At 37.2% G+C, this 144179-nt stretch overlaps 1 protein-coding gene across 1 annotated transcript; it reads left to right on the forward strand.

Moving 5' to 3' along the window:
* The first annotated feature begins 9910 nt into the window (after window positions 1-9910).
* KCNN2 (potassium calcium-activated channel subfamily N member 2) lies at window positions 9911-81846 on the forward strand. The gene is made up of 8 exons (XM_030968565.1): window positions 9911-11092; window positions 11274-11369; window positions 30901-31319; window positions 55707-55848; window positions 68726-68836; window positions 71285-71412; window positions 75877-75946; window positions 77799-81846. Exons 1-8 carry the CDS (start codon window positions 9911-9913, stop codon window positions 78084-78086), a joined length of 2436 nt encoding a protein of 811 aa, XP_030824425.1. The 3' UTR covers window positions 78087-81846.
* Window positions 81847-144179: the final 62333 nt, after the last annotated feature.

The following is a 144179-nucleotide window of genomic DNA, read 5'->3' on the forward strand; positions in this document are numbered from 1 at the left end:
TCTGCTGCCATGAGTCAGTTTCATACTACAGACTAGAGACCAGTAAGCGATACTCTTCTAGTTAAAAGGCTTTTACCTGCTTACAAGGAAATTGTTTATGAGCATACTAGGGGGCATTTTCATGCAAGTTCACACTTTGCATCATAATAAACAGAAATTACCCTCTTCCCTCCAGTGTGTGACTGTGCAATCACTTTCAATGCTTTAGTGCCGACCTTCCCAGCCTGCCCACAGCTCTGTTATTACATAAGTACACATGTAGAAATAAGCATGTGTATTGGCAGAGTTTGTGCCTGCCAAAATATTGTCAGAGTTTGTGCCTGCCAAAAGAAGCCACCCTCTGCAAATGTAAATCACTACATTCCATAAGAAAATGACACCTATAATTGTATGTCTCTTTATTAATGCCTCCTAGTGCGTCCTGTATTTCGCTTGCTGTAGATCTATCATCCTCACTTAGAATCTGCAATTACATTTGCCACTGTCTTCTAGGACAGTTTTCAAAAGTAAGCCTTTGGACTTTATCTACAAAATACATGTTTACTTGTGCAAAGAGACACTTGTGTAGAAAGACATGAGCAAATATTATCTGTCATATACATTTGATCTGTGTAAATACTTGCCTGTAGAAATGAAAGCATTACACTCAAAACAGTTGAACTAGAGTAGAAGGAGTAAAACTGAAACTAGTTACTATGTAATAAACTATTACTCTGTAACAAACTAATTACTAGTAATAAACTATTTACTAGTTTATTGCTAGTAATTAGTTTGTTACAGAGTAATTAGGTAATTCAGGTTTACATCAAAATAGATTTAGGAATTCTTTTTAATCCCTAATGAAACTAGAAACTGAAAGAGGTTTTGTGGTTGCAAATAAAAGGAAATAGATAAATACATATTTTCATAGTAGATGTCATTATTCTCTTCCTTATTCCATAATCCTACTGCTAGACTAAGCCAACAAGGACCTTGCAAACTTCTGCATTTGTTTGGGAGATCCAGCCCCACAGGGCAGCACAAAGTGGTCTGAGCAGAGAAATTTTTCTGCCACCCTTTTGGTATTTTTGTGCATTGGATAGATAGCTATTCATGAGTGCAGAAGCAGAAACAACAGTGTTCACCTGCAAGTCTTAGCTGCCAGACCCCAAAGGCCCTCATGCACAAAAGTGAAAATGAAAAGGGAACACAGAAGCACGGCTTACAGTTGATTATTTGAGAAAGCAGAGACAGGCTTTATTGATTTATTTTTGTGAATAAGCATAGACAAAATTTTTATAATATGTTTTTTTTCATTAATGCCAGATTGCACTTTCTAAATAAAATTTGTGGGTATTTGAGTCAAAGGGAAAGTATTTTTTCCTTTTTCTGTTATGCAAAATGTCCTCATAAAGCACAATTCATAAAAATCCTGGTGAAGTTGAAAAAAAAATTGCCAAAACAATTTTTTTAAAGTGCCTCTTCAGAGTAAGTAAAGAGTGCATACAGAGACTTAAAATTAATTATTTTAAACTAGCAGAAATATAGCAGCTCCACCTCTTGGAAAAACTGTTCTGTCACTTATGTAGCATGTGCATGAGAAGGGCAGCAGGGCAAAAAACTCATCCAAACTGACACATGTATATTAGCTCAATGACAAATGAATTTGATGGCATTTAGCTTGTAGTGAATCCTCCTTTTGCCACATACCTAACATACATAGGAGAGATGACATACTGAATTTAACATGCAAGAATAACAGTGACTATAGGTCACTAAAAATGACTACAGATTGGCATGTTTTAAAGTATAAGCAATCCTTGAATGTCAGATTAAACTCCCAGAGATTGTCAGAAATTTCTAGCAAATACTATACAAGCCTTAAAATTTCAGGGCAATTCTGAAAGTAGCTTTAGGATCTGGGGTTCAAAGTGTTTTGTGTTTCCCTGAGCATTCAAATGCTGATACTGCACTGAAGCAGACATAGAAGTCTGATCATGAGAAAGTCTGGAAATGGCCAACTGGTTCCTTTGGCACCTCCAAAGGGGACAGCACTGGATGTTGCTGCTGTTTGGCGAATATATGCACACTGCTTTTGGAAAGGTGCCTGTAAAAGGGCCTCTCTGCACCTCTCTGTGGGGGTGGAGGTAGGATCCTGTTCCTGTTCTGATGAGAGTGACTGATTTTTGTTTAGACATGTGACTTGGGTACTTTCTTGCTCAGTGACCCAATGAATCATCTCAAAATTCATAGGCAGACAATTGTAAAGGGAGGAGATTGGTTGTTTCTTCCCTCAGTTACAATACAGCTTCATTTTTAGGACCTGCTTTCTGAGATGGAGTTCATCCAGGCTGGCAGAAAAGAAAACAACTTTTTCTTTCCTACTGTGTTTAAGTGAAGGATATCCAGATACATATGCCTTAGATTTAAGAGGCGAACACAATAGTCAATGGTATTTAAAGGAAAATATTACGCTCCCACTCCATCTGGAGAGAGTTCTGAATAGAACCATTCATTAAGTGTTGGATTTGTGATCGTGTCCCTGTCCTCTGTTCACAATTCTGACTAGATGAAGCTCTGCACACTGGGTTGCTAAATGCTGGAATCCACATCCCAGAACTCCAGAGCGGCGATCAAGGGCCTAGAAATAAGGTACATGGAGATGCATGTAGATGTTGCCACTCCACCCTTCAGAGAACATGACTTGCTGAATACTGGAATTCTGTTCTTGAAAAGACTTTTCATGGTCAAGTAGTGTGTAACACTTCGATGACTTGTTGCTTTCAACACTGTCACTTGCACTGCTGTTTCCTGGGACAGTACAGGAAGATCTTTTATCTATGTGCCTTGATCATTCCGCAGTAATGATCACAAATGGGAAAATGGATTCCTACTATGAAAGGCTTTCTACTCCAGAAGACAGGCTTCTTTGAGACAGAAAAAGCTAGTTTTATTTAGACCAGCTTCAACATTGATAAATTTTCGATACTAGTAAAATTTTCTGAGAAAGAACATTCAGGTCATACTTTGTAACAGTAGCAGAGATTTCATAATTTAAATAGGAAGATCTTTCCCACATTGAACTTGGTTTTGATCTTCTGAAAACATAAATAATCTAAAATACTAGTCAGGGTGAAGAAACCACACTATCTATATATTTCGCACGTTTGCATCAGACTACTCTAATGTAGAATATATTTTGAATGTGTGAAGGATAATAATTTTTTAATTTAAGAACAATAATTTTTAAAAATTAGTTTTTCTGTTGAGAAATTGTCTGGTTATCCAAACTCTTTAAAGCAGTCTACTGTGTTATTCGTATTTTAAATATCACTTTGCTAATACAGTAGCTACTAATCTCATATACTGGGTTGCAAAGGTATCTTTTACCCATCTGGAAAGAATTAATTGTAATTCTGTAGAAATTCTATTTCCTGAATAGGGTAGGATTTAATGTAAAAGTTGTTGTGTTTTAACCCCAGCCAGCCAACAAGCCCCAGGCAGATGCTTGCTCAGTCCCCCACCAGAGAGATTAGGAAGAGAATTGGAAGGGTAAAAGCCAGAATACTCATGAGTTGAGATAAAGACAGTTTATTAGGAAAAACAAAAGCCATGCACTCAAGTGAAGAAAGATAAGAAATTATTTCACTTCTTCCCATGGGGAGGCAGGTGTTCAGCCATCTCCAGGAGAGCAGGGCCCCATTATGCGTAGTGCTTGCTTGGAAAGACAAATGCCATCACTTCAAACATTCCCCCTTCCTCTTTCTTCCCCTCAGCTTTATGTACTGAGCATGATGTCACATGGTCTGGAAATCCCTTTGATCAGTTTGGGTCACCTGTCCCAGCTGTGCGTCCTCCCAAGCTCCCATGCACTCCCAACTTCCTCACCGGTGTGGAAGTACAAACAGCAGAAAAGGCCTTGGCTCTGTGTAAGCTCTGCTCAGCAACAACAAAAACACCTCTGTATTATCAACCCTGTGTTCAGCAGAAATCCAAAACACAGCCACTGTGAAGAAAATTAACTCTTCCCCAGCTGAAAACATCACAAATGTATTAAGCCCTTTCACTTTAAAATTAGTTTTGATAACTAATACTGCCTAGTCTTTTCCTCAAAAACACAGCAAACTTTTGGTTGAGTAATATTGAAATAAGGGAATAAAGTGGAGAAGTGAGAAGAATTATACTTCAGGGAATGCAAATTTTATACAATTTCCCATCAAGTTCTGGAATATCACTTCAAATAGTTGTTTAGCTGTACAGCTTACCCAGCCAGGGCCAGTTTGAAGCAGAGGGTGTTTGAGTAACTCTGTACTTTAATAAATGCTTCCCTGCCTTCTAACATCTCAGAAGTGCTTTCAATTAACATAAGTGTACTGTTTCCTCGGCAGCAGGGAAGGGTGAGAAGGAGGGGTAATGTGGAAGGTAGAGGAGGGGAGAAAACAAAATACTGCAGACACAGATAGCTAGGAAGGAAGAAGATGCTCTTCCCAAAGTCATTTCTCAAACGAGCCATTTCATAAATTAGAAAAACAAGCACATAAATACAATCGACAGTATATTGAGTAGGAAGTGTAACTGCAGGTAACATAAAATTGAACATTTGCTTTCATCTTCTCCCTGCTTTCATTTGTTCTGCAAGTGCATAAACTTTCCAGACTTGTTAAAGAGAGAATTTCTGTAAGCAGAACCACAATGTACATTGATATTTGTGTGTACTATGAGCACATCCATAAAACTTTAGGTGTGATGATGACAGCACGAAACAAACAGACTTCTGTGACAAGAGATTTGAATATGCTGCAGAAATTGCAGACTTTCAGGGTATGAAGAGTGCAGAAACAAATAAAAAATCTCCCAATAAACACAAAGAAGCAAGCTTACATTTTATATGTGTTTGAATTGTGAGGGTTACTGGCTGGAAGAACCTACCATTACAGATTTGAAAGCACTCATACACACCTGATAAAAGCAATGCCCATCTTTCACATTTTACAGCCTAATAAGGGAACCTGTTATTAAGTAGCCTTGAAGGAACTTTCCAAATAGAACAAAGAAAACACAAATCTATAGAAATTCTGTTCTTAAAGCTAAACAGAGCACTAATGATTAAGTACCTATGGGGAAAAAAAAACCCAACAACCTTATTTTTAAAACATGGGCAAATTTAATTATTTAGAACCAATTGCTACATGAATCACAGATGACATATTTTACAGAGAGAAAAAGCATGGCTAACGTCCACCTCTGCAAGGTATAACCTTATATTTAGATGTAAGTGCTGTCTCACTGGATTTAACAGGTCAAAATGCTGCAAAAACAACATTCTGCACAGTTAAAAGTAAATTCTTACACTTGATAATCCCGTACATGCTAAAAGTCATTCTGTGCTCTTGCACAGGCTGAAATAGGAAAAACTGCATTAAATTAGCATTTTAGTAATTGTACTGAATTATCTGAGTTCCGTTACAAAACTGCAACAATTTGTGAGAATAATAAAGGCTGTCTGATTAAACATAATTTAAGAGTCACCTGCTGAGCACCTGAGTCAGCTGGCTAAAAAAGTATTAATGTTGATGCATTTAGCTAGTTATGAAATTCTTTAAAGGTGGCAGTATCCCTTGATAATGAAAAAAAAAGCAAAGGAAAGAAAAGAAGTCATTAGGTGCGTGTGACCTTCAAGTACTATAAAAATATCCAGAAAAGATGGAAAGTGAATTAAGTGAATAAATACTTTTACCAGGTATTTTTTGGACCACATTCAATATTTTCAATATGTATAATAAAAATAAAAATTGCTTTTAGTAAAAAAAAAAATAAACCTCCATACCTTAGTGTCCCTTAACTGGAGGAAGGGCATGCAGCAATTCTAGATATTTCTTAAGCTACATCCCTATGAATGAAGACATCCCCAGCCTTGAAAACTTTCGTTACTGTTTTAGAGCTGTTGTCAATCCAGTGTCCTTATGTGCCACATTCTACACATCCCAGATTACAAAAGGTTTTAAACTGGAGCAGACCTGCATTTCCATTGGCGATGTTGCTGGAGAAGCAGAAGAAAGTGCAGAAATAGTCAAATTGTATAAAATCAAAAGTAGAAACAGCAAAGCATGCATCCTCCTAATACACAATTTTATTACCTGTATGGAGTCATAGTATTTTCCTTGTTCCTTTAATGTGGAACGTTATCAAAAGGTCTTGGAAATAAGCATAGGTACAGCAGAGGTGGTATTCCAGCTAGGGTATAAAATTACATGATACCAGACATTGCTGGGGTGAAAGTTAGGGTCTGGTGGGCAAAAGCCCTGCCAGATGGTACGGAAAAGTAATTTACACACGTGGTTCATGCAGTTAGTTTCCATGGCCATCATCTCAGCAGCTATACTGCAGTCATTTGGTATGGTCTCAAGAGCATTTTTATTGCTGTATAGATACCCTTGAATGATCTTGTATTACCCAACATTACCCTGGTGTTATCTCTGTTTTTATTAATGTGACTCTGCTTTCACTGAATGACACCTTTCAGTCTAATATTGAGCTCTGCAAGGCCTGTTTGGTTTTTTTTTTTTGTCATTGGACAAGGCTTTTTCCTTTGCTGCTTTCGTAAAAACTCTAGGGGTTGTGCAGAATATGCTTTGAGAATGGAGTTTCCTTGGCTTTTTTTTTTCTTTGTTTCACTTCCTTTTATTCACTGTATTTCTATATTTTTGACCTTGTTATGAGTTCAGAATTCTCAGTTATTTTAACAGGAGCTTAGCATTAGTAGGGCAATAGGGTAACAGCCAAAGTCTCTTTCTAATATCTTGTATTGTAGTCTGTAAGGGTTATATCTCTGTTGTATGTTGCTATGTGAGCTTTTCAAATGACCAGCAGATCCAGGTCACTTCAAATATTTCATAGTGGTTTTTATCCTCCCAAAAATCTAATTTTTCTTGCGTCTGTTGTGTTTCCAGTCCTGTTGTTAATACAGTTTAGCTCAATATCGCTTGGCAGTATTTATCTTGTTCTTGCAATTAGAGAGGTTAGGAAAAAAAAATCTGTTTTCCAAATATCACCATTAATCATAATTATCAAGTGATATCTGCAGTAACTGCTTCTCTCTTTATATTAAGGTGTGCATGCACAGGCATGTAGACATACCCATGTAAAATCAACCTTTTTAGCACAGCAGATACAGGCTTTATGACAATCAGTAAGAGCAGCTCCACCCAGTATATAATGAAAAGGTAGGAAAAACCCTGAAGTTTTATCCCAAACAGATAATGTTTCTGTCATAGGTGTTCACTGTTACTATGTTAGCATGATTGAGTAGTTCTGAGCTGCCACACTAATTAATGTGTGGTATACGACAGAATGTAACAATTAAGTTTGCATGAAGAATAGATTTTTTTTCAGAAAACAAACACATTCATTCTTTAAAATGAACTTCAAAATTATTTAGCAATGGAAGATAGAACAAATAGCTAATTTCTGTTCTTTCTCATTAATCATGCCACAGGAGGGAAGGTTTATTTAGCTCTGAAAATGCAAACTCTCCACAATTCTTAGTTTATACCTTGAAATTGTGATAAAATATCCAGACTGCTCAATGAGACTAAAGTGAAAACCTGGCTTGTCAGTTTTCTACCAAGCTGTGTGATGAGTATGACCTCTTGTGTTAGACATGGGAATATTCATTTTTTTATGCACACAATGAAACAACCAAGACAGTAGACTAAATATCTAAAAGCTTGTAACAGCACTGTCCTTGCATTTCAACAAATAAACAGGACAGCAGAAGCAGAGGTATAACATTTGGGACTTGTGCCGTCTATACATGAATTAGAAAAATAAATGCAATCATTTCCCCACACAGCATAAAAATATCAGATATTTTAGTACAACAAGAGCTTAAAAAGATTTTTTTCTTCTTCTTCACAATTCTAATATAAGCTTCCATGATCAGAGTAGATGAAGTTACAGGACAGAGTCTTGGTGACTTCTAGATAAAACATAGAGATTTACAAATTTCTTAAAAGGCTTTTCAAGGTAAACTAGGTCATGAGCATTTATATCCTGGTAAAATGAAAGCTTAAAATAAAGTACCTTTAAGAAAAATTAAGGACACAGCATGAACAGAAAAGGAAAGATGGAACCTTGCCTATCTAATTTTAGCCAGTTCACAAAATATGTATTTTGAAAGCATGCTTCAGCAAGACTGAAGCAGAATAGTTGAAGCCCAAGTTCCCTGGGATTTTAATTTCCAAAGATTCCTGAGATTCATGTGTGTTTCAAAAAACAGGCAAAAATGGGACAAGACAAAATTACAGCACCCTGTTTTTTCAAAGAAAATGTAATATCTGAAGCTGTGCTAAACAGCCTGTTCATTCTTAAGAATAAAAGCACCTTTTATCTTGGCCGTTGGTGTTCAGAGAAATTAGTGCAATATTGAGCATCCAGATATTCTTCCGTGTAACTTAAAAACTAAAGTATTTTATCATTTGTGTAATGAAGTGTGTGTGGATTTCTATACAAAACTTGGTTGTAAGACAAATTTTTTTTAATCACAAGACATGATTTTTTGTATCATATATATTTCCACTTATGAGTTCTTTTTCAAAATAACATGCTATGTAAACATAACTAAATTTTGGTCTGTCTGTAAATAATTTATCTATACTGTAACCATGATATTTACTACATTAGTGAGGGTTGTTTCATTGTGTGGGTGATACATGTGCTTGCTTTAAAAGCTACATCTTGATTAGGAATTAACTTTAAAATTTTATAACAGAGCATATTTAAAAACGTTGCTAATGACACTGCCTCACTCATCTCTCTAACCTACAACTCATCTAAGGATTTCAAAGGAAATTGAATGTCACAGGAGACACAGAAATTATAAGGATGCAGGCTTTTAACCTAGAAAGGCTTGGTGGATTTTGTCTTTAACATTGCCGAGAAATTAAAGATGTAAGGAAGCCTTCCACGGTATCAAATATTGACTGGGAAAAAACCCAAAACCAAAAACCAACAAAAAACCCTCTCTTATAGTCTTGCCTAGTTGACAGTTGATAGGAATGACACAGCTGTAACAAGGTAAACCACTTCTAATTTTCATAATTCCTTCCTTAAATAATCTTTCCTTAAATAAATGCAGAAAGCGGACTTTACCTGATGCAGACATGTCTCTGCCTAACGGAGCTGCCAGAGCAGATTACTTAGTGGGGGCTTGGGAGGCAAAGAAAGGGGAAAAGGCAAAATGGCAGCGGACAACCAACTTCAGGACTGTGCAGGCAGTGCATGGCAGGGAGCCGGAGACGGAGGGGACCTACTCAATGTCACCGGTTCCGTTTCACGGTACAGCTCCTGCCGACCCGGCGGAGCGGGTCTCCAGCCCTCGAACCAGCCCAGGCTGCCGCTGGCCTCACGCCCCGGCTGCGCCTCTCCCTCCTCCGGCTGAGGGAAGAAGGAGCAGCCGGCAGAAGCCGCGCGTCCTCCCACTGGTCCTTCATGACAGGCCCTGGATGTGCCGGGAAGGGCTCCCTGTTCCGCGCCGCGGCCGCGGCCCCTTCCAGTCCTCCGCGGCCCGGGGCGGCTGGCGCGGAGCGAGCCCAACGCTGTGTTTTGCAGGGGGGCGGCGGCGGCGCTGCTGGACAGCTCCGGAGCGCGACGCGGCGCCCATGTTCCGGAGACAGCGCAGATGTGAGTGGGGAGCCGGGGAGAGCCGCCGGGGATAGCCGCGGCGGAGCCCCTTCGCCGACAGGCGGGGGAGATCCCGGGAGCGAGCGCGCACCCCGCCCCCGGGAAGCCCCGGGTTTCCGCGGCGCGGGCGGGGCGGGCGGGGGGCGAGGGCAGCCCTCACCTGCGGGGGGCGGGAGGCGGGATCCCCGCGGGCGGGGGCCCCGCGCCCCCCGCTGACGGCGCGGCCGCTCCGCCCCCGCCAGGTGACGTGATGCCCGTTGTTTTGGTGCGCCCGACCAATCGGACACGGCGACTGGATTCTACGGGAGCCGGGATGGGCCCGTCGTGGCGGCAGCAGGACGCTCCCCTGCCGACCGTCACGCATTGCGCAGGGTGCACCACCGCCCGGTCCTCCTGCGGCTTTAACGGCCCCGGCATGGACCCGCCGCGCCACTTCCCGGCGGGCTTCGGCCCCGAGCAGCAGCAGCACCACCAGCAACAGCAACAGCAGCAGCAGCGCCCGCCGGCGCCCCCGCACTGCCAGCAGCACGGCCAGGACAAGCAGAGCCTCCAGCAGCAGCAGCAGCAGCAACAGCAGCAGCAGCAGCAGCCGAGCCCGTGCCTCCAGTGCAACAACTGCGCCTACTACGGGGCTGCTGCGGCAGCCGCGGGAGATAACCTGCCCCTGCTGCTCCGCGCCTCCTCGCCGCTTTCGGGCGCCTTTCGGACTCACTCCTCGCCGCTGTCTTCCGCCGCCTCCTCCCGGCACGGCAGCCAGCTGAACGTCAGCGAGTTCACCCCGTCCAGCCATGCTGGCGCGTCCAGACAGCCTCACCAATATTCCCAGTACCACCAGTGCCATAGCCTGCAGCAGCCGCAGGCAGCCAGCCCCAGCAGCAGTGTCAGCAGCAGCAGCACTCACCATCATCATCACCATCACCATCATCACCACCATCACCAGCAGCAGCAGCGCCGGGAGAGCAACCCCTTCACCGAAATAGCCATGAGCAGCTGCAGGTACAACGGCGGCGTCATGCGGCCGCTCAGCAACCTGAGCTCGTCCCGCAGGAACCTGCACGATCTGGACTCCGAGTCGCAGCCGCTCCAGGCGCCGCTCGCCAGCCCCGCCGCCGCTGCCGCCGGCTCTGCCCCCGCCGCCGGCAGCCCTGCCGCCCCGGAGATCGTGGTCTCCAAGCCCGAACACAACAACTCCAACAACCTGGCGCTGTACAGCTCCGCCGGCCCCGGCCCCGGCCCGGGCACGGGAAGCTCCAACAACGGCGGGGGCAAGTCCAGCAAGAAGAAGAACCAGAACATCGGCTACAAGCTGGGACACCGCCGGGCTCTCTTCGAGAAGCGTAAGCGCCTCAGCGACTACGCGCTCATCTTCGGCATGTTCGGCATCGTCGTCATGGTCATCGAGACCGAACTCTCCTGGGGCGCCTACACCAAGGTATCAGCTCAGGCGGCAGCCGGTCCCACCGCCCGCGGCCCCCGCCCCGTCCCCGTCCCGTGGTGTCCCTGCTGTCCGGTGGCGCGGTGCCGCCGGCCGCCTCCTCGGGCCGGGGTGGCGGTGGGGCGGAGCGGCCCCGCGCATGAGTTCTCTGAGGATCGTCGGTGTCTTTCTCTTGCAGGAGTCTCTGTATTCCCTCGCTCTGAAATGCCTTATTAGCCTCTCCACGATTATCCTGCTCGGGCTCATCATCGTGTACCACGCAAGAGAAATCCAGGTAACATTTCCTTCTGTGGGTCAGGGAGCGCGGCTGGCTTAGGTGGGGGGTGCGAGGCGGTTTGTCCAGGGGAGCTGTGCTGGTAAGTACTGGGCACGTCCTGCCGCTTCAGAAAGCAAGCATGGTCTCTGCAAGCCTGCCGAAGTTGGTGAATGCACCTCAGCCCCGGAGACGGGCATCAAACGACGGGCGGAGAGCAGCCAGGAAGCTTTGCCTGCTAGGGAATTCTGCCTGCTAGGGACTGTTGTCTGCAGTTGTGCTATAGGATTGCCTAGCCTTAAGGTTATAACCTGCTTTCTAGGTGATGTGCCTGTCGTCTCCTGCAGCAGATGTGCAGCAATATTCTTATTTTTCAGTGACTAAATTTCATGTTGTGCATTTTCTCTTGACGGTAAGGTTAAGGTCTTCACTGTGCAAGGTATGTAATCCTCAGTGAGCTGTCTGAAATAAGAGTATACTCTAGGAGAGTGTTTAAAAGGAGGGGGGTGATTGATATTTGACTTGTTTTATTTAATGCTGTAATCTCTAGGAATGTGACCAGAGAAAAGTGTTAGGAAGGATAGGGCTAAAGGTAAGAGGACCATAATGGTCAAAACTATAGAATAAATCTCACAGATGCTGTTGCAGGTTCTGTCCAGGTGACTTAGTCCTAATTTCAGTTGCATTTTTTTCGGCCAAGAAATTAAAATAGAGCATTTCAGCTCAACCAAATGGTACAACAGGCAGAATTCAAAGTTTTGAAGGGAAAAATACCTTACTCATAGATACAGTGTGTTTGCTTTTTCAGAGACTCCTTGAGCTGAAGACTGAAATGTCAGGTTTCAAGGGCAATGAAGACTTTTCCACTGGTACAAGTCAGTTAAATAAAAAATAAAAAATTAAGCATTATATAGTACAATTCTTCTTCTGTGCAAATGAAGGCATGTAGTTTCAACATGAAATGGTACATGGTCTCCTACTAAGGGTAGTGTTTGAAAAGTATTGGGTCACTGAAGGCTTTTGCCAAATTGAATCATGTTGTACAGTCTTTGCACATGCAAAACTTCTTTTCCTGGCTCAGAACCCAGTTTTTCTTAATGTCAAAGATATTGAAAGCTGCTTAATGATATTGTAATGAATAAACAAGTGTTCTGGAGAGAGAGCAAATTTATAAACTGCAGGACTACTGATGAACAGGTTTCTTTATCAGTATAAAAATAAATAAGTAGCACTCATGCAGCGTGGGAGCCTTATCTGGCGTATCTTCCCACAAATGTTTCTTCAGGCATGAGCAGCAAAGCTTAAAACAAGCCCTCTCTAAATGTTTAAAATATTCTATGCATTTTTCAGAAACTTTAAATGAAGAATTTTATGGAAGATAAATAGTTGAATGAGGTAGTTGAATGAAAATGAAATAGTTGTAGGTCTGTGCAGATACCTCAGCTTATACTGAATAGTTACTCCAAGATTCAATAGTTTGTTGGGTTTTTTCAGGTAAGGATTTAAAAAATTTCATTGTCTTAGGAATCAGATCACTTATGGATCAGAAAAGAAATATTTTCTTAAAATTGTCATTCCATTTTGGTTGGATTTTTCACTGATCATTTTAAAGAAGTTCCTCATGTATGCAACTTCATGGCAGGAGTTGTGCAATCATATGGCTTAATCATGGTTAATGTAGTTTTCAGTGCTGCTGGACAGAGGACAAGTATACCTGCCTGTAAAACTGAAATACCCCATGTTTCAGAAGGAGACACCAGAAACTGCAGTAGTCATGACAGTGCCTGGAGGAGCTGCAACTTCAAGGGGTTCTGTCATTCACATCAAAAATGAAGAGAACTTCTCTGTTTCAAGGAGTTTGGAAGGAAAGGATGTAGTACCCTCTGTAGCTGTTAGATACCTGCTGTCTTTTGAATTTAAGTATAGTGTGTTTTTCTGCACACACTTGACTTTTAAAAAATATGATGATGAGAGTGCAGGACAAAGGCTATGTCAATTCTATGGTAACAAAATCTATGTTGCACTAGACACCTAGGGAGAAAAGGTGTCTTTAAAATCCCTTGGCTAAGTACATAATGTTCTCCAGGCAAAAGAAGATACTGTGTAACCCTGATAATATAATGTTTTTTAAAAAACCTTTAAAACAGACTGTTTTGTGAAGGCAGATGTGTCATTAATTCAAGCAAACGTTCTGCTCTGTGCAGAAGAATGAATAAGGTCTATAGAACAGAGCCCGCAGCTGGTTGGTTGTGTCCTGGAGGATTTTTGCACCAGCTTTTTGTCAGTCCTGTTCCTGTTGAAACATTCTTTCCTGATTATTGTCTGAAACATACTTAAATATTTGTTTTAGTGTAAATAAGCAGGAATTCATTGAGAGAGGAAAATTTGTTCCATAGAAGAGAAGGTGGCTGTATTCAGCTTGCAGCTGTGGTGTCTTTCATACGGGAGCAAACTAACCTTTGCATAAGTGGGTTTTTCTACAAAGCATGAGGCAAAGAAAAATGTTGGGAAATTTTCTTTGAGCTGACAGTTAAGTGATTATTACTGAGTGCAGGATGAATACTGACTGAGAAACTCCTGTTGACCTAGAATGCTGGCAAGTGGAAGTCAGGTTTTTCATTCTTTTCAGGAGTCTTTGACCTTGATTTATTGGTAGGATGATCAAACAGCCATGCTGCAAGGATGTCCATGGGACAGTGCCTAGAAGCACAGCAGTGGCTTTAGTCTTCTCTTGAAGTGATGTTGCTTGTATATTTTGTTTTGAAAAGTCAGCCAGTTAAACCAGTCTCTGGAGTTTGTCTGCCCCAGACTTGCTCCCCCTTTTTTAAGGGAGTTGGGAGGGAAGTTTATAAAGGTTCACCAAGATTCTTCCCAAGGCGAGAAGTGATACAGCAGCGTAAGACAACCGAGTTTCCATCTCTTCCCAAGGTCAGACCGTGGTGTGTGTGCGGTGGGGTGCTGGAGCACTTCAGGTGCGGCTGGGGCGGTGTGGCCGCCGCCGGTTCAGCACCGCAGACAGCTCCGCGCGCAGCGCCCGGCTCGGGCGGCGCATCCCGCCCGGCCATCGGGACCGGGACCTGCGCGGCGGCTGTGCCCGGGGCTTCCCCAGTGCTTACACATCGCTTTGCGTCCGGCAGACCAAAGTCTCCAGAAGGGTGGTAAGTGCAGTGTTTAGACAAGGGATGCTGAGTAGTCTTTGTGGAATACTGGAACTGTTTAAACATTTCCACAAATATGTTTTCAGGGATGGCACTGTACTAGCCAGACTCCAAGAGTAAAAATGTGAGCTGGTATGAATTTTAATAAATGTGAATTAGTGTTAAGAATACAGTACAAAGTCAGTTGAAAACAGTTGGGTTGAATTGTTAATTCATAGCTTACTTTATCATTTCCCAAAAAGAGGATAAAAATTGTGAGCAAGTTTGCTTCACATCCTTCCCCCTTCTAGAAAAAGTCCTAATGAGCAACAGTAACAGAGTTGGAGTTGAGGCTAGTGATAACCCCAAAATGTGTGTTCACTTTTTGTTCCATTTTTTGTTGTACCTGTAATGCTGTTGACATTACACTTGGGAGATAATGAAATATGCATTGCTCCCTCTCCAGGCCTGTGTGGTTGTTGATTCAGTTCTTCAGAACAAGTGCTTTGTGTTTGAAAGATCAACAAGAAAAATGTAATTCATCATTATCCCAGCCTAGAACAGGTATTTCTCTGACTGTTTCTCCAGTTGAGAGTTTGAAGAGGTGAAAGAGGGAAGAGCTAAAAAGACAACATTACCCAATTATCATATTTTTGATGTATAATTATCCACTTCGTGCATAAACAGTTTGTTACTTAATACTATTTTACATAATTAAAGCAGAGGCAGTATGTAACATAATTAAAATTGTATTCTTTAGAATTTACTGTTCCATTCCATATTTCTCTAGTGGAATTCAATTCATAAATAAAATAGAATTTGAGAAAGTTTTGAGTGGCAGTTTACAAGGTAAATCTGTGGTTTTTCTAATTTTATTTAAAAATGGACCTTTCTGCCTATCTATAGTATGATTAAAGATAGAAGTGCTTTTTAACTATGCACCTCTGAACTAGTGCTGACACTTTCTTGTATTACGAAGAGCAAAAGGATTAAATCAAAAGTCTGTGAGACTGCCGTTTGGAGGTCTTTAATGTCTTTTGTTGGGCATTCCACCTCAGCTGAGTATCTCTTGAGAGATGGTGGTCAGTGGAAGAACATATCCACTGGAACACTTCTTTAATGCTGGACTGCTTAGTGTACCCTTTATGTAAATAAACATACTGCCTGCCCTGAATAACAGTAACCTGAGTATTGCTAACTGTGCTGTCTCAGACAGCATCTGAGCTTCTTTTTCTTTTCCCTGAATACAGATGCTGTCACTCATGCAAAAACATGAAAGTTGTTGGTATTTGTTAAAGCTAATAGAAATCTTGTGCGTATGTGTGTGTGTGTATCAGCTGAAGTTTCTAACCACATTTGAAATGCATTGCTAATTCATACTTTGATAGAACACCCGTGGAAAGGCTTGCAAATTCCAAGGTTAAGGTTAAGTTATTGCTTGCATAGCCGAGCATCACAGAGCTGCAGGGAGAAAGCAAAGTCAATCCCAATGGTTCTGAAGTGGTGGGATAATAATGTGCTACTGATAGATTCGGAGTGAAACATTTTCAGTTGTCATTACCTTTCTATAAAATTACCACAGTTGAGAGCCCAAATATCTTGCTGAAGAATCAAGAATCGTCTTTTCCCTGTGCCTGAAAACTTGAAAAAATGGAACAAGCAGTATCAGGTAACAGAAAAGAATGGTAATAGCAACATAATACCTGTTCATTATGCAAATACATTCCATAATGCATGATGATAATAAGCACAGTTTATGGGAGTTTCTTTATTTTACTGGCATCAGTGGAAAGTTTTACGGTAAAAATGATGCACTTGTGAACAGTTAAATCCCTTGCAGTTTCTTGTAATAAGAAGCAATGCTTTTTCTACAGACAAACTTATTTATTTTTATTTATCTGTTATTTATTTGTTTCTATCCATGTCTATTGTTTCACCTTCACTGGAGTGGTACATGTGTATTTCATTGTCTTGCTGGCAATCTTTTGACTTCGTCTGGAGTTCAACTTGTCTTTACTTCGGTGTATTGAAGCATCAGGGATTGCTCACACAGACTGTAAATCTTCAGTTTAAGAAATGAATGAGTTAGACTAAGAGCACAGAGAGCAAGTCTAATGAAAAACTGCTGCAAGTCAAGAAATAAACTTAGAGTGTTACTTAGCCTAATCTGGGGTCTCTTGAGAATTAGTGATTTTTTTTTCTAATTATTCTAATAGATTTTGAGTCAAGCAACAACAAACACATTGTGTGGCAGTTGATCAAGGATACGGTAACTTCATGTGCAGATTCAAAAATTCCCCTTTACCAATTAAATTTAATATGCATTTCACTTCTGTAATGAACAGCAGAAAATCACAAAGGAATCCAAGGAATCACACAGGAATCCAATGTCATCATATTTGACAAATTAACAGCATATCTGTCAAGTTAACACTGTAGAGTATTTTTGTGAAAACACTAAGTTTCAATTCTGTTCAGTACATTTTTGATAGCTTTTTGTGCAGATCCTGTTGATGTAGGAAACACTGCAGGTGCCCGTTGTATCAGAGAAGCAGCAGTGGAGTGCATATGGCATGGAAGGCAGGCTTGAAAATCCTTTAATGGTGATCAGCCTTGGAAGGAACAATAAGGTTAAACATATATTATGTCTCTCTTCCCAACAGGCTTCATTAGATCGTAGAAGGAGGTGGTACATGGTGGTCAGTACACTGAGTGGTTGGTCCAGCCATACCTAGAGTTATTTATTTATATCTGGTGTTGTTCCAACCATTTTTTAGTGAGGCTGTTAGAAGTTTTTCAAGATATAACAATGCATTATGAGGTGTGAGAAGGTATGTCATTGTCACTGTTGGAGGAGAGAGAGCATTGAGAACATTTGTAACCAGGAATCAGATTCTGGATTTGTATAAATTGTGTATCTTAGCTGAAATGAACAGATGCTCTTGTCTGCAGTGTTAGAGGCATTCTGCATGCGCATCTTAATGTGAAACTATGGTACATGTCAGATCTTTCAGCTGTGGGACCTTCAGATTAGGGAATTCTATTGGGTACTTGACTACAGCTCTTTTTTGCCTGACTTTAAGTGAAAGTGTGCCAGAACTGACAAGTATACATAAATGCCTTTTTGGTTTTGGTTCTGGTTTGTGTGTGATCTATTAAATGTAGTACCTTGGGCTTTGAGTTTGATTTGAGATGTATTTGACATCTGTTTTGAGTGAAGATCAGAACAGGAATGGCTGCTGTTTAGGACTCTGGAGAATTAAAAGGTTCTCTTTCAATCAGCTGTTTTCACCATTGATGATGAAAGTTGTCACCTTCCCTTAGTAGAGGACAGAATATTACTCTGAGCCTATGAAGCTCCTTTTAAGATGTAAATTACCACTAGGAGAAGAGGCTGTAACTGATCTTGTAACTAGCATTCAGGTAAGCTGGAAATATTGATCTCTGTAAAAATTTAATTTAAAAATTTATAAAGCGTTCAGGAATTTTGTGAGGAAGTTTTCACAGCTTTTTCCTATGGAAAAGAGAAAAGTTGCATATCGTGATAACACACACAAATAGAATTTAATTTTTCTCATGCCCTTTTTTAAATTTAATAACATTTATTGTAATTTAAATGACATTACATTGAAAAATATGAATGGGAAAACTTCTGTTCAGTAAAAGTGATATGAGAAATTCAGATCAAATCCTTAACACATAATGAGTGCTTTAAATTGAAATGCTCTAAAGATCCAGTTAATTTAGATATTTGCAGATATAGTTCCCTTAGTGTGATTATTCTTCTTAGAGAAATATTATGATGTATTCTTGATTCAGTTGTGTAAATTGACCTTGTCCCACTGTTTTAATGAAAGCCATATTAAGAGATTCCTTCCTGTGTCTCTCAAATGATCAGAAGAAACTGTCATGAGGACACGCTTTACAGCTTAAAAATAATTATTTTGTAAAGGCAACATCTTATATTTTAAACTGGTGTATCTGAACCCAGACTTTTGCAAATAAAATTGTTCATTTAATGTCATGCCTAAATATTTTCATAGTTGCAGAGTATCACACATTTGTAACTAACTGATTCATTCACTTCTTCCTGCTTAAACAGTCCCTGCAATTGTGCCCTTCATCTATGTGAAAACAGTCATTAATAAGCATAGTTTTATATTGACATTTTATAGAAGGGCATGAGTATTATATATTCCATGAAGAAGTGAGAGCACTGAGTTCTGAAGAGCAATGGCTGTATGTTCTAAGGTGCTTTCTTACCTCTCATTTTGTTGGAGACAGACTGATCTTTTGGAATCAAATTTCTTTTCAGGAAATTCTAAAACTTTTCATGATGGATGAAAACACTTTTATGTGTTCCATATAAAGTAAAGCAAAAGGGCAGGCCTCAAATAACTTTATATTTTACAAAGTCCTGCTCTTAATCTTTTTAAGAGTAATGTGCTCTGGGTTTGTTTTTTTTTTCCCCTACAGAAACATATTAAAACAAAACCTTGTGTCAAAGTGGCAGCTTCTGAAATTTTATCTATAGTACTATAGAGTTATCTTGATGTGCAGGGGAGAGCTGGGTTCTCTGTTATGTGACTGACCAACAGAACTGTTTATGGAATTCTAATTGAATACAATCACAAAGTTACTGAAGGCTGCAGGAACCACGATGGTCAAAAACAGGGTTAAGAGGCTGTATAGTGTGATTTCTTAAATATAGGTCATCTTCAAAACCCCTGCTTGTGAAAGAGCATATTTGAAATAAAAAATAATTGAGAAGTAAATATATGTGGGCTCATATCTACAGATTTTATTTTCACCTTTGTATAAAGAGCTTTGTGACCTTTATCTGTATTCTGCAAAAAATTATGCAACTGTGTGTCTTCCATAAACAGTTATACATCAGTTCTGTGCTCTGATGAGAAGGTGTAAGGTAGTCAGAAAAGAAGAAAAACCTTTTCTAGCAAGTATTTATATTGTAAAAGTATTTCATTGTAAAAGGCAATTATCTGGACAATTGCTCACTTTTTTTTTGTCACATAAAATATGTTTTCGTGAAAGGGAACACAGAGATTAAGAGTTCAAGTGCTGTGGATAAAATCTGGGGATGGCTTCATAGCTAAACTTGAAGCTTAGGCTTGCCTATCTTGTAGTCTTATGCTCAGATCAGTCATTTGTCATGTAAATGAGACATTGTAATTGCCATCCATCTATGCCTATAATTTTCAAGAATTATATGCCTACTTTAGCAGATGTCCCAAAACCTGCAATATAAAATGAATGCAGTGTTCCACAATATGTTCTAATGAGATACTATTCTTTATGAAGCATTTTATTCCTATTAAAAGTTTTATTCCATCTTTCATAGCTCAGCAAGTTCTCTAGCATTACTACAGATCTACACAGTCATTTTCACCTGCCCTATAACTGACCTTTTATGGTAGTGTCTTTCAGTAGAGTTATGCATTATGAAGCAATGCTTCATTTTCAGTCACTTAGCAAAATAAATATTTGTTCTAGTTGGTGGATGGTATTTCTTGTTTTGTGACAGTTGTTAATAGCTGTCAATAGCTTTTAAGAATATGGTCTCTTGCAGCCAGAGAATAAGGCGCATCTTTAATTAAAAACAAAAATGGCACAGTAACTTTGATTCAGTCTGCACCACTGCATCCACAATATAAATAAATAAATACAAAATATAACTCACATGCATAAGAAATCTGAATTCAGTCTGGGAACCTGGAGAAAGACTTAATGTCCAGATGTGGCTTGACAGCACAAAATAAATTACCTTCTACCTAGACATATTAAAAAAATTATTAGAAACAATGATCCTGAGCATTCACTGATAGCATCTAAGTTTAATGACATTTTCACCAAAATTATTCTCACTGTGTTTCTGATACAAGTTCTAGTTATTGCTTTTACACCAGTCATTGACTGGTGAAGTGCATCTGTATTTTGGAGTATCTAAATTAGTGGGATCTTTAGAGCATTTCAGTTGAGAGCAGCCTTATTATATGTTAATAATTTGATCCTCAACACCTTTGTTATCATTAAAATATTTTTTCAGGGGGATTTGAAAACTCTTGAACAGACACTGATTTATGAATATGCTAAAGTTCTCTTAATTGACTTCACCTTGGCCATTTCTCTTTGTTATTGCAGTAGCAATAAATTCAGTTTTAACCATGCAGCTACTATAGCAAGATTGTAGTGGGATTTTTTTTTTGTAAATTTCTTCATAGTTTACTACCCATGATTTTTTCCTGGGCTCTACATAAGAAGTGGACTGCTAGAGCAGTAGTTCTTGTCCATTCAAATTCAAGTATAACAGAAAAGGTACCCTATGGCAGCTGCTACGGAATATGATCCTTACCTGAATGGTGTCATGGGTAAAGTGGGCTCACACTAGGACCATTCCATTGTTTTGCCCGTATTCAGAATTAAGCTTTATGGTAAAAGCCAGTAACTTGCATTCTGTTGTAATTTTTGCAGTATGATAGTTTAGAATAATTTAAACTTCATGTGGAATCATAAACAAGTGCTAGACCTGATGAATTGCCAGATCAGTTTCAGTGTAGTTTTAAGACAGTTTAATGGCACAATGTTTTGAAAAGGTATTGATATAAGACTACCCATGGCCAGTCTGGTTTTCAGATTCCGTTGTCAGATAAGAAAATCGTTCTCTTTGTGGGGAGCTGTACATGACTAGACATTTGGCGACCTCCAGAAACAGAATAGGATGCAATGGAGTCAGATGAGAAATTTAACAGTGTGGCTGTCAGCTGGCAGGCCATTCTTCTCCCCCACCATTTGGCACTGGAAAGGAAAAGAGGGGACAGGGTTTTTTTTTGTATACAGCTTGTGTCAGCAAATCCAAAATTAATAGTCCTTGCATTTCACTGGTGGCTTTTGTATATATGTTGTGGCTAGGAACATCCTATGTCAACTGCTGGACATCAGAATTTTTGCTGCTCTAGTATGTCCCATTGAGCATAAGGGTTGTGAAAATAAAGGTTACTGAAACATTTTGAGCAGCATTTTTATTTTTAAATTGTGGATGATAAGGGGGTTCGCTGCAATCAGTGCAAGCATGCTTGATGTATTTTGTTTCCAGAGATATTAAAGAAGCAAGTTTCTTTGAGAACAGAGCATCTTTTACCTGAGAGCTGCTGTAAACCAGACAGATTTGATGCTGTAACATTCAAATAATTTTTGGGCAGCAAAAATAACTTTGTGTACTAAGACATAGGCTAAGACAATTCTTTTCCCTGAGGAAGCAGGTGCACTGATAATTAATAGTGACCAAGTAAAATGGTATTTTACCTATTAAGAAATGCAGATAAATACCTGTAAAGAAACTTGAGCCTATGTTTATTTAACCTAGTGTTGAAAACTCCCCTACTTAAAGATATTTTAGGTTGATCTTTGAAGCAGTTTGAAGACTTCATCTGCTATACAGTTTAGCCAGAAGCCCATTTTAGGCTTTCCAGAGGAAAAGATGTTGAGTACATACCTTCTTTATTGCTGCCCTCTCAAAATTTTATTTGCCAGGATGTATTACAGAGACATTTGAATAAGACAAAATGCCTCTGAACACTTGGAGTTAGTGCATAATTATGCTTATTAGGATTTTGAAATACAGAAGTACTTTTAACTCCATTCTGCTTTTCCTTCTGCACAATATACTTTCCCTTATTTAAGTAGTCATGCTTTAGGACAATACTTGGATCATATATTTCTATATTTGTAGTTGTTTTTAACATATGCTTGAATGAAATTCTGGGTTAAACTGTATTTCCAAGACAGTAAGAACACGGAGACTTCATGATTCCTGTGGTGCTGATGTGTACTCACCCACTGTCATGTAAATAAAAATGTAATTAGAATGAAACGATCCTGGCATTCAAACTTTCTCACATACCTGAAGTATTTATGTAATAAGTAAACAGTAGAGGAGGAACTGAGAAGACAGATTTTTGTGTATATGATGTGTTGGTACTCATCATTTCCTAAAAACAATTTCCTACTTTAGAGTCACTGTTGTGCTCCTTTGGCTGAATGAATGAGTTAGCTCATCTTATTTAGCCTCAGATTCACTGTTTCTTCCTTTAACTCCTGTCTCCCCTGCAAAAATATTGCCAGTTTCTTCAGAAAATACGTCCCTTTTTAAAATTGATTCCAGTTTTCCTAGTAGTAATGAAGCTCATCATCCCTGAAGAGAGTGAGGCTTCTCTCACAGTGGCAGATGGCAGTCGTTTTGGGAGATGGTGATTTCTTCATGCAGTGATCCATAGAACAAACTATTTTAGTTCTGAATGAAGAAAAACAAATCCTAAATGAAGAATTGTAAAATAATTATTTAAAATTAATAAGTATATTGAAATGAAGATTTCTTCCAGTGACTTTTGCATCTGCAAGAAGAATGTAGAATTAGAATTACTTTATTTCTCAGGTACTCGAAATGGAGAAAAACATATCACAAACCACTATGTTTCTTGATACATATTTTTAAAGTTAGTTCTGCAAAATAGCACAGTTACTTTGTACAAAGATGTGCTGTGTTCTTCATGTACAAAGTTTTGTAACTGCTGCTCCAGTGCAAAGGTAAAATCATCCCTTACTTTGATATCAGTGTTTCCATCCTTGTACTGCCAAGTTCACTGTAGTAGTTGAAGCAGACCTAACACACCAGAAGAAATTTTTGAAGAGTTTTTTTGTTATTGTTGTTAGAGATTATTTTATTAGCATGGTTGTTTGTTCAGTGTGATATTTTTTAAAAAATTTGTGAAAGTAGACCTAAGCAATGCATTTACTTTGCAAATTTCCTTTTTAGATGTAACAAAACTGGCACAATTTTTGTGCACTCTTTTAGTAGGGAGAGTGTGCCAGAGTGGGCCAGCAAAAGCACAGGGCAGTGCAGGTTGGCAGCTGATGGAAGCTGAACTCAGAACAAGGTGTAGTCTGGCTAGCTTAGGCTACTGGTAGGTTTCTTAAGGGCTGGCTACATCCAAATAACCTTGCTCAGGCCTTAGAGATGCTCCAGACCTTTCAGCTCTTTGGGCCTCCTCTGGACCGTCTCCAGTAGCTGTTTGTCTCTGTTGTACTGAGAAGCGTGGAACTGTACACAGCACTCAGGTGCGGTCTCCCTAGGACTGAGTAGAGGGGCATAGTCCAGGATTTAACCATTTATCACCTCCCTACCCTGCTGGCCACACTCTTCCCAATGCAGCCCAGGACATCACAGGCCCTCCTGGCCACGAGGGCACTGTGAGCTCATGATCAGCTTGGCATCAATGAAGACTCCCAGGTGCTTCTCCACAGAGCTGCTCCCCAGTAGGTCAGCCCCAGCCTGTGCTGGTACTTGGGGTTATTCCTCCCCAGGTGTAACACACCCTACGCTTGCCTCATGAAGTTTACCTGGCCAACTCTCCAGCCTATCAAGGTCTCACTGAATGGCGGCACAGCCTTCAGGTATATCAGCCACTCTCCCAGTTTTTTCCTTTCTCTCTTATTGTTCTTGCACTTCAGTGATGTTCAGAGCTTTGATAAACCATGCTGCTTCTGTGTCTGCCTGGAGAACATTATTGATTCTCAAAGCCAAGCACAATGGTTTTTGGAAATTTCTGATGCTGGATGGAAGTCTTCTTCATGTTGTTTTATCTTTTTTTGTTGTTTTATGGAGCACAGGGGGTAGGATCTGAAATGCTGGCATAATGAAATAGCTGTTAAATTAATATTGTTAAAGTGAAGGAATACTTTTCATAGACATTGACAAGTAGAAACTCCTGTTTCAGTCAATTCAATTGAGTCACATATTGCTTATTTTGCTAAATATCTCAAATGAATATACTCACCCTGAGTGGTGGACTTATATTTATGGAGCTCTGATTTGTTCAAAGGTTCATAAAAATTCATGTAACTAAATATCTCTGTTGATTACAGATCTGAGGAAGCTCAGCTGTGATTGTTCAAGCAAGACTCCAAACAGAATTATACTAGGAAATTGTCTTGTGAAATATCTGTTTAATAATGAAAGTGAAAAAACCCTGTTTTTGTTTTAATTTTGTTTACAATCTATTATTAATAGTAAGATCATTATCTAATTACTTTGATTTTTTTTATATATTTATGAGCTTTTGATGACTTCTTAGCTCAATCCATAATTATGCTTTTCTTAGGGGGTTCTCTGTATCATTGGGAAAGAATCCTGATATCTTGGAATGTCTTTTCTATTTTTTTTGTAGTCCTTGGATGTAGATTCTTAATACTGCATAGAAAGTAAGGACATTGTCAGGAGTGTCTCACCTTCTTTGAGTGCCTAGAGCACATATATGTATATGGAGAGACCTATATGGAAAGAAATTATGTACGTCCCAGCAATTGCTCGTGCTATAATGGTTTTTTGGCATTGTAGGCTGTTGGGGGGAGGAGGGGGTGTTAAGCTATTTCATAGTTTGGGATGAAGAGTACAGCTGAAAATCTGTACAGTACCATTTAAGAATATTGAGGAATGCTTCTGAATATCTTTAGAGAGAAAAAGCTAAAAAGAATACTGTTAGCATGTGGATTAAACCAGAAGGGAAATATGGGTAGGTGGAATTTAACTTCGTGTGCTCGTGCAGAGGTTAACCCTTTGTTATTCATTGGTTCTAAATTCTTTTCTTTCTAAAAGCTCTCCTTTTTTTTAAAATAATGGTCTGAGGGATAAAAAAAAGACACAGACAAACCTGGTTAAGAGCATTGTTTAACACACACTGGTTTTTTTGGAATGATTGTGGTTATTAGTGACCTGTGAGAGTAACCAAGATGTACTGTTCAGATGTATTTTAATGTGAAATTTTTGGTACTGCACTTCTGAAAATGTAATTCACAAAGACTATAAATTCTCTGAGCCTCTTTTCCCCATCTCTTCTCAAGATGATAACATTTAAATGCAGTGTTTAAGAGGGGGGCATGTTTAGCCATCAGGAATCATCAACATGAAGTTTGCTTTACATACATGGTTTATTTATAGCAAAATATTAATAATTGTAAAAATTTTGCACAGAGATGTCAAATTTAAATGTACTACACAAATAATAATTTTTGGGCTGAAACTAAGTGCCAGACTTTTAAGATTTTCTGTTTAAACTGGGATGTTTATAGTTGGGAGGGGAATGTGCGTGTTCATGCATGTGTACATGTATAAGTAATAGAGCAGTCTGGCTTCCTCATTTGAATGAACTAAGCATGTTTCATTTTGTAGATAACTAGACCTTATGGATTAGTTTCTGTGACCTACTAGAAAGTTTGTTTTTTATTCTGGATATGGAAAACATTCTGGCAAATACAAGATAGGCAGTCCCTCATGTCATTTTGTGAAAAAATGTATTATTTGCCTTCTATGCTTTGTATGTGCAGAAGGAGTTTGATGCCTCATGACTTTACATATGTATTAAACCCACTAACATGTCTCATCTAGGGCATTGTACTTAAGATGAGGAGTACAGCAGCTTCCAGAAACTCCTGTAGGCTCTCCAAGGTCAACAGGCATTTGGGTTACAGACCATTTGATTACATGCCTTCTGATGATGTAAGAAAGTAATTTCCATCTCCTAGTTAGAGGCAACTGTTCTAAAGGCTTAAGATGGCAATCTCCCATCATGACTTGAAAATGGCTTTAACTTAATGAGGTGCTGTGGGACAGTAGCTTGGCTTTTTGGACTAGTGAGACAAAGAGTATCTTCTTTGTCTGCCATAATGTTTTTATTTTTTTTGCATGTGTGAATGATACTTTGTGTAATACACACTATAGAAAAATACTGGATCAAAAATTCTGGTTAGTCATCAATCCCAGAGGCTATATTTTGCTGCTCTTAATCATAGTCCTATCAGTTCTTTTGTAAGATCTAAGTGACTCCAGTATTTAACCATTTTTAATTTGGGTTCTTAAATTAAACAATTGCAACTATTTGCCTGTAAGTAAAGATGATTTCCTTTCTCCAAGGAATGCTTCCAGCACTACAGCTGATGCTGCCTTATCGCTGATTATTGCTTCCCTTTTACTCCTGCATTATTGTATCCCCACAGTATTACAGCAGGGTAGTGATATAGTTCTCAGGTTTCTTCTTTTGCCTGCAAAGGCATTTTTAAAACATGACTAGTTTCCTTTTTCTCTGCATTCACCAACATTTACAAAATTAACTTCTCTCCTTTTGTTTCTCTCCTTTAGGGAGCCTTTGATCCAATTTGTCATTGTGTGCAATCTGTCTGTTTAGAATGACGTTCTGTTTTTTTTCATCTGGTGTTATATGAATGTAACTGTGTAACTCACAAGTGTTATGTAAATATACACATACCTATCTATATAAATATCTGTCATTTTTATGTTTTTAAAGTGGAACATTGATTCTGTGTCTTACATTCACATAGAACATGCTAGAATAGAAATACATCACATTATCCAGGTGAAAATACCTTCAGAATTTTTCACATAGTAAAAGTATATGAGAGTTCTATATTTGGAGAACCTTGCAGGACACTGATGAAGTACTTGCATTAGATTTTAACTCTGAATAATTACAAAAAATTTGAAAACTATGAATAAGCATAACATATGTGACCTTGACTGACGATTGTCCTTCTCTGTGAAGCGCAGGACTCAAATCTACAGAAAGGTTTGATCATTCTTTAATTAAATTCTCTTTTTATTGCTAGCATCATTCTCCATTCAGATGAGGAGTAGTATCTTGAAATCAATGCATGATTATTACAGCCAGATTGTCTGAAATCATCCAAGAGTGTGCATACATACCCTTTGAATTGTGCTGTTCAGCCGTCCTTTCCCTTCTCCGTTCATTTATGTTCCTCACTTTCTGGAGTGGAAATGTACATAGCCAAACACAGAGGCATGCACAAATACCTCTGTATCTTCCAAATTAGAAGTGAAGCTTGCATTAAGTCGATTTCATAATTGCAAATATATAAAATGTACATGGAATCCTGTACTAGTTTCTGTGTCATTTTATTATATCTGACCTTAATTGTTATTCACAGCATGTGGCTGAGGCCTGTTCATGTTCTGCAGTGTTTGATATCCATCATAGTTTGAACCTATGCAAAGAACTGTAACAAAGTCATCCTCATAAATGCAATTTTGAAATGTCAATATTGTTATGAAATAGAAATGTTTTACTGTATCTGTGTCTTTGTGACTAGCGGTGTTTTCTGCTTTTACGGTTTTTACCTCCTAAATCTCATTATATGACAGCTTAAGGTATTATCACTTTAAAATATATATATTAATTTTCTTGGAATAAATTGTCACAGCTAAGGTCGCAGGAGGTTGATAGGGATCTTCTGAGTCCATAAGCATAACCATTCCACTGAGATCTGCAGAGAAATTTTTCTCTGTGTTTCATGTTAGGATTTCTTCTGCTGACAGGTGACAATGTTATCAAGTGTATATTCCATAATGATGTCTCAATGTTTTTAAAAAATTCAGTCATAAAATAACATTATCTCCTATAAAAATGACAAAATCAAATTTTAATGCCTGTGTTTAGCTGAACGTTTTTCTATTCTCACCTTTTAAATTGAATCAGTACTGAAGGTATAATTTTTAATTAATTACCTTTCTGCATATAGAATTCTTTTTGAAATCTATGAAAAACGTATATAAAAATGGAGGAGAAAAGACCATTGCTTTTTTCATCAGATTTTGAAACTTTGACATGTATTTGATATGTATCTTACAATTGAAATATTTAAATCCATTGTAAATTTATTCCTTTTTTTTTTTTGTAAACCCACACAGCATTCTAGAGATCTGATATTATCATATTTTTTATTTCAGTCACACTGGTTACTATTAATCTTTATTCTGAGTGTTCTAAATATCTAGATTTCTTCATGACTGATGTAACACTTCTAAGATCTGATTGCATTTGCAGGCTAATCACAAGAATCAAATGCACTGGAGCTGTACCGTACTTTGGAAGTTTGTCCCTTCATGCCAGATAGTGCATTTGCTAAGTGCAAACCTGCATTGTCTTGGTAAGACAGACGTACAGACAGACATAAATTGGCGTTCCAGTATCAATTCACATATCTAGTATCTGTAGCTTGCAGAGTGAGCCCAGGTAAAAGAAACGGTATGTGCTCATGGTGCACACATTGAATTCACTGAATGTTTCTTTAGCTTAATTCAACAGTGTATGACTTTGTCTTCAATAATACTGCAGAGGAGATAAGAACTGTCTGTAAATGTGGCGAATTCACCTTGGCCAGCTGTGAGACCTCCACCCAGCTATGCTTTTTCTCTCCCTCTTCAACAGCACAAGAAGAGATAATAAGATGAAAAAGTTTGCAAGTTGAAATGAAGATGGGGAGATCCCTTGCCAGTTACTGGCACTGGCAAAAGAGGCAAAACTGAGGGGAAATGAGTTTATTTTATTGATATTTAAAAGCAGAATAGGATGGCAAAAAATATGCTGCCCCACCCCCCTTTCCTCAGGTTCAACATCTTCATTCCCAACTCCTGTATCTTCTCCTCCATGAGTGGTACAGAGGGCATGAGGAATGACAGTGTGTCCACAACAGTTTCTCTCTGCCACACATTTTTTCTCAAACTTTTTTTGTGCAGATGTGTGGGTCCTCTTCATGGTCTGCAGCCCTTCAGGATAAATCTGCTCCAGCATGGGACTTATGTGTGCATTAGTTCTTCTAAGGAGAATCTGCTGCAGTGTGAGCTCTCTGCAAGTGAGCGTTCCTTCAACAAATATCCAGCTTGCCCTGGAGTGGTCTTCTCCAAGGGCTCCAGGGAATTGCCTCCTTTATCATGGTCTTTTTTTTTCCATGGATTCCTCTCTGTTCCTGGTGCCTGGAGCACCTACTCCCTCTTCTTCTTTTCTGACCTTAAAATTTCTAGTGGTCTTTCTCACTCTTTTACTCCTCACTGCCTGGGCCATGTTTTGCCCTTTCTTAACTATGCTTTCACAGAAGCACCACATGCTTTACTGGTGAATTCAGCTGTGCCCTGCAGTGGGTACATTGAAGAGCAACCCTGACCCCTTCTTGCTGACATCAGCCCTGCAGCCATCCCCAGAGCCAAAACCTTGTCACCAACACCTAGTGTAAGGGATAAAAACCAGATCCATAAAGACAGAAAGTTATTTTGGTTTATTGTGTTCCTTACTGTGGTTAACTTCTTTATTTCTTTTAGTATCAGATCAACTACAATGAAACTAATTTGTGACTATCACTTTTCTGAACAGTTTCAATAGAGCACTTTTATGAAAGATGAACTGAAGGTATTGTGAGGAGGATGTAGAGTGGTTTTTTCATCACTAAAAAACACATACAGTGAAATCAAGCTTGTATTTTTAAACTTTTGAAAGAAGGAAGGGGGCAAAGAGCAGTGCAAATGAATGGGTTTTCTGTGTGTGTATATAGAGTTTAGGATGCCAAAAATACCTTTCTTACATTAGGGAACACATAATGTACTTTGTCTTCTCACCCATTATTTTTGAATAATCTAATTTTAAAAATTATGGAAAAGTATTTTTTCCCCTCTTCTCTCTAAAATGGTGTCTTCTTTTTACCTATGTTCCTCTCTAAAAGAGGTCTATTTGCAAGGTCCTGCAAATCTCTACTCTCACCTAGTGACAAGTACTGCTTGATTAGCTATTTATTTCTTAAATCATCAGGCACATAATTTGCTAAACAGTATGAAATGTTTTAGTACCTTTGTTCCTGGGTGCCAAGTTGAAAGTCTTGATTGTGCAACAGCCAACATGTGCATTTAATTTTCAGCTACTGGACTTCCTTGGGCCAAACTGATATTTGCTGGCTATTATTTTTCATATTTTCACCATGAAATATCTTCTTGAGTCTTTGTGCACTTTCTCATGTAGTTTTGTATCTTATATTTATTATTATTGATATTGATTATTATTGGTGCCTTGAAGAAAGCTTGAGTACTCCTACAGAAGCTATAGTATCACCTTGGCTGAAGCTTAACAGGAATCTTAAGAAATATTTTTACTTTGTAATTTAGTTATCTATTCAAAAACAGCTAAATGCGTCTCAATTTTATGAATTTAGAGTAAACAATTGATTTTGAATGGACAAGGGGTCCAGACTTTTTTAGATAAAATATTAAAATTTAAAATATATGAGGAATTCTGAGTTAATAATGAATGAATGAAAATTCAGTTTCATGTGCAGTTTTAAAAATAGTGTATTAGAAATTCTTTTTATCTTAACCAGAGTTGTATTTCCTTTCATAGTGATGTAATAGTGTCATTTTCTAAGATGGCATTTTTTAAAAAAAATTTTAGTGGTCTTTGGCAGCACAGAAAACTGTGGTAATTTAAAATGGAATTATAACAGTTTTTTGAACAATATACTAAAGTTAACCTTATATTTTATACTTTCAGTTGTTCATGGTGGACAATGGAGCAGATGACTGGAGAATAGCCATGACTTATGAGCGTATTTTCTTTATCTGCTTGGAAATACTGGTGTGTGCTATACATCCCATACCTGGGAATTACACATTCACATGGACAGCCCGGCTCGCCTTTTCTTACGCTCCATCCACAACAACAGCTGATGTGGATATTATTTTATCTATACCAATGTTCTTAAGACTTTATCTTATTGCCAGAGTTATGCTTTTGCATAGCAAACTTTTCACTGATGCCTCATCTAGAAGCATTGGAGCATTAAATAAGATAAACTTCAATACCCGTTTTGTTATGAAGACTCTAATGACAATATGTCCAGGAACTGTACTGTTGGTTTTTAGTATCTCATTATGGATAATTGCTGCATGGACTGTCCGAGCTTGTGAAAGGTAAGGTTGATTTTTTTCCAGTTCTTTCTGTTTGTCTTTCTATTTTTTACTCCTGCTTTGTCTCTTAAATTTTGAATTCAGGGGACCTAAACATCGTTAGAATGCAGCTCCCTAGTCCTTGATAATTTGAGTGTTGGTTGCGTTGAATTCTGTGACAGACATTGTCCGGAGTGATTTGCATCTTAATCTGATGGACTTCTGCAAAGAGATCTGTACCCCACTGTTTACTTGTAGCACTACAATTTCATTTCAGTGTGTTGACATATTTAACATACTGGACAGATACCACACAATGCCTTTAAGAGTAGTTGTTAATATTCTGCATTTATACCAATTTTCATTTATTTTCTTTGTGAGATAAATGTAGTGAGGATAGTATAGAAAAAATAGCCAGGGAAAATGCTTGGGGGGATGTGTAATTAGAGTGTTGTGCTGAGAAAAGAAAGAGAGTGCAAAATGCAGTTGACTACTTGGCAAGATCAGTAAAGAGGAGCAGGCAAAACACTTACAGTAATATAACTCCTTCTCCCAGTGAAAATCAGAAGTGCATTTGAGAGTGTGACTTTCTATTTCAGCTAGTTTTCCAACCTCCCCTTACCACAGACTTCAGTGTAGGTGCAGAATGAATGGCTATCATAGCAGACAACTTGAAATTGAATTTCTCAAATATGGCTTTAAGAAAAAAAAAAAGGCTTCTGATTGGATAGGATTGCTTAGGAATATGAGATAGCTTAACTCTAAGAAGACAATTAGAATGATTCTCTATAAAAGATTTAATGCCTTGGACAGCTCTTAGATCCTGGAATTGATTTCTCCTCCTCAAGCTGAAAAATCATCAACATATTTAAGGCATTTCTGCTTCTTCTGTTTGTTGACCATTTTGTTGTTTCTATTCCTTTCCATGTCTGTCCATTTTAGAATCAGTTTGGGGGAGTTACTTGTGACAGCTAAATGATTCAAGTCAGCAGTAAAATCAAACACTGTTGTGCATTTTTAAGTTACTGCTTGCATTCCTTTTCAGCTTGTTAAAAGGAAAACTACCTGATCTTATGAAATGACTGTAGGAATCATGGTTTTGTAGTTTTATTGTTAAAATTTCTTTGTATCAATATTATTTCCTCATATTACAGCTAGACTAATAGTTTTAAGAATATTCTGAAAATACGATGTTAAGACACAATGACATATTACAGTTTCAGAATATTCCCCATAGTGGCAGCGAAGGAGTACCCTAAATTTTTACTCAATCTGTAGTAGCTGTGTTTTCATAAGGATGCTCTTGTTTCAGATGTAACTGACTTCTGCAAAGTCTCTCCTCTTTATCTCATATTACCGACTTCTCTTCCCACCAGTTTTCTTTCTGCTGCTCAGGAATTCTTCAGTGTCTACTCAGGCATTTCCCAAATGGTTTGAAGTGGCTCTGAATAACTTCAGCATCCATTGCTATCATCATTACATATAACTGCTTGATGATGATGGTGATGATGATGAAATAATAATTTTTATTAACTTTTTTATACATGTGCTTTCAAAATAAGCTAGTACAACTCAGTGAAAATTGAAAAATAGTTGCTACTGTCTGATACATGTCTGTAAAGCATATTTATTTGTCAGTATACAGACTGCAGGACAAGAATGTATAGTATATAAATAACAATAAAAATAAAATAAACAAAGACCACCTCACTGATTTTTCAATCAGGGGTGATGATGACAGCACTCTCATAAAGTTTTGATTTTTTTAGTTTGCTTATTTATATTTAGAAAATGACACACTTCTGCATCACTTGTTCTGGGAAGATTATTTATTTGGTTAGGTACACTGAAGTCAGGGTTGCAAAAAGCTGAATTTTCTTCAACTCTCTGCTAAGGTAGTAATGGATTTTCCACATTTTAATTTGCAGTTGCTGTCCTTGAATTGACTGTAATATTTTGGACAGTAGGCTGAGTAGCTACAGACTCCTCTAAAACTGAAACACAACACAACTAAAAGCAAGTTAAATATAAAAGTTAGTACTAGGTTAATATATCTCTAGCATAATTGCCTTCTGTCACTGGATCCCAGTCCAAGATTCATATTTAAAAAAGGAAAAAAGTTAATTTTATGTTTCAGAAACGTTAAAAAGAACATATTTTGGCTTTTGGAATTAGATACTTATGTCATTCATGCTAGTTGCACAGCCAGTTTTTTGTGTTTTGCTTCCAGTTTTCGCTTGAGGGAATATGTAAGTATTTTGCCAAACAAATGATACTGACCCTGGATTCCAGTTACTAGTCAGCCCATGAAAACCATTTAAATCCTTAGCCCCTATAGAGGTATGTGGTAAGAAAAAGTTCTCAGAAGAAAACCTCAAAACCCCATACAATAGCCATTTATCATGAGAAAAGACAAATATGACCACTGAATAATTTCTGTTCTGTGTAGAAATCACAGTCCTCAGAAGATGTGTCCCAAGGTCTTTATGGCTTTGAATTGCTTAGATGTTAAAAGTGTAGTTTACACAAATGAGGTACATTTTTTCTCAACTACTCTTGACTTTTTTCTTAGTTTTAACTCAAGGGAACCTTTTTTTTATTTTAAGTAGACTATTTTTTGTACACAAAAAATAAATTTTTGTACACAGATCCTGAAAATAAATTCTATAATTTGAAGTCTTTTCCATTTGTTACTATATATGAAAACATAACGAATTTTAATACATCTAACAGAAATTAGGAATTAGGCAGCAACCTGGTAGCTTTGGTTTGAAAAGGGGTTATTTATATTAATAAAATTTAATTGTGTTAACTATTTCTTTGCATCACTCTAGCACCATGCTCTAATTTCTCTTATATAGTAGCATCACATGAGTTTGCATTAGCAGTATTTCTTTGGTGTACTAAGTCATTTAACTGACCATCCATATTGGAACAAGATGATGGTGGTAAGTCATAATAGATTAAAATATTAAAATTTGGGAATGGAGAGGAAAGATTCTCATTCTGTTCCATGTTCTCAGTGAGGAGGGAAGTCACAGTAGGCGGTGTCCTTTATTGTGGACTTGTGTATGCTCAGCAAAAGCTGTTGCTGCTGAATGAGAGCCTGGTGTTCAGATTGTTCTATTCAAAGTTAAGTTTTTATTATTGCAGACAGTCCTGGGAATAGAAAGGGAGATTGGAAGCCCCACATTTCATAGGAAGGTATCATGAAAGAGCATCATTATCCATCTCTTGAAAGATAACCTGTGGAGACAGGTCATGGGTTGAGCCAGGCAAGTTGGCTGTCTGAATAAAGACTTCACTGCATTAATGGTCATCTGACTGATCACTTGATATACACTGAACTAAGACAGGACATGTGTCTTTCTCAGTGCCTTAATGACGGTATAGTTAGCTCCCAGAATGCTAATTATAGCAAGTGACACTTTGGGTTGGTGAGCAAGGTATTTTCCATGATTGGAGTTTAAGGTCATGTATGAGGGCAGAAAGTGGTACAGATAATGGTGGTAGACAGCCAGCTGAGTATAAATGGGTTGCTAGGGCTGCAGAGTAATCTAGATGAGTGAATTTGGAAGGTAAAGGTGGGGATAGCATCAAGTGTTGCTGTGTACATAATGACTGTTTTGAGGGGAAGATTGCATTGCATAGGTTTCATCTGCCTTCCCATTGCCAATAGTACTATATTGCTGCTTTTCATGTGTAGGCTTCATAATGAAAATCTAAATTTTTTATTTGGTCTAACTCAAAAGATGTTTGTGCTTATAATATCTCTGAGGCACATGATCTAGAACACTTACGAGTATATTACTTTCACATTTGAATTATGAGCCCTACAAGCAGATTAGTTTTTGCAGTTTCCCATACATATGTTGTTACTTAAAATGGATTTGTGCATGGGCATCAGTTGTTTATTTCAGTTAAAATAGCAAAGTTTGGTTTCTCAAGAAAAAGACAGTCAGTATGTTTAGCATTAAGTCATGGAAGAATCTGACTAGAAGAAGAATCTGAGTAAAAGAATTCTACTCTTCTGTAGAATGGGTGTCTCTTCTGTGAGAAGTGGGGTGCTTTTCTAGGTTGTGTGGAAGGTAGCCACTCTTTATGATCTGGGTTTTTTTATGGAAAAGAAGAAAAAAATATTGTCTTCTGAATACACACATGGGTATAATGTGCCTGTTTCTTGTGTACCAAGCAGTATGAACCAGAAATGCCCACATTACACTGTTGTATGTCCAGAGCAGATCATATCACATGCCTGGCATTTCTGTGGATTTGCAGAGGAGAACTGAGAACAGAACTGGATTTTCTTCTTCTGCAGAGAGCACACTTTTGGCACCATTTGCTGTTCTATTTGTTCATCTCTTTGACTTTTGGCGATGAAGTCAGTTCAGTTTGAGCAATTTGTTTTAGTCAGCATTTCTTCCTCTTGTCAGTTTCTGCTCTGTATTCTCTCCTTGTTTTAACAAAAACAAACTCAAAAAACACACACATATGCAAAATACCATTTGTGTGTGTGATAGTGAAATATTTTTCTGCTTTCTGCTCATTCTTGTTTTCTACAAATAAATGTCATTTCATGGAAATATGATACCATTACAAAGTTTCCATTACAAAGCTGAGTAAGCAGCTCACACATGACAACTGGGAGGCAAATGTTAAGGATTCATTTGATACAAGCTAGTGGATACACTGACACTTCGGTTGTAATTCATGAAGGAAAAAATGTTTCTTAGCTATCTAATTTCCTCTCAGTATGTATTTCAGTTCTTTACTTGTATTGAGGACCTTATCTGACGTACATTGCATGCATATGCACAAGGCCACCTTCTAATGGAAATTGCTTTTTGCATTCTCTGCAGTGCCAGTGTGAAGATTCTTGTTCTTAGTTTAAAAAAAGCAGCCAAAAAAACCCAGAAAAACCCCAACAAACAAGCAAATAAAACCCAACAACAAACAACCAAGCCTGGATATTTAATTTTAAGGCTATTTTTAGGCTCAGAAGGTCAGAAGCAATGACATATGATTTTCATTTTTTTCAGTCTCATGACTGTCAACAGATCAAATAGTGTTTGTGTGTGGACAGTGCTGGCTGTTTATCGTGATTCTTTACCTTCCCTTGGCTCACAGCTCACTGAAACTAGAATGTGCTACTGTCAGCCAGATTTCTTCAGTGGTGGAAAACATTAAAAGTTAAGTATCAAGACAACAATCAGCAATGATGTCCTGTCATCATCCTGACTTGCAGCTGTGCTGTGAATGAATGGTTCTCTGCCTACTAGTCCTAATTCCTGGTTTTGCACACTGAGTGTAGCTTAACTTTAAATGTTAGGTTACTGTTTTATAATATTTATATCTCAAAGCAATTAATAATTAAAACCACATGTAACCAATTGCATTTTTGCTGCAAAAGTTACAAATAGACCATCAGATCCATTATTTTAACCATACAATGAAGGCAACAAGGGAATCTACTCACAGAAGTACATTGGCAAATGTACTTCTGTGCATAACCCAGATCCAAAAAAGAGCAATCAATCTAAATAAAATATTCCTTTTCTAAGTGTATCCAGAGGGATTAATATCTAAATAATGTGTTCTTTTGCTTGAAAACAAAACAGTTATGTATATTTAAGGGGGAAAGCAGATGCACCTGTTCTGATGCATGTAGAGTTTGCTATTTTTTTAAAGCATATTCTCCTTCCCTTTGAAAATGCTGTTTGTGTATTCTCAGCAAAATAACTTTGGGATATAAGTAAGAACACTCTTCAATTGGTTTAGGTTATTAGAATTTTCCTTATAAATATGGAAAGTAGCAATAACTGATGAAGTGTCAATGGATATAGTCATTCCTTCAGAAAAATATATCAGGCCAAAGGAGATCAGTGTTTCTGTAGTCCAAAAATAGCAGATCCAACTTTGAGGAAGGGAGTGCAAAAGACAAAAAGTTAAAAAACAAGCAAAAAACCCCAAACTGCTTGCTTAATTGAAGAAAAAATTATCTGTCTTTCAGATTAACTAGAGCAAGAAAACTTTTCTTAGGTTAAATTCTCTTTTATTTACAAAGGACTTATATATATCAGTTGTAGAATAGAATGAAGTGGAAGAACTCATGTACGGTTCAAAAATAGTAAGCAAAGTGAAAACTATTTTTCTAAGCAGAAAAGTCTGAAAAGAATGAAAATACTTACAGGGCAGTACTTACCTGCTTTCAAGGATGAAAAGATTCTTTTGTAATTAATCTTGAATCTATAAAACATTATTAAGAGAACAGTCTGTGTTCTGGTCAGTAAGAATGGTTGTACGTGCTCCGAATTCTTTCAGATAAGAAAGCAATTTATGGAATTTTTTTTATCATTATTTCATTACTGGGTCCAAAGTTATATATTCTGATCCTCATATTTTTAGATGTGATAATTAAATTTTTCCTCCCTCTCTTGGCCAGCCTTTTAAACTATTCAGAATATTTTGTTTCAAAATGAGTAAAAGCTATTCGACATAGTACCCCAAAAGCAGTCCTTATAAAATAGGGTCATAGTGAAGCAAAAAGCAATGTCTTGTCACTTCAAAATAGAATTCGTTGCTCCAACAGTTTAACGTCTTTGAAAAGTGTGCCCTGAAGTGTGAATTTAAGGTTTTCTACTGGTTCTCTTTTGCTTCTTGAGCAAAGTGAGGAGCATAGGCCATGGTTATCACTTCACTGCGAATAAGCTTCCAATATGCTGACTCTAGCCTTAGATATTGAAGAGTGGATTCTATTGGGAATTTACAACTCAGCCCTAAAAATTCAAATTTATGAGGTCCATACAAGGATATAGATAGTGTTGTGAAATTGTGCAATTCAATGGAATTAGTGGTTTTATGGTGGGAAACATGAGGAGGTGCTTTTTCTATATTTTGTAGGTTCTTTATTTTCCTTTTCTGTGATTTTACCCTTTTAATTTGTTCTCTCAACAGCAGATTTTTCTTGCTTGGGTAGTTTTTTTTCTTTAAAAGTTCAAAATCAGCTATAGTTTTTACTACAGTTGATCTTGAGATAGTAAGAGATTTGCACCATCATTTAGAAGTAGTAAGTATTGCTGTGTGTCCTCATTTACACTTGTGCTCCCCAGAACAGTGATATTATACTAGTTCAGAGCTCAGGCTGATCAATCTAGAACATTTCTTACTGAGACAATAGAACATGACTTTACTTGCAGTTGGTTTTTCTCTAACCCAGATTGATACCCAATATTTCTTTTTAAGCCTTTTTCTGTGATAAATGAAATCCACTGACAAAATTCCTGTGGCTTTCCACAAGAGCAGTTCACTGAATTGAAGTATATTAATTGGGTATTGAAGGCATCATTGCAATGTGAATTGGACAAGTGTCTTGGATTATTTAGGTTGCAATTTTCTGGGTCAGGGGTTGTCTTTGAACTGTGTTTGCACACTGCTCAGCACAGTGGTGTCCAAGAATAACACTTACATATATGATACGGCAGTACTAATAAATGTCATAATTTCTAGTAAGGAAAAACGGGAGCTAAACACTTTGAAGGCTGGTGGTGTTCAGATGAAGATGATGCCTTCATGTGGTGATAGAGCAGTTTAAGCTGAACTGTTCAATTTTGATGGATGCTGACTGTGCTGACAGCTTGTGCTGAGAACACTGCCCAGGCAGGAATTGTGCCCTGCTAGCTGGCTTCTTTTCCCTGCGTACTCCCTGCCTCAAGTGGAGAAGCCTGAGGCAAGCACCTCCATGGTCTCACTTGCAGAGGGGAGTATGTTTATGTTGGTCTGGTGGTGGGACCTCCGAGTACCCTGTCTGGTCAGTGAAGGTGTGCTCCTGCCAGGCACGTGCAGGCTCCGTGCTCAGCACTGCAGTCTCGCCTCAGGCTGCATTGGAACAGCTGGGCACTAAGGAGAAGTCTCTGTACTGTACTTCATATACAGTGCTTGTGACTCAGGGCTTAAGGGTATCTTCTGTTGCCAAGACTGACAGCAAGAGAGATCAGTCCCTAATCGCTGGGAAGTTGCAGTGAAGGTAAAAAGTACTCCAAATGTTCCAGAGCAGCAGGTACCTGAATAGGTTAAGAACACACAGGAAAACAGAGGGTGTCAGTGCCGTGGGGCTACAGCCTGGTTTGAAACCTGGTGCAGACTCTGTGGAAGCCAGTGAGCTTGCATTAGCTTGAAGTCCCTTGATGGTGGGGCTGAAATGATTGCATCTGCCGGGGTAATTGTGCAAATCATGTCAAATTGTGGACATGAGCCTTGGGTACAAACTTAAGTATCGGTGTCAGGAATTGTATATAGGCCTAGAAATTGGTTTTGCAATGTTTTGGGGTTTTTTGCTTATGGGGGAGGTTGTTTTTAAAATTTTTATTTATTCTATGAATTAAGTAAATATTTACGAATAACTTTGACTTGCAAAAGACTACTTAAAATGTGAAAATAGCAGTAAACACCAGTGTATGCTGTCTTTAAAACAATAAAACATATTCTAATACATAAACAAAAATTATTAAATGTGTAACTACAGAACAGAAGATTTTTATTAATATTAGTGTTAATGTAGTCTTCTATGACAAACATGGTCAGCTGAAAATATAAAAAAGTATTCACTTAATATGAAGTGAATGGGATTTATATTTCAGGTATGCCAGACTTCAAGATTGTGTGTCCCCGGCATAGGAGTACAATGATACATTGTTCACCAGTGCTTATTTTGTTTGATGACATTATAAAGTAGGCCATTGGTCATGTTAAAGAATATCTTAATACTTTTAAACCTGACTAGATATAAATGCAGTTCCATAGCATTTGTTTTGTCTATTAGACTGGCTGCATTAAAAATATCTTGAGCTGTAGGCAGTTTTGGAGTACAAGGCAGAAGAACTTTAAAAACCTGGGACTTGAAAGTTATGTGTAGGACTGGATAAATTAACTTAATTTTTCAAAGATCAGGATTTTCTATAAGGCTAAACTACTAAAACTCAGCTTTTCCACCAGCAGCTCTGCAATCCAAGGGCTTTCACTTGCTATACCATACCTGTGCTTCAGTTTCCTTGCCTGTTGTGCTGTCATTCCTCTTTTGCAGCAGGTTATTTGTGAATCTTCAACAGGTGCAAAGAGACCTTACAAGCAAGATATACACAGTTTGAAACTGCAAAGCAATTTTTACTTACTAGAAGTAAAATATCCAAAAGCTCAAGATGGAATTTAGTGGACTACTAGACTAAACATTAGGACAGTCACTAGCCCAGTAAGACACCAAAAGAGGTTTTGCTGGCCATGCAGGACATGTCTGTTCTCCACAGCTCCCTTTGTGCTGCTGCATACCCATGCCATGCTGCTGTGGTATTTTTGTCCAGATATGTTTTCTCCAGATATGCATGGAGGATCTTCCAGCTTCCAGTGAGACCAACTGGCTTGGCTGGCCCTCTTTTTTTTTTTTTTCCCCTTTTCTTTAGGACTTTACCTTTCCACATTGGGAGTGACCTTGAATCCTTGAGCTATAGACCATACCTTTCAAGAAGAGCTTGACACAGTTCCTTTTAGTTAAAGCAAAAATGAGTGACTATTACCCAAGGCATTGCTAACACATGCATATCCATTTTATAATATGATGAAACACTTGTATCTTGCTGCTTGAGCACAGCAGCAGAACTTGGATTTTATTTTTGTTATCTTCAAATCCTTTTATATTTGGTTGGGTTTTTCTTTCATAGGAAACATCCAGCAGCAGACTAGGAAGGATACAAAGGACATGGTTTTAATGTAGTGAGCTTCTGGTCATTGCAGAGTAGAGCAAACAGTTTAACAGAAATGTGGCTAAAAAACTTTAAAAGTTCGGGACTCAGCTGTCAAAACTATATGGTTCAACCTGTAACCTGGTGATCTCATAAATTAGCTTCTGCCGTGAAAAATGCATGTTCAGGAAGGGGTGCTGATTGAATAACTCTTGATAAATTATTTAGGAGTTAACAATTCTGTGATATGGAAGTGCCATTTTTTTAAATAAGACTTTAACCAGTGCCTAATTATTATTTGTAAAATCTCTTATCTTTTTAATAAACACAAGAGACACCTAGAAGGAGTACCTTGCCCTAGTTTACAGAAAGAACTATGAGCCAGTCTGTGTTTTGGCTGTCCAATAAGGTCTGGATATTTTTTTAATGAAACAAAGCATCAAAGAGTCAAAATACATTGTTTCCTCAGTTGCTGTATAAAAGTTAAATTGAATAATTTTATGTAGAAGCAAGAAACAATATTTTAGTCTTATTGCAACTTAATGCTGCTTGAGGAAAGAGGATGATTTTGCCTGAGTATGTGTTCCTTTTTTGGCTGTCACCTTTCTAGTACATACAGAGAGGGTGTAGGACATGAGTTCTAGAGAAGAGAAGCTGCTGTCTTGGTCAGCTCTGGCAAAAAGTACAGCAGAGCATGGAAGGTATTTTGGTTATAATCAGTTGTGCCAGCGGGGTCAGTTGCTTTGTGTTGAATTCAGCAGTTGTCTGAAGTGGGCGTGAGGGAGGAACCTGGCAGTGGGTTTGTGACACATGCCTCACCAGCTGCTGGGCTTGCAGTGGGGTGGGAGGGTATGGAGTGTACTCTGCTGCAGGTGCTCTTTGGAAGTGCAACGATTAAGATTCAGGCTTGCTTTTGGTAGCTACAGAAGGATGACATTAACCTCTGTTCCATGTTCTTCAGTCACTGCATTCTTTGTTTTTATTGAACAACCTGAATTTACCAGCTTGTAGACACTAGTTTAATTGGCCTGACTTGTCCAAAATTGTCCGAAATATATACGTGGACCTTAGTGTCAGTTCAGGAGCTGGACTGTGCATTTTTTGGGCAGGCAGTAGTACATGTGAAAAACAACCTTGCAAAATATTTACAGTAAATAATAGCCTTCTAATAAAAACAATGTATCTTTTCACTGCATTTCAGAAAGAAGATACTTGATGTTCTAATTCCTTGAGTTAAAGGTGACCTCTTATTATTTTGTACTAAAAAGAATGCAGTGGATGTAATTGGCAAAGCTTCTCACAGTCTGAAATCAGAGATACAACATTCCCTAAAATCGAACAGAGATTTCAGATCAAGTATTCATGCCCAAATGTATTTTCTTTTTAACTCTGTTTTTAATCATTCATCTTTTCAGAAAATCACGATACACCTTCAGACTAATGAGCTTCTAAAATTGTAACCCTGACTGTTTAAACTTTGATGTTAAATTGCAGTCTTTCGCAGTAGATTCTTCCCAAGGCGTTTAAAGGCAAATTATATGTTACATTTAGTTAATTGAACACCTTGATACTTGTCACCTCTCAGTAATACCTTCTGCATTAATTTTCATCCTTTCCCAAGCCTACGAGGATTTAACAAAAAAATGTGCATGATAATTCTTAATAATACTGCTTTTAGAGGGGTATTTTCTCCTTGCAAGCAGATCACATTAGTCGCCTTCCTTGTTCCTTGTGTGCTGGGAGGCAGAAGACCTGCTGATGCAGTCAGTGTACCTCAGCAGGACACTGTTGTCCTTCAGTGATTGTATTTCTGATGTGGACTATGATTTCTCTTGATTTTTAGAAAATCACGTCTAGCACAGATAATAGGCAAAGAAGCAGATGCTATGTCCTGAGCTAGTATCTGCAGGAGACACAGCCATCTGTACCAGGAATTACACATTCTATTGGTTTATTTTCTTTTATTTTTTCCAAAGGAAAACAAAAATGTAGACTGCAAAAATGGTAGCTTGGTTTTAGTAGGATCAACCCTAGCACTCTTCCGTTATTGAGGTAAGAGTGGTAGTAGCATTTTTAGTGGTATATAACACTGGAGTGAAGGTTTTATTATACCAACAAAAGTATGGTAAATATACAAATAATGTGTAAAATCACAAAAGCAATAAACAGTGCATTTTTTTTGTGAATAACCGCATTATTTACTGACAAAAAAGGTGTTCTGTTTGTTGAAATAGCATGAGCTAGGGAATCCGACCTACAGTTCTGTTGTGACCTTGACCAAAGTCATTTAAGCTCTTTGTGATTACGTCATACATAGAATCATGTTTACTGCTGTTGCTTGGTCTGATGTCCCTGTTGTGAATAACAAAATTTATTTGAACTTTATAAGCAAAGGATTCTACTAAAGTGTGATTGCAGTGCTGATGTTTTATATTGTTTCAAATTATTGTGCAGGTCGTGGTGCAATCTAGATATACTCATTCTGAGAAACCAGGTGAGAGGTATGAAAATAGAGGAAATGTTGTAAATTCTGCATGCTTACATTTTTCTTTCTCATGCTTTTGGATAGGATATTCAGAACAGGTAAGCCAGTCCCTGCTGAAGTCCTTGTGGCTGTAGCACTGCTCCACATGTACTTCTCTAGCCAGGACTCCAGAATCTGGGAGACAAATTGAATGAAGCTGTACATCATGGAAAAGAAAGACTATAGATTTCATGTATTTTCCAGGGATCTTTAACCCATACAGTTGGAATTCTTTTTCCTCTCCTCCTTTAAGGGAGTCATGACTGAATTTTTGGAACTCAAAGGATGCATCTAAAGAAAACCAAGGGGTTTTTCTTTTAAACGTGAAAGATAATTTTTTTTTAGTCACATCATGGTTTTGAGTTCTTTTAAAGGTAACACTCAAATGTAGTTGAATTCTTACAGGAAAGTTTTTCTGTATATACATCCATGTATCTATCTATCTATCTACAACATATCCTTGTTTATACATTTTTAAAGTGAAAGTTTTGTAGCTTCAGAGATACAGCTTAGTTATGACATGGCCTGTACTCAAATGAGACAAACATCTACAGCTCAGTGTCTAGTTTTTCTTTTTCAAAACAAATATGCTGAGATCTCAGACTTTATTCTTTAATGTCATGGACTTTCTTTTGCTAATGGAATAAAGTGTCTTTGACCTGCAAGAAATTTTTCATTTCTCATTTAAAATGAAGAGGGAAGAAAGCCCCAGATAAATATCTCTTTTTTGTTACTTTTTGCATTGCTTTCAAGTTATAATTTCAGATACTTTTTATGAAGCAGGGCAACTGAAACAGTTAAAATACCATAAAGTTGTAGCTCTCCAGTCACATTTGGAGTTCTTAAAAATGCTTGGGATTATTTTTTTCAACTGGATTGAGTTTTCTTGTATTTTTAAATCTTGCAAGTCAAACAAGTGAATAGAGGAGGCTTAATAGCTCCCTAAGAGCACCATTCTTCCTAGAAAAAGACCTGCTTGTGCATATTTCACTTTCTCTGTATTTGTCCCATCAGTGAACTCATCTCATCTCTAGGGCTAAGAGAGCACTGTAAATTAGATTTCAAGTTTGCTTAACATCTCATCTTCCAGCATGTTGTTGTAATTTAATGCTAATTATGTTGGCAGCCTTTATGAAGCATTAAACACTCTGAAAAAAGAATAATTAGTAAGAGTTAAAATTAAATTGAGTTTTCCTAACAAGCCAGTGTAGTTACAGACAGCAGTCCCAAAGTTGAGTGTTCCCACTGTGTACATTCTTAGTTAAGCATAGTCCCTGATTATGTGCTTGCCTGTTTACATCTGGACCAAGGAACTGAGTTGAAGGATGAAAGTCACATAGATAACTCACATATCTGCTGTACGATTCCATAGAATTTGCCAGTGGTGTAAACAATAGGCATTAAATAATTTCTGGTTTATTAATGGACTCTTCCAACATGTTTTACATACAGACTCTAAGACACATGCTTCAAGTGTAGATAGTGCAAAAGGTAAGTTCTGCTGCCACACCAACCAGAGTACTCCCCTCCATTAAAAACAGAGTGAAAATATGTGGATTTTTTTTTTTTAATGTCATCTGCCTAAGTTCCTTCGGGGCACAGAATTTCATTCTTTCTTCAGTGCTTCATTGAAAGCAGTTAAAATGCAGTCAGAAAGTCTTGAATGAAGGCCAAGATATTAGGCAACAAAATGGTTTTGGTAAAAAAAAACTATCATTAGAAAGTGTTCTGTCATGTTCATGGTCTTCAGAGAAAATAGTACAAGATCCTTTGTTTTTGGTAAATGTCATTAAAATGAAGATGATCACTACAAAAGTTATTCTGTACTGAAAACAAATGGAAAACAGATTGAAAATGCAAGGTTTTTTTGTCTGACAAGCAAAACATCAAATTTTATTCTTTTTTAATGACTTAAGGGGGGGGAGAAAAGTGCAAGGTTCAGACTACATATAATCTTACACTGACAGTATGACAGAATTTGGTGACAACATGTCAAGGCCTAAAACAGAGCAAAGAAAACCATAATTGCATCTAGCATATTTAACATATTATGGTGAAGGTCTCTTAAGCCTTTTCTTTTTGGTTACATTTAGGTGGGCAACACATCTGTCTTCAAATGTGACACTGCAGAGGTCTGTATAAGCAAATGAGGATGGTGTTCCTTTATTACCACGCCAGAGTAAAGTACTACATGTAGCCCTATTGCATTATTTCTAGCCTATCTGAAATAATGGTATTCTCTCAACTTGCATTTCCCTTGAGGGCCTTGTGGCAGAAGTCCATCCTGTAGCTGGTCCGTGTGAGCTGAGTCTGCTGTAAGACATGGTGAAAGAGTCACAGGAGTGTCTTCTGTGTAGATAACCTTTCTCAATCCCTCTAAATGAACATCTCTACGTTAATCACAAAAATTTACTCCTAGTAAATTTTCCTAGCCTTCTGATTGGTTTGACAAAGAGTACAAAATTTCAAAAGGGAGAACCCTGGGGTTTTTTCCTTAAATATTTACAATCTTATGCTGAAATTTCATATGTAAAAAGTAAGTGGGAAATATTTGTTGCAAGTGCTTTCTTTGTTTCTTTTCCCACTCAGCAATCCATGGTTATTTTTTTATACTTTACGCTTCAGAACATTAAGGGTGTAGTCCCCAATACTTTACTAATGAACTGTTAGTGAGATCTGGTACAACTTTCAGCTGACTCAAAAGTATACAGACATTGGCTTTGGAATTGTCTTTAGAAATATTCAGTTTAGTTTCAAGCAGTGACTTACAGAAGCTAAAGTGTAAATACAGTCATTCCTTTTTATAAAATAAATTAAAATTTAATCAATAATAAGTTCAATTTGGCTGATTTAAGTATATAGCTGCATCAGTGTTCCTGCTACAGAGTGGTAAACTGGTCCCTAGTTCTGAGGACCTCAATGAAACTTGGACTGACTGCAGGCTTCTGCTATGATCTAAACAAAATTAATTCTGTCTAGATTTTTAAAAATGTGTATTTGTAAATTGCTGTCCTATTTAAACCAGTTTTATTCTCCAGTTTATCCAGAACATACATTTTGATGAATCCAGTATTATGTTTTCAATTATAAAGGAAAGGGAATTGGCATGTTATTGGCATGTTATTTATTTTATTTTATTTTATTTTATTTTATTTTATTTTATTTTATTTTATTTTATTTTATTTTATTTTATTTTATTTTATTTCATTTAATTTCATTTTATTTTATTTTAATTTAATTTATTTTAATTTATTTTAGTCATCTGTTCCCAATGTCCATTACATTAGAGAACTTGCATATGTTGGTAAAATCGTTGATATCCTAGTGAACTTTGGACAAAAAACCCCAAACCAGCAGGCTTTATGACCATGAGCTTGTGCTTCAGTTCTTTTTATTGAAGGTAATACATCAGCTACAGAACTAATCAATTTTGTGACGGTAAATTAGTTCCATTAGAGAAAAATGCATTCAGAATGCTCCATTTGCCAGAAAATATTTTTTAAGAACTCAGCACAATCTTTGCTATGTAATTTCACCTCCTCCTGTTTTCTCCTTCCATAAAAGGCTAACTTTTACCTTGTTCTGCTGTTTTATGTCAGAAAAAAAGTTATGTTTCATTTAAAGTCTGTTGTGATTAATTCTGTTTGTACTTTCTAAAACTTTACTTCTAAAGTTTTTCTTCAGAAAACTAATTCAGAATCATTAGATATCAGTTGATTCTGATAATCTCAATTAAAAAAAAAAATCTTTCCTCCTTCTGAGAGAGGTTCAGGTATAAAATAGTGACAGGGTATCTCCAGAGGAAATGCAAAATGCAAGATAAGGGAGAATTTTAGAACGGTTAGAATTAGTTGCCAGTGAATATAATCAATGATTCACAGCAGAGCTCATTAAGAAACTCTTTGATTTTGAATTATTCATATTTCTATCATAACACAGCTTTAGCCAGTGCTTTTGCAGACCTCAAAAAATTAAAGCAAAGCAAACTTTAAAAATAAAATTCCTTCTCATTGTATTGACAAATTTTAGTGATTAGATTTTGTGAAAAATATGGGTATAAATAAATATGCAGGCATGCCTTTTAAAATAAGATTAAAAAGTATTGAAAAACAGGATTTTTCCCTCAAGCTTGCTTATCTCGCTTCAGTTTCCTTCTTCCATTTTCATATATTTTAATATCACATTAACTGCATATTTATAGTAGCTTACTTTACAGAACAATTTATGATAAAAATAATATACAGAACTACAGGAGGAGCAGCTCTTGGATATTTCAGATTTTATTTCTCATAGTTAGTGTGTTTGCAGTCACTGTCCTTTCTGGATTACTTGTTGAATTTTGCTTTCAAAGCAGAGTTAATGTTTACTCAAAGTGTGGCTTGTCAACGATTTTAACATACACATTCCTTTTATCAGCTTTTTTCTCAAGCTTTTCAGACAGTATGTCTCTCCACTGAATTAAAGAGTCATTTTAAATTTGATTTCAAATTCAAATAGCTTCAAAAACATATTCTTAGATACTTTGACAGCCTGTGTACTAACAGGTAGAACAGTGAGATGAAGATGCTGATGTAAATCAGCTTTGTGCTTAAGAAGAGCTTGACAACAAGTTCACTCCCCATGGTCAGTGCTCTCCTCACTAAGCTAAAGTAATAAAAGGGTGTCAACTACTCATTTTTCCTGTGCTTTGTGGAAAGCCTGATGTATTGCTTGCTCACTAAGAAGTTTTTCCATGTTGTTTCATGTATGGGTACTGATGCATTTAAGGGGCTATTTTGCCTCTTTCGGATATGCCACTATTTTTGGCAAAATGAAGAATTTCAGTGTTATGCAATTTTTTAATGTCTAATTTAAGAGAATTATTTTTAAACATGCGAGTCATTATAGAGGACTATGAGTTTGGGTTTTAGCCAGAGGTTTGGGCATACAGGCTAATCAAACTGGGAAGTTGGGAGCTGAGATCTTACAAAGTGAAGGCCACCAAAATAATCATCAGCTGTAAAAAAAAATCTTAACTTCATCCAAAGAGTCTGTCAGAGAGCTATGAAAAATTAAAACATGATATTTCATTTCCAAAAAAAAATGAGGCTAAAAATGCTATGCCAATGAGGTATTTTATGCTGTGACCAGTTGTGCTTTCCATTGGAAAATATACTAATGTGTTTTTTGTGAAGACCAAAAAGTCACATGTGATTATGGAATTGCAGAGCACATTGTAATACATGTGCCAAAGTCCATGAGTAAGGATATTTTTTCATACCATACTGTTTTGGTGCTGATTGCTATTCCTGATCCAGCAACTAATATCAACCATTAGAGTCTGATTTTGCCTCTTAAAGCTTGAGTTATGTGAAGCATGCTTAGTTATTCTGCCGAGTCTGGATGTGTATATAGAAACTGGGAAAGGCTAGAGAGTTGAGTTTTTAAAATCTAAAGGCCCTCCTTTGGAGCGTGCAAACTCTTTTTATTGGTGACAGAATATTATCAAATGTAAAGAAACAGAGCTGACAAACGCTGAATTCCTGACCCTGCTCTGCAACATGAAGATAGATCTTTCTGAAGGAAGACGGTGTGAATATAATGAAATGTGTTCATCCAAATACTTAAGATTAAGCAGAATTTTGTACACAGAATAATTATTGTAAGTTTTTGAAATGAGAAGAATCAGTCATGGAACCTTTGTGACAACTGCTACTGTTAGTCCCAGCTTTCACCTCTGGGAGATACAGAAGTATTCCTCTATGCCTTACATTCTGTTCCGTTGTGCACATTTAACTTCATTAAAATGAGCCATGTTTAGGTGTCTAATTGTTTTTCAAACAGTAATATTATGTGTTTAAAAAAAACATATCTGTAGTCAAAGCTCAAGACTTTTTGTACAGCCTTCCAATTGCTTCAGGTATATTCTTTATTCTGCTGAGTCACAACAAATCACAACTTCAGTTATGCCACTGCAGGAACAAAATAGCTTGAAACTGCTGAAAAGAACACAGTGGGAGTAAGAATATGCCTGTACTGGGGGATAAGTACCAAAACTGGGGCTTGAGGAGAGGTGGGTGCATTTCTTAATTGAGGCAAGAAAAAATTCTCCTTAAACTCTCTAGAAACTTTGATAAGAGACATTTATTTTTTTCACATAGTCAAGACCTGAAGCAGTAGTCACCACTTTATTTGCAGGATTACTTTTTAATACATTGATACTGAGCTTTCCTATCTTTACTTCTATTCTTTCTAGTGGATTGCTGTCTGTCACAAATTTAAACCTTTCCCAATTTCCCAATACTTACAGAATTGATTCAACAGATTCTCCTTAACATTCTTAACACTATTATTGAAAGCACATTTAAAAAAAAAAAATGGTCAGGTACTTTTAAGGAGCTTCAGCAGCTTTTTTGCTTGTAACTGAGTGGCTTCTCTTGGAAAGATGGAAAATATTCACAGGTATAGTGATTTAGCACAGCATTAGCTCTTTACAGCACCATTGAAGACAAGGCTGCCACCAGTGGAATACAAATAAAGGCTTGGCATCCTTAGTAAAAATGGCATTTAATTCTTATTTCTTATTCTGTACTAGTGGGTTATCTGTTGCTGAAGCATTGATGGGTGGCTATCTGACAGAGGCTAGGAGTAATTTTATGTCTTTACCCTTATATTTAAACTATAGTTTATATTAAAAATAATGGAAAAATTTCTTAAAACATACTATCTCACCCATCTGATTTTGTATTGGTTTTTCTCCTCATGTCCTTTTGTTTTATTTTAGATTATATTTTTCATTCATCTTATCAAATAACATGCTAATTACATAGAATACTTCACATTTCTTAGTTTCATTAGCTTTTTGTAAAGAGCCTGAAAATGCTCTTAGCAGAAAAATCATGAACATTTTTGGCTGTGGTAGAAGCAATCCAGTCAACTGACTCTTACCCATTACTTTTGATTGGGTTCACAACTGCTAATGTTTGAAATGCAGGCACTTGTTGTGGTGTTTTGCACTTCCATTAAACAGTTATTGTGACAAGAAAATTTTTTGCTGCTCTTCTTAAATATTTGGAGGACATCAACAGCAGTGTTAGGAAAAAGAGGAGTGGCATACATTTTTCCAAGCTGCCCTTCTGATCCTAAGCCCATCAAGGCAGGCAAAATTTCTTCCGTTGACTTTGGATATTTGGAGTCATCCCCACTGTTCCTTCCATGTGCCATTATGGATTCTTCTTTCCTTTCTTTTAAAAAGGAGGGAGGGAGAAGGAGTACAAAGACATCTCTGCTATCATCACAGATAAAATGCTGCTGGTACTAACCATCTTACTGAGACTAAAAAGACAGTAACAGAATGGTCTGATACTGTGGGGGAGCTCTAATAGGTGGTTAGATCAATCAGTTTCTCAACAGAGCCTTGTCAAGTTTCTGATTTACTGGGATAAGCCTGTTTCCAGCTGTTAATAGTCTAAAAGATTTTAACGTTTGAAAAAAAAAAAAAAAAAACTCAGCCTGAATTGTCATTGCCAGGGCTTTCTCCTTGATTATGGTAAAAGCAGCAGAAATGGTCATCTTTTCAATAATTTTTAATTCTTTCCTTGACTTGTTCAAGGAGGCAAAACTAAAAATAGCAAAGGTATCAGAGGCTGTTCATGGAGACAAGAGTAACTGAATTGGAACAGCTGAGTGTGAATTAATGCACCGGTGGTCAAGCTTAATGTTATACTTCATTACTTATTATTAATCTTTTTAAGATGAATGTGTCTTAGATGTCCAGATGTGAATTTGTGATGATTATGTGGAGATAAAAAGCAGATGTTCTACCAATTGAATGAAACTTCATCACATACAAACAGGGAAGGGAAGCAGTACTGAAATCATGACACTAACAGTGAAAGCAGAAAGAGACTGCTGTTTGATAAAGAATTTGAAATATTTCTTTGACAAACAAAGCTGCTGCAGTATTGTTGCCTGAGGAATATATTTATATTTTTCTGAGATGAGTTGTAAAACTCCCACTCAGTTTGGCTTGAGAAGGAATTGAGCCGTGCTATTTTTTCACAAATATAATCATTCAGCTATTTTTGGTTTAAATTAGAGTGGTGTCAAGACTTATATATGCTGATTGGTGAGAACTGGATGGTGGTATTTCACAGGATGATGATTGCCTGGTGAATAGTGTGTTCCAGCTGCAGCACTGCCTGCCTGCTGACATATCCCTTATTAGAAAAGAAGTGTGATAAATAATTCTTATGCCTGTGTGACTTCAGCCAATGATTTTTGTACATTGCAGGAATACATAGCTTTTCTAAATGACCCTTTATTCTGCGGCTGTGTGAGGCTGGGTGTAATCAAGAAAATCAAACGGTATATAGATGCAGTTTTAATACAGTTTAATACTACTTCTTATCTTCAAGTGATTCACAGTCTTTCTTATCCAACTTTTTATTGATTAAGAATAATGGGCTTTAAATATTTACATGGATATATTTGCCATGACTAATTTAAAAAATACAACAAATACATAAATAAAAACCTTTATATAAATAAGAATTTATGACAACAAAGCTTCCATTTTGGAATTTGGTTGGTAATGACAAGATTCTGCTTTGTGAGAAACTCTTCACTGAAAAGAAATCTTTGTTTCTATTTCTTTAATTCTGAGCTTTCAGGTTTCCTTGCTTTTCATGGCAAAGTGTTTTCCTGTTGAGTTTCAGAAGTTTCAGATGTAAAGGGAATTGGTACTTTGGGAAAACTACAGTTGAATATTGGAATATGTTACACCCAAGCTGTCTTTCACAGTCCAGCTGGAATGAGGAGATGTTTGTAGTGGCTTGTGATTACTGACAGAGAGGAAGACAGCTCTGCTCCAGTGCTGGTGTGGTTGGCTTTTCTGCTTTCTGTAATGTCCCCTGGAATTGGCTCTACTGGGGATAATCTCAGTGGTGTGGTGAAAGATACTGTTGTAGGAATGGCTTTTATGTGGTCTTCTGGTGACTTCTAGAGCCACACATTAGAGATGCTCTTATAGAAAAGCATGAGAAAGTTTAACTTCTGCTGTGACCATTTTGCTATTCCCTGCATAAATGGAGAAGTTCACTCTTTGATGCTGGGATAGCTTTGAAAACATGTCTAAGGGCAGTGGGTTGATTTCTTTCCCCTTTTTCAAAAGAAAGTCATTTAAATGCCTCTGATGTTAGTTTTTAGCGATTTCCATGACTGTACAAATAAAGATTCTGCAATACTACTTTCTTAAGATGCTGCTTTTCCTGCTTTGATGCAGATATAATAATATTTTTTTTACCTGGTTGTGGACACAGGGTAGCAGAAGACTGTCCTAACTTTCCTGCTTCACGCTTGAGTCCCAGATGATAGTGGTGCCTAATGACTTTATAAAGTACTTGGAAATCTCTGCTGACACAGCAGTAATCTTACGAAAATCCAAAGGATGTAGACACGTACCAGAGCTGCTAACCACAGAGATTCAAAAATCTTAAGTGAGGTTACAAAATATATGAGACAAGATTAAACTACCTGCTTAAAAATATGTCAAAGAAATTACAGGATTATCATGAGGGTGATACCCTTTTCTACTGTCTCAATTTTACCTACAGATTTTTAACTTGAGAAGTCAGCCCTTCAACTTTCCATGTACAGTTGCAAGAGAAAAAGTTTTTAGTTTTTTTTGTAATATTAAATTAGGCAAATTATGTAATTTGCATGCTTAACTGTGCTTGAGCAGTTGCAGCAATAACTGCAACTATTTCATGTCCTCCCATAGCCTTTGATTCTTAATCACAGTATATTCATTAATAAGTACTGGTGATGATTTTTAAATTAAACATGGAACATTTGATTGCTGAACTATAGCCTTAAAATCATAACTAGGTGAAATACTCTGAATAGGAAATCCAGGACGCCTGACCTAACAACTAGGATGGAAACATTGAAAAAGGTCCTTGCATTGTGCTAACAGATATTGATGTAGATAGCTTTAATGAATAGTTCATCTAGGGAAGCTTAATTGTCTCCATGTCTCCGATGAAGCTTGTAAAACTTCTGATGTGCCTTTTAAAATTTATGTCACCTTTTTTAAAGAACCTATGTGTAGGTTGGCTTGTGTGTTTTCTGACATGGGTAAAGGAGAATAAGCAGATAAAGACTCCCATTTTCTCTTCTCTTCTCTTTCTCTTCAAGACTTAAGAAAGTAGTTTTAATATTCTTATGGGTTATTTATTTCTGGAACTTAGTGAGTTGTCTTTGAATGTTCTGTTTTCAGTCATATGAAGCATGGAAATGATTAGGTTCAAAATCCAAAGAGAGGCATTAAAGAAATGTATTATAAATATTTGTGTGGGCATTTCTTAATATTTGCCTGAATTGCTAACCTTAGAATGTATTGTAGCTTTAGTATCCTTCTGTGAAGTTTATCCAGACCCTATGGATCGTATCTCTTACTTTATACTCTGTAGGGATTAGCATGGTAGGTACATAGGCTTTCTTCTTGCCTCCTAGATGGGACAAATGTGTTTCTCTCTCTGTATCTATATATTTATTTCACAGCTGTTGCTTGCTACGATTGTTAAGTGGAGACTAAAATCCCTAACATTTAGTGCAGTCTAGAAAAAAAACCAATGTCCGATTGTGGTTTGCTATATGCAAACATCTGTGGTCATGAGCTAAATCTGCCGGGTTTTTTTAACTCTTTTTGCTGTTGTGGTTATCATTGCTGATGTCCTTAGGACCTCCAAATATGGGCTTTTACTGCATTTTTCTAGCTTTTGTTCTAGGCAAAACAGAAAAATCTGCACAAAGTATGTGAGAGACAACATTGACGCCAGGAGAGAGGAAAATCCAGGTGAAGTGTGGAACAGACTTGATTGGAGTGATTGCTGTGGTCTCTGGCAGTCAAAGAGCTTTTATGTTGTTGTAATCATCAGAGCATATGTGGGACTTTGAAGATAGTATTTTGCAGACATTTATGGTGAATATCTTACAAGTGTGAGAACAGGGAATTTCCTGAGAGTGCCTGTGTGCTTGCTCTGCATTCTTGGTCCGTCACGGAGACTGCAGTCCGGAAAGGAAGGAAACAGAAGCAGTTATTTCAGTTGTGGGAAGCAGGTTGTTTACCGATTTGTGAACTAATTAAATAAATGGCCCTCTGTGACCCCCTGTGAGACACAGATTTAGGGACTGGCTAAAATAATACCCTTGGGGAACCTAACAGCATTTAGTTACCCTGAGGCTTCACAGCAGCTGCAGGGGTGATTGCAACCTTGAGTCTGCAGTGGCTGCTGCAGATAGTCTCTATGGCAGGGCTGCCCTGTCCAGGAAGCAAAATTCCACCCTACTTTAGGCTATTAGGCTTTTTTTTTTCCCATCACAGAGTGAGTGGTGACAACAAGTTTTTAAACATAAAATGTATCTTCACCTTCTATTCAGTATATATGTCATGTGAAGACAAGATTATTTATCTAAACTTGGCAGTTTTTGGAAAGGAAAAATGACCATATTCTACTATAATATTGAAACTAAGTCAAGAAACAGCACATTGTGAAATATCACATAATAGCTGACTAAACACTAAAGGGAGTTTTTGCTATTTTTAAGGTAAACATCTTTTGATGGTGAGAAATACAATGGCATACTTTTTATTTACCTTGAACTTGTAGAAGGAGAGAGAAGACCACAGGTTGTCTAAGTCAGCATTTATGTGTTCTTTTAGGATTGGATTTCTGATCATAGAGTTGCGTTCAGGCCAAGGAGATGAAGATATACTCTGCTGTCTGGTTGTGCACACAACCCTTTCTGACTCATATTTGCCTCAGACCGCAGCAACTGTGGTATTCTGGTGTCTTATGCTACTGCAGAGCATTACCAGGACTTGTACCCCTGGCGAAGAGATTATGTTAAAAACAAATTGATTTCTGCTGCTTTACAGTAATAACCAAATACTGAATTATAAACCATTTCTACTACTGGTGTTATTTTTATATCTTCTGATCCATTACTGCTCATGTAATTGTATTTGAGTTATATTTAATTCCTTATAGCTGTTTTTAAGATGAGATTGTAACAAAAATGGTTGTATGGACCAGTCAATGCATTTTTTTCAGAGAGCACAATAGTTTAACAAATGTTTTCTTGATAAAGAAACTGTTTTCTTCTTCTTTTCAGATACCATGACCAACAGGATGTTACTAGCAATTTCCTTGGAGCAATGTGGTTGATTTCAATAACTTTTCTATCCATTGGATATGGGGATATGGTACCAAATACATACTGTGGAAAAGGGGTCTGTTTACTTACTGGAATCATGGTGAGTGAATTTGTTAACTGGATATGAGATTGTGATTGCTTTTAATTAATTTGAAATTAAGCCAAAAACTTTTGGTAGTCATAAAGAAGTATTCATCTGCTGTCTTGTAGAGGATATACTTAATCAGACCATACCCAAAGTCTCTCATTCCTAGTAATAAAATAGTTTTCTTTTTCTTTAAGCAAAAATTTAGCAGCTGTGTAATGAAATACAGAGAAACAAATTGCACCCTGAAATAATTCAGAAATCTCAGTAAAGTCTTCCATTAAATGTTGAGATATCATAACATCTTGATGATCTTTGGGCATGTATAATTGGACCAGTACTAATAACGGATCTTCAGTTATGAATTTCTTAATTTCTTATGAGTTTCTTAAAATTAATCACAAAGAGACATAATGGTGGCTAAATTCTTAAAATTCTTTTGTTTGAGCATAGTTTTCTACTATTTCTTATGAGTCTAATAACATATTATTCATAGCAGTCCATTGCTTTAAGTGGAATTATGTTGTGCTATTCGCACAGTAAGACCTTTTGCTATCATTGATACCATGCAGCAATTGTTAGTTGTGCATGCTCAATATATATTTATTAAGTGTATTTCATGTCTGTTTTTAATTCTTTGTACTGCACCATTTGGTCAAGGTTGGGCAGGGAGTAAGGCAATGTATTGTAATGTTGGGAAATTTACAGATATCTACAGTAAATTAGATGTAAACAAGTTCTGGACTCTGCCACCCTTATTTGTACCAAATTCTGTGTAAACGTCCCTGTGAATGAGAAAGGCTGAATGATTGTCATGTATGTACAGTATGCAACAATAAGATACATACTTGCTTCTGAATTTTTGCCACTGCTTATAAGTAATTCATGTATAAGTAATCTGCCTCTGTTAAAACAGCTATATTGGGATTATGGCTGAAAGCAAATGGTATCAAAGTATTGTCCCTTTTGAGCAGATAGGTTGATAGAAGATTCGTTTATAATAAGTGTACATTTTATGTCCAGAGAGAAAAAAAACTTTCTTTTTTTTTTTTGTAAGGTTTAAGGATTTTTTTTACAAATGCTTCAAAATAATCTTTTAAAAAAACCTGGTAGGTTTCAGTTTATTGACCTTTATTGATAAAGATTGATAAAGATTTCCAGTGTATTTTGCAAAAGGTGGTAAATGCATATTTACAGAGTTTGCAGTGGAGTTGAAAGGTACAGGCTAAAAGCAGAGGAAGGACTCACAGGGCTTTTTTAAAGGCTCTTGGCTGAGCTCAAATCTGCCATCTTCTGGGGTGTTTACCTTTGCTCCTTTCTGCGTTGGATATTGATGCCAGAGAGAATGAAATGTGGACATAAATTCACTAGGAAAAGGGATGGAGAAGTAGTGTTTATTGCCACCTTGCAGGGCAAGGATTGCTGAATTGATAGAATCCTCATACAAAGCCACTTCCACTGCTTCCATGGAAAAGCCAAGTATGGATTTATACATACAGTTTTCGAACATTGGCATCTCTTTTTCACAACTGGGAGATTTGTAAAATGTATACATGATACCTTCATGTGTCTGATTGGGTTTTTTTAGTGATTATAAGTTCTGCAGCAGCTTTGGAAGAGCAAAGGCTCCAATCAGGATGTCGTGGTAATGAATTTGGAATAAACATCTGCAGAGACAGAAAGCATTCTTAACAAAAAAAACCGAGCCAAGTAGCTGCTGTGTTATGATAGGTAAAACAATAGAAAGCCTAACCACTAACTACATTAAAGTAATCTTTGAGATAAAAAAACATGGAACAATGAGAAAAAGTCAGATACTGGAATTATTCTGGGTTTTTTGGTACTTGCCTTTTGTTTTGTTTTGTTTTGATTTTATAAAGGACCTGAGGAGGATGAAGTATGGCACAGTAAATATAATAATGAACTATCTTCTAGACAAACCTGTAATACCAAAAAGTTTACAGGTCTTGAATATCATTCTTTAAAACCAATTACTCTTCTGAAACTTGTACAGTAACTAATTAATGTTTTTTGGGGAAAATATAAAATTCTAGAAGAACAGACCTAGTGATTTTTATTTCAATAGGAGCAATTGATGATCTAATTAAAAGACACACAAAGGTAACTGTTGAATGGATCTAGTAAAATAAAAATATATATTTGGTTTTAAGAGGTAAAGTGTAATTCGCTAGCATCTGAAGCAGCAAATGCATTGGATTAATGTGATCAATGCCAAATACTGCTGAGTGTTTGCTTTTGGGTAAGGTCCCTAGTAAAATGGATGGTAGGGGGAATAAATAGAAATACTTGTGAATACAAGAGTAGTTACACAGTCAGCTGAAGAATTAATATTGGCTTTGTGGAACTGGTGGCCCAAGGAAGCCTACTTTGGTGTCTTGATCCCTAGGGATCAAGTAGGAAGGTAGACCCTGGTGCCATGTCTACCTTCCTACTTCTGCCTCAGGAGTTGCTTTCTGTGCAATGGAAATGGGAGTGCTCAGGCTGAGTTCTGCCTTGTACTCCAGCCTCAGAAGTGGACTTTGTGCAGTCTGCTGTTGGCACCAAATTGTGTTGGTGATTGACATTGTAACTATTGCTCTCTTAGGTCACTGGTGTAAAGTGACACCTTTTAAACTCTACAAATGCACACTGCTGGAAAATAGGAAAATATTTACACATATTCATATTATACCAAAAGGAAAAATGCCTTGAGAATTGTTGACAGTAAGATAGCAAAGAAGTTTGATTAATGTATTAGAGAAATTTGGAAAAAAAAAAAAATAAAACAAAAAAACAACAACAATAAAAAATAAAATAAAAAAACCAAAAAACAAACAAACAAACTAAAAAAAAGCACACACAAAAAACCAAACAAAGAAACAAACAAAAAACCCAATCCTGTGAACTAAAAAGCAAACAATGAAAAAATAGGAACCATTTACATTTTGATCTTGCAAAGCACTTAAATATATTAAACTTTCATAAAAATACTGACACAGCATGTTACAAAGAGGAGCCAATGCAGAGATGTTTTACAGTCAAGCAAGTGAAATGAACTGGGTGCCTCAACTCAATTACCAATCTGTGTTTTTCCAATGAAACTTTACTAGGCAGCAGTAGTGGACTGTGGGCCAGCTGGGCTATAAATTGAAAGCAAATGTATTCTCTGCCACTTGTGTACTTTAGGTAGGTCTGGAAGAGTGTGTTGGATGGATACACATACAGCTGCTGTCACTATTCTCAGAGCAGGATAGAGAGGAAAGAGGGAGACCTGTGGCATTTTTGCCATGCTGTGCAGCTTGTTGGTGTACTGTATTTGCATGTTTTCTGCTTACGGGAACTGCCATGCCCGGTTGTCAGTGCCCATCCAGTCAGATCTCTCAGATGCTCGTCAGCAAGGTGATCTCAGCTACAGGTGGAACACTGTCCTTGTATGGTTTCTAAGTGGAGCTGCTTGTGTAGGCAGCACTTCCACTTTTTTAATGGCTTTTTGCATTTTGGGCCTTGGAGTGGTTTGCAAAATTTTCCCTGCTTTATAAGGAGATTAATGAAGTTAGCAAAAATTTAAAGAAGTTCTGTCGAAATTGGTAAGGGGGAGTGTGAGAAGATATGGAAAGCTTCATAATTATGGACTGTGAGATGGATAACTTTTGCAGACCTTTGTAAGTTTTTGCAGTTACACAAGATAAAACAAGGGCAATCAATTCTTCTGACTGCAAATACAAGGACGTGTTACAAGTTTTAAGAAGGACATTTTTCCTTTTAGATGCAGCATTATGTGGTGAGGTGGTGCTTTTATTGTATGATGCAAAGTTTATGATGCAGAATCTTCCTGCAAAGCCACCCACCAACAGTTAGAAGCAGACATGTAAGCCAAAACTATGTTGCTGCAAATAAAATGGATGAATTGCAGTTGTCCTGTCACAGGATGCAGTAGGTTTGGTATAGCTCGATGAATTTTTCTTTAAATGAAATAGATGTTTTTTCAAGTGTCTGCTTTGCTAATGTGGAAATTATACTTTAATTGCTTCTCTTGTTGAAATGAACTTCAAAGAGATTATTAGGCTTCGGAAAGAACCAAATAAATACAGAAAGTTTCTTAAATGTATGCAATAGCTGTGGACATGATTTGAGTTTTTCCTTGCGAAAACTTTTAAGTAGCATCTTTTAACTACAGTATTTGAAGACCACTCATGCAGATGAAATATTCTTATCAGAGTAGTTGCAATGAAGTCAGTGTGTGGAATCTGGCTTTAGGAACAATAGTTTTTATTAGTTCCAAATGGTGAATCAAAAATTAATATCTCATTTTAAATCCTCTCATGCTGAAGGTTTTGTGTCCTTTGGAAGTCTGCATTTATTTCTAAACAATCACAGTTTCTTTCCTATGAATCATGAAAAAAGTGATGAGGATGAGGTGTTTCTGGTTTAAGAACAGAGGACTCTTCATCTAAGGCTTAATTGTGATGTTTGTGCAAATGGTAATTGTAGACAGCCTGGTCTTACCAACAAATACAGAGAACTATCTAACATAGGAATGTGGCACTTAGAGTAGCAGTTTCTAACTGTCCTATTTGTTTTTGAGTAGCAAATCTGAACTGTATTATTTTTGAAATTTATTATTTGTTAGATTGTAAGAAAAAAGAGGTGAAAAACAAGTAGATTCTAACTGCGTAGTTAACATTGTTTGCATGTCTTCTGGGATGAGTCCTGAAAAAGAGAAAAAATAAGGTAAACATCATATTCGAGCAAGCATGGAAATTATTTTATAGAACTTTATGGATAGTATACAAAAAGGTCATAAATCATTGTGCATAATAATGTCTAAAATGTGCGATTGTATGAAAACATTCGTTTATGGTGTTTAATTGCGTAGTGTGTCAGAGAAACAATGGTTTATAAAATATAGAAATTTATTTTGAATTACACTTTAAAAGCTGAAAAGGTATGATCAAATCAAGTTAAAGCACTGTGGTGCATCATTCTGTTGATAAAAAGATACCTCAAGCATCTAGAACACTGTTCAGTTTTTACTTCTCTGAGAGTACAGAAAATATGAAAAGCTTTCCATGTAAATTGATCGCATCTTGGGTCCATGTCTCAGATATATGCTAGAATGTGATTCAGTAGATTCTGATAATTCAGTAGTAAATATAAGTGACATCAAGACTTAGAACAGACTGTGTTTGTTCCTTCTATCATAGTAGAACCTAAGTAGACAACATATTGAGCAGAAATTTTATATGGAGAAGACAGTGAAGGATGCCTGCATTCTTAGGTGTAAAGCTATTAAAAGCTGGGCTGCTGAGAAATTTGTCAGCTCCTCCACTATTGTTGTTCCAGCACAACAAATTGCAAAAATGGTAACTTTGGTAGGGAGGAAAGGTAGCTTGGGATTATTTTATGTCTGTGGCTTGTTGGAATGAAATTTCTAGCTGAAGTAAAGAATGATAAATTATCAAAATCAAGTTGAGAAGCTTTAAAACATGATCCCTGAAGCAGTGGTTGAGAGGGTGTTAATCTGAAAAGTGAGGGAATGGCAGAGGTTTTACTCCATTTGAGTAAACAACACCTCTTGAAAGGTTTCACCATCTTTCAAAACTAGAAAAATTAAGGGAAAAAGACTTCTTCAGAAGGTCTTTAGTTTGTACCAGTAGAGCAGAGAAATTTTTGAAGTGTCAGAGGACACAGGAACTTTTTCCCACTAAGGTCTAGTTATGGATGCATTTCAGTAAATTCAAAGGCAATTATTTCCTGGCTGGAATGAGAAGCAGTTGTCTCATGCTTTCATTGTTTACGTAGGTATGACTACAGCTGATGACTGTTGCAGCAAAACTTCTTTGATCTAAGAAAATGTAATTTCATTTGCCACAACCTTAGATTTAATACAGCAGTTTTTGTATACTTTTACACATATTCTCATGAAACTTTTGTATTTGCAACACAGGTGAAGAACAAGAACATCACTGGTAGCTTTCATCCTGAATTATTGAAGTGATGTTTCCCATCAGCCTTATAGGCTGTTAAGCCTGCTCATTTAAGGAAAATAGACTTCAACCCTTGCTCAGCAAAAAGTTTTTTATGTGTTTTGGGATAAACTGTCCAGGAGTGTTTTAGCTGTTATGACCACTGAAGGTTTACCAAAAGCCCAGTCATCAGAGCATATTCAATTGTTGGGGATTCTGACAATTCTGAAAATTTTCAGAATTTTTCTGGCAGTCTACAGTCATTTACACTACATTCCTTAACACTACAGTCCTTTATAGGTTCCCCTGTAGAAGAGACACTATCTTCATGTTATAAATCATTATGTCCTATGTTGTCTCAGATGTCTCTCCTAGTACCCAGCTTTCATTTCTCAAGAAGTTTATTTCACCCTCACTTATGAATACCCATTCTTATGTGTGATACTAGTTAATCAATTTCACATTTATACATAACATTCTAATGGTCTTCATAATTTTTATTTTCACAACATCACCAAAAACCTTATGGACTAATTAGAAGTAAACAAACCTGCTCATTTATTCCTATATAGATCAGAAATTTAAATGTTGCAATAAAATTCTAGATGTGATGCAGACAAACGCCACTGAAAACAATAGTAGCCAGGCAGGTATTGAATACATGGAAGTATAAATAATGCAAAGGTTTTTTAGATCACTCTTTGGTGAGATAACATAGTTCCTCTCCTATTACTCATTTTATTTCAATCTTGCAAGGTTATGCATCTCCCCCAGTAAACAGAGACAAATACAAACCCACATTTATACACCACCACTTCCCTAGCTTCTGCCTGTGTTGTTTCGGAGAGCTTTTTTTTACTTCAAGCAACTTTTTTTTAAAAAAATTTTTCCCCTTCCCTGGTGGTCATATATGTCCACCTTTGAGAGACCCAAATGAACAAAATGCCTGTTTAAATTCTTACAGGATTTTCATTTTATGCAGAGCAGCAGGAGGAATGTTGTGCCTTTTCTGGTGCAGAGCTAAATTTCCCACCAGAACCATATGTCTGCAAAGCGCACCTTCTCTCTCCCTCAGTGGATCCCAAGAGAAGTGAGCAAGAAATGTGGCAACTGCCTTCTTTCAGCTACAGGCAAGTATAGCAGGACATTTTTGTGACGCCTACGCCACTTAAGATTGCACTTCACTTCCAGTCCAGTAAACCAAAGATGCCAGGTGACTTTCAACAGAGGCACTGACACACAGTATTGCTTCCCTTTTCACCAGCAGCACCCTCCAGGTGGTTGCAGGAGGGACTCAATTCACTGTAGTCTTTTGAAGGTATTTCAGAACCTTATCAAAAAAAGAACTAAGTGACAATGCCCGAGGCGTTTACTTAGAGGACAACAGGGTTTCTCTACTGACCAACTGCTGCTTTCAGTTCTAACTGAAAATGGAGCCAGTGCTAAGCTTTATTTGCCTTAGATAAACCCTTGGTTGAAGAGCTGAAAGCTTCTCTGGCTGTCAGTAAAACTGGGCCTTGACAATAATGTTAGATGTACATGCTAGACTGCCCTTGAAGTCTGAACCCTGCAGTTTTGCAATCACTGTCTTGCAGCAGTGTGAACCTTCGGTCCTAGCACTTGTGGATGGTAGTAAAGGCATGGTCTTGAATCCAGATTCCATAGCCACATTTTCATTGTGTGCTGTGGAAAACACCAGGTTTTTCCTTCCAGCTGCCATGGTTGGGTCAGGTGTGGTTTACTGTAATGTAAAATCCTCTGTAGTAACTTTTAGTTAGTCAGCTTTTATATGGTGATTCTGCTGATATCAGCAGAAAGCTCAGTGTGGATTGCAAAAGTGAAGAGGACAGAGGATTGTGGTTGGACAGCAAAAGGCATCTCAGCTGGCATGTAGTAAGTATATTGATGAGTGACTTTGACAAGAGAAAGGGAAAGTCACGTCTAGTGTGATGTACATACTATAACTGGGTAATACAGGCCTACCACCTTTATTAATTTTTATTTATATTCTTGTAGCCCTTCAGGACTCCTGATCCTATTGATGCCAGTGCTGTATAAAGAGAATAGAAACACATAGTCCAAGTTACTGATGAGTTTACCATTCCCATAGAGCAAATAGAATGGGAAACAAGGAGGAATTATGTAGGGTAGTAGAAGTCATCTTGGCATACCAGAATCTGACATACCTTCACTGGTTTTGCTAGGCTTTGTAGTAAGTAAAATCCTAAACAAAAAGGGGAAGGTTTTAAAAAAACCCTATATATTAGATTTATATGTTTCTTGGGAGCTTTTACTAAGTAAATAGGTGATGCAAAGAATCTTGTCTGAAAGATCTTGTTAGAACTGAAATCCCTGAGGAGTCATAAAATACTGCAACTGAGGGCAAATGTTCTGTATACGATGCCGTAGAGAAGGAACTACATCAACACAGAGCAGAGTAACATTTTAAGAATGACAGGCAAAGAAAATAACCATTGCAGCAATGCCTGATGTGTCTAAAACATAATTTGCTGTGTTAAAGCAGTTGAAAGAAAGCTTGCGATAATTCAGGACTAAGTGCCAAGAGGAGAGACTGTGCAGAAAATAGGGAAAGTTTCAATTTATGACACCTGTAAGTAAAATGAAAGACAACACCAAGTAATAGTCATACTTTTTTCTGAGAGTCACGTTTAAGTTAAATTCACGTCATGTTCATTTGCTAAATTTAAAGTATAATTTAAAATACAATCAATTTCATCTTTCTTCTCTTTCGCTTTTCAAATAGCATGGGCTTGACAATAATGCCTGATGACATTATTTTTCCCCCTCAATTTAATCCATCCTTCCATTCATTTTTTTAGGTGTATCAGTCATCATTTAGATTTATGTAACAGAGAAAATTATTATCCTATTAGTGTTTAAAAACTGCCTAACCATATATGAGTAAAATGCCAACATGCACTTCCACTTGCATTTCTATCAGGGAAACTCACTTTGGATTCTAGGCATCAAAGAGGGCTAGAGAGGAGAAAGGCTTTCACAGACTTGCGTACCTGCATGAGCATTTGAACTTTAGGTACCACTCTTTGTCCTTAACAGGAGCAGCATATTTAGAATTAAAGATACAAAGAATGTCCTCAAGTTGCTTGCAGTCACATCAAATTGTTTTCATAAGGGACAATAGCTAAATAGGTTGACAATCAAGACAAGTTCTGTCCTGTGTAAATGGTTGTGAACCCAATGCTGAAGGTTGTACTGCTCATAAGTGCAAATTCTACAATCACCATCAGAGATCTGATGCCACTGTGAAGTCCAGAGTTTGTTGATTTGCTTAGGTGGAAGACAGTGGATATGTTTATTTTCAGACTTCTTGCTTTTACTGTAGACAAATATGCTGCACTTCATATCAAGCAAGAAATACTGGGTGTTCAGGATTAAATTCATGTGCTTCATCTTCTGATCCTTGCAAACAGGAAATAGGCATTGCTCAGCTCATCAGTGGAGTCGTAATCTTGCCTATTCTTCAATCTGTGATCTTTAAGAGCCTCTCATGCTTTAGTAGATAATTTCATTCAGCTTGTACACGCCTTCTAGAAAACAGAATAATTCAGGTATCAGAATCAGCTTTTAAAACTGGTGGTTGCTGGCAAATTCTTGATCATAGAGTACTTGAACACCATCAAATTAATGAATGGCTAATTCTGTTATTACCTGTTTCCACTAAGTGGAGCATGTAGTCAGACCTTAGCCTTGGCTTGATCAATTTGCTTACACTGCATGTGTTGTAATAATTTCTGTCCTAAGTGCCCTTAAACCAGGCTGCTTACCAAGCCAAACCACACTGCAATAACTCTGTAATGCAGAGGTGGTCAGGCTGCTGATTAAGGAGTGTGAATTCCAGATAGAATTGATTAATGGTTTGATACCTGAAAATATATATGGTCCTGCCTTTTTAATTTTCTTCATCTTACATATAGTTCTCCTGAACAAGAGCTGGAAGCAAAGATTGATTTTATTATTTACTTCAAAACTGGATAAAAATAATTATGTTGAAAGTTATACAGTAATCAAATATAAGGCTTAGTAGAATTTTATTCTCTAGAAAACTCCTCCTGCAGATGAAATAATTATTAGTGCTTTTACTTAGTTTGAGCAATTTTAATAAATAAGTAGCTGATGCCTTGTATAGTAGTGATATAATGAACTGGATGAATAAGCTGATCTACTGATTTTCCTATGAATCAGCATATTAAAAAAATATGTCAAGTATCATGCACATAATGCTACAATTTTTTAAAGTAACTATATTTCCTCTATTTAATTTCTGCAATTTTGAATAATTCTCACTTTATGAGTATTTTTAAGGATGCTGAGCTCTTTAGGGGGGCCATGTAATACTGCAGGTTGCTGTAACATAAAATATTAATTAGCATCATGTAGGTTAAGTGGAATTTTAGTCATTGTTGGACGCTGCTATGAGTGATTATTTCTCCTTCACAGTATTGTGAAATGTAAACACGCAGGTAGTATAATACTGCCTGCTTCTGAAGAAACACTAGAAGAACTCATGTTCATGTCCTGAGATCCCATCATATACCACAAAACGAAGAGGTTTAAACTGAATTTAGAGTACCTTGCCATCACAATAAGCTGTTCTGGAGATGAGGAAGATAGCAGTGCATATACACCGTAGAGGTGGTTGTCACAGCTCACCAGTGACAGTATTGTGACACTGCAGGCAGTATATTTTATGTGAGACATAAAACTCCTACTTTTGACAGCATTTGGCCCTTACAGCTGCTGTGCCACATTGAGAATGCCTTAATCACAAAGTCTGGAATGATTTTGCTTCAAAGCAAGCTCTTTTGCCTGCCACCATTCCTCTAGCCTTTTTGACGGAGATTGGGAAAGAGTCATCTAGTATTTCTCTCCTCCAGTAAATTGGCTTAAATAGGTGTTTTTTTGCCAGTGGGCTCTGTATTGATAAGCTCATTTCCATTCTAGCTTTGAGCAGGCAGAACTCTGGTTATGTCATTAAATCAACATCTGGCCCTGGTTTTCCTGACATACTGAACCGAAAGATGTCTGCTTTTATCTTCATTTCCTTGCTATTATATGGGGTAATTTATTAATTTATTTGCCTACATAGAGGTCTTCTGCGTAATAGCATTTACCTCGACAGGAAGAAGACCTAAAGAGCACTGTGTTTTCTGGGGAGGTAGGATGTGTTAGAGCATCTTCTCCCTTGTCCTCTTCCCAGTGGAGGCTCAGTGGGCTTCTGAAGTGCTTAGCCTTAAGCTGTGGCTGTATTCTTTCCTTTTAACTGTTAATGGGGTCTTGAGAAGGAGAAGAACTTAGAGCACCATTTTGAGTCATGGAGAGAACAAAACTTCAAGTAAATTCCCATTAATTCTGTCATCACAAGAGTGGACAACAGAGAGGTGGAGAAAAACAAAGACTTAGTATTGAGGACAGGAAACATGCAGGAAATGCAGCAAACTTATGAGGGCCTTATTTGAAGGAATGCTGAGAGCTGTTGAGGATGGTAGATGAGAACTAACTGGAGAAAATGAGAGGAGGATTGGATGGATTTTTTGGAAAAATCTACCAGGGAAATGGAAAAATTATTAATTCAAGGCTTTCACAGAATTCATTGTGTGCCTCCGTAAGTACACAGAGAGACAAGATCCCGTTTTTTAAGGACTCTGTGTGGAAAAAGGGTTTCCAATTAGTTAATTTATTCTGCAGTCTCTATGTTTTTAATAATGTACTTTGTATTTTGAAAGCTAAATTCTGAGATTTCTTCTGGATTTTCTGGAGAGGGTAAGGCAGTTATAGATGTGGGGGATAGAGAATAAATTTATACAGAATGAGTAGAAGAAAGCTCTGTGAATCAAAATGTGCTAAGCTTCAATGAGAAGCAATGAGAAATTGCTTTATATTGAAGAGTAATTGACACAAGTGAGTAGGAGCTAGATTGGAATGAACCTGCAAGTTAAATGTAGCTTTGTATATTTAATGAGATATTTATACTTTTTTTAAAGAAACTGTAAGAATTTTTTTATTAAAATATTAAAGCAGCAGAATTTATAAATAGTGTAAAGGTAATGACATCTCTAGGTGTATAAAACTGACGCTGCTTATTACCTGGCTCATTTTGGCCTCCTTTCTGTTTCACCTGCCCCATTAAAGAAGCATTTGTATTTGTGATGCTGATAAAGCCACTGTCATACCAAAGAGACAAGCACCTTCTGGAATTTGCCTGTTGTGCACATGCATGTCAATGTGTATAAATGCATGTGCATACATATACACAGCATGAATTCAAAAATTGGTATTTTCTCTGTCCAAGTTTTGAAGATATGGTCCAGTGTATGTTCTATTTTATATGGTAATAAGATAAGCAGAAATAATATAGGAAAAGATCACTGAAGGACTCAGAACAACAGGAAAATATATTAAAGTAAGTAAATAATAATTTTACTATTCTTTTTAGGCCCTGCAGAAAATCCTAAGAAACTTTTCTTTTGTGTGTGTGTGTGTGCTAAATACTAATCTAATCTTATTTCCTCTTTAGTAGTTGTTATAACCTTGAGAAAATTTTTAAGAACAGAGTACTGTGTTGCTGGGTTTAAAAAGTTGTTTTTATCACCCCTTTTGTTTATGCATTAGAAATGGGAAATGTTCAACCCCTGCAGGTAAAAAAAAACAACTGAACGTTTAAGTGATGCTGCTCACTAATTATTTTCGTGCCTTAATAGTTTACCAGCCTGTAAATACTGACTTGTCATAATACTCTGAAATGAAACAGCTGTAGTATGTTTACTGTATTTACCTGGGATGAATCACCTGATGCTTGCCATACTTCTACAGGAAAGGAGAAACTTTCTCTAAAAATCTGGAAACTGCAGTAGTAACATCTTGGGGGTTTGTTTTATTGTTTTCAGGGTGCTGGGTGCACTGCACTGGTGGTAGCTGTGGTGGCAAGGAAGTTAGAACTTACCAAAGCTGAAAAACATGTGCATAATTTCATGATGGACACCCAGCTAACTAAAAGAGTAAGTCACCCTTTATATTCACAACTGAAAAGGAATACTGTGTATTAATTTATTTCTGCATTTGTTTTTAAGTAGTCTCCTTCTTGGTATCCTTGCTGAACCTTGTCATGGGTCTTGTTTTGAAAGATTAGAAATTGGATGCCTTGAGTTTTCCTTTAAATTGAGGACAACTGCGAGTTGTCAGGAAATTTTAAGGATTTGTATAGAATATTGTATAGAGGGCCCTTGTAACTGGAAGCTATTTGGTGTTAATTAGTTAATTAGCAGTTAAGTGCTGTGAAACTAGACTGTTGTATTAAACCAAAAGCTTTTGCACAGCATATGAAAAAATATTTTTTGTAGCTAAAATAGGTGAAATGACAGATAAAAACAAAAATTTCAAGCTATGAGAGATGCTCTTAAGAAAACAACATATGTTTTCATATGTTGCAACATATGAACAATAACAGTGAGGCAGTCTTTCCAACTGTGTTTTGTACATAACGTATGGTTTATTTAGTGACACACAGTTCTGAAGGACCCTGAAATATATTTGTAGATATTATTTTTAGAAGAAACTAATTTTCACAAAATAGCAGCCATTGGTATTGAAATATTTTAAATGAAAGAAAATGCAGCAAACAAGGCAATACAAGTCCTTTGCTGAAATAAAACAGGTCAGTGTTGAGGGAGCAAGAAAATTAGTAGTAACTGTACAGTCCACTCAACTTGTTCAGTTTTCATTATTAAGAAGAGCCAATGTGAAGACAAAGGTGCTTATAATCACAGCTCAGCAGAACTCAGCAGAGTTTCTCTTTAGTGGTGGGTGCCTGAGATGGAGACAGTTGTTCTGCTCCAGGCGAGGAGGAGGAGGAGGATGGCTGCCCCAGCACAGCTCCATGCAGCAATGCAGCGCTGCACTGCTGCGGGTCTTGTGTTGCACAGAGCCCTGTCCTGTCCCCACGTGCTGTGTTTTTCAGAGCACTGCTCTGCCTGTGCTGGCTCTCATTTCTGTGCTGCTCACCACTAACAGCCTGTATCTCCTCTAAGGAGTCACAGCAGGGAGAGACTTAAGGATGAGTGAGGAGAGAATTCCTATATAGGTATAAAGGGTGTCTGACAAGGTGTCTCTCTGTGCTTGTTGATTTACATTCCTATTGCAGTCAGTTAAAGTGTTGTTGATACTAGACCACAGGAAATAATTTGTCCTTTCATAACATAGTTACTTTTTTAGTGTTATCTGACAGCTGAGGCCAAAATGTGTCTCAGAGATTGGCCAGATTTTGAGTCTAGTCTTTATTTATGCCTTTTGAAGTTTATTTTGTTCATCTATTCTTCATATAAATCTCAATGTTAGTCTAATCCTTTATTAAACAAAGCTTTAAGCTTGTGAAACTCAAAGCACATGAAAAGTGAGCCAAGCAAACAAATCTAAGATGCACATCAGATCACAAATCATGCAGATTCTGGGGATCTTTCCTCACAGCCAGACGATAGCCATACTTTTCAGGAGTGCAAGGGCTACTTAGGGATTGTGAGGACGTCTCTAAGTCATGGTTGTGCTTTCAGTGAAGACAGGACAAGGTGAGGGAGGCTGTTCCTGGGCCGAGCTATTGCATGACATTTCTGCAATGTCTTAGCCATTGACTTAGCTTTGACACTGCAGTTACTGGCATGATGTAAAGCTGGAGGAGAGAAAATAAAGATGAATAATTAGGACAATTTTTCTTTCTAAGTATCCTAGTCATTCAGTCATTAATTGAGATTGCATTCAAATTATTTGTATGTTTTTAAGTATCTTTGAAAATTTTGGAGGGCCTAAAGAGGGAACTGTAGGTACTCTTTAACATTTTATGGAATGCCGAATTTAAGTAAGTCAAAGCACTTACTTAATATAGAGTTCTTGTATAGAACTCTGCCCACATTAATTGACCACATATTTTTTCATCTTCTTGGAGATGTTAAAAAAGAAACAAGTATAAAAATTAAATGACACCCAAAACCAAAAAATAAAAGAAAGGGACAAAGTGCTCAAACAGCTCTGAAAGTTTAAAAGACTGTTAAATTGCCAAAAGAATTAAGAACTGCTAACCATAGAATAAGAAAGAGAGAAATGTTATGGTCCTATTGAACACACTTAATTAGCATACAGATAATGCATTAGTATTTCCTCACTGTAATTTATATTGCCATAAACACCAAACAGTTCCAACTTTTTCAAGAGGAAAGATTATTCCTGAGTGCAAAAATATTTGATCTGAACATCACATCTATATAAAAAGGAAACTACTCAGCACTCCCCTTTATCCAGTTGTTGTTTTCTTCCCTCAGTGCTTCAGCTTCTTGAGGTACCCACTTCCCACAGTTAAGACAGCATTTTAAAAGCTTTAGGAAGAGTCAATAACAGAAAAGTAAAAACATAACATAGTACTACTTTTGTCAGCCTGGTGTTTTTCTTTTATTAAACAGGTGAAAAATGCAGCGGCCAATGTACTCAGGGAAACATGGTTAATTTATAAAAACACAAAGCTGGTTAAAAAAATAGACCATGCAAAAGTAAGGAAACATCAACGCAAATTCTTGCAAGCTATTCATCAGTAAGTATTATTTTGCTTTCTTTTTCCTCCCAAGGTGTTTTCTCTGTTAGTTTCCTCCTCTCTCAGTCACTCTTAGTCCCATCCTACCCCCTTCCTCCTCTTCCCCCACCATTCCCTTCCATTCAAGATTGTTGTGGAGGTTGATTATCTTTCAGAGTAAGACAAAGATAACCATTTACTGTATTATTTATTTACAATAAAATGAAAGGGTACACTGGCAGTTTATGTCCATATAAACTGGTCAATGTTTTTTAGAAGTTTCCCATACTTCTTGAATTATCTAAGACTTTTTTTGTTCTATGCCACTGAGACTATCCTTTGTTTTTATGCATTTTCTTCCAGGTAGAAAGATGTGAGCTACAATAGACAGAAGAAAATTCTAAAAAAAACAACGCATAGTCTTTGTAGTAAATATTTTAATATTATAAAGTCACAACAATGTGATAGAAGAGAGTATATATGTAGTGTTTAATGAAAAGAATATTCATCAAGTGTAATTTCATGGCCCACCAGCATTTAGCCTCTCTCTGCTGTATATTCTCAGTGCATAAGATCAAATGTTTGTATGTCAGCTATGACCCTGGTCATCTGTTTTAGAAAATGGGAGTGTATGCCAATAGTTGAGACAATTGAGCACCTCTGGCATTATTCAAATCAGTTCTTCCCCTCTACGTGAGAGTCTGAAAACAAGCCTGAGGCCTAAAACTGGTAGAAGGTTTAAGCTGTGCCATGGTTTTGCAAAACTACAAGTATTTCTCTAAAGTTTGCAGTATGTATTTGTCATAAAGCACATCCAAATGAGCAGAATTGCACAATGGTTACTATTCCTGAACTACATGAGAGGGAAAAAAACCTCAGAGTTTTGTCCTCAGGAACCAGAATTCTTTTGAGGAATGGTCAGGGTCTGTTTGTTCTGTTTGTTATCCCCATTCAGCTGAGGCAGCCATTTGTACAGCCTATGAAGATAGTTCCAGTGAGTTACAAGGAAGAAGTAGACAAATTAAGTTTAGTTTCAAACTGATGGTTTCATAACTTTTGAGTGTAGGTCGGTGCCTGAGACAACCAGTGAAGTGATGTGAGGGGAGCATCTATGATGAAAAGAACATCTATGTAACATCTTACAGGAAAGACAGGAAAGAAAGGCCAGGTTTACTCATTTCCTATTAATAAATTTAGACTAACAATCATTCTTTCTTTCATAGCAATGTTTTAAAGGAGTAGGTAACTAAGCTTAAGCTATGAAATACTCTGTAAACCTTGATTACTGTATTACATTTAGCAAACAAACTGAGTCATTGTGGAGATACTTTGAGGAATAAAAAGACAACAGAAGTTGACGCATTTTTATGTGAATATAAAAAGTATATTTTTATGTAGCAGTTTGGCCACCCTGCTTAGCTTAAAGGATTGGGAGGTGGAGGGGAGTGGCAGGGGTTCTGGGGAGAGGACAGCGTGTCATGTGTATCCTGCTGGACTTGAATCCTTGATTGAAAAGGTTGTTTCTTAACATTTTAACTTTACTATTTATTGTGTGTGTGTGTGTGTTTGTGTGTCTGTGTGTCTGTGTGTGTATGAGCACACATGTTCAGAAAAGAATCTAAAAAGCACAGCAGGCTCGATCTCCAGCTTTTTTATCAGTCAAGCTCAGAAGAACTTTTCAGGATATAAAGTGTGTTCTGCATCTCCTTTAAAAATTAATAAATCAGGTGGAGGGAAGAAGGTGGCATCATAATTTTTTCCTAGGTGTTACAGCTAGATTGCACAGCTATCTTAATAATTTCTCTCTGTCTTTTACCACTTTGAACTACAGCCCCAAAACTTTTGTATTCAGGAAAAAAACCCCAAAAGATAATTTTTTCAATATGCTGAAGAATGCACTATAAATGAAAAGATTGCAATAGGAGTTTGCTTTCTTCCTGTGGCTGATTAGATGGATGCGAATTAATTTTCCATCCATTTGCATCTTTGTACTTTTTCTCAAGTGACTTACAGCTTTCCATCTTTCTAGAGTCTTAAGTTTTGTTGAAGTCCCCCTCCTTCACCTTCAACCATTCCACTGGAGACAAAAATAAAGAGAGTGGGCTCTCTCAGGGCTAATTTCATAGAAAAAAACAGACCAGGTCATGATAACAGTCATGGTCACAGCTCTGAAATGTGTTCAGCTGGTCTGAGTGTTCTGCTTCTCATGCACATTAGATAAGATGAAGGTGAAATCATAAAAAAGTATATTATGTATTGTATGAATAAGAAAATCTACAGATGATAGTTAATGGGAAGGCTTGAAGATATTGCAGATTCCTACATCATTAATGTGAGTTAGATGACTCCTCAGGCAGCTACTGATCAAAAGTAGCAACTCCCTAGGACTTTCCACCTGCTGAATCAAGCCCACTGTGCTCATTTGGTTGTTTTAGTATATTTTACACTTTGTTTTCTTTTGTTTTGTCTTTTTTTCAACAAATGAAAATAGAGCTCGGAAGTAAGTTGTATAAGCTGTTCCTTTCTAAACTTGCAGAATTTACCACTGTCTGCATGCAAAAAATAGAGTTTTTATTTGTGAATTTCAGTGGTCTGATTGCTGCCATGGAAATGCGATCCAGAATCATGATCTTTTTCTGTGATAAGTGAAGTTCATAAAATCAAAATTTTATCTTGATGAATTATACTGAGAAAGCGTGTTGGTTTTCTTTAAATCCGGCTGCTGCAGCTAAAGACTTGCCATATCTATACGTTCTTACAGCCTCTGGTAGATGTTGGGTTGGTTACTGTAAAGAATTATCATGTTGGTGTCAACTGGTACTACAATAATGAACTTCCTGGAATTTTAAAATTAAAATACTGATTGTCAAACAGATGAGTCAATGAATCTTAAGAAAAGCAGAAAACACATATTATGCACATTATTTGAAAGAATGGTCACCAAAATGCTGGGGTTTTCATTCTCCAGTGAAATAATTTCCTTTGAATAATTGTTCTGACATTTTGATAATACAGTTCTGTACCTTGGAGACTCCTTTTTTGCTTTAGAAAAACTCCACCTTGTAGCCTCTGAAAACACAACTCCTACCGTCTGCATTTATGTTGTTCTCTGAAAGAAGCTTCCAGGGGAAGAAGAGCATATGGCATTCCAGTAACAATCTCCTGGAATGCCAGTTTTATGTGATCAGTTCATTTCTACCTTAACGGAGTTATTTCCCTTTATATTTTAAAGATATTTTTAAATTATATTTCACTCTCCACAATTTACTTTCTCATACCGGTTAGCCTAGATGTGAAAGGAAATGCTTGTCAACTAAAGAGATAAATAAACTTTCTGGTTTTGGAATACCTTCAGGAGGGTTTTCTTTAGACTACCTTTCCAATACCATCACTGAGAAATGGACAGAGAATGCATTAGCAACCCACCTGTCATAAAAGGCTGCCAAACTCACTTCCATTTGACAGCTAACCAAATTCTTGTTTTGGTTGGCCCTTGGCACACTGGTAGACTGAAGTGGTATCTTATCACAAATTATTTATAAATTGATACCTTTGTTTTGCAAAACCCTATTTCCTGCTTTAGAACAGCCAGAAAAGTCATTGAGAAGCCAGGTATGGATCTATTATGAGATGTTGAACAAATGAATCATACTTAAGGGAGAAATTGCCTATTTGTGAAAATCAAATCTACAAACAGCTCCACTGGTAGTCAATCTGGAAAACATGGGGTTTGTATCAGAGAATGTATAAGAAGGGTCATGTGTCTTGCAAAAAATGTACATAACCAACAATAATGCAGATAAGTACACATAAAAGAAAAAATGTACCCTTGCTGCTTCTTTCATAGTTTTTCAATGCTATAGTTTAAATAGTAAATTTAAAATGCAATCATATTTAAATTCACAAATTATCCAAAAAAACCAAATGTATTGGCAAGCATGTTGGTTATTTAGCTGCTGGTCTGATGGAAGTTCTGTTTAAAGTAAGGAGAAACTCACTTATCACTGTTTGTTCATCAGGTTCCAACACCTGCTAACCCAATCCATTTCCGACAGAACAGGGCTAATACCTGTATCTAGTCATGTAGGCATGGGAAGATTCTTGATTGCTACAACAATAATGACAAAAAATGTTGTTCTATGTTTCTTCCTATATCTACTTGTCACGATACTGAGGCTTTGAGGAATGTTTTGGCTTTCTTTCATGTAGTCTGGATAAATTGTTATCTTCTTTATTGAATTCAACTTTGACCGTGGCAAATGGTATTCTCAAGGACATCACATTTCCTTGCTGTTTCCTTTTTTGCGGTGTTGAAGAAGCATGCTTCTCATTGTAGCAGGCACATGAAAGATTCTGACTCTACACAAAGTAGTCAAGGCATTGTCCATGCAGTTATTTGCTCTTGTAAATTTTGTGCATGCTCTCTAGAAATCCTAGTATGACCTCATACAAAAAAAAAATCTGACTAAAAATTCCACTTTTTAGATTAAGAAGTGTAAAAATGGAACAAAGGAAACTGAATGATCAAGCCAACACTTTGGTGGACCTGGCAAAGGTTAGTAGGCAGATACTGTTGTTTCAGCATTCATCCTTTCAAAAGGAACAGTTTTTTAGTGAAAATGTTATGCATTATATGTGCAAATATTGTTAACAAGGTGTTATATGTAGCAAATGAAAATATGTGTATGTTTTGTGGTAGCACCTATATCTTGAAGAAGTATCCTGATGAAAGTTTGAACATGCCATATTTATTTATTATTTTGTACATTTGAAAAAGACTTCACAATTGAGAGGCTGATCCTGAGAGCTCCTGAGCTGACTGCAGAGGTCATGGTAAATGCTGAACTGTGAGTGGGCCGTAGTGGTGTAGTGCTGTGAAGTAAGAAGATTTTGCCATGTTGTGATAGTGACTGTGCCATGACAGACCATAGTAAATAGCCTCTAGATAGGAGTTATAGGTTCCGGATTCCTGTTCCTGTTGTCTTTTGCAGCAGTAACTTTGGACAAGTAAATTTAGATCTGCATTTATTTAAGTTTTTATAATGAATAATAGCTGCCTACTTTGCCAATATATCATAAGGCTTTTTAAATCTTTTTTTAAACCATTTGCGTTGAGGTAAAAGAGGCTATTCAGTTGTAAGCTGCTTGTTTGTTTTTGCGATAATTTTTCATAAATATGTAATAACTAGAAAGCTAGAGGTCTGAGCTGATAGCATTTTGGACTTCCATTAGAACTTAATATTTAATAGTTACTGTGAGTTAATTTGAGGCTACATTAGAAGCATTGATGGACTCTTCTTAAGGGTTTCTTGTACACCTCTTCATTTACCTCAAAATCCTCCTTGATTTCAAGTGCATCAAAGCAAAGATTAAACTCTTCAGTGTTCATTCCCCTCTTGCTTTACAGAACCACATGACAACTTCAGGTGAAAATACAGTTGAGTCTAATGCTTCTGACAACTAATAAGGACTTTTAATGTACTATTTTGTGTAGACTACTTCACTTTCAAGGGTTATGCTAGCATCCTGAAACAGGAGGCAGAGCAATAGGTTATAACACACCTGATACTGAAGTGGTTTGGTTACGCTTCAGGCAGTCATTCAATTAATTTTCCTTTCCTTTGGATGGTTCATAAATTTCAACTGATTTTTTCTACTGAATTACATCCAGTTTTGGCTCTAGTTTAAATAATCTGAACCCTCAATCTCTCTATAAGAGGCAGACATTCAGCCATTATGATTTAACCAAGTCTCTTTGAAACAACACATTTCAGATTACATTTTTACTGATCATTGTGCATTTTAAAGTACACTCTATATATTTGCTGTATTCAGCAGTGTTTTGTAGAGGCCAGATACATTGGAGAGTGCAAAAGTAAAAAAGCATAGAATTGAGTTTTTACTTCTTGAACTACTTTTCAAAAACAATCCGCTCAACTCCTCTTACTGCCAATTCAAGAAAATCTGCCAAGTTTAAGGATCAAGCCAGTGAACACTTGTGCTCTGTAGAGCTCATTAGAAGAATGAAGGTATTTAAAACCAGAATCAAGAACAATTAAGGATGGAATACATCAGTGGAGCCTTCAGTCCCCTGGTGGCTTTCACTGACTGTTCAAAAAGCTTAGCCTGGTACACTCCCAAACATCTGAATTTCCAAAAGGGGTCTGGTCTTTAATTGATTTCAACGTCGATGTCTAAGGTGCTACTAAAAGCCATTATGTTTCTGCTCAAGAAATCTAGTAGAAAGTTTAGTCTACTGTAATTTAATCTACAGGGAAATTATTCCACAAAACTAGGTATTGTTATAATACTCATCTCCCGTTTTACAAACCCTTGTACAGTTGTGCTACTTGTTACAATACTTGTAAGGTCTCTCTAAACCTTTGCTTACATCCTTCTACTTTCAGACTCAAAACATCATGTATGACATGATTTCTGACTTAAATGAAAGAAGTGAAGATTTTGAGAAGAGAATTGTTACTCTGGAAACTAAACTGGAAACTTTAATTGGTAGCATTCAAGCTCTTCCTGGACTGATTAGCCAGACAATCAGCCAGCAACAGAGGGAATTCCTCGAGGCTCAGATACAAAATTACGATAAGCATGTTGCCTACAGTGCTGAACGATCACGATCTTTGTCAAGAAGAAGGAGATCATCCTCCACAGCACCACCAACTTCATCAGAGAGTAGCTAGAAGAGAATAAGTTAACCGCAAAATAAAGACTTTTTGCCATCATATGGTCAATATTTTAGCTTTTATTGTAAAGCCCTATGGTTCTAGCCAGCGTTATCTGGGTTCTGATGTCAGAATCCTGGAAACCTGAACACATTTTAGGCCAAAATGAGTGAAAACTCCTCTTTTTTTCCCCTCTCCTCCTCTCAGATGCACAGTGAATGCACCTAGTATTGCTATATTAGATTGTTCTTCCTGTAATTTCACTTTTTATTCATGCACTTCAAACAAGCTTTACTACTACAGTACATAATCTAATATAGTGAAAATGTTAATTTCTGCACATAGTTACTTGGTTACTTTGACCTAATTACCAAAAAAAAGATCACAATCAAAAGACCTAATTATGAACTTTTAAGAAACTAAATCTAAGCTTAATAATTATTTCTAAGTGTGAAAGCTAACTGTCTGAACTTTGCTTGCAGTGGAGGGGGAAAAAAACCAATATTAATCAACAGTGTGCTGTGTATGTATAGTCATTTTAAAAGGTCATCAACGGCTTCAATTTCTGAAGTGATTAATTAAAAATATAGTTCGTCCCAGAAAATAAGTCTGAGAGTAAGCTATGGGTTTTAAAAATATTGTTAGGGCTTTTATTTAACATGCATTGGTACACACACACAGATAATATATATATACATATGTATTTATGTATATAAAATTATTTATGCAATGCCCATAGCAATGATCTTTTAAACTGACTATTCGTAAAGCTACTGGCATGCAAAAAGCACAGGCAAAGTCCTGTTTTCTTATTCAGAGTCTCATAACAATGCCAGGTATGTTTGTCCAGATCAAAAGGGTCACTTTCACCCAGAAGCCTCCTAATAATGCTGTTTGGGTTTTGAAAGTGTTAGGTTGCTACTTTCTCCACTCCTATCTTTGTGTTTCTGGAGTGAATGACTGACACACAGACTTAGAGTACACAGGTTGTGTGGTGGCAGCACAGTGGTCTGTATATGTTATGTTTGGGCAATCCCCATGGTTCCTGCTATGCACTCAAGCTTAGCAAAACACTTCTAGCAATATTTCCAAAATCTCCTGTAAAAAGCCAGCTGTAGACTGGAGTTACAACAGAAGGGTATCTATAGTACTTTATTTTCATGCATAAAAATAAGGTATCCTACTTTATTAAAGAAAAAAAAAACAAAAAACAAACAAATCACAAAGCATAGTCACCAGTAGGCACTGGTGAAAAGGTTTTGACTAACATTTCTCCTGGTTTATGCTCCAGAATAGCAAAACTAGGTAAGCTTAAATGCTCAGTACATGCAACTTGTATTAATAATTCCTAGTTATAAACAGGAAATTATTTGACTTTATGAAACATTTTTAGTACTTGCTGTTTACAAAATGTGCCAGTCCAGTCCGCCTCTCCCCCAGTTTACAGCCAAGGGTGACGTCTATAGTTAAACTGGTAGACATGGCTGACTGTTTCTATGTCTGCCTGGAAGTAACCAGCTTGCTCATTGAAGGAAGTGAGGAAATGCACATTGCTCCATGAAACACTGTGACTTCTGGTCAGCAAGGACAGGCAGGAATGAGTAATTCAGGAAGTCAGAGCAGAGCCCTTCTGGGCAAGACAGAAGAGCTTTCCAGCAATCAGAATTCCCCAAACCAAACACATAATCTGAAAAACAGCAGACACTTTAGGCCTATTCAAATTAAAGGATCTTCCTTTTCTGGTGTTACGAATGTATAAATGATGAATGTATAAGTGACATCCAGAGGTATTGCATGCTTATTAAAAGGTCAATAATTTCTCTAACTTTTTAAGTCCTTGAGAAAGATGATGAGTTCAGTATTTTTCCCCCTAGAGCAGGACAGTTGCATGCCTTTGGCGTGCCTTATTTACAGACTGTGGTATTTTGTGACTGGAAATAACAAGCAGTATGCATAGTATTTGCAGTTCTGCTTTTGTTTTTATGGAGATCATTTTCAAAGGAAAAGATGGATATTATATAGTCCTACTACTTTTCTAGTGCAGTCCTTAATTAGATGAGATTGTGAGTGGTCATAAGGCCAGTAGTGATTAGTAATATTGGAATTTAATAGTCAAGATTTAGAAATCTTTTTTCTCCTTTTTTGCATTTAGTTTAGAATACTCTTCTTGACATTGAATGTGAAATACACTTTCTGTAGCTTGAATACATTCCTTTTTCTCCTGTCAGCTTGAAATAGCTCTTTCATTGTTTACATCTTTTTAATATATGTACAACACCCATTTTTTGCACAACTGGGTTTTTAAAGAACTGTAGGTCCACTTTGAAAATTTTTGTCAATCTGTCAATTTTAATTAAGATCCAGCTACAAGTATTGGGCTGGCTATTTCTGTTGTGAAAGAGCAGCTGTCAATCTTTGACCTCTCAATTTCTTTTACTCACTAGGACTCAGAAGCCTGAACCTAATATTGTTGCCACAGCTTTATGCAATGGTGAGATTCATCAGGATTATTTCCATCAGTAGCATTCTGTAACAACCTGCCAAATTATTTTGGATTCCTTTCTTTTCTTTTTAAAGTAAAAAACAAATGATGTCACCATGTTATACTCCAGTTCTACATCTTAATTTACCTTCAAGACCACTACAGATATTTTATCTGCATTTTCAGCACGTATGATTTTTTTCTTATAATATCTGATTTCAGCACTAAGGTGCTGCATGGGGATACACTACATGAAAGGACTGATATAAACTTTTATTCAGGAGAGCACAAAGCACTCTTGGTTTGATTTTCTTACTCTTGACACTAGACTCCTTTTAGTCTTCCCTTGTCTGACTTTTGTAGTATCACAAATTCCATTACTGAATGTTTAGTTCCAAAGCTTTAGCTCTATCATTGTCAACATATATAATCACCAAAAGGAAAACATATCATTATGACAGATCATGGAAACTGTATATTTAAATGTAGACTTTTCTTGTAAAGATTGTTTACAAATGACAGGGAGTCTTTCTCAAAGCATATGGCATATTTACCATATTACAATTGTAAAGCTTCATGCACCTCTTGCCTTAGTTTTACCAGTAGGAAAATTCTGCTTTTGGTTGCTATTAAACTCCTTTTCACTACATTCCAGACACTGATTCCATTTATAAGTTTCTTGGGAGTCTTGTTGCTAGTCTGCATTTTTAAAGACACCGAGCAGAGATACCTTGCTCGGAAGGACTGAAATGTAAGATCACAAATAGACTTGTTCACCATGCTTAAAATTAAATGCATTGATTTAAATAGTACTTTTTACTTACATTTACATTTTTTGCCGAATCAGAATAATATGTTAATATGTTTTTTGCTTGCAAATGCTCTGCAATTTTTGATTCTGTAAATCATTATGTATTTTAAGCTTGCATATCTTTCCAGACAGACTTGTGCGACTCAGCTCTTCTTTACCTCCTGCTGCTCCATAAGGATGTATCTTTTATGGAAAGAGATTTGCCATCTAAAAGTTTGGCATCCAGCTTAGGAGCTCTAAATGCCTTCTGGAGGTTCATACCTTGTGAGCTATTTCAAAACTATGGCCCCCCAGACTGAGTTTGGAATCACTGTCATCATTAGAGCAAACATAAGTGATAAGTATACTGTTTTACAAATTGTAAGACTCTTTCCATGTCAGATCATATGTAAACATTCAAGCTGATATGCCACACATTAAGAGCATATCTAAGCATAAAAGAATAAAAGGTGTTCAATGTGTCTTAAATTCCGAATAAAATCTGTAACCCTTATCAATACTAAAAACTAAAATTGTTTGTAAACTCTTTTCCCCTAACAGTTATGAAAAGTTCTTACTAAGCTTTATTTACAGAAGGTTTTCTGATTAATCAGTGTGTTCTCTCCATCTGTCAAACTTTTTGTTCATATCCATTCTTTTTTTAAATCAAAGTCCTTACAGTCTTTTTTTCCTTTTATTAATAATTATTAAAGGGTGACAAAATAATTATAAAGGGGTTACAAGCAATGAAATAGAGGGGAAGGTGGGAAGGAGCTAACACTTATATATGTTATTTTCAGAATTCCATCTCTGCATTAGCACATCTAGATGCTCAGGTAGAAATGGACACAAATGTTAGCCAGCACTGCTGGCTACTCAGGTGCTGAAGCCTGCCCTAGCCTGGGAAGAGCACTGCCATATCTGTAAAGTTCTGAGGTGGAGCTTACATGCGCTCAAAGCCAGCCATTTATGTGTGTGGAAATTAATGTCCACAGAACCTTATATGTGCATAATAAAATTACCCTACAGCTGTCAATTAGGGCTTACAAATGTGGTCCTATATCTGTTGGCCCAAATTCAGAAAAACTAAGCTATAATGTATATTAGCCTTTTTATTCTGAACCTTTTAAGGGGTATCTGTAAGATCTTATCTCTCTCCATGACTGAGAGAATAAAGAAAAAGAGATGCTTAGAAGATGCTTTGCAGTCTGGTGCGCATAGGATTAGCTCTGACTTTCCTGAGTACCTCACTGCACATCAGATTTGGTCCAGAAACTACAGGGTTTTAGTCACTCCAGAAAAAACAGGTTTCTCTCACAATAGAGGGAGTTAGCACAGCACTAAGCACATAAGTCCCATCTCTCAAGAGCAGCCTGGTGTGCAAGATGATAATAAAATATAGGAGAGCAGGACTGTGATAATTTATGCAACTCTGCTCGAGACTTAGGGCTTAGCACAGCATCAAGCCCAATGCAGACACTTGATTCCCTGCCAAGAATTGCTCGCAGCTGGACAGTACAGCACGTGGTTGGAGCAGGTGGCAGTGTGGTCTGGCCTAGGGTATGTAGACATCCTGAAATGGAGGCAGTTACCAGAATTAGCATCACCCCACTGCCATATACTAGACTTTGTAACAGTGATATAGCTGAAGATCTATTAGATAAATAAATTTCAGGCCTTTTTGTGAAGAAGATTCCCCTGCAGAGGATTGCAAAGCTTTTTTGCACATTGAAGGATATGCAACACAGTGTCAGTGAAAAGAAAAACATAACAATCTTGAACCTGTTGAAAACTTGCATGGCAAGTAACAAAATTAGATGGAGAACTGAAGCTTTGTGCTGACTTCCCTTTCATTCAGATTCACTTAAATCCATTAGTATCTTCAAATATTTAGGAGAACCTATACTGTTTTCAATTATACATGAAGTGAGCTACAAGCTTTTAGTTAGATTAAAAGGTTCTACTTTAAGACTATGCCTATTCTGACCTACTGTTCCCTTTCTAACTTGAATTTCAAAGTACCTTGAGTCTAAAGAGGACATGCATATTCTCCTATGTGGATTACAGCAAAGTAGGTCTCTGAACAAAAAAGCATTTTCAGTCCAGATGAATGACCAACCATTATATAGCAGCAGCAATAATAATGGAGTCAAAATGTTCAATTCAGAGCTTAGAAAAGGTTTAAGTGAAGCCTCACTCCAGGTATGAAGTTCATGGGGATCAATGAAATGTAAGAGACTCTAATTATATTTCCTGAAAGTGAATTGTAGGGACACACTGTATGTTTTTAATACCAGCTTATCACCTTATATGGAGAATTTTTCCAAATGTGAGTAATATGAAGACTGATCATCACAGAAATACAGAAATAAATACACAGAAATAAAGCAAGATTTTTTAAACAAAGAACTCCGAACTCTAATAGAAATGTGGAGATCTGAAAGAGATTGTGCTAGACTATTCTCTTAAAAGGCTCCTAGCCTTCATAGGTTAATATAAATTTCAAGACATGATGTTGCAAGTGGTTTCAAGCAAAAATTAAGCAAAAAATATATCTCAGGAATAGTTTGGGACTTACAAAACATCACTGTGTTTGTGCTCAGTACCACAAATCTGCACAAAATGAAATGTGGCAGATCAGTTTTCCTGATGAAGTTAGAATGATAATCACATTAACAGGACATGCATGTAGGAGAACAAGAAATCTATCTTGGAACCACTCTTTAACCTGCAGTTTCAAATGGTATGGCACCCTAGGTAGTATAACAGTAACAATTAGAGCTCCAATATTATTTTTTTTTTCCTAACACTTAGCACAAATGTATGCACTTTGGGTAAGAGCCCTCTGAAGGGTGCATGCCACCCTCTCTGTTGTTGTAGCACACCCTCAGCCTTTGCTCTGTGCTCATTCCTCCTACAGCTGCTGAGCACTGAGAACTGTGGCTGCCTCTCAGCATCCTTGGTACAAAGCTGCCCAAACTGATCTGAAAGGAGGTGGCCCTGGGGCACCTGAGAGGCCACTGACCCAGTGCCTGTTACTGGAGAGAGCGGATAGCAGCACCCAGCCTGAAGGTGGCCTTGGCCCCTCAGTGGGGCAGCAGCATGTAACCTCTGCTCTTCCTCCCACACCACTGTATCGCTACATTCTTCTGTTTCTTAAATGGTCTACTACACTGAAAAATGCTTTTCTTATCACATCTGAAATATGATAAGATGTCACTCATTGTGACAGGCTGTGCTACCACTGTGAAGAAAGCACGGGGTCTGCTTCTCCACTGTGGGCGAGGACAACACTGTGCCACTCAGCAGGACTGTATGATAATGACCTGCTTTTAAGATAGAAACCAAAAACACTCCACCAGCTTCAGTTATCAGGATTCAAGAGGGATAAACATTAGAAAAGTGTTCTGGCTTGGTAATGAGATTTGGACTCTTGGCTTCTCGGTAGTTAAAATTAAATCTGCTTTAAAAGAAAAAAACAAAAAACAAACAACAAACAAACAAACAAACAAACAAACAAAAAACAAAAAGAAAAAACAAAAAAAACCCCAAAACCAGAGGGATAAACGGCAGAAGAAGAGATGTCGATTGTCGATTAGCCCTGTCTGTGTTGGCCAAAAGACTTGTAGATTGACTCCTAATCACTCAAGTTCAGAAAACAGTCCCAAGGCTGAAATGTGCTAGCAAACCACCTAGTTTCACTGGCTTTCTTTGAAACAGAGCTTTCAGACAGTATGGCTAGTAATGGTGGATCAAACACATCACAATTCTGGTGGTTTCAACTTGCTTGAAAGCACTTCTTGCTGCAGAGCTCAGTACCCTTGCACTGACTTGAGGCTGCTCAGCTGGCACTTCTGCCCAGCGAGTTCCACAGACCTGGCAGAAAACATCTCTGCCGTTTGAATTCACCTGGTCAGCTGTACTGCAACACCTTCCTCTGAGCTCAGGACATCACCCCCAGTCAGGTCTGCAGAGAAGAAGCCCTTTCATGATTTCCCAAACTACTTTGGAAAATAATGGAAGAACAGCTGGAGAAGTTTTATTCCTTTCAGACTTTTTAGTTGCAATCTATACACAGAGGAAGCTATTCAGTTATCGAAAGCACAGTGGTAGGAATTTAGGTCATATTTCTTTCAGTTATCAGGTGCATAAAAATGAACACAAAAATTGAACATAAGAAAGAGATTGCTTTTCCAGAGCTTATATATTCAGGGTTATATTTCCTGCCTTTCCACCCTTTTTTATCCAGCCTTTAAAATGCATTTAGTAATTCAGCTGTACTTATGTTCAATTTGAATCAATTACTGTAATATAGCAGTATGAATATATATGCATTTCCAGAATTGCAGACACCCTTTTCAGTTGCAGGAAAACAGAAGAGAGATGGGAAAAAAAAGCAGGTATGCTTTTCAAATAATTTTTGCAATGAATTTCAGAGAGGCAGAAATAGGACAGAGAGGGTTTGATCCTCAGCCTCTCTATTAGTGGGCTATGGATACATCTGGGTTGTCCCTTGCAGGCTGTGCCCACATCTGTCATAGAGAGGAAATAGGCCATATCTGCAGAAAATGCAAGAGTCTGGTGTCTGGTAGCAGCACGAGGGCATCTCTTTGTTGCCCACATTTCACTCATGTGAACCTCTCCTTCCCCAGCTTTCTGCTCAAAGATCTGCAGCTGTAGTATACAATATTCGTAATGGACTACACAAAAAAAAAAAAAAAATTGGAGAAAATGTTTCTTATGTGTGTATGAAATGGCCAGAGACACGCTGGTGGTATTTGAATGCACAATTCAGGGTATGAAGTTCTACCCCCTGTGACTCATAGGATTTGCTCTGCAAGGAGCTACAGAGTAGCACACCTCCCACTACTCAAGTTCCACCGTTTTTGAACAGCTCTGGCTCAGTTCACCTGAGTGTATGAAAAATGCAAAAGGCTGAGCAACACAGCTAGGTACAAAGCAGCTGCACAAATAAGCCCAGCAAAGAGTGTGGTGATTTGATTTTGTGAGTGAAGAAGCATTTGCCTACAACTCTGTTTAATTCACTTAAAGAGAACCAGAAGCTTCCCTCCCTGTGTATTATCGTTCCAAATAACTTCCAAGATGACTGTCAGAAAATCTTAATAGAAATAAATTGTTTATGTTGTAAGCCCGGGCATTTCTGCTAGATAACTCTCATATGGAATGGAAGTCTCAGAGAACAGTGAAGTTATTTATCCAAAGTAATTTATAGGAAATACCACTCTTTTCCCTGAGATTTGATTTCTAACCCATCAGGGATGGATGTACATCATGCACACCTGTAAATAGACATTTCCTTTTCTTTTCAGGCAGATGAGAGGGGAGGAACATTTGAATTAACGCCAAAGCAGGGTAGCAATGACGTTTGTCAGAAAAAGATAATTTTCATTTCTGGAAGGTTTAGCTGCCTAATTTTCTCTGTGTCCTCAGAGGACTGAAATATAAAGACACTTAGAGCAAGCACCAGCAAGCAGATTTCTTCTCCTGCTCCTTTCCAGGTACATGCTATAATAGCTTCCCATTCATCAACTTCATTCTTTCAGTGACAGGATGCTCTCCTTGAGAAAGCAGGAAAACTGGGCTCAGATCCCTGTTGAAAGCAGGAAGTTTGTACTTTCCTACAGTGTCTTTTTTGTCTTATTGTCTGGGAAGAACCCTGGGCAGCTTGGTGCTTAGCTTCTTCCTCTGTGAGTCAGAGACAGTCTCAACTTCTGCAATCAGGCAACACTGTGCAAGTGTAACAATACCAAGAAAACGTGAAGCTGTTTCTTGTGGGGTTTGAAAGCAAACCAGACGGAGAGCAGGTCAATGATGCAAGTGCCAGACTGTTTGAGAACGAATTCCATTGTTAAATACCCCATGTGAAGTTAGTCCTGGGCTCATCTTGTCCCCAATCTGGTTTTGTGTGAAAGGAAGAGGTGTTAAAAAATAGCCTACAGCATTCCTAAAAGAGGAAAGAAAAAGATAATTACTTTAAAAGTTCTTCTATAACAGAAAGAATGAACAAAAAAAATTTTTCCAGAAATAATGGAATAATTCGACACTTGGGAAACTAATCCCATAAGGACCCAGAATTAAAGGTTGTCAGCTTCACCAGGTACCCCATCAAGTTCTGTTTGCTTTCTAATATTTAAGTGCAACTTACTTTTTTCCCTTAACATATTTTTTCTTTACTTAATGTAAGGTGTTTATTCATTATTAGGTCTTTTCCTTCACTTCAGTAACCAAAGAGTACTTCTCCAGATTTTGTTTGAGGTGTACAAAATCACATTTGTTTACACAAATATGTTCATCTTTGCAGTTACCTTGGTCACTCTGCTTCAAACTCTGTGACATCCATCAGAGAATTAAACAGAAGGCAGCATATTAAAGCAACAGGCTCTTGAAATCCATGGATACAATACACTCTTCTCTGTTTTCTTTATTATTTTATGTCTTTATTATTAGTATTGAATATCTGTAATCACAATAAGGCAAGATAAGTTTACTCTGGTTAGAAAAAATTGGGGTTGTCTTGTGTTTAGGGTGTCACTGAACACAGTGAGAGAATTCCTACTCTCTCTCAAATGCACTTCAGTCTATACAAGTTTAAAAGCATGGAGGAAACTCATCCATCAAGTGATGGAGTCTATCATGAATCTATCATGGAATTTCAAGGTTTCAATTTAGACTGGCCCCCTAAGTTCATAGCCACTTGCTGCCCTACCAGTATTTCTACCAGAAATCTTTTGGCTGCTCTCTGCTAAGCATGAGGAATCTGCATATCACATTTCAAAAAGACATAACCTTTCAGATACATTGCCTGCAAATCCTTGACACAACCTTGGCAGTCAGGGTCACACAGGATAAACAAGGAAGTGCACAACTCTCATATAACCAAAGCTTTTGTCATGACAGTTCCTGCCTTTCTTGGTGTTTTTTCCGAGTTGTTTGTTTGTTTGTTTTTTAGGTTTTTGGGGGGGTTATTTTTTTTTTAATGGGGAGGAGTTATGTTGAGTGGGGTATGTTAATTAAAAAAGGTTGATATGTCAGTGTATTAGTTTTATTAGTACAGTTTTTACACTATATTGAGATAGTGCCTTTGGCCCATGGTATTTTTTGTCCAAAGTAACCTCTGCAGCTTTATCAAGTTATAGTGCAAAAAATCTGAAAACTTTTATTAAGACTTCGGATTTCGGTGCTCCTCTTTATGTAGTTTTCCTTTCCCTTTCCTTATTATGTTGGTTTCAAGGTACCTGGATGGGTACCAAAGACCATAAAAATTTGAAGGCTGTTCTCTATCTAACATTAAGAAAGCTAAATAAAAAAGCTAATGCTGTAGACAACTTGTTCGCAAGATTTAAGATGAAAATAATGTATTTCTAAAATTAATTTACCTGAATATTTAATCTTTACTATTTTTCTTCTGTTCCTAAATTCCTGAGAGTTTCTGCAATTTCTCTATTTGGTTTGTAAGTCTCACTGAAGAACTTCAGTCCTTACAGTCCTGCACAGTTATCTCCCCCTGAGAGAAGGCAGCCAGAGACCAAAGAAGTGGCAAACTTCTGTGGAGAATTCCACAGAGGCAAATACAAAAATGCTCGTAGCAAGAGATAAAGTTGGAAAAGGAAAGAGAGGAGTCCATGTTGGTTAAAAGTATGTTGCCATTTAGACAAGAATAATATTGGAAAATCCTTTTGTGATGTCTGGATCTGCCTTACAAATACTTGCAGGTTTTAATAAAGCTGTGAGACAAAAAAAGAAAGGGTCCTCTGGCCATAGCTGGGTCTTGCAGATCAATAGATGCTGAATGTCAACTTTATCAAATGGGAGCTCTCACAGATGCTTCTGAACCTCAGAACTCTTTCAGCTCATGCATAGCTGGATCTGCACAACTGGTAAGCTTTACCAAGCTTTACCAAGCTTCAGAGAGTTGTTTTTAGCTTGGTTGTTGCAAACTGGTCTAAAAGAGTAAAATGTGTCCTCTGTTGCAGGAAAGTTGGTGCAAGATTCCAAAACAGTCAGGAGTCAGGATGATCCCACTATCTTCTTAAAGGGAAGGAAAAAAAAAAAAAAAAAAAAGAAAAAAAGATATAGAGAGAGACAGAGAGAGGAAAGATCCCAAACCCTCTACAAAACCAATTAAAAAAAAATAAACCCCAAACTCAAACCCATCTACCTTTCTCCAAACGTATCACTCAACACCCTCCACAAAATTCACAAACACTGACAGATTTCCTTGAGTGGAGGAACCATAAAATTGATTGCTCAACAGAAACTCTCTGAGGATCCAGTTCTTGCAAGGGTATTGCCACTGGAATGGCTCTTCCATGAGCAGTGTAGTAACAGATCCTCTCTTTCTCCAGCTGCTAAGATCCTAGAAGTATTTAAAAAATATTTAGTTTTAATTTTCTACTACAATGTTAGGGTTTTGTTCTGAAATTAGGCAACACTTTTGAGAAGAAAGGAGGGACTGATTAATTTTATAACCCTGCATGCCCCCCTGCTTTCAGAACCCAGGTCTAAGCACTTTATATACTGTACACAGTATATAAGTGCTTTGATAGAGATTGGTAGCAATCTCTACCAAAACTAGCTAGTTAGTTTGCTGTTGCAGTTGTTGGTAGCTGCCTGAGTAACAAAATCTGGTTCTCCTACAACTGCAAAGAATCCTAGGATGGAGGTCCTTCCAAGGCTCCTTCCACACAGAGACATTTGCTAATTAAATCTCCTGGCTGGCCTGTGGTGAAGATGTGCATGCTCACCTTTCAGAGGCAGCTGGTGGGTGCAGGTGGAGGAGTAAAAAAAGGAAATTTTTCTGTCTATAAATTTCTAATATATGCTTTATGCATTAACTACATAACTACCTAGATAGTACTGTCAGTTCCTTGGGAGCTGGAGTCCACAGTGTCTGGAATACATCAGACCCTGACTACCTTATAATGCAGTTTTTCTGGCCAGAGTTACCTGGCCGTATAAATACAGAAGCAAACCAACATTTGTTTATGTACACATAAGCGTACTTTTTCCTCTCAGCCCACATTTGCCTCTGATGCTTTGATTTATTCTCCATATAATGTAATATTAGTGATATCTCAGTGTGTGCATGCTCACTGATACAGTATGGCACCTCAACCCACCCTGCCTAGAGATCACAGAATCACAAAAGATATGAAGGCTAGGTAATGCAAGGGATATAAATTGTGCAGTTGTCTTTAGCCTGACAACAACAATGGCAAAGATTTTAATTTCTTCCCCCCTCATCTCCACTCTACCAGATACCCCAAATTTGTGCTTTCATAGGAGAAGAAAGCCCACACCACAGTAGTTCCCTCCAAGACACTTATATTAAATAAACATGTCTTTAATAACTATGTATTCAGATATTTTGTTGCACACACATAACTGAAAAAATGTACAGGTATTACGACTAATTTCAACTTTTTTGCACATATTGCCAGTCATGCTCCTGACTTCCTGTTTTGCAGAGTCAGTCCACAGTTCTTAGCCACTAATCATGCATTACTTCAATCCACAGGATGTACATTACATTCATACATGCAACAACCAAAACAGACCAAAATTCGTCTCCCAGAAAACAGTTAGCATTATTTCTTCACTGGAAATAAAAGCCTTGTAAATATTAATTTGGCACATTAGTTATCAAGTTTCCTCTTTAGGACTTTCTTTCCACAATAGCTTTTACTAAAGAGCCCAGTTCATTAAATCTGAACACCTGTCCAGCTTTTATTTGCCATGGATTGAAAAAAGAAAAAATGACTGGATGATGATATGCGAAAAATAATTTTAGAGATGACAATACATAAACCAAATTCTTGGTGAATATATAATACACCTTGATTTTCCTAAACACAGTAAATAAATTTCAATGTTTTAATGCTGTTAGCAGGCCTTAGTATTAGTTTTTGTACACAGTTATGTGGTTACACGTTACTTGGTGTAAGTTTGAGGAGAAATATTGACTTTATGCTGGTAAGTATTTACACCTTAAAAGACTCCAAATATAGTTCCTAAATCTATATGCCAGTACAGAAACAGCCTGCTTAGTTTTAGAGCTTTGAGAATGCATTAACTTTGATCAAATTTCCTGATACTTCACAAATAGTAATATTTGTAAAGTACTTTGCCTCCCTAAACAACAGCACACCCCCCTGAATTCTGAACATGCTGTCTGTTTAAACTAATTATTATATTTGTTTTGAGAACCAGTGAAACTGCTGCCTATTGTGTAAACAAAAATACCGGTGTCCAATTTGATCAGCTTCAACATAATTGACTGCACCCTCCAAAAAACTAAAAGGGAACTGTAATTGCATCATCTGCTATTGAGTTTGCAGATACTGAGTCTCCATTCTCTTAAATATGTTACATTTTACTTGAGGCACTGTAGGCATCTCATTTCATGGAGATGTAGTAAAGAAAATGGGAAGGGATAGGGTGGATGGTGGTTTGTTGTAATTTTTTTTCTCCAAAACATATCCAGGACATCCAGCACTGCAAACTACAATTAATAAGGAGGACAATGTCTGTTTTGCATGTCTTGAAATGGGAGCTTTCTTCTCTCTGCTACCAGGATTAGTTGCAGGAAGAGGAAAGATCAGCTATCCTTCAGTAACTTCAATGAATCTTGGAGGTAAACACCTGAGTGAAGAGTAACAGAAAACAAAAGGAAAAAATCAGACCTTAGTGATAAGGTGAAATTAGACATGAAAATAAATAGTTTGGCCATAATTATTGTATTCTCTGACAGTGAAATGGAATTTCTCTCAAATGTGATTGAAAGCCAAGATGGTATAATCAAATCCACTTGTGTTGCAGAACCATTGAGGTTTTTTTTAAACATGTTAATGCTAAAAGGAAAATATGTAGTTAAAATTAAGTACATACTAAGCAAGAATTTTAAGCATTCTATTGCAAAGAAAATTCAAGTATCATACTGCAAAATAAATATCAAGAGCAGTCTCCCTTGTAGAGAGCAGCCCTCTACTTCTCATATGAAGCATTACTTTGGCAACTGAAGAGCAAGATGCAAGGCTGACTACAACCAAGAATTAATGTGAAGATTCAGTGATAGCAAACAAAACAGGGAACAAATGTGCTTGTTTCTCTTGTGGCCTCCTATCTCCTGGTATATTGGTGTCACAGGCAGCTTCAGCCAGTATCACATATCTCTGGGGACTCTCAGCTTGTCCTCTTTAGTGCCTGACACCAGTATAGAATATGGTATCTCAGACTTATTTCTTTCAAAATTGTGTGAATTCAGCCAAAAATTTCTTTTAAATTTAAGTGAATCCCATTTAAAATGAAAAGCAGTATGTTTTTAGTTCCTAAACTCTTTGCTTCAGAAGAGATATGGACCAAAATCTTTAAGGAGATCTTCCTTTTTCTCTGTGATTCCTATATAAGATAATGAAGACAAAGGTAACTGAGTGCTTTCAGATATGAGACCTTGGAGAAGGAGGAGGCAGGGAAAAGGAAGAGAGCAAAACCAAAAGAGATTCATCTTAGTACTACATTTCTGAAATTGTACCTCAAAAAGTATGGGTCAGAAATATTATATTTCTGACACCAGTGCAAAGGTCATGTATTTTAAAATAGATATTTTTTACTGAATGCTATTCTAACTTCCTAAACAAATAACTAACTTAGTCTAAACTATTTTGGGCAATGATATTTCTCGCCATGATGACACTGGAATAAAAATTCATTTCTGGCTGCGCTGGCACTGAGTTCCTTTGGGAACTTTCTTCTGGCACAAACTAGAATTTTCTTTTTTTTTTTTTTCTCTTTTTCCCCAGTACCACTAAATAGTGGAGGATCCTTGTGAGGTGTTAAGCCTTCCACAGCTTCACAGAAGGCAGCTGGAGTAGAAAACACATAATGAGTCCATTCTTTCTTACCAGAAAGCAGAAATATAGTCTCAGCCCTATGCAATTCTATCTTGCTGCTTAGAGATCTAATCAGAGGCTAATGCAAGTAAGGGCTTTGGTTTAGACTTATTGCTGTCAGAAAGACAATGTTCAGCAATCTGCAGCAATACTGTGTGCATTACAGGCATGTGCCCAACAACAGCTGGGCGTGTGGGAGGGACAAATGAAGTATGTAACTGGATTTTGTTGTCTTGCATGATAGCAGTGTTTCTGGCATGATCAACATCTTCACCAGAAGCTGCAGGAGTTCTCCACAGATGTGGGATTTCAGTGCATACTCCTGTTGAGCAAGACAGATTCTGGTGCTTGTGTTATCTAATTAAGATGTTTTTCACACGGGTGAACTGTCTTTGTATTGGTGTAAGCTGCAGCCTTCACATCAACAACAAAGAAACCAACTAAATAACAGACCTCAGGAGTGAGACCTCAATACATCTTGATCCTTTACCTCTGGACCTGTCATGAAGCTTAGACAAAACATTCAAGTTATGTTTTGACTACAGCCCTCAGCTGTAGCATCCTTTTCCTGAAAAGCCACAGAAGTAGAATTAAGTACCATCTGGCAGGACAGTTAGTGGAAATTTTCTGGAGTATCAAGATTTTGCTGGCTACCATTAAACTATTGATAGCAGCCATTTCGCTGTCCTTTTTGAATGTGGACACACTCAAGAAAATTAATTAAAACAGAATGGCTGCTGCTTTCAGTCAGAAAACTGAGGAGATGTAAAGATTTAAATTTTTAGATAAAATTCTGTCTTTTTGCCCACAAAATACTGAACAATCCAGAATTATTTTGTTTTACTACTATATAAAATATCTTTTATAGGTCTGGGAAGAGTCCATGAAAATCTCCTGTTTTATGATTGAGGTCATCAAATGTCAGCATGACTTATTTGTCTGAAACTATGGTCACAGCTGGAAGGTAAAGGATTGTTGAAAAGATAAGGAAGATGAAGAGGCTCTTTAAAATAATGCAGATGATGGAACTGTGACCATCTTCTGAACTGTCTTCAACCTATGACAGGAAATCCTGTTGACCAACTATTGTTTTATCTTTTCTCCTACCTATAGGCAGGTTTTTTGTTGTGTACAATGAAAGACTTGAGAATACAAACATGGACTCTGAAAACACCTATACCTACAGAGGAAGCCTAACTCTTTTTTAATGAAGTTTGGGGAGGCAGAGGTGGATATGAATAGTGAGGGAATGTTGTGGAAGAACTTCCTTGCTACTCAGAGCACAGCCATGAGAAGCACCTAAAAATAACTTTTAACTTCACAAATCCACAGTCCTGCAGGAGACATTAATTTCTGCCAATAGACTGAAATTCCAAGAGCAATTGAACATGAGCAAACTTATTATTGAGAGCACAGGGTTGTCTTCCAGCAGCTTCCTGAAAACCACTTACAACAGTCTTCTAGACTAGAAAACTGAGCCTGATGGGAGATCCAAGTACTTCTTTAAACTTAGCATTAACAGCATATCCATTTGGGGATGGGAAAACTTAAATTAGGTTGCTATAAATACTGTCAATCCCAGTGTCATAAGAGGAAGTTCAATTATCTTAGGCTGGTCCCAAATTCATATTCTGAAAATGAAATTATGAAGCACCATGTTGTGGGGGTGCTTTTTTTCTGTTTTTGTTTTTTTTGGTTTTGTTTTTGTTGGGTTTTTGTTTTGTTTTGTTTTGTTTTGTTTTGTTTTGTGGTGGTTTTTTTGGTTTTTTTTTTGTTTTGTTTTGTTTTTGGGTTTGGTTTTTTTTTTTTTTATTTGGATTGGTTTGGTTTTGGTTTTTTGGTTGTTTTTTTTTTTTTAATTAGCCATTCTTTCAGTTGCTCTGAGGGAAAGCTCAGCAGCATAAGAAAGCAGGAGTCTTCTGTAAAAATGCAGCAGCTGTTTGTAAGGGCTTGTTGAAATCACCATGAAACTTGAACCCTATTGGAGGCAAGACTGTGAAACAAAATAGCCTGTAATGAGCAGCTGTGCCTGAGGAGTTCAGCTTCAGTGTTTTTAAACTGCCAGCTCCTTGCAGAGAGCTTTTTCCAGGCTCAAGAACAGATTCTCTTGATACAAGGGTCAGAGAAATTTTTAAAACCTTCTGGGTCAGACAGCTCATTTATCTCTTGATTTCTTGCTAACCCACCAGACTTTCAAGCACGGATAACATCCCTGCCACTGAGAAGGGACCGAAGCAACCAACCCAGTAACCATCAGGGAGACAACACTTGATGTGGTCTATTTTTAAAATTCTAGGATTGCTTACAATGCAAGTTAAACCACCCTGTATGCCACTCCCTCGGCTACAGAGGACAGAGTCAAGAAATTCCCCAAATGTTGCTTTTCCCCAGGGAGTAGAAAACAGGCAACTATAAACATCACAAAAGTCTTGCCAGATTCTGAGCAATTTTTTTTCCTGGTTGCTGCCACAAAAGATTCACACAGAATCACAGCACACATTACTTTTCAGGAGTTTTCAGATATGTGATTAATAAAAATAGGGCATTTTTTACTAATAAACCATATTAGCTTTGTAGTACTGGCAAGTAATTCACTTTTATAAAAGAGTGTTTAAAATCTAAACTGGAGGAATGAGGAGAGGAGGTCAGAACTCCTTAATAAGACATCTGCAGAGACACAATGCACCCAGATCTCAGGAAGACCCAGCCAAGAGCAGCTGTTTCACTCTGAGCATTAGCTAGCTCATCTGACATGGCTTCTCTCTTCTGTAACTCCTGGCACATATAGAGCTGCATAACTTATTAAAAAAAAAACACCCAGAGAATATAAAGCTATCTATAGCCAAAGCAACAAATTTTTGCTCAGAAAAAAATATCATGTGAGCATAAAAGGGCTGCACTAATTTTGCCGTATTTGTAAAAGTGGGTTTAGCTGTATTTGGATAGGGCAAATTGGCAGTTTTGGGCCTAACCCAAATTTGGTGTGTTCAAGAGGATAGAACTTAAAAGGAATATGAACAAACTGCTGTAGGTCTGCACAGGCCCCATGACTCTAGCATTAATCCTTCCTCTACCCTTTTCCAGCTTGTAACTCAAAACTGCAGTTCACCATTGGAGTGGATGGCGCAGAAACACTTTGAAGGTGCTTAGCTCTCTCCCTGCAACTCTCATAAACTCCCCAGCCTTTTTGTCCCTCCAGCCAGAAGGAGGGCACCCAACCAGACTTGCAGAACTCCTCAGGGAAGAGGTTGGCCTGCTGTCTGTACCCATGCTGGCAGTCTCCCTCCTGTCATTTGTCACAAGACATGACAGGACGGGCTGGCTCACCAGCATGAGAGCTGCATCTGCTCAGGGGTGGATTTACGGGAAGATGTCACTTAGACAGGTCCAAGGAATCCAACTTGTTTCACCACAAAACCCAAAGCTAAAAAAAATAGCAACCAAATAATAAGTAGCACATTTGTAAAGGAAAAGAGGGATAATTTTTCTTGACCAGTTCAGGTGAAATCTGAGTTCATCCCTACAAACTCAGAGCAGTCAGTTTAGCATGCTTCTAAACGCTGACTTTTCTACTTTCTTGGTCATTTTGGTACTACATGAAGTTGAAAAGGGAGGGGAGGAGAGAGGAAACTAAAAGATGGTCCCTAGTTCACCCTTGGGAACTGTCAAGATCCTTTGAATATAACTTGAGAGGTGGTTTTTTCCATTTACAAGATGTCTCATCTGAACAATTCACGGCATTTCACACTCAGTTCTCACAATATTGCACTTTTCTGCCAATGTGGGTGTCTCAAACTCACATGGTACCAAACTGAGTTAATACCATAGCACAGCATTAGGGCCAAGGGAAAGTGTTGCCTCTTTCACATACCCTCATAAAGCCTCCACCCCCATCACTGCAGCTGCTCTGTTTCATCCCTTTATGTTGTTTGGTCTGCTGGAATAAGTAGTGCCAGAAGGAGGTATGAAAGGGAAGGTTTCTGAGGAAGACTGTGCGGCTGCCACATTAATTCTTGGAACTGGAGAACAGACTCAACAGGAATGGGGAGAGGGAATCATAGAACTGCACTGGTGGCGTGTTATCCTGGGATCAAGGCAGTCAACCAAGACAAGGTTAAGAGTTTTCCATTTCTTATACTTTCTGCAGTTACAGTCGTAATTTTCTTTTGAGAATGTAATTTCATAACATGTGATTGTTCTGCTTACTTCTAACTGAACATTTGAAAGAATTCAACTTTAACAACCTGCCTGATACATTGCTATTTGCAGTGTTTTCCTGGTCCATAATCTGAAGTCCAGTTGGTGGAAAGATGATTATAAAAGATAACCCATGAAATATATTAATAGTTCCATAAGCCTAGAGCTATTTAAATTCAAAAATTAACTGAGACAAGCATTTTTTAAATGCTGTAGGATGCCAGGGCCCTGTGAAGAGGGGACGCTGCAATCTTCCATGCTGCTTTTTAGGGTTTAGTTTCCTGTGTCTGTGGTTGGCTTTGCCACAGTGCAGTCTTGGGTGAAATTCCTGTGTAAACAACTTTGTTCTGAGCAAGAGCTGTGTGATGACTCTTGGAGCACCCCTGCCCCCTTGGCTCAGGAGATACATTAAATCTCAGGGTGTTTCTCCTTGGTCATTGCTTGAGCCATCTGTAGATGGATACACATTTCCCTCTGTCTGCCTTTGTCAGCAGCTGCTCCCTGACAAAAACTGTCTTAAAAACGAAACAACTCTTGAACCAGAGGTATATTCAGTACTAGTATCACAAACTTATCTGGAGGATGCACTAGGCTACCCCTTCCGCAGTTGATTTTCTGCTTTCTTTCAGGGATGCCCACCCCCAAACATCCTGAGCAGCTGCTATCCTGCCCTCCCTGCCTGTTTTCTTTCACAAGGCTAAACCAGTGTGCCAGGGGCAGAAAGCAGAAAAGCCTGATGAATTCCCTCAGAATTTGTTCATGTTTGAGTGGGGGTGGCAGATGGGGAAATCCATGAAGAGCATATATATCTTCTCACTCACCCTGTAAAACCGCATGCCAATCATCCTGTGCAGTCTGCGTGGGATCCCAGGGGTGCTAAAAACCAGAAATCAGGACATATTGGAGGATGTATAATTCACAAATTATATCTGCTTCAGGGAAGGGGTACTCCTTCTTACATATTTGTTCAGCTCTGCTGCACTGCAGCCCCTAGGCATCAAATTATTGTAATTTCAGTTCTGTTTTCAGAACATGTCAGAAATCTCTGAAAACACTTGCTGAGAAATGCTTGCAATCATTCCAGTGAACTAAGTGCCCATTTGGGGACTTTCTTTTCTTCAGCTTCTGAGGTTTGTCTAGGAAGGAGGGTTAGGTTAATCTGGAGCACTTTCCAAGTGTTGTTCATTTGGATCAGGCATTTGCTGCTTTGCTGTTCATTTTCATATAGCACAAGAGAAAAATCAAATGTTATCTGAGACATGGGTTCTTTGCCCTTTTGTTGTGATATGAAGAAATAGGTTTTTTGCTGAATAGGAGGAATAGAAAACCATCATTCCTCTTCTTTCACCCAATGGCTGTGTTAAGATAGTGGGAATTATTTCTTCAAAAAACTAAAAAAAATCTTTAGAAATACATAATATTACATTACCAGTTGGTGGGAATTTCTTAAGCAAGTTGCCATGTATCATTTTAGCATGTGAACTATGTAGCAAAAGATTTTTGCATAGCAAACATTTAGTTTTTCGCTTATTAAAAATGTGCACTGTATTTTACAAAACAAAAATTTCTGCAATTTGCTGTCATATAAATGCAGCTACTCTGAGCTATCTCATCATTCAAATTAAACCTTCTATTTTACTCTAATTTTCATCTGGAATAGAAACTTTTACCATGCAATGCTAAATTTTCAAACAATGCATCTCTTCATGTATAAACAGTGAGTTGTCCACACGCACTCATGCTTGCATTCCAGAAGAAAACAGTTGTTAGGATTATACTTGTTTAATAGCATACATGCTACAATCCAGTTCTGTCATATATTTAAATTTTTCCCATGTTTTGGGCAAGATTCTGTTTTCAAAATCTGATCTATATAGATAGGAATCCAGCTGCCAGCAGCGCTGGATTCTGTGGTCCATCACTACTGCACCTTATTCAGTGTTATTAAAAGCTGTCCTTAGTTCAATCATTTCTATATTGCTTCCCACACTATCATATCCCACAAAATCATATCCATTTTCCTTTAACAAAATCATCTCATCTACTCTCATAGCATACTCTGACCTGCCTTTTCAGTGAATTGCTCTAAAAGGTACCTACCACACTGCTGCAAAAATGAACGAAAACCGCCTTTCCTCACCACTGCCATCAACTCTTCCACATGCTGTACTGACCATGACTGGCTACTAGATATTAATTATTTTTTGATAAGCAAGAGTTACTCTGCAGGTGTTTTTAAAGCATCACAGTGATTACAGAGCAAGTGACTTTGGCATTGCTTCTGGCTCAAACCCTTATAGCTAAAAAATTAGCCTCTTGAATGTGTTTCCAAGTAGTCACGAGGATTTTTCAAGACTGCATATTTCAGCCCCATAGAAATTCAGAAATTCAAGATCAGATCTATCAAAAAAATCCAAGACAGCAACCATAGAATGGGTATGATTTTTAATATTGCTGAGCACAATTGTTACATAGTCTTCGCAAACTCATTCTGAGAATCTTTGTTGCAATCTGCAGTTAATTGAGTAGCTACAGAATTAAATCAAGCACTATCAGTCTACAACATTAAAGCATTGTCTTTCCTCACTTTAGTTAGTCCCAAAACTTTCATAAAAAGGCAAGATAAATAACAACTAGAATTAAAACTACTGATAAAGTTTATTCAACATGCAAATAAAGTGTAGTTGAATATAACAAAAAAAGTCTGAAGGAAACAAGCATTTAAGAATTGCTTTTTCCTCCATCACCTTATACTTTTGCAAAAAGGAGAGAAATAAAAGCCAGGGATTTTTTAAATTGTAGTTTTTATGTTGTTATTGTTTGTGTATTTTTGTTTGGTTTTGGTTTTGTTTTTTTCTTCAGCTGCCGCATGTGAAATGTGGTTGCAGAGAGCAAACTACTGGGGCAATACTGGGGCATTTTTTCCCTAACTTTCTACAGATACCATGGATAATGCATGAAATAACTCTCAGAACCACTGAGAGTCTATTTATCTGGTCAGAATAGAACACATGTGGAAAGAAATGCCGAAAGGAGTCAGACACCTGTAAGCTTGTAGGGAAAGGATTTCAATGTGTAAATAAAGTAAACATATCTTTTTCCTTGAAGATATACCCTTTAGCTATGAAATCTGCCACAATCAATCTTCTTCCCCAGCAGAAAAGAAAAAAGTTAAAAAAGACCAAAAACAAAGCAGAAAAAACAAAAAATTAAAAATAAAAACAAAATTAAAAACCAACTGAGACCCACTTTTTTCCATCCCTATATATATAGTTTCTGTTTGTTTTTTGGCATGCGCACTACTCTTCTCCTTTGCTATTGTTTACTATTGTTATTTCTATGAGAAACTACCATTGCCTTTTAAGAAAAAAATCCCCTAGGAGACAGGTAAAAGCAGGCCCCATGCTAAGTTTCATCAAATTAACAGGAAAAAAGCCCAAGGCTTAGGTCCTTACCATACACCTCTATATAAGTGCAGCTTCCTGGTCTGCACTGTCTGGTACAGACTCACCCCTTCTAGAGATTAGCGCTGATCTTTTCCCAGTTCAGCTTCTAGTCTGTGCTTAAAAATTGTTTAGAATTGCTTATAGACTCCCAGATGTTCAGATGTTAAAAACTGAGGTGACTTGATATCCAAACATTTGTCTTTTCCCATACTAACTGCACAGGTCCAGAGTTAGGATTAGAAGTTGTTACAAAGTAGAATGTTTGAGGTTGTTTTAAAAAATCATTGGTAACGGCATGAGGAAACATCAGATTTTATATTTGAGTGACAAAGCACAATGAGATTGTTGGCAAGATTCACTCTACTACTTACAGGACAGCTAAGGCACAAGGGAAAGTGAGTAACAAAAAGCCAAAGAACATCCTATCATACAGAAATTAACTGAGAACTATGTAGGGGGGTGGGTGTGTGTTTATAGGAGTGTGGGTGTGCGTGTGTGTGTCAAAAGACAGTGCAGGCAAGGATAAAAAGGAACACGGCCCAAAAGCTTAACAACACTCAAACTTAGCAGTATTTTAACTTAATTTATACCTTAAGCCTAGCAATTTAACATAGAAAAAACACTTAACAGACACACAAATTAGCTTATAACTTCATTTATAGCTTAACAATCTAACAGAGGAATAACAATTAACAGCATTTAACCTAAGTTATAACAATTACTTCAATGCAAAACTTCACAACTTAACAGAAGGACACTCAGCAACACCTACTTTGGCTTATAACTTCTGTTTAACAATTTAGAAGAAAAACAACACTTAGCAGCATTTATGTAAGTTTATAACTATAACTTAACCTTACTTACAGGCCTAACTTACTTTGATATCCAAGGTACTTAAGCATCTAAGAAAGCAGCATTTCTCTCAGATTTGCTGTAGCATATGCACAGGGGCATGTGCACAGACAGAAATAGACAGTGCAAGCAAGGTAATCTCTGAAAAATTCCCCTCAGAAGTCAGTGAAATTCTCACTTTGGATGCTTTTGCATCTCCCAACAGGAGAAGGATCAGGCCTTGAGGAGTGAGTATAGACCCAGGACATGTCATGTTTCAGCAATCCTCCAAGTACAGAGAACCCGAGGGTTTGCTGTCTCTGAGAGTCCCACACTGCTGGTCACAGGCCCACTGTGGTCCATGAGAGCTCAAAGGGCTCCACCTTGGTCTGCTGTTTATAGGGTCACAAGAGAGTGGGCTTGAGTCAGGACAATGTTTACATTGCAACCACAGTTTGGGTTGGGACTTCCTTTGAAAGTGTGAAAACAGGAACATTATGCCATCCAGGCCAAAGGAATATTTTCCAAGGCTTGTCATAAGGAAAACAGGAACTTTTTAGCAATTCCTGGAGGCAGATAATGTTTCTGATAAACTTGGAAAGAGCTGAGCCCCGGTGCTGTTTTCAAGGCCTAACAATAATTTCTCAGATCACGCTGCAGCCTGGAAAGGGGCAGGGGGGGCAAGAACCACCACAGTGGTATAAATGCCAACATGGATGAACTTAGCATTGTAGGATATTTCCTGCTCACTACTTTCAGACATATGAAAATTAACAAGGCTTTTCTGGGTCTGGGCTTCTGCTGTGTTTGAAGACTAAGATTATGAGTTCAGCTTTCCACTCCGCTCTGAAAAAGTGTCTTCATGCTACATTGCTTGCAGCTTACATAAAATGCGTAAGAGTAACTCAAATACAAGGTATTTTTCACACTAAGATTCAGTCGTCATTGTAAAGACCAAGCAGGTTATGTTAGGTTCACGGATCACAGCAGGAAATCATCCTGCATCATCCTTTTAGATTAAGGGTTCCAAAGAGATTTGCAGTCTTACATAATTCAGAGAGTATTTTAAAAAACAATTAAAGCAATTCTTTCTTTAAAAAACAAATTCACACTAGTGAACTAGAGGCAGTTCATTTTATAACTTCATGAAAACAAAATTCCACCTGTTTTCTAAATACACTTCCCATTTGCACAAGAGTCAATACATTTTCTCTTTCAAGGTGGGATAGAATTAATGTGTGAACATTAGGTTTGAGTGAGACAATCCAGATGAGATTCTGGTGATATTGAATCCATGGATAACAAAGGTATTTCCATTGCAATACTAGGAATATAGTGCTTTAGCTCTTGAACTCCCAGGGCTGGACCAGAAGAAGTTGCAGGCATGAAGTGCACAGTCCTGCTGTGGTATAAGCCATTGTGGGTTGCTTGCATTCTCACAAAATGTCAATTTGCATAAGCAGGCTTTGGGCTAGTTTTATCCTGGCTAATAAATGAAAGACAAGGTTTTGCCTGCTCTGTTTTCTTTACCACATTATTTGACAAGTTCTACAGATTTGTGGTCCCATGCCATGCCCAATTCAGATTTTCGTCCATGAGTGACTTGAGTTTGTAGTGTTCCTATCCTGTTTTATGATTGTGGAAGCAGCAGTTAAAAATGGAAGAGATGTTTATAAGACAATAAACCTTACACTCATGAGTAAGTTCTGTTCCATGTGTAGCACATGCAAAGTTATTGGGAGATAAATAACTCTAACATCTTCAATAGATATCTCTCCACTGGTTTTTGGTTTTGTAACTGTACCCGTTCTTTTTTCTTGAGCCTTCTGCTTTAACATTTGTTAACACAAGATTGTTATTTATACTGAGGAGAACCTAACCATAACTTTATTGCCTGGCACTGTTAAAGTTGATGTCTCAAATGCTGTCCCCCTCTGCCACAAGTGTTTACATGCCTGCATTCAAGGTCATCCCTACCATGGTGCAATCTTGAATGGAACTGCTGGGAAAACAGTGTTTTCCCAGAGAGAAAGAAGAGTGAGCTGTGCAATGACTTGCTGACCACATCTACCTTCCTAGCTTGGGAGCTGCATGACAGCTTAGGCAGACCTTGGCCATCTTTGACTTGCTGGCTTGGCTTTCTGACTGTGCCTGGAGCGTCCTCCTCTGTGGTGCAGCTGTGGTAGCTACAGATCCCTTGGCCATCCCTGATCACTCTGAGCAGCCCTCCATCACTCACTCTGTTGGGATGTGATAGGTCTGTATGTGGGCTGTTGCGGGCATAGTCCTGCCAACCTTCTTAACACCCTCAACACTTGCTCCTGGCTCTTGGGAATGTGAAAATCCTAGACTTTTCAATATCTTGTACCCCAGAGTTAAGCAGTGGTGCTCATTTTATTTCAGCTATTTTAAGCTTTGAGATTGTGTCTTTCTGTTGCTCTTTTTTAACTATCTTCCAGAAGTCTGAGGGGAGATTATATCTTTTTATTAGAAGTCCTCAGTAAATTAGCATTTCACACTACTTACAGCAGTAGTAGTAGACTATGTAAAGTTAATTTTTTCTAGTTAGGCAGATAACAAAACATTTTTGCATGAAAACTTTTTCCTCTCTAATTGGAAACTGACCGTCACTTAGAGACAAGAATAGTTACTTGGGTCCCATTTAATTTTTTTCATAGAGAACAATGAAATTGTGGATTTTTCCTACAGCATACTGATTATTCATGACAATTTTTAACCTCTCTGATGACAATTTGCCTTTGGATGTTATGGCACTCAACATACTGTAAATTCAGGTATCATGAAGGCAAACACTAATTCAGGTACCTGAAAAGTCTGTTTTTCCAGTGCTGTAGCCTGAAAATGAGCACCATTCAAATCCCACAGCACAATTCAGCTCTAAGTAGGTCTCTTCACCTATAAGTGTTCATTTAGTGCTTCTAGAAATTTTCTCACAATGCTTAAACATTTTTTTGCTGTTTTCCGATGTTTCATTTTCATCTCTCACTGGGTTACTCTTCTTTGCATAGCAACCAAGTCACCAGTACCACTGATCTTGTCTCGTAGAATAATTAGTCTCAGGACTGGTATTACTTGAAAACCAAGCTAAGCACTGCAGAAAGTGATACTAGCCAGCTTTTCCAAAGTATTCAGTACAGAATTGATTGCACCTCTATGACTTCTATTCTGTTTTATATCACAGTAAACAACTCAATTATGGAACAGTTCTGTGAGCCAACTTTTTTTGCTTTTATTTATTCAGTAAGTTATTAAAATTATTGTGCATTGTTTTGGGAGAAATGGCTATGATACAGTTTCATTTTGATACTTCAATGAACATGAAATAAAGAAAATTATTTTTCCTATCTCTTCATTCAGGAAGGTAGGAGGCTAGGTGGGTGATGCAGGACTCTCCAGAACAAAAGACAGTTTTCCTTTTCCTTTTATTTTTCTTGTACCACATTATTATTTCTATCCACATAGTTGAATTGCCTTTAAAGCTCACCATAAGGCACAGGTTAGGAAACAGCAGCACTAAAACTTAGGACCTACCACATAAGTGCTGAAATTGTAGTGTTCATCCTCTTTGCTCAACAGTCATACAGGGATTGCAGGAAGATCTGAGAAATGCCATCTTGATCTTCGCGCATAGCAATAAAATGAACATATCAGAAATATGCCAGCACCCAAAATGAAAATATATTCCTTATTCCATTCACATCGTCAAAGATGCAAAGGAAGCACAGAAGGAGCTAGATGGTCCCACAGACCATGATGCTTATTTAAAAGGTATACTAATGCTTCTCAACACCTACTCTTGTAAGCTCACAGGTCTTCAACAGATTCAGACTTTCATTTGTGCAAGATGGCTCTGCAACCATGACTTAAGATCTTGAAAGCTGTTTCTGTGTCTTTCTGAAGGGCTTTGGCCATCCCTTTGCATTGGAGACTTGCTTGAGAAGGCTTGTATTAGCCATAGGGCGCAGCCAACTGGAGATGACAGTTCCTCAAGTTACAGCTGATTCCAAGTCATTTTCCTCTTTGCTCAGTTTCCCTTCTGCCCCATACACTTCCTATCCCTGTCACCGTCTAGCTGAGTAACAGGCTAACTTGAATTTTACTTCACTTTAAGTTTGCTGTTTCATAAGGCATATGTGATGAAAAATGGTTTTCCATGCCCTGGCTGTGTCATCTGGTTTAAATTGTTACTTTAAGGCCATACATCTGTACACAGGTAATTCTTTCCACCCAATCCATGCCACCACTTTTTGTTATGGATTTCACAGATCTCAGAAAGAAGTTGTCTTGCTATTTAAAGTTCTCACATAGAGCCTAGCAGAGTTTTTCCACAGTTCTTACAGCCCAGTTTTCTCATGTGTAGACTGGAGTCCTTTTTTAGAGAGATACTTAGAAGCATCACCTTGATGACCTAGTGAGCCAATAATTCTTTTGCTTATGACACCAGCCCACAAACCATCACAAGGTCCTATTATAAAACTCTGTAACTCTTACCTTGTCTACTGACACTGCAGCTCACATACTGACCCTATTCAATATCACATCTCATAGCTTTGCTATAAAAACCTTGTGTTGTTGTGTTCCTACCTAGAATTCATAAAGACTCCATGTCTTGACCGATGCATAGGACAACACTGTAGAGAAACAGATTCCTGATGAAACAAAACTATTCAAATTGTTGGTATTACCATAGAATAAGATTTCTTTAAGGTTTTGTTTAAATCCATAAGCAATAGAAAATGCTCATGAATATCCACGAAGAACTTCAGGATCCTTACCTCTGGCTACTTAAAAAGAAGATTGAACTCTGAAAACATATAAACATCTAAGAAAGGTAAATTCTGAGCAAAATTACTGAGCTGAGAAGTCTTCACCACATAGAAACAAGGAGTACAAAGGACGATGGGACATAAAGGTATTTTATTTACTTTTTTAAAACAATATGGCCTTCATTGTCATATAAAGACTGCTGGAAGTTCTAGAGACAGATCAGTGAAGAAATTGTTCTGATGTTTGTCTCAAATTTTTGATGTCTGTAGTCAAATTCCATATCTGTAAAAACTGGGAAGGCAGAAATATTAATTTTAAAATAGTAATGTTATTTCTGGATAGTTCTGGAAGACTTAACAAGCTGGAGCCCAAGAAATAGTGAAAGAAGAATAAGAAATTCCATAAATTAAAAAGACTACAGGTATGAAATTGTTTTCCTTGCTACTCATAATACGAACACTTTTCTTGATAAGGTGCAGGGAAAAGATGTTGAAAAGTCAGGAGAACCTGAGCAGTTAAGCAGCTAAAAGATTTATTGTATCAGCTATAGTAAATTGCAAGTGCATGCAAGTGCAAGGGCATGGGTTACTATAAAAGGAGCAGCACAGTTTCCATTTCTATACAGAGGAAAAGGAAGTCACAAAATCCATCTAAGCAGATTTATGATGGCTATATGTAAAACAGGGCATTTATTTCTAGGATATTCCCTTATAGGGAAATAGAGGCAAACTGGAGCAAATAAGAAGGAAAAGCAAAAGGACAAGTTTAACAAGAACTTCAGACAAAGTTGATCTAACAGAAAAACAAGAAAGAACTGTTGATCCTGAAATATCTCTCTGATAAAGCAGATATTGAGATAGGGTGCAGGCTTCAGAGCCAGTCATACTGCTAAAAAACCCATATTTCTCTACCATTTTCCTTCCACCCTTTTTAAAAGAGTACTACTGTAACAAAACTCAGAAGCACTCAGGTTTCTGTTTTGCACTGTCATTTCCTTGGCAGCTGTGACAGCGAAGCGTTCAGGACTCGGCGCTCAGACAGGGAGGCAGAAAGGAGGAAACACTATCTAAGCCCTCATCTGTCTTGTCCCACAGGTTAAGTCATGCTTAGGCCTGAGTCACCTCTACCCTGCTCTCTTCTCCTCCATATCCCCTCTCATTCATGCGGACTCCTCCTCCTCATAAATTTAGCACCTGTCAGCATCTTTTTCAGCATTTGCGTTTTTAACCTACTTCTCACCTTGCAGGCAGTCCTATGTGTGAAACACACATACATGGCTAACATCTTGCACCTCCTTCTTCTGCTCCCCTTGTTTACTAGGAAGGCTCAAGCTGCCCACAGAGTAGTTTGCTTCTCTCTGTACCTTCATGCCAGCTGCGAGCAATGTGAGCACAGCCAACAACTGGGCCCCTCCAGTGGCTGCAGCCAGGCAGAGCTCAGGTCAGAAATAAGGAAAAACAAAAGCATCCAGCTACTTGGAGTAGGGAATGACTGGAAAGGCAGATGGAGAAAACTCAAGGAAGGTCTAAGAGCTGCAAGAGATTGCAAGATTCAGGACAGAGGAGAGTCCTGTGCTGCTCCGAGGCTCCAGTACCTCTGAAAGGATGGCCCAAACCACAGCCTACATCATTCAGTATTGTACCTCTTCCTCAGGACATTAGTAGTACTACTACTACTAATTTTGAGAAACTGAGAAGACTGTAGCTGAGTTCTAGCACAAGGTGACCTATGGAAAAATTAGCATGCTTCTGTGTAGATTGATAGGTAGAGGTTTCCTTTCAAATATGAGGAGATTCCCATATTTATTATCTTTCTTTATACAAGGAAGCATTGCATCGTAGGAGTAAAAACTGATGGTGGGTATATCCCAAATCATACAGCAGTAAAAGAGGAATTTGTTATCTTGTGTTTGGGATTTAAAATTAGGTTGCATAGAGCACCCTTTAAGCACTACTACTAAAAAGATTTGTATTACTAGAGTAATAAATAAATTACTTCTAAAATCTTTCTCCTAAAGTTACTACTATCTTTTGATGTGGTTTTTTTTCCAAGGACCTGTCTTTGGTGTGCTTAACAGGCCATACCATAAATTGGGAAAAAATTGAATAGGCTTAGGAAGCCCATTGCTACATAACCGGTGTTCTGTTGCTGGTTTGATGTCACCAGGGAATTCAAAGAAATCCTTAATACAAGAGGAAGTCATTAGAGAATGGGCAACAGTCATTATATTTTGCATTCCAAGTAACATGACAAAATAGCCAGAGGATCATTTTTTTCCTTTTTTTAAATGCAACATCCTGAAGGAAGGAAGGAAGTGAATTTGAAGCTTTAGCTTTGTATGCTGGAAAGAGAATAAATAGTCTATGACTAATTAAGCCCCAGGTAAAGCTGAGACTAATGCCCCAACATTTTAAAAGAAAAGACTAAGAGAGAAATTGTTGTTCTAGAAGTCAATGCTACACCAACCTCAGAAAGACTCTCTGGAACACCCAACAAGACTTGTCTTGCAAGACTGGCACTAAACTATTCCACATACATTTTCCACAGTAGACTAAATGCCATAAGGAATCTTTCAGCATTTTTTTTTCTGAGGTAATTTCTACTGGGAAAATGACTATGCCACTTCCATGCTGAAAACCTCTGTGATAGCAGCCTTTTAGCAATCTGCCATTAAAGTTTATCTTCGTACTTAACAGAAGTTCACGGCATAGCTTCTTCATTTTCTCTTCAAGACTATGTCACATCTAGAACTATTTTTGTTAAGGAGACCCCAAAATCTTGTTTCTACTACATTTAAGGACAATTTCTAGTACATATCCGTAGCTACTTGTTACTTGAAGGAAAGCATGAGCTCCACTGCCTGCTGGCTGAGCTCTGTCTCCTGCAGTGACTTATCTCAGCAGACTGAGGGGCACAGGCTGGCACTGCACAGCAATACGTGGACCACGGGCTCCACACATACAATCACAATCCCTCAAAATATTCAGATGGCTGTCTATGGAGATTGTTTACTCTTGATCCAATATTCTCTGCATTTGCATGAAAACCCCAAAGACCTCCAACATGTATTTCAATGCAAAGGATAGTTGTGTTCTTATAGCAAGCTCAAGGACAAGCATGGGAGTTTGAAAAAACTCAATTATCAAATATCCTATTTAAAGAAATTTTTATGCAGAAATCACTAAGCCTCTCCTATCCTTACAGCACATAGTATTTTGATTATCCTATCTATCCTATCAGGGTAAATAACTAGGAAATAGCAAAAAGTGTTTTATTCTCTATTAGGTCAAAGGAATGTGTTTTTTAAAAATTTTTATTGACATATTTATTTTGAAACAAACCATAACCTCCCTCTCCAACAACAGATTAAAAAATCAGGTATTTTTGGTCTTTAAATTTTGAAATAACATGGGAATAAAAGGCATCTTTTTCTTAACTACTTTGTTCTCAGAAGTTATTACTATAAATCAAGTTTCCATCTGTCAGACTTTTGCTGCTTAGGATGCAAACAATAATTCCATATATCAAGAGATCAGTTTTATAAAGATACTATAGACTCTGAATAAAGTTCTTTTACCCACCTGAGAAAAACGAACAAAAATTTCCAGAATGTTTGAGACATATCTCACTCAGACACTGAAAACCTGGGAGCTGTGGAGATCAATCATATTTAACCAGGTGCTTCTAGAAATAAGCATATTCATTAACTGTAACTAATAGAAGTTAAGAATTATTTTAAATAGACATAAGGCAGATTAAGGTTCTGAATCTCAAATTTCATAATCTCCATAAGAAAGGAAATACTTTTTTTTCTCCACGGTATCATAGTAGAGGCCTAAATGTGGCATAACAGAAGTGTATGAGGTCATTTCCTCATCCAGAAGACTTTAGTGTGATGCAGCTGTGCTGAACAGTTCTATATCTCTAGATGTAAAATCATGCTTTACACTTACAGGGGTAAAATAAAGGGCATTAATTATAATTTTTAGCCATTCACTTGAACAGAAGTGTGTTTGTACTTTGATTGGACTCTAGATATTCATGCATTGGTGAAAATTGCTGTCACAGACTAATCCTTGCATTTGCCCCTGATTTATCCTCATAGACGTAGGATAAGGAAAAAAGCAAAGTCTAGTCTCTGTGATTAGTTAGAGCTTACTCAGCATTGTTTTCACACATGAGCAGCTGTATCCTGGCCCTTTCTGCCTCTTCTGATTGCGAGCAATTACTTGAATACATAGGTGCTTGACTGTCATCCCTTCTGCCCAGAAATTGACTTGCCACTAGGACCACAGTGAGAGGGATATATAGATATATACAGATATATATGTGTGTATATATATATATATATATATATGTATGTATGTAGGGTTAGATAGATAAAAAATTACACAAGGTAAAATAAGGTAAATTGGAGTAATTTCTTGGTACCCTGTTTATCAGAGTAGACCACAATAGGTGATACATTTCTAATGATATTACAGGTATTCAAGGTTTAAAAGTGTTCATGTAGAAGCTGATGAGGACTGAATTGAATTAACTGAAAAACAACCACTGGTCAAAAACCACATATAAATTCCAAGACTGTATTGTATATGTAAAAAATGAAATAAAACTGCAACTTTTTTACTCAAAATTAATTTCTAAGCTAATACTAGAACACTTGAACAATTAATTTATTGTAATTACAAAAGAGATTTGGAGATTGATCATATTACTTTATGCTCAGGAAATTTAAAAAACAATACTATGGATGATAACAAATTCAGTTCTAAAGAAAGATTACCTGAAAACTTTCACAATAAACCTTTCTTTAAAAATCACCTGGAGATTTAAATTATTTAGTGCAGAAAAAGCCCAGCTGTCCTTCATTTGTCATTGAGAGGGGAGAGGAAGAAAAGGATGAGCCAGATACTGAAAAAGTCTTTTTTTCGAAGACTTTTTCTTATGTTACTAAAAACTGCTATTTCAACTTAGCTGTGCACTTGATGAGAGGAAGTGCTTTAATGTATGTCTGTATCCTGCCAAGTCATAGCTGGTAGCAGAGAGGCATGGTGCTCCATTCTGCCATGCCACTGAAAAGCTGCAGTGTGAGCAAGATGCACTATCCTTGTCTGAATTTGAGAGAAGTGAGAAAGAGCCTGCAGTCTGTGCTACACCATCCTGGATGGTGTTGCTGAATGATTTCTATTGGACAGACATGGTCTGATGGACATTTTGCACTGTTTTGCTCTAATTCCCAAATGAGAACTGTTTCAAGGTATTTCATTAATAAATCCTATTCAAAAGGTTATACTTGTGTTATGGGGACATAGCCTACTGTTTCTCTCAGAACTACTGTTCATTTTGCTGCAAAAAGCTCAGTTCAGGGAAGTTAAAAAGACAGAAATTTCATATGTGGGCTGTTTCTTTGAGGAAGATAAAGTTCTTAAGTGTTTCACTTGTTCACTGATGTTTTACTTACATTTTGAATACCCTAAATCTCACATCACTATTTTTCACTTAAAGGACACTCTTCTGCTTGTAGTAACTATAAAACACCTGACTTTAATCTTTTTTCCATTTCTTTCACTCTTTCTCACCTGAGGGACCCTAATAGATCCTTTGTGTTACAAAACAAATCCACATTTCTCTCCTTATGCACTTCAGCCAAGCCTTCCTTTGTAGGGGATACTAAAACCCACTGCTGGTTTCAGTGGGATTCCGAGCCTCCTGACGGAGGCTGCACTGCCAAGACAGGGCAGAACCGCAGTAGTTGCAGCAAGCCAGACCTGAGCTAAAAAGGAGATGTCATATCTGTGCTTTGTATTGAGCAGGGTACCAAAACCACACTAAAAGAAAGCCAGATTTGGCAAAGATACATATAATTTAATTTCTGTTAAAAGAAAGGAGTTCACATTGTGTTTGACAGATACAAACGTAGCAAACCATGTTTTATATATATCTAATAGTCCAGGTTGTTAGGTGGCACAAGTGAACATTAGACACTTGTCAGAGTGTCAGAACTTGTCAGAACAATTTTGTTGGTTTAACAGGATCTGAGCTCTGATTCTATCACCAGTTAGCCTCTCTCTTAGGTGAGTATTGTAGAGGGGAATTCTGGTTCCTTATCCATTCTGGTCTCAAGCACATTATGACTGGAAATGACAGATTTGGCAGGGAATGGAACTTCTTTATTTGATTAGGAAATTGTGCTTGAACTCACTTTGTGTCCTCTTGGTCCTGGATGCCTCTGGTGCATTCCCACTGGAGTTTCGTCGTTTTTTGTAAGTGCTCAGGTATCATTTTAATTATTATTCAATAACCTCCCAAGAAGATACATAGAGGGACAGATTATCCATATGTTTTAATCTTATAATTCACCATTTGATTCTGTCCAACTGATCCCAAACTGACTTCTGCCATTTTGTTTTTATATATATTTTTATATATATTTGTAGCTCTGTAGACTATTATTGTATAACCACGTAGACTCATAGCTAGCATTTCACCTACTCTGTTAGGCAGAAAGGCAAAACACATTCCTAAAGCCTCCAATACTGGTCTTGCTTCCTTTGGGAACCAAGGTTAAAACAGCTTCTAGAGACACTTTTTCATAAACAAAGTTTAGTTAGTATCTAAAGGGAGAGTTTTGGAGAAGAGTCGAACCAAAGGGGAATAACCTCATCACTTGTGTCTCTAATTGGGGATCTTTGTCAGTTATGCTAACTTGCTAAACATATAAAGTTGTGCCTGCTTTATGTTACGGTGTGCATCTTCGGTGTGTTCTTGGTGTGCATTTTGGCGTGTTGTGTACCATAAAAGAACCTTTATAAAGATAATCGCATTTTATCACCTAACTGTGTCTGGCTCCTGATTTTAGGACCAGGAAAAGCCATCACAACCATGTTTACACTGAAACTACTGTGGAAGTTTTGCAGTAGATCTAGCATTGTAATAGGAATTGTTAGATGCTATTATGTACTTTTCTGGGTGTGACTAGTGAAAAGAATTACAGAAGAATAATTGTCTATAATTTTTCTCAGAGATCAAATGGTAATAAAGTTTCATTTTATCCAGAAATTATAAAGTGCAACATATTTATCCCCAGCATATTGTTGTGGTTCGTGTTTTTTTTTTAATATAAGTGTATAATAAAAAATAGCACATTAAATATGCCTTATATATATGTTCATTATTGTTCCAAAGGAATCATTCAGCTGAATCACTGCTGAGTCAAAGTATAACCGTTAACTCTAAAAATACAGAGGTATTCAAGTAAGTTATATATAGGACAACCATTTATTAATTATAACCATCCAGGTTTTATAAAAGATAACACATGAAAATAGTGAATTTATATTTACTAGCAAATTATAGAAATTACCATGGAACTGGGTAAACAGTTTGCTTTAAAATAAAATTCTCTCAAATTTTTAATTAAGAATTTAGAACTTTGGTAATTCTCCATGCCCACTTTTTGTTTCACCAGTCAAGTATCACTGAGTAGGCTTCTGTGCACTGCAGCTGAACAGTTGGGATAATAACACCAAGACATACACAGCCTCTGCTATAATTCTGCTATGCATACCGTAGGTTGAGCTCTGCTCACTAATGTCAAACCTCCCCAATGAAACTTAAAAATCCTTTTAGTGGAAAATTCCTACATTATGTAACATACCTATCCACTTTGAAAGTTGTGCTTACACACTGGTACTTTTATTAGGTAATTTTTAATTTGAACTGAAATATTACATAGGAACTCAGCTGTGGGTTACATCCCACCACACTTGCCACTGATTACCATAAATGCAAAAAGAATCTGTGCCCCAAGGAATTTTTAAAAAAAGGGGATTTTTTCACTATTCTCATGGGCACACTTTTCCTGTATCTGCTTATCTGAGAAACTTTTAGCTTGTGAGAATAGACATAAAATTAGAACAGTATAGAGAAACATAATTCAAAAATAATAGTTCAAATGGAAAAGGGTGTATGAGACGTACAAGGGATAGCTTTTGACAATTCATCACTTTGCATGTGGAATGCAGTCCCAAGAAAAATGGTAGATCTTCAAAACCAAAAATATCCCAGAACACTGGGTAACAAACTGTGCAGAGCCAGGTGCAGATGCAAAAGTTATTCTCTGGTTTGCTTGGTAATTTTCATCTCTGGAGTCTTGGTTTTGTTGTCTTTTATTTATGGCAATACTTATGGTAATATTTATGGCAATTTCAATTCATCAGCAAAAATAGACAATGCACTAAACCAGAAAATTCAAAGCCCTGCTTTTACACACAGGAGGACTTGAAGACTTCCATGGTCTCTTTCCAAAAGAGTATTTATAGTTTTCCTACAATATTCCTACAATATTCAATTGTAGGGTGTATAGGCATTTATCGTTTTCCTACAATATTAACATCTAAAAGATGTTAATATTGTAGGAAAACTATAAATGCCTGTACACCCTATAATTAAACAATGGTATCTAGAAGAATACGTACCAGCTCTAAACTGTGTATGGTGATAAGTCACACAGATGATATATAGGTTAAAGATAAATAAAAATTTCAGAGGCATAGCTTGAAGCCCAGAGACCCTGTTCAAATGTCAGGGCATGATTGTTTCTTGGGTCTGTCAGATGATATTTCTCAAAAGTACAAAGAGAACAAGGATTCTTGGTCAAAAACTTACTGCTGAGTTATAAAAGGTATTTAGAAATTGAAGGCTGTCCTTGTTTATTTTTGAAAAAAATACCAATATGATTATTTAATCATTAGTATTATATGTATGTTATTTTTGCCATGAGTCTAAAAGATTTTCCCCATAGGCATTTCATACAATAGATAGAAGTACTTTTATAAACCCTTGATTTTTCAGCAACTGAATGAATCCAGAAGTTCAATAAAGGCAATGGACTGCTATTCCTGCACTTGTATGAGCAGAGTTAGGACTTCTGTATGTTGCAGATGGAGATCAAGAAGCAAAACATTGTTAAAGGAAATGACCCACAGAACACGTACCTTGCATGGACCACCATTCCTGCCTATCTGAGTGCAGTTCTTTGGTGACATTCATGGATTTTTTGTGCCATATTTTGATGATGGAAGACTGCAAACTTTAAAAACAACCCTAACAACACAATGAGGTAGAGCAAAACACACTATTGCTACCTTAAATACAATTCTCTGAGAAATCTGATGCCTTAATGCCTACATATATACTTGCTATATGTTATTATCTAGTATATCTATCTTTGTTATTATCTAGTATATCTATCTATATTATCTAGTATACCATCTATCCATACAGATGACTATTCTCTGCATTTCAAAATTGCTAAGATTTGTTTTTAGCAACTAGAGGCAGATTAATTTCATACGATTTATTACACAATAACATGATGAACTAAGAAAACTCAGCAAAGCTGAGTTTTGTGTGGTGACTGTGTAGCAGGGAAGTTAAGAGGGTCGTACACCTTTTGAATTTTGCAGATGCCATAATTAATTTAGTTAGCTCTTTGAGCTGCATTCTTAAATTTAACCACACACTTATATGATGAAAGGGTACACTACTTCAGGCTGTCATTTTTGTCAAGGCCTCCCCCAGCACTGCGTGCCATGTAGCAATTTTATTACTGTTAGTAAGAATCATCCACTTGGAAATACCTCAACAGAGGGTAAATTAGTCCACTAAGATGCATTTATTGTTGTAAATGAATGCAATATTTATTAGCATTAGCAGATGCAATACTTACGCAAAAAGGAATAAATGAGTATCAAGTTATTAGATTGCATTAAAAAGAGAAACGAGCTTGAACTAAAAAATCTGTCATTTAATAACCTAAATGTTATTAATGTTGAACTGCCAGACTTTGAGTTCACTTTTTTAATAAGGGATTGTTTTAGCAAGACTGTGCTATATATTTTGATTCAAATAATTGTCCATGTTTTACACTTCCGAGATGACCTGAAAAACAGGTAGAGATAAGGACAGCAATGTTTATGTCGTAATATTTAAACTATAGTTTAATAGATATAGTGTATCTATTCCTCTGGATGTCATTGAGATCATGTCCAACTAGAAAGGTCATGTCTGTGTTGTGACAAATTTGTTGTTACCTTTCAGCCTCCACAAGATTTGTAACTGTTTGCCTAAAGCTTCAGACTGGTGAAATAATTTGGTAGCAGCTTACATTATGCCTATAGCTCCCAGTGAATGTTTTGTTCCAGATCTCATATTTGTGAAGCACTGTGATACAATCACAGATTTAAATTATTTCTACATATTTTATTGAATTCTTGAGAAAGCGACAAAGATAGATATACTAGATAATGTATTTAACTTCTAGCTGAGTTGTTTATAGTGAACGCGTTGTCTGGGGATGCCTCAGGCCCATGTTTCATTTTGAGGTTTGCAGGGTATAAATTTAAGTCTCTAGTCACAGTCATATTGCCACAGCCTGGTCATCTAGCCTGCTGCTTTTGCAAAGTTATGGCAGGACTATTTAAAGGAAAAAATTGTATCGATCTTAATTATTTGGAAATTTTCTCTACCAGCGTTTATTCAGAGTTAGTTTGGTACCCTTGTTAGAGCAAGGTCATTTAATACAAGGCAGAAAGCAGAATTTGCTTTTTCCTTACTTACATATTTACTACTAACATCTGTGACTATGGTATAATTCCTGTTGTGTCTTTTTAAAAGTATACCTCACAAATCATATCTTCACTTTGGCTCAGTAAATTCTGCTGCAATTGAAATAATTGTATAAATAAAATCAAATGTTCACTTATATCTTCAAAGCTGATTTTCACAGAGAAGATTTAAATTCAGAGTCAGACTGCTGAAGAATAAAGAAGATGTTCTTTGCAATGGTAACCAGGTAATTGTTCTTTACTGGCTTTACTCAAATGGAAGTAGAAGCCATTCACAGATCAAAATAAAAAATGTGTGTCTTGTTTCCCAGTTATGCAGGAAGGTTCATGATCAATATAAAATGAGTTATGAAATATGGGAAGCATGCAATTTTTCAAGGAAATTTTCAAGAGAAAAAGATTTCACAACATGTATCTTCTGCTCTCCAAAAGGCATGTGAAATGCCTCAGGATACTATTTTCTTTCTCTTTCAGACAGAAATTGTAATGCAAAATCTTGATCTATTTTATGTTTTAAATTCTTATGGGTACTTTGAAAATTTTTGCTACTTTCTACGTGTTTTATTTTTCTATTTCTTTTCCCTATAAATCAATATTTACCTTTATTTTGAACATTTATAGGTCTTGCTTATTTGTCATTCAGGATGATATTCCCCTAAAGTTGGTTAATGTAAAGATTCAAAAATAAAGATGGTTTGACTTATTACCCTTATTATCCTGAAAAATAATGACTATACAGGGGAAAAGAGGAAAATAAGACTACAGTTTTCAGAATGTAAAAAGTCTGTGATTAATTTCTGCAGAGGCCCACCAGCATTTCAATTGCAAGGCAATGAGGGCTGCGTGTAAGAAGTGAACCTGCATCTTTTTTGAGAGTTCAGAGTACTGAGCATCTAACTCAACCAAACCATCTGTGTAAACAGAATATGGTTTTATAGATTATTTTTTTAAAATAGAAAACCATAATCTCTTATTACTAAAAAAGTAGTGACTTTAGAAGACTGATGGAAAAATGTTAATTTCTAATGTTTAATGTAGTTGAAAAAATTTGTCAGAAGCAATGATTAATGTGTTCAGAATTTTCTCTGCAGGATGTATTCTGCTTTAAATGAAAGAAGTCAGACCTGTCGAGAACCTGTCTCTATGGTTTGCACACAAAGAAGGTTTCCTCCCTACTGCTACATGAAATTAATGTAAATTGCCCTTCAGTTGATGGTGGCTTCAAGCTATTACAAAACATTTAGAAAGTATGATCCACACATCCAGTGGCATTATTATACACAGTTTGAATAGGAGTCTAGAAAGCAAAGAGAAAATAAGGAGGTGAAATTGGCAGAAATTATCCCAGAATCACAGAATACACTGAGTTGGAAGAGACCTGCAAGGATCATCAGGCCCAGCTCCTGGTCCTGCACAGGACCATCCCCAAGAACCTCATCATGTACCTGAAAGTATTATCCAGATGCCTCTTGAGCTCTGTCAGGCTGGTGCTGTGACCGCTTCCCAGGGGAGCCTGTTCCAACCACCTTCTGGGTGAAGAAATTTTCCTAATATCCAACCTAAACCTCCCCTGACACAGTTTCAGGCCATTCCCTTGGGTCCTGTCACTGTCACCAGAGAGAAGAGATCAGTGCCTGCTCCTCTTCCCCTCATGAGGAAGCTGTAACAGCGGTGAGGTCTCCCCTCAGTCTCCCCCAGCCTGAACAGACCAAGTGACCTCAGCCACTCCTCACACAGCTTCACCTCAAGGCCCTTCACCATCCTCCTGGCCAGATGGAGGAGGCAGAAAGGGGTGTGAGACGGAACCCCACATGTGAGGCTGAGGGGAAGCTGCTGTGCCATCAAGAGAGACCCCAATGGTGTCACTGACAAGTAGCAGAAGATTTGACTTTGAAGTCAGGGAACCAGAATGTCCTAGTGCTTCCTGCTTCCCACTAGCAGCCCTAGTGAACACTGTCAGGTAAGATACAGTGGTAGTCTTGCTCATACTCCCAGCTCTGAAAAAATCAGTCCTATAAAATTCCCTGCATTGAACAGCACCATTGAGCTTTCACCACCTCACAACTGCTTGTATGAGCCTCCAGATGTAGCATCTGATGATGAAAAGGAGCATGAAAAGAAGAAAGTTTAAAAGGAAAGAAAAAAAGAATGGAAGATAATGGTGCATTTCAAGAGGACAATTTCAGTGACGAAGCTGGAAGTTTTTCAAAGTTGAAGCAGTCCAAGGGAACACATATCCTCAAGAAACCCAAATTAAAAAAAAAAAAAAGAAAAGGAATTTAAAATTAAAGAGAAACCTAAAAATGAAATGCACACAAGAAGATAAACATAAGCAAGACAAACATCAAGACAAAGAGTTAAAAGATGTAACTGCAGTAGACATTGTAAAACAGTGAGGGAAAAAAGCAAACAAGGAGAAACAAGTCAAACCATTGCCAAGTAAAGACAGGAAAGAAATGCCATTTTAATCAGGATCCTTGTCTATGCATAAAATCAACTGAACTGTGAAAATTACTGTAATTTGAATAAAAGTGCACAAATTATTGCTGGCTGTATAGACTTGAAGGAAACCTTTCTCGTAAGCCTGGAGAGTTTCATATTTGTGTGTTCTACACAACAGACTCAGGGGAATTTAGAGAGGCCAGAAGAATTTTCCAGTTACTTTCAGATTATTTCAAGACGGATTTTCTCCAGGTGATTTAAAATAATTTAGTAGTTTTCTTTCCAACCAAATAAATTATTTACATTATGATACTTGCCTTGCTGTGAGTTTGTAGGAGGGGTTTTAAGTTACAGTGAAAGCACCTGAATTTTAAAACCCTTTTGATCCATAATTTTTTCCTTCCAGATTTTAACTATGACTAATTTCCTGATGAAGCAGCTTTCTTAATTTCCAAAACATGATTTCTATCACTGTTTCATTCTAAACTTCTGTTGATTGGTGTTGTTTGTTAAATATATTAATCAACAGTACAGTGTGCAAATTACTCGAAAGTCACCATCCAACACAAAACAAAATTGTCCACTCTGTGCATGCTTTCAATATTAAGCCAAGGCTATGTGGGAGAAAAGAGGAAAATAGGAGATTGTATATCAGGCACTCTTTGTGGAAAGGCAAATTGACATCTAATTGTTTGTGTGGGCTTTTCTTGGTACAGCAAGATACAGACCTTTAATTAATCACTTTTACACTTGCTATGTACAGTTTAGTTTTCATAATTGCACATAGTTGTAACTTCTTGTGTTTGATTTGATGCAAGGTAAAAAATAATTTGTTTCCCTCTCTATTACTATCTGATTATTTACCCTCTGATTTCCTTTTCAGTGAGGAAGGTTTAGGAAAAAAAATGGCAAAATATCAGCTTTATATAGTGAATGTACTTTAAAAGTGTATGAACTTAGCACCAATAATCACATTTGATGATCAAGGTCGATACCTGATTTCATTTAATGAGAATTACTCATCAAATTTTCATCATAGCACCCATCAGGCTTGTAACATTTGCAGCCTTCCAAGCCGAAAACAAGACCCAGGGGACCACGTGTTAAAGTGACTCTCATGGACTGGGAAATCTCAACCTGCCTCTCTACTTGCACACATTTCACAATGGCAGAAGCCTCCAAATAGCAGGATTTTATGAGGGGAAACACCAACCCATTTTAAGTAAGTGGAGACAGTGAAAATAAACAGATGTTTCTGGAGCTCATCTCTGCTGTTTCCAACCATGCCCAACAAGATCCGGAGGAAGCAAATGCAGCAAATGAATTATGCAGGTAGCTGAGAAGGATACCACGCTTTCATAACTAGATGAAGAGTTGTGTAAGGTTATTCTATGATTACTAAACACAAATGAGAAGAGTTGCTGTAATCAGCTGTGGTCTGAAACTAGACAATTGTTTTCTTAGGTACTAACAAGTAATAGACATTCAAAATTAACATTTCTACAGACATTGATTATTATAGTTTGAGTAGCATCCTAAATTAAAAAAATATGAAAGACTGAGAATTGTATTGAGCTTAAAATTGTATTCAGCTCAAGAAGTACACATTGCTATGACACACCTGGAATAAGTATGTACACTTTAAAAATATTACAATTTTCCATGAATCCACCATATATCCTATTTCTTCCAAATTTTCCTGCTTAAGTATCATACAGGTAGGAATGTCTTCAGACATCTTGAGATTTGGGGGTATGTGGGGAGGTGGAAGCTGATATTAAAGAACAAAAACCAAGCACCCCATGCCAGAAAATTGCAGTTCCAAGTAAAGGTGGCATATGGCATACATGAATTATTCTAACTGAAGTCCCTGCTTGCTTCTGCAGCTGTAGGATGCCAACTTGGAGGGTAAAGTCTAAACAATTACTTGGTTTTGACAACAAGCAGGAGGCCTTTCCGAGTCTAGATAACAAGCACATTTAAATAGATTAATTAAATTCCTTATGGCTTTTTATAGAAAGAAAAGTAGACAGCACCTTAACACTGTAAAATCAGAAAGTGAATATAAAAAAGCAAAAACACTACAAGTCTGTAATGAGAAATCTGTGGAAATCCAATGCTGATTTTGTTGTACTGAACGGAAGAGGACTACAAACACAGTCTGGGAAATTACATTGCCTAGGAAATCATAGACTTAAGGAATTTGTTTTAATAAGTCTAATTATAAGGATCACTGGATCTCTATTGTTATATTCTTGGTAGTTGAGTGACATCAGTTTAAAACATGTACCACTCAGAAGAGTACTTAAATACGCTTAAGTTTAAACATGAACTCTTTAATTGTAATCAGTGGAATTACTGAATGCTTATTGTCAGGCAGATGTTCAAGTCCCATGTTGAATCAGTTTTCTCATTGCTGTTCAGTAGATTGCACAGACCAGCATTTTTAAAAGAAAATTCAACAAAGCCCAACTGCATGGTTGGGTTAAAAAACAATTGAGGTTACAGTTGCCAGTGACATAGCTTCTCTTAATACTTAAAACCAGGATGTGTTGGGACTGTTAGTGCTCACGAATAATTCCTAGGCATCTCAGTATAACACTTGACAGTTTCTCCAGATTACAGGAAACTTAGCTTAGTAATTGATTATTAGAAAAGGAATACATGCAGAGTTTTGGATTAACCGTAGTTATGATGCTTGACCAATTTACAAAGAAGTGGAGGTAGCCAAATGAAAACCTAGAATCACAAAATTACAGAATCATTTAGGTTGGAAGGGACAAAATATCACTGAGTCCATCTGTATACCTGACAAGGCCAAGTCCACCACTAAATCACATCCCTAAGCACAGGTCTTTTAAATACCACTTCCTGGGCAGGAACTTTTAATCAGTTAAAAGTGTAAAACAGGAAGCAGACCTCTAAAACTGAGGAATGTGCTTCAAAATAAAGAGGGACAATTTGTCAACAAACACTGTCAAAATATCTTTCTCCTCAGTACTAATCCTAAAGAGATCTAATGAGCCCAGGAAGCTAAGACAACTGATCTGAATCAACATTACTTTGAATCTAACAACCATGACACATTAAAGAGAAGTCCTCACCCTGAGTACACCCCACAGTCTTCTATGTCAATACACCATACAGCAAGATTTCAGCATTCCCTTCGTTTATCTGTCACGTTTAGCATTGTGTGATGGCCAGCAGGTAACTAATAGCAATGATGGCCATCAAGTAACAGTTTTATTACACATAGCCTCAGAATGTGAAATACTAATTTTCCAGGATTTCTGTATAGACTACCTCAAGACAGAAATGAGGCAGAAGCATTAAGGACATTATTTATAAAACAAAATAATATCCTTACTTGGTACTTATGTGCTAATGTACTATTTCAAAAATCTTCCCTGCTGTTTCATGTGCCTATTAAACAAACATCTGTATGGTTATTTCCTGTTCCACAGTAACTGGTGTATAGAGAATCTACCTGACATCAACACTTCCTCTCAGCTGGAGACAAAGGAATGAGGAAAAAATTTCAGGAAGAACTTCCACTCACAATGCAAGGATTTCCTATCTGCTAGCAAAAAGCAAAACAGAGAGAAGGAACAGATGACACCAAAGGAGCAAAAGTGAGAATGAATCCACAGGTTTTCTGAGTTTCTGGACTCCCACTATTCCACTGGAAGCAGAGAGTACTATCAACTACAAGTTGCTACTGTTCCTGCATAAATCCAGCTCACGCTGGTAAAATATTTACCATGGTGTATATGATAGAAAAATCAAAGTACTGAGAAAGAGGTTTAAGTGAGGTCTCTATGGTTGTACAATATTTAATTTCTTCAAAAAAAAAAAAAACCCATGGTGATGAAGGTATAAGTCTGAGTATGAGAAAAACGCTGTTATAAAAAAAATCTAGGCAATCAAGAAAATTACTTCTGAAATCTCCAGATTCTTAAAGTCCCAAATGAAAATATGGGTTGCTCTTAACAACATAGTCTTTATATAGCTATACTTTACTCAAAGCTGTTTCTATTTCCAATATCCGAGTGGTAGCAAGTAATGCAACACCTTAACATATAAATTATGTTGAATAATTGCTGGATTGTTGTGTGACATATGGAAATCAAGTCAAAGACTAAGAAGTGATATAACAAAGCAGCAGAGACATGTTAACTCTATATAAAAATATTCAGCAGCTACAGAGCTGAAGTGGAAAGAATGTGAATGAATAAGCAGCTTTTACCAAATGATTAGTGTTCAAACCTGATTGCTTTTCAACTACTTTGTGATAGTACAAGTTTTATTGTACAAAACCCCTTTTTACCCATAATGCTAAGTCTGAGCCTGATAGCCCTGTGAGTTGTGGTCTAGAACCTGTCTGGGGACCACATGAACCTCCAAGACTCAAAAAAACTGTCTCCTCAAAGTTGCTTCTTGGTCCTGATAGGAGATAGTTAATTTCCAAGAAAAAACACTTTAACCAAGTAACTTGATAAAGAGCCAAGCTGATTGTCTCATGGAAGGCACCAGACAGTAACAGCCCAGACATTTAAAGTTTGTGTGCAAATTGCTTTAGAAAAACATTATAAGTCATCTTTAGCAAAAGAATATAGAAATGAAAGAACTGGAAATCTATAGTTACTTGTCCTGTTTTACAAGGTACTTTTATTTATTCTTATTTCCATTACTTCACTCCTTTCAGAGCCCTCTGTCTTCCACTTTTTATATGTAGTTGTTTAGGAATAGGTCCTCTAGTAGTCAAGTGTGGGTGAAGAACCTTCTATTCCACCTGTATTCAGCCTGGCCAGGTTGAAGCCAGCTCTTGTGCAGAGGCTGTGTAGCTACACCAGTGACCAAACACTTGCAGATACAGTGACCATGACAAACACTCTTCCTCAGAAAGCCAGCTGAGCTACCCAGTTTCCAGACAGGGCTGGGCATGCCCATCCAGCGCAGGAATGGCAGCAGTGTAAATATTCTCTCACACATGCCCATGTTCCTCTGCCTTTCTTCCAGGGGCAGCTCTGAAAAACTCTGATACTGTCAGGACAAGTGCCTCTACACACCTCTAATACAGGTCTGTAGGGATTTGCTATGGGCAGCCCTAGAGTTTTGGTAAACCTGCCTTCTAGTAAAAGAAATTAGTGTGGGTTTGAGCCACGGTTATTTTTTTGCCATAAGTCAGTCCTCTATGTAAGGGAGAAAACCCTACACTTAGACAGCCTATTGAATCTATATTATGCTATTTCATCCATAGATAAAATATCTTTTAAAAGAGGGAGTACAAGACCAAAGTAAAAAAAAAGAGTTTGCATGACACTTTTCAGCTACTTACCTGGGTTCCGTGCTATTTCAGGATGAAATTAATTTTATGTGTCCAGAGGAATATTTGATTTCAAGACAGATACAAAAAAATTGCCTGATCTCATCCAATGGCTATTTATCTTCTAATCATCTCCCTGCTTTGCCTCTAGCCCCTAGTATGTCAAAATTTCTCTTGTGCTTGGAAGAATGCCTGCACCTGATACTGAATTCTGGCCCAAAAGGCGAAATAATAACTGCTCAGAGACTAAGTTTCCAAGTCCATAAGCAGGAGGTATTTATTAGCAACGCGTTGGAGAATCCTCCAGGTCTCCCTGGAACAAAGGATTCTACTGTTAGCACCAAATGCAGCTTTTTATACAAGTTTGAACATAGGTTACATCATATTGCATGCATATTCATATCTTTATATGCATATTCATATATAGGTGGCACATAGGCGGAGTCTCTCATTTTGAGGAGTCATCTTGGTGGGAGTTCCGGTAGCCTTCATCAGGCGGGGGTCTCTCTCGTGAGTCTTCCTCGGGCTAAACTTTTGAACCTCTCCTAATTTGGGTGGCTTCCTGGTGTAGTTGGCATGGTCTCAGTGGCCTGGCAGAAGTTACTGGGTCAAACTGACATTGTTGGCTCTGGAAACTGCTTGGGTTATAATTTCCCTGTTTTTATCTTGTCTATTATGGTTTCCTGTCAGTGTGTTCTGTTTTCTTAGACAATTTATTGCTTCCATGATTCCTCAATGCTGAGCTTTTCGCAAATGCCTTGCATTTCACAGTTTAACCCCATATTTCTCAAAGACTGTTTGTTTAAGTGGCTTCACACCAATCAAGATGATTGGCCTGCAGACTATTTTCCACTGCTCCTTGGGGAAGGAATTCGATCACTCTCTGGCTGTAGACATCCAGTTGCTACCTCTGCTGACCTCAGCTGTTGTCATGATCTGCCTAATAAAATCAGAACAATCTTTATGTGAGAAAGCTTTGCAGTTAGACAGAGATTAAACACATCCTTATCAATGTCTCCAAATTAAATTTTCACATCATAACTCTTTAGCCCCAGACTGTTCCCTGTAAATGTACTGGCCCAAATTAAATTTCTGAATGCACTGCTCAGAACTGGTTTTTCAGTACCATAAATATTAATTCTTTTATTCCTCATGCCAAGTCCAGGACACCATGGCTAAAAGTATAAAGAATGTTTCAGCTCATTAATTGTCTCTAACAGAAAATTCTGTAAAAATGCAAGAGTACAGTGAAGCACTTAGTAAATCATCTGTTGTACAAAATGTCCTCTTTATAACACAAGAGAATGGGGTGCACAACAAGTAAATATGTATTTCTGAAGTGAAATTATGTTAAGAAACCATGCCTAGAGAAATCACATGGCAAAGAGTAAGCAGTTCTGTAATCAAAGCACATGCTCTTTGCAGCCTGTAGTGATGGTAAACTGATGACAAAAACCCAACCAGAAACCCAGCCACAGCTCTGTGGATCATGTTTAAGACTAAACCATAATGTAAGAAATACTGAACCTGGCAGCACAATACAGTAGAAATTGTCCAACGTAAAAAAAAAAAGAAGTTTAGGGAAAAGAGCAATATATTTCAAATGAAAATTGGATGTCACATTTGTGGAAAAAAATAATTTCTTAGGGAAAAAATGGAGCTGAAATGACACCTATTAGTCTCTAGTATGGAAGTATAAAGATGTGTGTGAATCTTGGGAGAAAGAGTACAATTTGAAGGGCAGGAAAGGCTGAAATAACAGCCTTATGTTAACTTATATGGAATAAGTCCATAGCACTGGAATGAAAGCTCTAGTTACAGCAACTATGTAAAAATTTTGTTTAATAAAAATTTGTACTGACCTAAGATGTGGTTAATCTTTGTCTTCTTAGCCAATCACTCCTTCCTCTTCATCCTCCCACCAAACTTTAAGCAAGAGGAAACACAGTAAATGGAGGGAAATTAAGAATAAAGTATCTGGAATGTGTCCCTACAAACACCTGTATGGAAGCTCCTGTCATTTTCATTCATAGTTGAATTACTGAAATCAAAAGTGCTGAAAAGCAAAACAACTGATGGAAGATTTTTACGTTCATTTTCTCCTACAAAAACAAATCTATTACCAAAGATTGACAAGTATTTCAATTTGCCTTCTTATGCATCAAGGACTGTTAAATATGCTTATGAGGTGCCTCAGATGTCAGGAACTCCTAAATTCCCTCTCAGGATACACCAGGATTACTAATATCTGGGAAAAGTGAGCTAATAGCTGTAGCTGTAGTATAGCCTGTGCTCATCTCCTATTCATAAACTCTCTTTCAAGGAAAAAAAAAAGAAGAAAAGAACAAGTTTTGGGCTGATATTTCACTTCCTCTTGGAATTTCAAGCAGGTTCTCTGCTCCACTGCAGAAAGTGATGGACTGCCTGTGTGACAAGGCCAGGGGGGAGCTGGCTGGTCCTAGTGACACCACTGCTCTCCATGACTGCCGTAGGCACACTGTGCTTTTCATGAATTGACAGCAACTGTCAGGAGGACAAATAAGCCCAAGTTTGTTGCTCTTCTCTACATGTAAAAGTCCACAGTCCTTCTCTACATGTAAAAGTTCCCAGTTTTAGTCAGATCCGCCTCTAAAGATAGAAATATTGCCTTTACAGATTTTGAGAACTAGTTCTTCTCCGCCATCACTCTTAAGCACTATTGAATATGGAATAGAATATTAGAATATACAGGCGGGTTTTGGTGGGGGGGTGTACAAATATAAAATACTGAAACTAATGAGAATGAACATTTGTGAATTTCAATGCATACTCCTCTGCAAAATGCTTACAAGCATGCCCATTAATTCACAATTAGACCTCTTGTGGCAAGAGCACAAGGTCTAATATTAAATTCAATATGTAAAATTACAGGGAAGTGAGTGCAGTAAAAAAAGTACAGAGGTTTTTTTCCATTGGGCACAAATGAATCTCTACCTACATTGCCCTGAGGAAACATTTATTTCTTTAACATCAGCATGTGCTCTTATATTTTATTTGGTTGTATTTTTGGCACATCTAATCTGCCTTCTGATTTTCCTTAGTAGTACTTTTGTCTGAGAACTTACATATCTTTATTTCTTCACTTAGCCTTTTCAAACTCAAAATAGGCCTTCTTTAACACACCTTTTTTCTGTAAGTGTTCTTATTCTTAAAAAATATTGAGTTATTATACCTTCATATCAACTGATTATAATTTTTTAGGATGTGCTGACATAGAGGAGCAGTGCTAATTATCCTAATTGCTACAATGTGTTACCTTCACTTGTTGCTCTTTAAGTCACTTTTTAGATAGTATCTGAAGTAAAACAGCTCCATATCAGACTATATACAAAAACTGCATACTGTATTAAAAAACAACCAAAGAGAAAGTGGAGAAAACAGTAATATAAACATATTTAGCGCAATTCTAATTTTTATTAAAACAGTCTGCAGCAAACGATTTCTCTTTGCCTATTACTACTTCCATTATAACCTTCCCTTTCTTTTCTATTGTTTCTTTTTCCACACAATTCCATCACTGCCACTTTGTTAAATGCAAAGACATTTTTAAAACTTTCTTTCTGTTTTCCTTCTGGAATTCAGTCCCAAATCAATACAGAGTAACATTGCATAGTCATTAATTGTGTTTTTATAGTAGCATACTGTAGTTGGGATGCTAGTCTCTGCACAGTATATGTATAACTATTGTTAGTTATGTTCATTTACACTTAGGAAACTCAGGCTCTCTAAGAAGGGAATATGTAACCCTTGGATTTCCTTCTACTTTCCTCTGTTATCACAATTTCACATTAGGCCTTTTCTAAATGCACACAAACCCAAAGAGAACAACTGTTTTTCCTTTGAAAGTACATGCAATTATGGGATGATAAACAGTAACGCAGAGCTATTAGGTTTTTAGGAGGGGAAAAAAACCCCTATTTTCTGCACCACAATACGCTGCTTCACAGGAGTCCATGTCATTTCCTGCTCATCTCCCATTATCTGTGATTAGGGCCCTCACACTGAACACATCCAGCAAGCAATCTTTGCAATGTTTGCAATAATAGCAGTAAGTCAACATTTAGCACTTGAACAGCACTTCTCACCCATACATCCCTAAGTGTTGTAAAAAAAATGCAGCTGTAATCTTGGGGCTAACTTGTACAAGCCTGGGGCTTGTACAAGTTACCTTGGGGCTAACACCAAGCTTAGGTGAAAATCAAGAGGTTCACTATGTCTATACCACTAGATGAAAGAGGGACAAGCACTGCTCACTGGTGCTAAAGCCAGTGTTGATGTTGTTTTAGCACTCTGAAGAGATGATCTGTGATGGACCCCATTTTAGTGATTCAAAACAGAGACGGGGGGCAATTAACAATGAAATTATGTGGATAATGACAGCACCAGTGCTGCAACTGGATTGCTTATGACTTCTTCATTAGTAGTGTTGATGCATTCCCTTCTGATATTTTTCAGTTGACACAGCTGTTCCTACCGATATTCTGCAAGCCTACTTGTCCCTACTGATAATCTCCAGACTTCAAATGACAAAACCACTTATCCACTGATTATAATTTATTATAAAGATAAAAGAAAAAAACTTCTCACTTCCTAAGTGCCATTCCAATCTTGAGATTCCTTGCTCTGGGAAAAACTCATCTCTACTGCTATATGGAAAAGAGCAATCAAATAATGTAAAAAAATAAGCAGTGAAAAATGTCACCAAGGGGAAAGAAGTAAAAATATTCCAAATTTTAAAGGATTTTCAACATCTTAATGAAGTCACACTCTGTACTGTAACAAAATGCAGAGAATTCTGAGGTGCTCATACATGCTTATCACAGGATAAGTTTTGTTAAATCTATCATGCCAGTTATGTAGAAAAATCTGCATTGTTAAATTAGATTAATATATTGCTCATTATTATTTTGTTTACTTTTTTAGTAGAGCAATTAATTAATCACCTCTAAATGCAGTAATAACCACTAAATTGTTTACTGACTTTGTCCTCTATTTTCCTAGGTTATATACCATGTTTGTTTCTCTTTACCAGAAAATTATAACACTGTAGTTTTTTATATCAACATTCATTTTTCTTGCCAAGTCCACAGTAAGGAAACTATCAACAGTCAGCCCTGTTCTGATAAATGCAGGTGCTTTTCTGATACCCTATAGCTCATCTCTAATATCAATAAGACTTGGTTAGACTTGTAAATTTATCCATCAGATTCATTTATGAAGCAAAGCCAAAGAGAGCCCCAAAGGAGGATTACTGTCACTGATTGTGGCTGTTGTGAAACAGGTCAAATCTCCATTTGTGGTATATACTTTGTAGTATTCCACTTTGGAAACCCTGTCTGGTATTTTATATGCCACAGCTGGTAGCTCCCTTCCATAACAGGATAGATTCTGAAGCCTGACTGAAGCAGTCTTCACTTGGGAGATATATATACATATATACACATACACACACACACATGTATAGACATATAAATTATACATAATATGCAATACTATATATAACATAATTCAATTTTCACTGTTTTTCTGCAGCCAAGTGGATGCCACTTTTGCATCTGTTATTCAGGGGGTGATATAATGGGAAACCTGGCTCACAAATAATTGAAGGTGTTCCAGAGATTAATGAAGCCTGATACTGCTTCACTGCACAGCATTGTCGTCGATGGAGAGAGACAGGGAGACTGACTTGATGATCAGAATTCGATTTTATTGTGGACACAAACACTTCTATACCATTTCAGGGAGACTAGTAATGTGTACTACAATGATTAGGTTAAAATCACATGCATAAACTTATCCATATAACATCTTTTGCTTGCAGTGTTTAACAGGATTTTCTTTTTCCAGTAAACCTGTCTAATTAAATCTTCTTGCTATCTAGGTCTAATTTTCAAAGTTCCATTTGCTTTTGCCAAGGCATCCTGTTATCAAATCTCTTATGTTAACCAGGTCCAAAGTCCATCATCTATCTTGTGTCCCCCAACATTCCAACATAGCATGGTAACAAGATGTCTTTAAAACTGACCTTGACTTGGAGCCCTTATCATCCCAGCTATCCTTCCAAAGAAGGTAGAGAAGTTGTAACCAAGAGAAAGAGGAAAAGAGGAAAAATTAACCATCATGTTGTCATTATGTTAGTTTTTTATCACTTGTCTGGACAGTGGCAAAGATCTGCTTCCTTAGAACAATCTAGAAAACATGAAGACCCAGAGGAAGACAACACCTTTCCCTGCTCAGTCACTGAGTGGTCAGGAGGAGCATGGACATCAGCATCATGTGGTGGCCGTTTGCTTCACAAGAAGTGCAACTCTAGGAAAGTGCAACCCATGCACAAGGAGGGTAATTCAGGGCTTGCTTTTTGTGCTCCCCAGCTTGGGGTTTTGTAAGAAATTCTTTGTTCTTTTCTTCGTTTAGAGAGAAATAAATCACCATTTGTTACTGTTAGTCCATTTTCACATCTCTGCATATGGTACCAGTTTCAAACATTGTGTATGGGAGACAGTAGGTGACAGGTACAGTACTGCTAGCTTTGTGGTCTAAAAAGACCCTTCATATTCCACAAAGAGGTACAACTGTTTAATATTCTGCTCCAGTGCTTAGTCTGCTGCTAGCTACAGGGAGTCCCTATTAACTGTTTTCACCCATAGAAGAAAGTAATTTAGATTACAAAGATTTCTGGCATTGGTACAGTTTGTACAAAGTAATTGCAGAGTTTTATTTCCTCTTTTCTTTTCTAGAAATGAAAGAGAGAACATTTATAAAAATGCATGTTTCTGTTGAGCTGCTCCTGAAAGCAACATAGAGAAAAGAGCCAGATTTAATGGTTATTAGTATGAACTGATATTCTTAAGTAGATGAAGTACTGAGAAAAAACATCATTCAACAATATCCAAAATACTACTTCTTTAGAAACAGAAAATACGTGAAAGGTAAATTTTGAAGGATTTGCCCATTACTAAACCCACTTAAATTCCAGCTCCTTGCTCTTAAGAACAAATTTTTTTTTCTGTAACATTGCATTCAGCTTTGCAATGCTTCACTGTGTAGTCCAACAGGTCTATTTCTTCTATTGACACTTATTGACTATTAAATTCAACTGATTTGGGAGTTCTTTTTCAGATGAGGGGCCTTTAAAATGTATCTAAGCGCTCTTAGCTTGAAAGAAGTCCCAAGCTGGAAAAACTTCAATATTGTTATTTTGGTGATTTTTTTGCTTGTCTGTTGTTTTGTTTCTTTTTGGATTTGTTGGGGTTTTTTGTTGTTTTTGGTTTTTGTTGGTTTTTTGGGATTTTTTTAAACATCCCTTTACTAGCATAGTAGCATTAATTTTGATTTTTCTTACTATCCAGTTGGGCACACTTACCTGCTTTCTGTCGCATCATCTCATGAAAAGAAGCAGCTGCATTTTAGAGATTAATGAAAGGGAAAATGCAAAAGTCAGGTAAAACAATTAAACCTTCAGATCTCATGAGTCTACAAAACAATGTGAGAGATCTTAAAAGAAAATGGGTTTTGACACCTTTGAGATTTCAAATATAATTAGATGATTTGTGTTTCTCCTGAACTCTAAAAGCAAATTAAACTTTTTTCCTTTTTCATTTTATACTAAATATTTGGTGTCTTAGTCAGAAAGATCTCAGTATTTGATAATCTAATAGCATCCATTTCTGTGTACTAGTGTGGATACGGTGAATGAAACTGCGCACACAGTTGTAACAAAGAGTAGAATTATTATGGAATTCTTTAAATCATTATGAAATGAAGATAAAAATCTTCTATCAGTTGTTAGGCAAATGTCTGTCAAGAACCAGCTCTTCCATATGATGGAAATGGATATAACAAAAACAAAAGAAGTTATAACACAAACAAAAGTTGTGTTCAGGATACTGGTTCAGGATCTAGGGTCCATGATATAAAATTTTATATTTTATCAAACATTTTCAAAACATAAATGGTTAAGCAGCCAACTATTTAAATAATTTTTCGGGTTTATTTAAAGTAAAAAAACTTCTTTTATTCCTTTTCGTCTCTATGATCCGTCAATACCTCTGCTACCTATGTGAATCTTGTCTAAGCCATTACAGTGTATTATGTCCATCCATATTAAATCTAATTAAAGAGTTGCCTTTTTGAACCATGGCCCTGGGCTATTCCACAAACAAAAGCATATCTTATACTTCCAATTAAAGATGAAATATGATCAAACTCTCTGAGTGACAACTCTTATTTCAGTGTTTAATTGCATTTTTTAATTGATTCAGTCTTCAGATGCAAGCATGATTTGTAATTTGTTTTCTCAGAGTGAAAGAAATTATGCTATATAGGACACAATTATTTTCACATTTTTAATGCCTGTATTCCATTTCCTCAACCCTAAACTGGCATTCCCAAAATCCTCCTGTTCTTTTGACATCACCTTTCTGGTTGAAAAACCTGATATAACAATGCAATCAAATCCTGATATAAGCGATCAATGCAATGACGCAAACAGCATTTTAAAGAATCCAAAAATATGTCATAGAATGTTCTCTGTTGAATGGACTGTAAAGAACATTTAGTCCAATGCCACTGCCGTGGACAGAAACACTTTTCACTAGACCAGGTTGCCCAGAGCTCCACCCAATATGGCCTTAAACCCTTTCAGTGATGGAACATCCAAAACTTCTCTGGGCAATCTGTTGCTGCACCACACCACCCTCACAATAATTTTTTTCCCAGTATCTAATCTAAACCTACTTTCTTTCACTTTGAAGCCATTCCCCTTTGTCCTATCATTACATGCTCTTGTAAATAATTCCTCCCCAGCTATCTTTTTGTGTCCCTACTGGTACATCTGTCAGGATTCATCCCCAGGATACAAGCCACCAATTGCTGGCATCGGTGCTTGGCACCCATCTGACTGTCGCTGTGAGTTTATCATCTTACTGTAAAACTTTCATACCTTCCCTCTGTGAGTTCCGACAAGCAGCTTCTCACAGCACTGACTCCTTTTCCTTCTGCATGGCTGGATGACTCCTCCCTGTCCCCCGCACAACCACCTTACCCTTACCACTCCTCACAGCACAGCCAAGAAACTCCAGCTCTCCTCTCAGCTACCTAACCCACTCTTTTATAACACCCATCCTTACTGGACATAGCTGGGCCCTGTTAGGGACAGGACTGTTCCTACTCTTTGGTAATTAGTACAGCTGCAACTCCTCAGGTGCGAGATTGCCTTCAGCACTATCTCTATTTTCCTACAATCCATCCTCCCAAATACATCCCTTGTAGATTCTTCTTATTAAATATAGTTGGTGAGCATAAGCATAACATGTGACATAAAGCCAATCATTGCTATTTGTATAAATTATATTAGAAAGATGTATTAGAAAACAAATGGGTAAAACAGTTCAGCCAGAGAATTACAGCATCTAGGAACTCTGCATTTTGAGTGATGCTAGGGTTTCCATTTGGTTGGGTCTGTGAGACCAGGCACACAGAATGCTGTCAGTAACTTTGTGGGTAAAAGACATGAATAAAATAAGACTTGAATAAAGTAACTTTGTGGGTAAAAGTCAGCAACTTTGTTGGTAAAAGACATGAATAAAAGACAAGGCTCTGAGGACAGCTAGCATCTCTTTTCTACGCAGCTCACCTAATGGAAGGAAAAAAGTGGGAGTGGACTTGGAAATATGCAAAACCACTCATGATTTTTAATTTTTTACTTTAAAATAATGTTAGATTCTTCCAAAGTCATCCTTGATTGATCAAGTTTTGCCTTGTTATTCTAACTTCTAACCCCTGACTGCCTGCCTCTAGCTGCTAGCTGGCACAGGCAAAAATTCTCAAAACAGAGCTGACTCCCAGGAAACAGGTTGAATTAAACATAATTCAACAAATGAACTTGATGATATGTTGTCTTTTGGGTCAAAATCTTACAAGAAAAATCACAGAGCTACTCAGTCCAAGCTGGCTGTGTATTCTATGGTAACCTCTTTGGATTTTGGCAAATTGACTGAGAAAAAAGATTTGGAGTACATGTTGATATAAGGCTCATTATGTTTATTGGAGAATAGTAGGGTGAATAAAAAGGAGGAAGAGTTCTGTAGATGATTTTCTGACACTTTAGGAGCCAACAAAGGCATATGTAAAAAAGAAAATTCTTTGTCATAAATTGGTATAAAATGAGACATTTCTCATTTGAGATCTAAAATTGTTTCTGAGTGGTTCTTCATTCTTATGAACTGCTTAATCTCTTTTTTAACATCCTTGTTTGTTTTATATCTCATTGAAGTCTCGTTTCCTCTTTTGTATGCAACAGTAATCTACTGAAAACAAATTAAACAGGAAATTACAAAAGGGGAATTAATACCCATATCCAAATTCCATTAGTTCTACTGCCACCACTTCTGTAGCATCAAGATTGGCAAAGAATTAGAAAGGATTAATGATTTTTGCTACTGCATCCCATTTCATAAGGAACAGCTAACTATGCAATATTGCAATATTATATTTACTGCTTTCTTAGTTCGCTCCTTAATTCTTTTCCCCTCTTTCTAGCCCAACAATGGTATTCAACTTATACATATGAGCCAACTGGTGGGGCAAGTCACTCTTCAAGGAGATACTGTTCTTCTTCCTATGGAAAATACTTTAAAACTCTTTGCAAGATAAGATCCCTTTTCTTAGGGCTGTCTACAACTATTACAATACACAAACAATACAAACAATACCTGCAATGTACTAGAATAATAATTACCAGTTAAAGCTCTATTTCATTCACATTAATGTGGATCTCTAAAGGATCACATTGTGCTTAATCAATCACTGTCTTCAGCAGTGGCCATAGAAAAATATAAAAGACCAAAGTTTGATATTTCACTACAAATTTTTACATTTAAAAATCATTGCAGGCAAACACTTAAGGGGTAAAGGTTAAGAATATTGTCAAGTTACTCTCAGCTGGAACGCTTCAGTGAGAAAAATGGTATGTCAGACTCTCTTCTACCAGAAAGCAAGCCTTACCAGTCTTACATTAGATAGGCTAAATTCTTTTAAAGACTTGTAAAGTGTTTCCTGCCGTTTTAAAGTTTGTTTCCAGTATCCTAGTGAGCCCAACACTTCCAGAATATAAGAAGCCTTTATGACTCAGATATCTTGGAACAATCTATGCTGGGCATTCAAAACCTGTGAAATGCAGGTTTTCCATGTGTTTTCTCAAAACACGGCTCATGAAGATCCAGCTGGAGCAGTGTTTCTAGAACAAATTAATTCACCTCACCACAGTTTAAAACATTTTTTTCCAATGTTAAGTGCTTTTTAATATGTATTTAAAGAAATATAGGAAATCCAAAGCATTTGCATTAAAGAACCCATTCTAAATGGATATTTATCCATTCTACATGATTTTGAAACTAAAAATAAAGGGGAAAAGTAACTTAATTGGTGATATAAATTTTGATAGATAACATATGCAATTAAGGCTTAGAAAGGATGAGAATAGAGCCTGTCAAACTCTAGTGTCAGTTTTGTGCTAAAGTGTTTACCAGGACTTGGCAGGTAAGGGCTGATGAAATACACTTCAGATTTTGGATTTCATTATGATTGTGGTTAAAAATGGGAAAAGTAAATGAGGTGCAGTTATTTAAAAATATTAAAGAAATCCAGGTAGATGTCAAAATTTATGCTTACATTTGTGGGTTTTTTGTTTTTAGGGGTTACTGAACTAGATCTCAAAGTGGGACTGAGGTTGGTATCATGGGAATGTAAGAAAACAATGGATAAAGAAGTAATCATAGATTCCTGTTGGGCTGAAGAATTCAAGCTAAGGCTCAATCTATTGCTTAGGAGGAACTGAGTTTAAAGCTTAGTGCAAAGGAGTTGGAAAAAATTCCACAGTATTTGCGTCCATTAGATCCTTTCATCCCCATTGGAACTGTCACCTGAAAAATCTTGTCTGTAGGTCTGTATCTCTGATCCCCTCTGTCACCATGGTCTAGAAACACCTTCTAGAGTGAGATGAAAACAAACCTGCAAGTCTAAACTTCTTTTAAACCCCTTTCCTACCTATTTCTCAAACATCCTTCTGTCTAACATGGTGTTCTGTGATGACCCAAGATTTAGCTCCCCCTAAGGTTTTATTTAAACTTTAGTCTTTGCTGCAGTCAGTGAGGAACCTAAAAACTACCAAAAATATGTTAAAAGCCTATAATGGCTTTTTCATGTCTCCTGAACTAATTGGTAACCTTGTTCAAGGTTACAAATCTATCTAATGTAACTTCAGAAGAGCTTTGTCAGCCTGTACAATGTGTCTTCACAAACTATGGCTTTTGGACAAATTGTTTGGCATACTTCTTGACAGAGATAGGACTGGCATCAGTATTTGTTTTCTGTCCAGCACAGGTGAGGGGAAGAAGCACTGCCTATCTTCAGAGCATGCAGCCAAATAAAGTTTTGGCATTCATGTAAACAAATACCATGTTTTTACATTTAAACTGCTTGGAAAATATAAGAAAGAGGTTTGGATTTTTGTAACAGCAATGTTGACTCTCAGGATACAAAAAATGAAGATAAAAAGAGGTGCAAAAATGCATTAAATAGAGATGTCAGCAAGACACAGCAGTGGTCAAAGACCAACTTGGTGCCTCAGCACCATCTTGTGTGGGGCCAAGAGGGATCACCATGCTGGTGTCAGAGTACAAGCAGGACTGAGGATGTGTAGACAACACAGAACAACAACTTAGACTAACAAGCAGCTCACTGAGGGCCTTCTAGGAAAATTTAAAGGCTTATGTCATAAAGAACTTCAGCCAAAATATGGAAAAAGATAAAAGCTTTCAAAATGCTAAAGCTATATTATTTTTTCTTAGTTTACTATCATAAAATGACATAAAGTTTTATTTCTTCTTGCTTGCTAAGTTTTTGTAATAATAATGAATTCTGTTACAATGAAAAGTTTATTTGCTTCTTTCCCACTTGTATTACTTCAATTGATCTTCACAAAGATACATCAAAACTGTACCTTGGCAGCATTTTCCATCTATCAGAATCTCTCGTGTTGCCTATACAGACTGTATTTCTTGTACTCTTCACTGTGCAAAAAACTAATTAGTCTCAAAGGAAAATAGCATGGAAATGAACAAGAACTGGGCAATCCTAAAGGAAATGGTAGCCAACTAATCAATTTAATGATATAAAACTAGTTTTTTAAAAAATGTGTGATTATACAGAAGTTAAAACAGGCTGACAAATGCACAATGCTAGTCTAATACTTTTATTATTTGGCAGATGTGTTGAGATGGACTAAGAGGCATTTTAATTTTGTGAATGTAACTGGCACCAGAGAGATGGACTTGCGATGGAATTAATAACTATAACAAAAATTAATTGTCCCTCAGGAACCACAGATTGTATAAAGTCCAATTTAGTCACAAAATTTCTGAAATCCTAAGCAAAACAGATAAAGAGTTGCCTTTTCAAGAGAAGCAGATTATAAAATAAGTAACATCTCATACAAGAAAATAAACCATTAGTACTGTATGTTACAATGTTAATTATTATATGTCAATTAATAAAATTTATTTCCAACAGAGACAATGACAAGAAAAGAAGAGCTTTTGACACAATACATGCTATTAAGAAGCCACAGTAAGATAGCAGCATCATTGTTTGTAGCACTGCCAAAACACTGATAAATAGTTTCAGTCTCATAGACTTTATATTTTATAGTGGAATATTTATAGGATTACAAGAATTATATATAGTATTGTAGTGTTTGTAAGCAGAGAAATATCAATCTGCTTTTCAGAGAGTTTGAGTTACCCTAAATGCTTTTTATGTTATCAGCAGTCTAGACAGACTCCATTTCACACGACTAAAAGTCTACCAATCTGCTGGACAACTGCTCTGTTTTTTCCCTTGGAATAACTGCTATGTTTTTTCCCTTGGAATCAGATTCACTCAGACTCAACCACACTGAGCACAGGAAAAAATGTGGATGTGGTCAATTAGTAAGGAAAAAAGAAATGTTTTAAACCAATTTGCTGCTTCAGTGTGTTTCACCTTTAGGGTAAAGAGAGATTTAGCCACTTGGACAAAAAGATGGGAATTCCAATTAATTAAAAACTGCATTGAATTCACAACTAAATATAAGGTTATGTCACCAATTCTGACTTGCCTTAGTTCTGAAATGTTTTATTCACGGTTTAAAGAAAAAGGCTAACTTAAAAGTTATTGCACAGTGCTTTCTTGGGCTAGAATTACATAGGAATGGATCTTTTTCAACTCAGTAGAAAAATAAGTCTGTTAATTCATCTTTACAAACAACCTGCAATTATTTACAAGTAATTATCCAGAGAGAGAAGTCCAGAATTGAAGAGCCAAAGCATCGGGTCTATCAAACCAGGTCCTTTGTTAGTCTGTGAGGAATCCCATCAAAACCAGCAGGTTACACAAAAACTTGGCAGTGACTAAGCCATCTGAGTGCTCCAGTTTTACTGGCCAAATCTGAAGAGGTCCAAGCCTACAAAGTATGCTGAGCATAAGCCCCCTCCATGCAAACCCTTTTGAAAACTCAAGCTGGGTCTTCCCATAAGAATTTAAAAAAAATTTTCTTCTGAAAAAGTTTCAGTTGTGCTAGACCTAGCTACAACATGTATAATATTCCATATAACTATTTATGGAGCTTCTTCTAGTTGTTGCTTCAGGCTCTCTCTCTGATGTACAGTCTCCCTCTGTGAGCTACCACACATATCCTGTGTGCCCCAGATAAACGTAATTTTTAGACCATGTTCAGTTCAGAAAGTGGCTGAAATCAAAGTGCTGTTAGAAGCATCTACACAAATGTGTTCCGAGTTTGCTGTTTTCATTCAGTATATTTTTTACACTCCTTTTGACTGTCAATTTCCTGCTTTTCTGTTTACGCTGTTGGCAATTCTGCTTTGTTTCCTTCTGCAGCTCAAACAGAATTTTCCTAGATTTAGCAGCATTCTTCAAATAATCACCTGTATTTCCTGGTGCTATTTGGCAACATCTCAAACCAACCCAGTGGTGTGGAGTATTCAAAGTTAAAACTCCAGATTTCCACTACATAGCTGAACTTACTTCTCTTCATCATTAAACCTAGGTGGTACTCCACTTTATAAAATCAGAATAAATGGACCATAGTACAGTACTCCACATCAGCAATTTTGCGTAATTTATTGAGAATAATTATAAACAACAATATATTTTCGGCGTCAGTAACAGATCATTGCACATTTTGTGTAAGTATCATTAGGTGCAGAAGAAACTCACCTCAAAGAGCCATCACATGGGCTCATTTAATATGGACAATGGGTTTTTACACTGTACACAGATAGCATGCTCCCTCTTAGCCCAGAGATGAATTTTATTTTCATACCTCTCCTGGAATGGAAAAGCCTACTTTCCTGAGCTCGCGTCCTAGGCACACAAATGAGAAATATTTAAAACCATATTAATGCAATGTAGAACTCATAAACCTGCATAGTTTTATTTGCTTGTTTCTGTGTTTAAGGCATTGCTTCATTTATTACATAAGTAAGGTAATAATAGTGCTGAAGTAGTTACATAAGTAAAGTATTACTGCAATAATACAACTATACAATACAATAATACAATACAATAATACGACTATACAATACAATAATACAATAATATGACTATTGTAAGTCTCTTAATTCCTGATACTTAGGAAATAATCTAGAATTTAATTCAAGAGTCTATCTATCTAAATCCAAATGAAACAGTGAAAAGACAAAATATGAAAAAGCCACTCAACAGTTTGATGTAAGCAATTCTTCACGCTCAGAAGAAATATTATCCAAGAACTCAATGTCCTACGAATCAAAACCCTAATTTTACCAAGTAGGAAATGCAGAGAATAAAAAGAAACCAAATGTAATTGTTCTCCAAACCCAAAGGAGACTTGGAACCTAAAAGATTGTGTTTTAATTACTAGTGGCTTTGATCTAAGCAAAGATATTTATCATCTCTTGCAAACCATGACTTCCCAAGAGCCAAAATATTTCTGAGGTGAGAGACTTTCATATGCTAAGAGGCAATGCTGGAAAAGCCAGGACATAATTTTATCTAGACAGCAACCTAAATAAATTTTTATGTCAGGTTAGGAGAAGATTAAACTTTGGTGAAAAAACTCCATATGCTCATGAACTTGTTTGGGTGTTTTTTCCTCCAAAGTGCTTCTATTAGGACACATATTTTTCCAAGGAGATTAGCAGTTGATGATCAAGTGAGTGTACTCTCAGAGTTAACAGGAATGGGGTTTTGGGCCAATTTATTCTAAGACAGAAATTAACAACTGCCTTGTGTAGAAGGCTGCTCTATTTTGTCAATTCTTTCCCCTTTCTTTTAGTCTTTTTTTTGTCTTTTTTTTTCTTTTTGTGTATGTGTGTGTGTGCATGAGCAAGTAAAGGGTTATGTAAGATTTGGAAAATTATACATGGCTTTAAAAAGCATAGAAGAAATTTTTCATAATTACAGGTTACTTAAATATGACCTGTTGCTACACTCTCCATGTTTTATTGCTTGGTTAACCTAGCAGTTGCAAATGTACAAACTTTTTTTCGCACATCGCTGTTTCTGCACCCACAACAGAAGAAAGGAACAAATGTCTTACAAAAATCTTACCTGGTGATATGAGACAGAACTTTAAAACAATATAGCTCCATCTTCAGTCAATTTAAACCACTGTTAGTAAGAAAATAAAGAGAAATCTCCAAGTTTGGATATAAAATACCTAAAAACTTCTCAAGACCAAGGGTCACGTGCTATTGCAAAACACTTCTAGAATATGCTGGATGTAGATTAAGACAGCATCACCAAATAAAATTGAAGGATGATTTGTGGTTTAAATAAATGGCTCAAAAGTCCATGCAATTTCCATAAATATCTGTGCAGATTTTTCAGAACGGGGGCTTGGTGTCAGTTATTGTGTCTTCATTACCATGTTTCCATTTATATGGTGATGTGGCGGTGTTGAAAGAATGACAGTGCTTACTTACTTGATGGTGAGCTGCTTTTTCTGTTGCTTAAATAATTTCCTACAAATGACTGGCAAATACTGTGTTTTTCAGTGGCTAGATTATCCAGTTAATTCTTTTTAAACCAAACAAAAACCTCTTTTCTTTGGTAACCACATGAATTTGCCAGTCCCTTTTTTCTGAGAATAATGTTATCTCTTTCTGTCTGACTTTTGTTCTCCTTGTTAATAATTAATTTCATTTGATATTTTACTTATTCTTTTTTCATTATTAACTTTTCTATCATCTGGCTAACACATGTTGCACCTTCCTCAAAATGAGAGGTGAAGTCCTGCTCAGGAACGGTGTACATGCCCAGGTAAAATTAGTGCAAGGAACTAAAATATTTTTTAATACTATTAAGTATAAAAGCATGTACTAAGTAATAGAGCAAGTAATGCAAACAAGATAAAGGAACTCCATCTTCAGAAAAACTGTCTTAAAATCCCACAGGGATTGTTCTAGTCTAGCATTACAGTTGTAAAGGCTGATAACAAACAAGAGTTGGACTGTCGTGTGACCAAGACTAAGTTATTGAGGAGGGTCTAAAAAACAAATAATAGTGATGAGATGACATCTCCCAGGAAGACTCCAGTGTAGGATGAGAAAGGAGATTAGGCTAGATGTAAAGATTGGTGGAATGGAGATTAGATGATGTAAGGTTTGGTGGAAAAGCAAAGACATCTGTCTTTAACGGACGTACTATTTGTGGATCAAAGAAAGATTCAGACAGTGAAAATGTCCTCAGTCTTTGATCCTGCGCTGCAATAAATAAGATACCATCACTCCTTGACAAATGAGTGCCAAATAAGGAAAGGAACCATGACAGGCAGACACTATGGGATTTTACTTTCTGTGTATTATCTAGGTACCAACGTTAGATGAGGAAAGGGAAAAAGTTGAGAGGAAGAAAGCAAAAATGAGCAACAGAATAGTCTTTGCACTGAGGCCTGCAGAAAGCAGTTGTACCAATACCCATACACGATTTGTCAGCGACTTGGCATTGCCTTTGCACAGTTCACAACAATTGCTTAATATTTTTCCACCTGTCTTGAAAATTCAGCCTCAGTTGTATAGGTCAAGTTGGACCTTCTCCCTTTTACACATCAGAGCTCACAAGGAAGTGTTCAGATGACCAGCACCCATCCATTTGTTGAGGCCATCACTTTCAGGTTGCACTGGCATGTCCTTACCCACATCTTGCTGTCTGATTTTTCAAAGGATCACTTCAATCCATGACTAATAAGAAGAAATATATTCCTGATCGTTCCCTCATCTTAAAGAATAGCAGGAATAAAATGAAGGGAAAAAAAGAATGATGCTAGGCAGAACTCTGGGCACACATGCACACACGCACATGCACAAGCACATTGATATGTATGTGATCAATTTGACTTAAGATGCATACATATAGGCATTCCTTAGTGCACACTTGCACAGTAGTGACCAATGTTTTTCCAGCAGATTTTTGCTACACAGCGTGGCAATACTTGTTAATTATTGCTTCACCATTATGTAGTGCAGCTTCTCTCCTCTCAGAAATTAGAGCTTAAGTACCTTAATATAGACAAGCTTTTTGTGGCCAGGTTGTGAGTGTGTGTTGGTGGGTGTACACCTCTATCTTCTTTCCATTAAATGGTTAATTTTCTCTGGATTGCTGAATACTCCTTATGTCTCCAGTATACAAACAAAAACAAAGTACGATATACAGATCATTTTAACTACAACAAGAAATCAAGGCCAGATATTGACTCTGCCATAAAGGCATAATAGCATTCCTTTGTATTATCTTTGAATCTGAAAAACCTTTGAATTGGAAACGGAAATGTATCATGTTTGAATCATTGAATCACAGAATGGTTTGGGTTGGAAGGGACCTCAAAGATCATCTAGTTCCAACGCCACTGCTATATCTTCTGATATGGCTCTGTGCTGGCCACAGCTTTAAGAAAAGGTTGCACCTTTTCCTTAAACTGAGATATCTTTGAAATTTTACTGTTGTTTCACTAGAATGAGTGAGCTTGAACTAGAAGGAGCCCTAGATCTGCCCAGTGGAACAAATTAATAAAGTAACTAAAAAATCTTACCTTGTCCACTCTGTCCACTCAAGGCAGGCCATTTCATAGAATTCCAGTATCACTTAGGTTGCAAAAGACCTGTAGGATAATCAAGTCCAGCCTTTGACCAGTAG

This window comes from Camarhynchus parvulus, chromosome Z, assembly GCF_901933205.1.
Source record: "Camarhynchus parvulus chromosome Z, STF_HiC, whole genome shotgun sequence".
In the NCBI taxonomy this organism is placed as follows: Eukaryota; Metazoa; Chordata; class Aves; order Passeriformes; family Thraupidae; genus Camarhynchus; species Camarhynchus parvulus.

Excerpts from the sequence above, each read along its gene's own strand:
- KCNN2 (XM_030968565.1), top strand. The coding sequence starts at position 9,911 with ATGCCCGTTGTTTTGGTGCGCCCGACCAATCGGACACGGCGACTGGAT. Across the intron at positions 11,093-11,273 it reads CCTGGGGCGCCTACACCAAG|GAGTCTCTGTATTCCCTCGC; the intron begins GTATCAGCTCAG and ends TTTCTCTTGCAG. Across the intron at positions 68,837-71,284 it reads ACACCCAGCTAACTAAAAGA|GTGAAAAATGCAGCGGCCAA; the intron begins GTAAGTCACCCT and ends TTTATTAAACAG.